Consider the following 144,179-nt stretch of genomic DNA (forward strand, 5'->3'; position numbering starts at 1 on the left):
AAACTTTGGTGAGACTGGGGAAAGGAGGTGGGAGAAGGGAGACGAGGGGATGGAAGAGGGGAGGGGGAAACATGGGAGGAGGAAGCTGGAAGGGGGAAGCAAGGGGAAGAAGGGGGAGGGGGAGTCTTGCTGGACCAACTTGATTGTCATGCAAACCTGCTCCTGGGTTTGCATGTGGCCTTTGGTTGCCAGGCTGCCAGCTATCCTGCCATAGATGGCCACGTTCCCCCATCTAGTGCCAAGATCATGGACGTTGGGGGCATCCCCCCAAACCTGAATAAGGTCCATGATCTCCACCCTGGACCAGGAAGGCAACCACCTTCTCTGGGCCCTGGCAGGCTCCTGGGAGCTGGCAGACTGCTCCTGGGGAGCAGTGGAGGGCTGGCTGCCTCATGTTTGGGGCCACTGGGTCAAGGGCAGTGACTACTGGGTCTGGGCTGGCAGGCTTGGAGCTGGCACAGACACTGTGGCCAGAGTCTACCCCTTTAACGGCTCTGCAGGGTGTGGGAGGGAGAGGAGTGTTCTTGGTTGAGGCTGGAGTGGCCACCAGGGCACCCTGGGAAGTCTGTAGGCCCCCTATTTTGATATAAGTGTCTACACAGCACTTATTTCGAATAGCTATTTCGAATTTGGTATTATTCCTCACAGAATGAGGTTTACCAAATTCGAAATATGCTCTCTGCTATTTTGAATTTATTTTGAATTTATTTTGAAATAGCAGTTTGGCTGTGTAGATGCTAGGAAAGTTATTTCGAAATAAAAGCTCATAACTTTGCTGTGTAGACATACCCTATAGAACCCATCAGTGATTCTGCATATGTCACTGCAGCACACGGTATGCATACAGAGGAAAAGAAATAGTCCTCATACTGCAGTGTTCTGAGGCTTGAGTGCAGCCTATGGAAGAGGTGGAATAGATGGAAAGTCAATTACACGTGTCAGAGGATTAACACATCAGTTGCTTCTGTTAGGCTACATCTAGAATTCAATGCCTTTCCGGGTTACCAGAGGTATCCCGGAAAAGCAATGCCACATCCAAGGAACGCGTCCACTTTTCCAAACAAAATTTTGGAAAAGCAGACACTCTCTTTCACCATACCTGTAAACCTCATTCTAAAACGCATAAGGGATGTGTCAAAAGAGCAGGTTTCTCCAAAATTTAGCACCATGTAGACACTCTAAAATTCGGAAAAGCCTCTTTCGAAAGAACATCAGAAAAGACACACAATTTGCTTACTGCAAATTGTGTATCTTTTTCTGATTTAATTCTGTAGTCTAGACAAAGCCTTAGTGAGCACATTCTTGTGGCATGCTGTGCCTCAACACAGCACATTGGAACCCCCATATTCACCACTGTCATATAACTATATGTTTTGTACAAAATCCATTGAACAATAACATCCTGTTAGATTGTCTGTGCTATCATTGTATGAAAAGTTATGAAGTTTTGCTATGTGTGTTACTGTACGATGTTGTGAGGTTGGGAACGCACAAGACCAGCCTGTCAGGTAAAACAATATAGTAACACTGATGGTCCCTTAAAGAGAATCCATGTTCCCAATGATTATGCCAGGAACTGCATACAATGGAGACAGCTTGATCCATGTAAGTTCAATAATACTACTATTGCTAATAATAAATAATACATTTGGTAATGATTGATAAATAGGTATGGACAAAAGAAAAACTGACATTAACTAAACCAAATTTTTCTGATTTTCTATTTTGTAGATTTCCTATTAGTATGGAATCAAAAAAGTCTGTGTCCTGTTTTCAATTAAAATCACACAAATAAATCATATAATAAATATCCAGTCATGTATCATATTTGCCTGGTACATACATTTGGGCATTTTTCCGTAAAAGGGATGCTAATGAGACACTTCGGAATTGCAAATGCCGCGGGGGACTTAAATATCCCCCGTGGCATTTGCATGAACATGGCTGCCACTTTTTTCCGGCTCGGGGTTTTGCCGGAGAAAAGTGCCAGTCTAGACGGGATCTTGCGGAAAATAAACCCTTTTCCGCAAGATCCCTTATTCCTACTTTCATTAATTTTCAAGTAGGAATAAGGGATCTTGCAGAAAAGGCTTTATTTTCCGCAAGATCCCGTCTAGACTGGCGCTTTTCTCGGGCAAAACCCCGAGCCAGAAAAAAGCGGCAGCATTGTTCTTTGTATTCATTTTTCTGACCATTTCACTTCAATCAATTTCCCCTCAATCTGAGGCCCGATAGCACATATAAAATGTTCATATCTTCACATGCTTCTGCATTTGTACATGCAAAGCTTGTCTCTGCATCCTAACAGTATTTGCACAAGTAGTTGCATGAACTGGGTATGTAAGTAGGTGAATTCAAATGTCAGCAGGCTACACAGGCACTTTTTGTTTGTTAGAAAGCCTGGATTGTTATGTATTGCTCTTGTCTCTATTATATAATCTGTCTCTTTGGGAGTCTGTAAACCTACTGACAGATGAACCTTTAGCTCTATTATTGTCACAGTTGTGAATTCTGCTTTTTGCATTAACACACAAACAATATCCTGTAAGGCATTTGCACCCAACAAGATAAACCCATTTGTAACACTAGCTATTACATATGTTTTTACAGTAAGGAACAGATAAGACAGATTCAGATGGATGTGGGAAAAGGGTGGGAAAATGATCCCATTAAAATGTAACAGCACAGAAATAGAAAGCATAAAACTGAAACAAAAATCAGTAAATATCTAGCAAGTTATTTTTCTTCTTCAAGTGATGGACCTACATTAAGAAAATATTTTCTTTCTCTGGCTGCTGGAGTGTAGTGTGATCCAGCCAGGTTAGAGCAAAAAATAATAAACTTATTTACAGAGAGGGCAGTATAATCCATAAAACAAAAGCTGTCTAATGAGAACCATTAAAAAGCTTCTAATAGGACCTCTGTCCAGGAGATAATTTTGCCTTTAATTTGGGAGGACACCACTATGGACCAGTATGAACTTCCATTCCCTTCTGTGACAGTCTGTACCCTCATGTTCATCTTTTTTTACAATACTATGATACATTTTGAGCAAAGTATGCCTTATGAGATGATATTTGAAAACTCATAATCTGCTGAACATTTTTGTTGCCACACGTATTTTACCAGAACATTGTGGCTGTGTCTAGACTGGCATGATTTTCTGGAAATACTTTTAACGGAAAAGGTTTTCCGTTAAAAGTATTTCCACAAAAGAGCATCTAGATTGGTCCCGGAGTTATCGTTATAACGATGCGCTTTTGCGCAAAAACGCGTCTACATTGGCGGCTCGCTTTTGCGCAAAAGCAGAAGCCCAGAACCATTTTGAAGAGGGCAAAAGGGCACCAGCCCTTTCCGGGGGCGGGGCTGGAGCTCTGTTCAGACACTTGCTTAAAGGGGTCTCGCTGGACAGCCGTTTGTCTCCTGCTCCATGCGTTAGGACCTCTTGCAGGGCCTGACAGACATAGCAGGTTTGGTGGTTGCCCTCTTCCTTTTGGACACCACCCTTTTGCCCCCTAGTGCTTTTTCCTGGTTTTGGTTTCTTGTCCCTTGCTTTGTCTGCCATGGAGCCACGGGTGGCCATGTGCCTGCTCTGGCCCCTGTCGGCCATTTTCAAGTGCCTGCAGCTGGTGCTCCAGGCTGGTGCACTCGTGTTCCAGGACCAGGAGGCAGAGATCGCCTTCGACTCCCTCACCAGGGAGGCCATGGATTCCCTGTGGCATCCCCACCCCACTGTGGAGAGCCCAGTCTGGAGATTGGACACCAGTATGGACTGGTGGGACCGGCTGGTCCTTGGGCAATGGGACGACCAGCAATGGCTCCAGAACTTCCGCATGTGAAAGCAGACGTTCCTGGAGCTGTGCGCCTGGCTCACCCCTGTACTCCAGAGAGCCACCACCCGGCTGCGTGCACCCATCCCTGTCAACAAGAGAGTTGCCATCGCGCTATGGAAGCTGGCTACCCCGGACAGATACTGATCAGTGGCACAGCAATTCTGGGTGGGAAGATCTACCATCGGTGTGATCGTCATGGAGGTAAGTCCCAGGGGGAGTGGGGAGTGGGGTGGGAGGAGAGTGCTGCACTCCATGCCCAGGGGCAGCCAAGACTCCAGGCTGAGTCACCCAGGGGTTTGGGCCGTCCCTCCCTTGCACAGGCCTACTGGTGGGGGGGAGGGCCATGAGGCGAGGGGGCACTGGTGTGTGTGTGCGTGTGCGTGTGTGCGTGCATGAGGACAGAGGGAATCACGGGGCGGGGGGGGCCCAAGGGAGCTCACACTCACCCCTACCTTATGTGATGTGTTCCCTTGTGTTTCCCTGCACCCTTCTGCAGGTCGTCCATGCCATCAATGATGTCCTGTTCCCGAGAGTGATCCGCCTGCACGACGCGGACACTACGCTGGCCAGTTTCGCTGCCCTCGGGTTCCCCAACTGTGGGGGAGCCCTGGATGCAACTCATATCCCCATCTGGGCTCTGGAGCATCGAGCAGCCCATTTCATGAACAGGAAGGGTACTGCTCTATTGTTCACCAGGCCCTCGTGGACCACTGGGGCTGCTTCCTGGATGTCTACACGGGCTGGTCCGGCAGGGCACATGATGCCCGCATCCTCTGCAACTCCCGACTGTTTCTCAGGCTGGAGGCGGGCACCTACTTCCCCCGGTGGGTGTTGACTGTCATGGATGTGCCTATGCCCATCTGCGTCATTGGGGACGCGGCCTACCCCCTGCTGCCCTGGCTAATGCGGCCCTACACGGGGCAAGCGGACCAGAACCGGGCCCAGTTTAACGACCGCCTCAACCGGGCCCAAAATCAGGTGGATTGCACCTTCGGCCACTTAAAAGCCCACTTCCGTTGTTTGCTCACCCGTCTCGAGATGGGTGAGCGGAATGCAACGGAGGTACTGGCCGCGTGCTGCGTGCTCCACAACATTGTGGCGCAGAGTGGGGAGGCCTTCCTCCCTGCATGGATGGCAGCCGAGGCACAGACGCTTGAACAGCCCCACACAGCTGCCATCCACCAGGCACACCAGAATGGAGTGCGCATCCGAGAGGCCCTGATGGACATGTTCGCACAAGCCCCATAATAGGGTCGCCTCGGTCTCACCATACAACTCCCTCCCATCCCCTACCCTTCCCCCTACCCTCCCCTTACCTCCCCCCAATTGTAAAGCGTCGGTTCCAAGCATATCGACCATCATCGTGAATATTCGTCGGGTGCGTCGGACATAGCTAGGGTTTTCCTTTTAGTTTAGGCTAGGGTTTTGGCCACCATCGCCTGTCCGACCTGTCCTGAAGAACAGGAAGAGGATTCGTGGTTCGTGCGGAAGGCTTGAGTCAGTGTACCCAATTCCAGTTGTCTTCGAGGGATCTCCTGGCTGTTCCTCTCCCGAGGCCCGGAAGGACCAAAGGATTGAGGTTGCCAGCAACACTACAATTGTCCCTGCATCTAGACTATGTTACATATTCTTTTGCGTGCGTCTTTTAACCTTTCTTGCTTGTTTGTAATCTATGTTAATATAGTTGTGGTTTAAATTTTACTTAAAAGTGTCAGTATTTATTTATGCGCCACATAAATGACCACTTAAAGGAACGACCGGTGATAGATACAGAATTTGGTGTCCGCATTTTTTAATCCTCTTAAATTTAGTTGGCTAATTGGCATCTCAAATAATTTATTACAGTTACCTCGAGTAACACAATAACCAACACAGTTGGTCCCTTTAAGCATGAGCCTCAGACAGCATCAGACAGCAGCCACACAAAGCAACTACTGACCTGGTGCCCTGCTGGAACTGGCTTCAGCTGCCCTTAAATGCAACCCAGCATCCAATCAGTGTGGATGCGCTATTTCGAATTAGCAAAACGTGAATTCGAATTAGTTTTTTCGGTGTAGATGCATTAATTCGAATTAGCTTATTTCGAATTAAGTAATTCAAATTAAATTAGTTCGAATTAGTGCTGTAGTGTAGACATACCCTCAGTGTGAAGAAGAAAGACTATGTTGGGAATTAATAAGGAATGTCAAGTCAGGTGTCATTTCTGATGTTGCAATGCGGAGCACTACTGCAAGGTGGTCATGATACCATCTACATGTTTTGTTAGTCTGTAAAGTGCTACCAGACCATTTACTTGCTGTTTTTTCTGTAAGGGTACGTCTACACTACAGCGCTAATTCAAACTAACTTAGTTCGAATTAGTTAATTCGAACTAAGCTAATTCGAACTAGCGCATCTAGAACTAAAAACTAGTTCGAATTAGCGTTTTGCTAATTCGAACTAGCACGTCCACACTGATTGGATGCGGGGGAGCATTTAAGGGCAGCTGAAACCAGTTCTGGCAGGGCATCAGGTCAGTAGTTGCTTTGTGTGGCTGCTGTCTGAGGCTATCTGAGGCTCGAGCTTAAAGGGACCCCCCTGGACAGCCGGTTCTCAGCTTTTCCTGCTTCCTTGCCAACCTCGCCAAGCGTCGGTCTCTGTGCCCGTCTGTGTCGGTGCTTCCCTTCGGGGGGGGGCCGCCGCAGGTGGCAACATGGAGCCACAGCTCTCCCTGCACCTTCTGGTGCACTTTCTGGACTTGCTGCTGCAAGCCTGCCAGCAATGGCTCGAGGCTGCCTGGCACCACCTGGTGAACGTCAGCCCCCTGCCTCCCCACCTGGCTGCCCTGGGGGCCGTGGAGGAGCCGCGGCGGCGCCCCGGCACCGGCGTGCCCCGCCGCATCTGGCGTCTGGACACCAGCACCGACTGGTGGGACCGCATCATCCTGGAGCGCTGGGAGGACCGACAGTGGACCCAGAACTTCAGGATGAGGAGGGACACCTTCCTGGAGCTCTGCGAGTGGCTCGCCCCTGCCCTGCGTAGAAGGGAAACTCGCATGAGACCCGCCATCCCCCTCCAGAAGCGGGTGGCCATCGCCCTCTGGAAGCTCTCCACGCCGGACAGCTACCGATCCGTCGGGAACCAGTTCGGCGTGGGGAGATCCACCGTCGGAGCGGTGCTCATGCAGGTATGGCGCTCGTCAGCCACCGAGCCAAGGGGGCGGGGGGCTGCGAGGAGGGGATGGGCCACCCCAGGGACAAAGTGGGGGCAGGAGGAGGCGAAAGCGCTTTGCACCGGAGGGGTCGGGCTGTCCCGGCCGTACTACACGCTGCCAGGGAGGTTGCTTACGGGAGTGGTGCGCGGGGCACTGCCAGGGCACGAACGCTCCCAGCCACCCGGGTGGCCCACTGATTGGCTCTTTGCTGTGTCTCTCTCCGCAGGTGGTCAAGGCCATCAACCGGGTGCTGCTCCGCAGGGTGGTCCGCCTCGCCGACCCGGACGCTGTCATCCGGGGATTCGGCACCCTCGGCTTCCCCAACTGCGGGGGGGCCATCGACGGGATGCACATCCCCATCCGTGCCCCGGAACACCAGGTGTCCTGGTACGTCAACAGAGAGGGGTACTTCTCCGTGATCCTGCAGGCCGTGTGTGACCACTGGGGACAGTTCACGGACATTAATGTGGGCTGGTCCGGCAAAGCACACGACGCCCGGTGTACCGCAACTCCTCCGTGTGCCAGCGGCTGCAGGCTGGGACCTTCTTCCCCGACCGCCACATCAGGGTCGGGGACGTTGGGGACGTGGACATGCCCGTGTGCCTGGTGGGGGATGCCGCCTACCCACTGCAGCCATGGCTGATGAAGCCCTACACGGGGCACCTCAATCCCTCCCGCCAGGCCTTCAATGCCAGGCTGACCAGGGCCCGCATCGTGGTGGAGGGGGCCTTCGGGCGACTGAAAGCCTGCTTTCAATGCCTCCTCACCCATCTGGACCTGTCCGAGCACAACATCCCTCCCGTGGTAGGGCATGTTGTTTGCTCCACAATTTGTGTGAGCGAAAGGGGGAGGCTTTCCTGCCAGCCTGGATGGCTGAGACTGACCGCATGGCTGGACACTACGGTCAGCCCCGCACCGCCGCCATCCGGGAAGCCCAGCGGGGGGCCGTCCGGATCCGGGAAGCCCTGCGGGAGAGCTTCCAGGTGGAGGAGGAGGAGGACTGACCTCTCCCTGCATGCCCCACTGGGGCCTTCTTCCACCCTACCCCCCTTCCCCTTTCCCCTCCCTATCTACTGTAAAATAAAGACACCTGTTTTTCAAACAAAAACATCTGTTTATTTAACATAACTGGGTGCGGGAAGGGAGGAATGAGGGTTGGAGAGGGGAGGGGGAAACCTGGGACGAGGGAGCTGGAAGGAGAGGGAAGGGAGGAAGGGAAAGGAAAGCTCAGGGGTGGGAGTCCGGCTGCCTCTCCCGTCTCGCCAAACTGCGGGTCCGGGGGCGTCGGTGGGAAATGGTTGTGGAGGGGGGGGCAGGAGGGACAGGGGGTGTGGAGGAAGCAGGAGCGGAAGCAGGAGCGGGAGCAGGAGGGGGAGCAGGGGGAGAAGGAAATGGGAAGCGGTCGAGCAGGCTCTGGAGGTGGCCTTGCAGGGCACGGCCCTGCTCCTCCAGGGCCTCCAGACTCCTCCGGCGCAGCCTCAGGTCCTCCTGGACCCAGTGGTCCTGGAGACAGAGCTGTTGATCCAGGAACCGGAGGTGCCGCCTCTGGTACTCCTCCTGGTTCCTGGCTGTCCTGCTTGCCCGGGCACGGGCGGCTGCTGCAGGTGGGGTGGTGTGCCCTGCAGTCCCAGGTGCTGCGTCTATGGTGCAACAAGACCAGCGGTCAATTTCCCCAGGGGCCCAGGTGTGTGAAACCCAGCTCCCCTCTGCAAGGGCAGGGCCCCTGCAGGATCCCCAGCTGCTGCTCCTTGGTGGGCAAGGCCCAGGCGCACGGTCCCGGGGCTCCCTCTCGCCCTAGCCCCCCGTACACATAAGGGGAACATGAGGGTACTCACAGGTGGACGCCTCCCCGGCCTCAGACGACACAGGCAAGCGGCTCTGTGGCGTGCCTCGGGGGTCCCGGGTCCCGGGCAGGCTGGCGGCAGGCTCCTGGCTCTCAGACCCCTCTTCCTCCTCCTCCGTCTCCAGGAGCGGACCCTCTGCCCTGGGGTCAATCACGTCCCGGGGGGCAGGGATGGCATGAGCCCCCAGGAGGCAATTCTGGGCATGGAAGTGGGGGCAGGCCTCCAGGTCGGCCCCTGGCTGGCAGACCCGGGAGTAGGACTGCGGCAAGTCCTTAATTTTGCAGCGGACCTGCTCCCGGCTGCGCTGGTGGCCCCTGGCGGCCAGGCTGGCAGCCATGCGACCGTAGACGGCCGCGTTCCTGTGGCTAGTGCGGAGATCATGGACATTGGAGGCTTCCCCCCAAACCTCGATGAGGTCCACGATCTCCGCACTTGACCAGGCAGGCGCCCGCCTTTTGCGCCCCCGGGCAGGCTCCTGGGAGCCGCCAGGCTGGTCCTGGGGAGCAGTGGAGGGCTGGGAGCTCTCAGGTGGCTGGCTCATCCTGTGGCAGGTGCAGGGTCTGCTGGCACGGGTGTTTGCAGCCTTGCAACTGGCACACACTGTGTAGCCAGCCCGTGGCCCTTTAAGGGCTCCGGGGCCGGGAGGGAGGCAATAGAGTTTCCCTGGTGTTGGCCAGAGTGGCCACCAGGGAAACCTGGGAAGCCTTAGCCTCCCACTAGTTTGAATTAAGGGTCTACACAGCCCTTAATTCGAACTAGCTAGTTCGAACTAGGCTTAATCCTCGTAAAGTGAGGTTTACCTAGTTCAAACTAAGCGCTCCGTTAGTTCCAATTAAGTTCGAACTAACGGAGCGCTAGTGTAGCGCCTAGGAAAGTTAGTTCGAACTAACGTCCATTAGTTCGAACTAACTTTGTAGTGTAGACATACCCTAACAGACTATCTCGACTACCCCCTGAAGCTCCCCAGCATCAGTAATAGAAGATCTGTTCTTTGATTTATTGAATTTCATCACGGAAAATGTCTGCTCACCGATGTAAGCCGATTGGAACAATACAAGTATCTTTTGGGCATGAGACCTGACCTTTGGAAAGCTTTGTTCATTGAGAGATGCATAAAATTCCAGAAGTGGCGTTGATTTGAATTGCTCTGCAAGCAAGGCATCGCTCTGTAAGTCAATAAGCTCAATTTGGAGGTCACTTGGAGCATTGTCTACCACATATGTGAAAGGAGAAGCAGCCCCTTGTACAAGCTTGAGCATGCCCTGGGACGCAGAGGGGGGCTGTTTCTGGCTACAAAGGATTATATTCTTAACAGTTCTAAGTTACATGACCTAATACATTATATTCTAAAGGGGCAATAATAATAATAAATCTAAACAGTTAACAATCTTAACAAATAATAATAATAAGAAGAATTAATAATAAATCTAAACACTTTAAGTTGTGGGGAACAAATTATTGGGAGTCACTTCCATTTGGGGGTATCATTTTCAGTACATTAATATGTTATCCCTACAATCATGAGGGCATGCCTCCAGGTCAGCCCCTGGCTGGGAGACCCTGGAGTAGGACTGCCGCATGTCTTTAATTTTGCAGCGGACCTGCTCCTGGGTCCGCATGTGGCCTCTGGCGGCCAGGCTGTCAGCCATGCAACTGTAGACAGCCGTGTTCCTGTGGCCAGTGCAGAGATCGTGGATGTTGGAGGCCTCCCCTCAAACCTCGATGAGGTCCACGATCTCTGCACTAGACCAGGCGGGTGCCTGCCTCTTGCAGCTCTGGGCAGGCTTCTGTGAGCTGCCAGCCGGGTCCTGAGAAGAGGCAGTGGGCTGGGTGGCAGCGGGTGGTTGGCTCATGCTGTGCCAGGTGCAGGGTCTGCTGGCTGGGTGCTCGCAGACTTGCAACTGGCTCACGCACTGTAGCCAGACCATGGCCCTTTAACGGGCCAGAAGGGGGGCAGAAGAGTTTCCCTGGTTTGGCCCAGAGTGGCCACCAGGGCAACCTGGGAAGGGCTAGCCTCCAACTAGTTTGAATTAAGGAGCCCTTAATTCGAACTACTTAATTCAAACTAACTTTAACTAACTTTGAATTTAAATTGAACTAGCGGTTTGTATGTGTAGCCCCTATTAAAGTTAATTCAACTAACGGCTGTTAGTTCGAATTAACTTTGTAGTGTAGACATACCCTGAGTTGCATCTTTCTTTTATACTTATTTAATGCACATAAATTGCATTAAACTCAGGTGAGCAATAAGTCGGATATGGCTTCTGCCAGTGCTTATTAACCTGTGCCTCTGCAGATATAGCCATTTAAAGCTCCTGTTGGCTATGGATTACCATTCCTAGCCCATGTGAGCTGTAGGAGGTGGTGTCCCAATTCAAGCAGTGTCCATTGGTGCTACATGGTGAATTCCAAGCTGCTGTACCAGTGGAGATGCATGGAAATAAAGCATTGGTGGCCTGAAGGCCTAACCCTGGTGAACCGTGTCCATTCCGTGGATCAGATACTACCCACCACTGATGTAACTATTGGTATGCCTAGACTACATGCCTCTGTCGGCAGAGGCATGTAAATTAGACTACCCAACATTGTCAATGAAGCCGGGATTTAAATATCCCCGGCTTCATTAAAATAAAAATGGCAGCCACGCTGTGCCAGCTCAGCTGATCATCAGCACAGCGTGGCAGTCAAGACGCGGATCGGTCGACAGGGAACGCCTTTGTAATGGGTAAGATAACTAGATCCTTTGTTCAGACTCAGGTGTAAAGTGTTGAATTTTAGCATGAATAACAGTTCAGAGGATTCTCTTTCAAGTGCAGTCTTAAAAGGCTTTTGAAGCAGGATGCAGGTAATTAAGTCGTTGAGACAATGTCCTTTCTGGTTGAAATGGCAAGAAACTGTTTTTTCTTTGTGATCCTGGCTAATATCTGTTTTATGGGCATTGATCCTTTGGCAAAGTGTCTGAGATGTTTCTCCAATGTACATGGGGGGCATGGACGGCGTGAGCCCCCAGGATGCGGTCCAGGGCCTGAAAGTGGGGGCAGGCCTCCGGGTCAGCCCCTGGCTGGCAGGCCCGGGAGTAGGACTGCTGCAGGTCCTTGATTTTACAGCGGACCTGCTCCCGGCTCCGCTGGTGGCCTCTGGCAGCCATGCAGCTGTACATGGCTGCGTTCCTGTGGCTAGTGCAGAGATCATGGACACTGGAGGCTTCCCCCCAAACCTCGATGAGGTCCATGATCTCCGCACCTGACCAAGCGGGTGCCCGCCTCTTACAGCCCCGGGCAGGGTCCTGTGAGCCCTGTGAAACTGGTCCTGGGAAGAGGGGGAAGACTGGGTGGCTGGCTCATTTTATGGCAGGTGCAGGGTCTGCTGGCTGGGTGCTGGCAGGCTTGCAACTGGCACAAACAGTGTAGCCAGCCCATGGCCCTTTAAGGGCTTCGGGGCTGGGAGGAGGGCATAAGAGTTTCCCTGGTGTTGGCCAGAGTGGCCACCAGGGCAAGCTGGGAAGGGCTAGCCTCCCACTAGTTTGAATTAAGTGGCTACACAGCCCTTAATTCAAACTAGTTAATTCGAACTAGGCGTTAGTCCTCGTAGAATGAGGTTTACCTAGTTTCAATTAAGTGCTCCGCTAGTTCGAATTAAGTTCGAACTAGCGGTTTGCATGTGTAGCGCCTATCAAAGTTAATTCGAACTAACATCTGTTAATCCGAATTAACTTTGTAGTGTAGATATACCCTAAGATATTTAGCAAAATATAACAAAACACTCCACCTAAGCCTAAAACAAAATAATTTTATACAAATCATAATTCCTCACTCTGCTTCTTATGTTAGATAAAATCCTTCTCAAGTCAGAAAAGGTGTGTCTACGCAGCAAAGTTATTTCAGAATAACAGTCATTCTCCCAAAATAACTATGTGAGCGTCTACACAGCAATAGAGTTATTTCAAAATAATATCAAAATAATGGACGGCTTACTCTGAAATCTGTAAATTTCATTCTATGAGGAATAAAACATCTTCCAAAATAGTTATTTCAAAATAGGAGCTGTGTAGACAGGGCATCTGAAGTTATTTTAAAAGAAGGGGTCTCCAGCCCTTCCCAAGGGCGCTGGTCACTCTGTCCACACTCAGCCAAACTCTATATTCCAGCTCTTCCCCCTGGAGCCCTTAAAGCTGCAGCTGCAGGAGAAAGGCCTTAGCCACCCTACAGCTGTCACTGCCTCAGAATTTGCCCAAGATGAGCCTGTGCACTAATCACAACCAGCCCTCCACTGCTCACAGGGAGCAGTCAGACAGCTCCCAGGAGCCTGCCCGGGGCCAAAAGAGGCATGCACCTTCCTGGTCTGGTATGGAGATCCTGGACCTCATTGGCTCTGGGGATAGGAGGCAAACCTCCAGGATCTCCTCACCATATGCAGGAACGTGGACATCTATGGCTGGATGGCCGAGACCCTGACCAACAAAGGACATGTCCGCACCCAGGGAGTAGGTGTGGATGAAAGTTAAAGAACTCCACCAGGTATATGACAGGGTCAGAGAGGGCAGCTCCCACTCCAGGCCAGGACCCCACACCTGCCCTTACTTTAAGGACCTGGACCACATCCTGGGGGGTGGGGCAGTCTCTTCACACACACACACACACACACCAGTTGTGGACTCAGAATTCAGGATCCCCATCGTCATCCCTGCAGGGGACAGAGACAAGGCAGAAGAGTTGGAGGAGGAGAAGAAGCCAGAACCATCACTCTCCTCACCCTGGAGCTGGTGCCCCAGTCTGTGGATATGTCCCAGGCATTGTCCAAGGCCAGGGAAAGAACATCATGTGAGAGTGCCATCACGTTCCCTTCACATAGGGAGGTGGTGGCAGCGAGGGGTAGCTGGGCGCTCCTGACAACTCTTTTGGCCGAGCCCCCTTGTGCTATTGGCCACAGGGTATCTGGAGAGGCCTGCCATACTCTCTGGGGGGAGGGACACCCTCCCTCCACAATCCACCTCTAGGAGGCTGGGGACATTGAGACACACACACTCAGCAGTCCCACACACAGGCATGCCCATATTCTCAGGGCAGCATCCACTCCTGGGGACAGCGTGGTGATGTGCAGGAGTGTCTGCTGCACACACACACACACACACACACACACACACACACACACACACACACACACACACACACACCCCAACCTGTCCCCCTCTCCTCAAGCAGGTAGGGGTACAAGTCCTCTCCTTGTGGGATGCCACCACTGTCAGGCGTGTTGTGTGCATGGCACAGAGGGAAGCCCCCTTCTGCCCACAGGATCTCGGTCTGGCAGGCACCTTCCCATGCCTGCTTGTGTCTGGGACATGGGGATGATGAGGCTCCCTCCCCCCCTCAGGGACATCTGGGCCCCTAGCCAGAGCGCACATGGCCTTACTCCAAGCACATCGCCTTCAACTGAGCCAAAATCTGTTACTCTCAGCTCACAGATGAGGGCAAGACTTCAGGCACAGTGTCACCTGGGATGACTGACCAGCTCACTTTATTCTCCACAGCTGCAAGGGAGTGGGGGGGGGGGGGGTGATCAACATCACCCAGGATAGCCTTCCAAACCAGAGGGACCTGCAGTCCCCACAGACCCATTGGATGACTTCCAGATGGGGCACCTCATGGCACTCCAATCTGTGGAGCAGACCATAGACTGCAGGCTCCAGGAAGACATCCAACTGTGGTGGGACACCTGGTGGGAGCTGCTGGAGCAGGACAGTACCATGTGTCCTGTGCAGTCCCTCATTTCCAGCATGATGCCTGCTCCTGTTCCCACTCCTGCTCTTGCTATAGCACCTCTTCCCACTCCTGCTCCCATTCCTACTCCCATTCCCATTCCCACTCTTGCTCCTCCCACTTCTCCCCCAATGCCTCCTTCCCCACGGCCACCATGGCCTCCACACCTTGGCGGTGGGATCAGAAGAGCCAGGCACCATTCCCAGCTTCAGCCCTGGGCCTCTCCTCATCACTCCTCCCCCCCTTCCATATCTGTCCTCCCTGCTCCAAGGTTCCCTTCCCCTTCTTTTCTCTCCCCCATCTCTCCCAGGTTCTTTCCCCAGTCCCTTCCCAGTTACTTTGATCCCAAATAAAAAGAAACAGAGATTTCATGTCTCCACAAACAAACTTTTTTTATTGTCTCAGCAGAGAAGGGGGGAGGAGGAGAAGGAGGGTTGTTTGAGGAAAGGAAGAAGGGGTGATTCAGACACCCCCTAATGGGGAATCCTAGGGGAGAGTGGCACTGGGGCCCCTGTGAGAAACTCTCCCTCAAGGCCTTCTGGGTACGCACGGCCCCCTGATGGGCTTGCTGGATGTCAGCTATGTGCAGCTGCTCAAAGGACCTGCTGATGCGGTCAACCTCTGCCTCCCACCCTGGCAGGAATGCCTCTCCCCTCTACTCATAAATATTGTAGAGCACACAACATGCGGCTACCATGTGAGGGATATTGTGCTCCTCAAAGTCCAGCCAGGTGAGGAGGCATCTGAACAGCTCCTTCAAACACCCAAATGCACCCTCCATGATCTCGTGGGCTCTGCTGAGCCTGGCACTGTAGCATCCTCGAGAGAGGTCGAGGTGGTTGTTGTATGGCTTAATGAGTCAAGGCAAGAGAGGTAGGCCATGTCCCACACCATGTAGATGAGCATGTCCATGGCCCCAACCCTCAGTGTGGTTGGGGAAAAAGTTACAGCGTGCAGCTTTTGGTACATGCTAGAGTTGTGGAAAATGCAGACATCATGCATCTTCCCTGACCACCCAACATAGATGTCAGTGAACTGGCCCCAGTGGTCCATAATGGCCTGCAGGACCATCAAAAAGTATCCCTTCCTGTTGATGAAGAGAGATTCCTGGTGGTTTGGGGCCCAGATGAGGATGTGGGTGCTGTCAATAGCTCCCCCGCAACTGGGGGAGCTGGTGATGATGGGGTCCACATTGCTGAGGTAGATGACCCTACACAGCAGGATGGTGTTGATGGCCCACACCACCTTCAGAAGAAGACAAAGAAACATTGATTCACAGGGGTGCCAGGGCTCCTGGGAGGTCCCCCAGCCCATCCCACTATTCCTCCTGCCCCCACACCAGGTGCAACCCCACACACACACTTCCCCCAATCCCTTCGTAGGACTTTGTGAGGGCAGGACTGAAAAAAATCTCCCAGATAGGGGGATTGCACCACCACCCACCCACCACTCTGCTTTCCCAAGGGAATCCCATTCCAGCAGTCCTCACACATCCCTTGAAACAATAGCCTGAGAATGCCATACCTGCATGAGAAAGGCTCTGACAGCCGATCTCCCCACACCAAACTTGTACCTGATGCTATCCATCATGGCTATCCAGCTATCCAGCATGACGAGCTATCCAGCATGGCAAACTTTCAGAGGGTAAGGGTGATGAAGGTCATCACTTCTGGAGGGGGGGTGGCAGGTCTCATGTGAGTGTCCCATTGCCTGTTGGCAGGAGTGAGCCACTCACAGAGCTCCAGAAACGTGTCCTTCCTCATTCTGAAATTCTGGAGCCACTGCTGGTCTCCCCACCGCTCCATGACGATCCGGTCTCACCAGTCTGCACTGGTGTCCAGACTCCAGAAGTGGTGGTGCATAGTGTCCAGGGGAGGGAGGGCGGGATCCAGTTGCATGGGCTGTACCTGTATTGATTCAAAGAGAGTCTTCCAGAGGAGCTGCAGGTTGGGTTTCTGCAGGGCCTGGGAGGCAGCCTGCAGAAACTGCTGCATGAGGTGCAGCACAAGCTGCAATAGCCATAGGCTGCTCAGAGGCAGCTCCAGCTCCATAGCTGGCAAGCTAAGGTGTCTGCAAGGGCAACTGCAGCAGGCAAGAGAAAAGGCTTTGCTGTCCCTCAATGAGGTAGGCAAAGGAAAAAAGTCTGAGACACTGCTGTACAGGGGGGCCCCTTTAAGCAAGCCTCAGACAGCTTCAAGAAGCAGCCACATGAAGTAACTGCTGACCTGATGCCCTGCCTAACGTTGTTTCAGGTGGCCTTAAATGCAGGTTAGCATCCAATCAGTGTGGATGTTCTATTTCAAAATAACTAAGTGCTATTTTGGTGCACTTTTGGGCTGTGTCTAGACTACATGCCTCTGTCAGCAGAGGCATGTAGATTAGACAGATCAGCAAAGGCAAATGAAGCTGCGATTTAAATGATCGCGGCTTCATTTACATTTACATGGCTGCCGCGCTGAGCCGACAAACAGCTGATCAGCTGTTTGTCGGCTCGCGCGCTAGTCTGGACGTTCCCCATGTCGACATCAAAGCCCTTTGTCGGCAGCCCCGTTATTCCTCGTGGGATGAGGGTTACCGGGGCTGCCAACAAAGGGCTTTGATGTCGACAGGGGGAACATCCAGACTAGCGCGCGAGCCAACAAACAGCTAATCAGCTGTTTGTCGGCTCAGCGCGGCAGCCATGTAAATGTAAATGAAGCCGCGATCATTTAAATAGCGGCTTCATTTGCCTTTGCTGAACAAACAAATCTACATGCCTCTGCCGACAGAGGCATGTAGTTTAGACGTACCCTTGGTGTGCAGAAGATATCTTCCAAAATTGCTTATTTCAAAATGAATGTGTAGGGTAGATGTAGCCATATATCCTTTCTCACCCCTCTGTTTACAGATCTTTTGTTTCTTCTTCAAGTGATTGCTCATGTCTGTTCCATGCAGGTGTGTGCACGCAGCGTCCATGCGTCGTCGGCAGTTTTTCCCCCAGCAATACCCGTCAGGCCAGCAGGGGAGCCCCCTGGAGTGGTGCCCATTATACTGAATTGTTCCCCTCTCCTACTTTGGCACCGGCCTCAGTCAAGGATCGCAACCCCGGTCACCATTGATCGGAGGCTAGGGCTCCCAGTGCCCTGGTACCAGAACCAAGGAAACATCAGTCCGGTGTTGCCCCACCAATGGCACCACCTGCAGGCCCAGCACCGATGGCAACCTCATCCCTGGCCCGTGGCTTGGCACGAGACCCAGCACTGGGCCAAAGTCCTCAAGCAGCACCAAGTGCTCGGGTCCAGCCATGCCTCCTCCTCCTCCCCCTTGTTGGCAATGAGGAAAGCTGGAATCCATAGCCTGACACACACCGACAGCAGGTTCACCAGCTATGTCTGCTTCTGCTGCACCTTGGTCAGCCTCGGAGTACTCCACTGTCCACATGGTCATCCAGGGAATCCAGATCCCAGTCTTGGCATCCCATCACCAATCATGGCACCTCTACCCATCAGCAACAGGACCAATGGACACAGCTGGTCCTGGTACCGGGGATGCAGCAATCATGGCCCCCACTGGCACCAACTCCTTCCCAGTGGCCATTTTGGACCCCATGGTCCTACCAGTAGTCCCAGGGTGTTGGCCCTACCAGGCCAGAGTCGTTCTTCTCTGGGTCCAGGGCATCTCCTTCAGTGACCCCATGACTGGGTCCCCTATGTCAGGGCAGTCGCTCCCGCCAGGCCAGATCTCCCCACATCCTTTGGAGACTGAGGGGACCATGGTCCAGCCACCCTTGGTGACCTCTCAAGCCCCTTTGCAGGCTATGGCCCCTGTGGAGACAGGCCCAAAGGGGTCCTCATCTTCCTCTCTGGATGAAGCCCTGGGTGACACTCTTCCCTCCATGCCCTCCATGGACTTGAGGGCACACCAGGACCTCGTCCACTGACTGGCCCAAAGCCTGGGGCTCCAGGCTAAGAGGGTGTCAATGGACTCCAACACCACCATCCTGACACACTTACCAGACTGGCCTTCCTCATCAACAAACCGGAGGCTAAAATCTGTAAGTCCCTTTGGCAAACACTTGCCTTGATTCCACCAATGGACAAGAAGGTCCAGTGGTGGTATTTCCCAGTTGGGGAGCGACTACCTTTTCTCTCATCCACCTCTGGTTCACACTGGTTGTCCAAGCAGTGAACCAGAGGGAGCTAGGGTCAGCCGGGTGCCTCTCCTAAGAACAGGGATGCCAAAAAGATGGACCTGTTAGGAAGGAAGGCCTATGTGTCTGGAGGCCTCCAATTTCGCATAACTATGCCTGCAACACCTGGGCCTCCATGGACAAGTTTGCTGAACTGATCCCCAGAGATTTTTGACCCAAAGTTTAGGGCTCTCTTGGAGGAAGGCAGGGCAATTTCTGGGGCCGTGCTCCAGGCTGCCCTTGATGCAGCTGACGCAGCTGCACATGCTATGGCCACGGGGTTGGTGTTATGATTCAGGACCTCCCGTTCGAGTGCCCGTCTCTGTTCTCCGAATAGACAGACCAACATCTGCATGGTCACAAGGACACCCGGGCCACATTAAAGGCATCGGGCATTCACACGATGGCTACCCAATGGTGATCCTTCTTGGGCCTTCCCATCAGTGCGCACACCCCGACTGCTCCCGTTGCCACAGTGGGCACAGTAATGGGAGGAACAGCAGGCACCATCCCCAACTGGCCCAGTACTAGGACCAAGGCCTGCCTAGCAAGTCCTCAGTGCCCAGTCAGGGGTTTTTGAGCATAGCTTACCAGACTCCTCCCTCTATTTTCAGGATCGCCTATTCCCTTTCCTCTGGACCTGGAAATTTATCACCTCAGACTGCTGGGTCCTAGAAACAGTGGAAGGGTGCTATGTCACCCCTTCCATTCTGCTCCTCCTCCCCATTCCCCTACCCTGTCCCTATTCAGGGACCCCTCTCACGAGTTTCTTCTTCAGGAAGAGTCCCTTCTGCTCCTCACCCTGGGGGGGCTGCAGAGCTGGTTCCCCCTGTGGTCTTGGGCAAGAGCTTCTATTTCCAGTATTTCCTGGTCCTCAAAGCCAAGGATGGGTTCCTCTTCATCCTGGACCTCTGGGATGTCATCAAAACCAAATTCAAGCTGCTGATGCTGGCATCCATCATTCCCTCCCTAGCGCCAGAGACTGCCCATGCTCTGAAATATGCCTATTTTCACATTTCCATCGCACCCCACCACTGTCGGTTCCTCCACTTACGGTGGGCAGGGATCACTATCAGTTTATGGCCCTCGCCTTTGGGATTTCTACAGCCCCTTGGATCATGACAAAGTGTATGGCCATCAGAGCTGCTGCACTGAGGAAAAAAGAAGTCCAGGTGTTTCCCTATCTGGATGACTGGTTCTTGTGAGGGTGCTCCACAAACCAAGTGCGGAACCACATCACCTTGGTCTGATACCTCTTTCAGGAGTTGGGCCTGCTCCTAAATGTGTCCAAGTCAACCTTGGTGTCCACGCCAGTGATAGAGTTTGGACTCCACATGGGCAAGGGCCTCCCTCCCCAGATCCCACTTCCTGGTGATCAGGGCAGCCGTTCATATATACAAGTGTTCCCAATAACCATGGCCGGAACTTGCATGTGGCTTCTAGGTCTAATGGCCGCATACATACATGTCACCCAACATGCCAGGCTCCTCATGTGCCCACTGCAGCTATGGCTGGTGTGGCCTCACAATCCATCCTTTCACCAGTGGGACAGAGTGGTGATGACGTCCTTCACTCCCTGGACTGGTGGACCCAACTGGTGGCAGAGAAGGAGATCCAGAGTACCGTTCATCAGGCATCTACCGACCCTACGGCTAGCAAAGGACGCACTGGACACAGGTTGGGGGGGCGCACCTCGGAGTCATACAGACACAAGCCATGTGGATCAGAGACAATCTTTCCCTACACATCAGTGTCAGGGAACTATGGGTGGTCTGCCTTGCTTGTGCGGCTTCTTTCCTCAACTCAGGGGCAAGTCAGTACTCGTCCTGTGCGACAATATGCCGGTGGTCACATAGATCAACAGGCAAGGCAAGGTTCTCATCACCTGTGTCAAAAAGCTCCTCAACTGCGGTATTGCTGAATCGGGGCAGACTGTCATCCAGGGGCCTCCCGTCCAGGCTCCCAGAATAATCTGGCGGAGTGACTGAGCAGATCCTTCTCCTGCCACGAGTGGTCCCTCAGGGGGAACGTGGTCCTCTTGATCTTCCACAAGGGGGGGGGGCTTTCACCACATGACAGAACAAGAAATGCCCAATGTTCTGCTCCCTCATAGGACTGGGGCGGAGCTCTCAGGGAACTGTGCTGACTAGAGGGTCTTCTCTACACATTCACAGCATTCTCCTTAGTCCACAGGGTGCTCCTGTGGTTGAGGGAATTCTGGGCATCCCTGATTCTCATCGCCCCCCTGCATGGCCAAAGCAGCATTGATTTTTTTTATCCTCCTGAGCCTAGCATGCAAGAGGCCAATAGCTCGCCCACTGGCCCCAGACTGCAGGACAGTGGCAGACTTCAACACTCAGACCTGCTCTCCCTGCCCCTCACAGCATGGAAGCTCCATGGCTGATGGCAGCAGAGTGCTTGGCTTTTGTGCCAGAGGAGCTGTTGGATAGTAGGAAACCCTCCATCAGGGCTACTTATTTAGCCAAGTGGAAGCGGTTCTATATCTGGGCTACTCAGAGGAGGGTTTTGCCTATAGATGCCCTGGTCCTGGACTACCTTTTGGGTCTTAGGTTACAGGGGTTATCTTTCTCCTCAATTGAGATCCACCTAGCAGCTATCTCCGCTTTCCACCCAGGTGCCAGGGATAAGACCCTTTTTGTGGATCCAGTTGTGAACAGATTTCTAAAGGGCCTGGACAGGCTTTACTTGCACATCCAGCAACCTGTCCCCCAGTGGGATCTCAACCTGGGCTTAGCTAAATGTATGGGACCTCCCTTTGAGCCCTTGGCAACGTGCTCGCTATGGTACTTGTCCTATAAGGTATCCCTGCTGATGGCCAATCATGTCAGCCAGACGTGTGTCTGAGTTGACAGCTCTTACTTCAGACCCCTCATATATGGTTTTCTTCCAGGACAAAGTCAGGTTTTTGCCCCCACCCTGCCTTCCTGCCAAAGGTGGTGTCCAAGTTTCATGTGTCACAGGACATTTTCCTACCTGTTTTCTACCCTAAAACACATGCATTGGGTTAGGCACAGGCCTTACACACTTTGGATGTCAGGAGGGCTTTAACCTTTTAGTGCGAACTAAGCCTTTCTGCAGGCCGTCTCTGCTCTTTGTAGCTATCACGGAAAGTCTGAAAGGCCAGACGGTTTCTGCTCGAAGGATCTCTTCTTGGAACACAGCCTGTAGTAGGGAGTGCTAGGGGCTGCCTTCAGTTCCAGCCCACTCTACTAGCACTCAGTTGAGGCCACCTCTGCACCTTTTGTGCCTCGGGTCCCAATCCTGGATATCTGCAGGTCCTCTGTAAACACTTTTGCATTGACACATCAGGCAAGGGAAGATGCTTCCTTGGGTAGGACTGTCCACTCAGTGGAAGGTTAGAACTCCAACCCCGCCTCCTAGGGTTTCTGCTTTGGAGTTACCTACATGGAATGGACATGCGCAATCCCTTGAAAAAGAAAGAAGGAAGTTACCTTTTGTAACTGTTGTTCTTTGAGATGTGTTGTTCGTGTCCATTCCAAATCCCGCCCACCACCCCTTCTGCAGGGTGATTTGGTAAGAAGGAACTGAGGGGAGGTAGAGGGCCATGAGGGGCATAGTGGCACCACTCCAGGGAGCTCCCCTGCCAGCCCGTCGGGTACTGCTGGAGGTGGGGGGAATTTCTGAGCATGCATGCAGGCTGCACACACATGCCACATGGAATGGATGGAAGCAATTCATCTCAGAGAACAACCGTTACAACAGTTCCTTTCATGAATCCTCTTGGGATGGGGCAGTCTCTAAAATCAGCCAATCTTTGTTCACTTTTTTTTTCTTTTCTAGAATTTCACTATGGCAGTGAGCCACAAACCTAAATGAAAAATGACAAACTCAAGATGGAATCCAGCATCAGGAGACATGGGCACATATATTTGTAGTATGTCTTGCAAGAAGACAGCTCTTTCCCTCTTAGTTGTTTCTTTGAAAATGCGCTGTTAGTGTCTGGCTTTTTCATTTTTCTTCCTGGTGAGCTGGAAACAGAGTTTGTTTGTTTGTTTTCTAACATGAACACTTTGGTAAGAAATCTGCTGTCACTATTCTTCAGTTCTTATACAGAGGGTTATATGCATACAAATAGAATCACACAGATATTCAATAGATTACAAACTTTCCAATGATACCTTACAAGGGTCATTTCGCATGAAGCAATTTCGACTCATCCCAACCATATGCTCATGGAAGGACAAAGCACTGTCTAGACCATCCCTGATAGATGTCTAACTAACCTGCTCTTAAATATCGATAACAATGGAGATTTCACTATCCTGACAGTTAGGAAGTTTTCCCTACTGTCCAGCCTAAACAGCCCTTCTCAGCTACAAGGGTACATTTGACCTCACATGCTTTGCTTCTAGCCCCAGATGTCTACAATGAAGAATCCAAAAATTCGACCATCCAGAATTTTAGCCCACTGTGGAAAATGAGGGTCTGGCTTATGCTAAGCACCATTCATTTCATCATCCCAGGTCAGCAATCTCCTTATCATCGTCATGAACAGTTTGACATAGTGAATAAAATTTCTTCATTTACAGACCACTGGAGCCCAGGCGCGACAGTTCTGGCCGAGGACTCTATCATTCTAGGGATTGTTAAAAGAGGCCTACAAACAGCAAGTTGCAAGTAAATGTGCTGATTTGTTTTTTAGTCAGAAGACGTCTTCATGTGAATAAATCAGATAATGAAAAATATCCAGGACACAGATGAGCTATTTTGGAACACATGCTTAGGCAAGCTCTGCTTAGTCGCAACGAACTCATATTCAGCTTAGCATCAAGCACAAATAAACTACAGCCATATACACAAATGTGAATGCGTTATGGTGACCATCATCATATTTATAAATACTGCCCGCAACAAAAAGTCCGTAAGACAGGCATGCAAGACAACACAGCTCACGGAAAAGGAATATTACACGATTTGTCCCAGTATAAATACACATCACTATTCCCAGTCACAAATATTCAGTTAATCCTCTGTCAGTTGTCAGTTGCACAGAGACGTTTAGGACGCAAGCAGGTTCTAAAGATGTGAGTTGCAGCAGAAGGCATAAGATCAAGAAATAGAGGATTTGTGGTAGGACACTAAGCGGTGCCCGCCCCACTAGCAACCACTTTAAGAAAAAGACACATCATTGTGTTTAGCTTTTCAAACTTCATTATTTCTGAACTTGACGGAATGAAAGTTGCGACTATTGCCCACCAAGCAGTCAGAACAAAAGGGAAGAACTGAGCTGGCAAGCAGCAGTCAGTAGACCAGATTGGTTGTGATTAAGGCATAACAAATATATCACGTGCAAGTGTTCTCATAAAAGGATTGTTTTAAGTCGTGGTCAACTGGAAGATATAGGGATTTTTGTTGTTGTTGTTGTTGTTAAAGTAATCAGCTGGGATTTAGCTGCCGCCGCACTGTTGTGTTTTACTCAGCCCAGCAGATTTTGCAAAGATTTTTAATAAAGGTTGGAGTCAACGAGAGCCTGTGGATTCACTCTGGATCGCCCTAGGACTTTCAGCTATTTGGCCATGATTACCAGCATTGCCTTAGCAGCAAATGTGTGGCGTGGGATCAAATTTTTATGCCCGCTACCTTGCTGCAACTAATGTGGTTCTTGGTATTCCAGGATGAGGAGCAGCGATGAAGGCGGATGTGGAATCCCTATGCTGCTCCGGACAGACCCCGTGTGTTGAGGAAATGGATTTTTAAGCCAACGGTCAGTCTTACTGACAGAGTAGTACACTAGTTCTGGTGATGTGAGACAACCATGCACAGCTGGGACTATGAGCAATGGCTGCAAAACTTTCATAGACCTTTGTGACGGGAAGGTCTCTTCTGAGGTGTATGAAAACCAAAAATTAGACCTGAACTGATTGTTGCGAAGTATATGATACTTCCCTGGGGAAGCTTGCAATACCAGCGCACCCAACTCTACTAGTGAGTTGGGACTCATTTGGGAAGTAGAAAAAAACTACAGTGTTATTAATGGTCCTGTGCCTGCCTAGGGCAACGCTGACGATTGCAGTATTGCCTGTTGCAGTATTTCTAAAGTCGGTGGGTGCATACACATGATAGACTGCATGCACTCGATTTTCCAAACACAATGCCAGGGAGCACAGCAACTGCACGGGCCAGCCCATGGGTTGGAGGAAAACAAAATAATTCTAGATACCAACAATGTGTGTTGCTAAAAAAACTGTAGGTACTGGACTCCTTTTTTTTAAAGCGGTACTGTATAAAAAAAAAGATTTAAAGACTTCTACGAACCTTGCATGCACTTCAGGAAAAGACAGTTGGGTGGCTCTTCGATTTACTATTAGTGTCTATTTGAAAGTCAAAGTGTGACTATGTGGCCTAATGTCGCCCAGGAAGACACTTAGCTACACCACCCATCGGCCCCAGTAATACTCTGGGGCACTAATTCCACTGGGACAATACAATCTTAATGATCGAAACAAATTTTTAAAAAAACCTCTATGTCCATATATTGAGTCAGGCCCAAGCAAAACCATTCTCCACATGTTTGTTGCCAACCTGGGCTTTAGATCCGCCAGTATCAGAAATTTCACAATGGAAGCCTATTTTAAAGCTTAACTATCCTTAATAGACGGTTTATTTGCTAGCAATCTTTGCTAACTTTCCCTTTGCTACAAGTGAAACCCTTATTTCTTGTCCCTAATGAGGATATAAAGATGAAATACTAGCAAGAAAGATCACAGTGTATTGTGACGTACAAGTGTTGTCATATATCTTTTGGCGCAATGAACAGTTCCTGACAGAGCACTTGGTAACTTGAGAGTGTATCTCTGAAGCCAAAGAGACGAGTGAAAAGCTGGATCTCGTTGGAAACATGTTCATTCAGTTAGGAGATCAAGTCTTGCTTGGCATTTTGTACGCATTTGCAGGACTGCGTTACTCCAATCCTAAAGCCTGTGGACAACCTGTGAAGTTACCTCTGAAGCAAAGAAATTGCGTAACTAGCACTTGTCCAAGAATAAAGTGGTGAATTTTTCATTAACCATATGTTCAGCTGATTGGGGCTAAAATTGATGATAAATTTGGTTTTCGCCAAAATAACAAGTGATTAAAATGTACTATGTTGAGCATTACTATTGCTTTGTTGTTTATGCACAGGGGCTGGTCCCAAAGTGGGTTTTGTAGGCAGTGCCTAACCTGTCCTAATGTTAAATATTTTGCTTTGTCTCTGTCTTAGGCTGAGGTAATGCCATCGCCACCCCAGAAAGAAACTGTACTGAACTATGGTAATTATCCAGCTCAATAGTTTAAAGGCTGAAACTCAGAAATGTATTGCATTGAGGACCTGGCAAAGTGGGGAGTGCCTAAATTTTTGTACCCGAAACCCATCCGGCTCAAAACTCACCTTTCATCGCCCTCGCCAACGTTCATTTGTAGAATCAAACTAACAGTCTTACTTGGATGAATACGTCTGTAGCATTGATTTTTTTTTTTGTTTAAGCATGCATGGAAGCGTGATCCACTTTAAAGTCTTAGGAAGTCAAATACCTTAGGTAATCGTATAACAGTTTGTACTATTGGGTTGATTAGATCACAATCTAGACAAATTTTTGTATGTGCTCATCTAATTTTAACAGCAATAACAACAAATGACTCAAGCATGTAATGTATCAGTTTTATTAAAAAAGTCCTCTACTGTGTAGTTCCTTTATTAAAAGGATTTAAATGCTTGATGAATTATAGCTTTGTTTACATTTCTAAGCGTCAAAATTTTACAAACACTGTGCAGTTGTGTCTTAAGTAATTGATTAATAACACACATGGAGCTTGCAACCTACAAACTGCCCTAGAGCTGAAATTTTATATCTGCGCTATTTAAAAAAAAAAAAGGTCAGTTTATTTACATGTTAATTCGCTTGCATAATTGAGCATCTTACAGCGTCTGAAGGCCAGTGGCGTTTACCGTCAACAGGGTGCGGGTTACACATAAATTATTTATTGGATCAATGTTAATAGTAAATGGTGAGACCATCACTAGTTTTTTTATGTTCAGTACAGGCCAGCGAGGTATAAAAGAAGTCTGCACATTAATGCTGAAAAATGACAGTGTGGCAATTAGCTATGTATTGCGGAGTGTTTTATTTTGTATTCGTGCTATTTGGTTAGTATATGTATGTGTGTGGGAAGGGGGCTCTACTAATGGGCCCAGAGCCTAAAGTGCTAGATGCTATACAAACACACATGCTGCAAAACATATGTCGCCAAAACACCGGGTTTGAGACGAATACTTATGGTTCGCAATATAATAGAAGTTCAAAAAAAAGAGATTTTTTTAAATGTATAAAAATCGGAAAATGAGACAGAAAACTGCTAACATTGGCCAATAGAAGCTAAACCAGAGCACAGTCAATCATAGCCCATGCATTCTGTTCTTTCTCTGTGATGTTTTTTCCTTAGTGCTTTAAGCAGCTCCAATGTCTAACATTGTCTGATTCAATATTCCATGCATGAGGGAAGGGAACAATGCTGCTAAAAACAAAAACATATGCACATGGCCATTCTAATACCACATCCACAGACACAAAATAAAGAACAAGAAAGACTCTCTTTGGTCAAAAGAAAAAGCATGCGCTAGACAATTTAAATAGTAGCAGCAATTCAAATATTTATGACAGTGCACATTTTTTTTAAGTGAAGGTATAGCAAAATATCTATTTCTATTAGCGAGGGAAAGTTACATAGTCCAATGATAAGTTACTTGACGGTTATTGTTTTTCAAAAAAAAAAAAAAAAAAGCTTACCGAGAACACCAATCTCGGCTCAGCACACTAAGAGGCTAACAAAGTGTACAGTATTTTACTCCTGAAAAGGTCCACTAATTAAATCCATAACCTTCCGCGTTTTTCTATTACAGCTATCACAGGTGTGTGCTTCCACTTTTTTTTAATTTCAAATCACGTACGAAGGGCGGCTTTAAATCACAATACTTATAGGGCAGCTTTAGCTAATAATATGCTATGATTACTGGCACTAGAGAGTGTGTTATAAATGCTTGTCTAAATGCAACTGTCTCTTAAAGAAGTCATATCTATTTTCGTTCTGCTTTTAAAGATAAAGATAGGAAACCCAATACACCAGGTTAAACAAGCAAAAGGCCGTTGGAAAGAAGATGCGGGCATAGGAGTCCATTTTTGCAATGCGAATGTGTATCCGTCCATGCCGCCATGCTCCTGTTCGGCAATCCTCAAAGCAGCAGAAAAAACTGGCACAGTCCTTTCCATCGAGACATTCATAGCCATATTCTTCATCTCTTTCTTGAAGGTGTGTAGCATTGTTCATTTGAATAGTGGCTGATCGCGGCCGGATATCAATTGTGGGTGCCTACCATGAGGAAGGACAAATTAAGGGTCAGCAAAAAAAACCCTCTAGTCTTTATAATTAAATGATATTTAGACCAAAGGTACTTTCAACTACATAGGGATGGTAAAATTTATGGGTAAATAGGAACGTTCTACATTATTTTTTCAATTATTGAACGAATGACTACATTTAAAAAAATCTATAAGTAGTCTTATTGCAAAATAGCACTGTTTAGCTAGTAAAGGAAGCATAAGAAATGTAACAGTGATACGGTGAATTGGTATTTATAAAGTAGTTGTATAAATAAAATGTTGCTGATTACGAAACATACTATTAGTGGAAATTTTCATTCAGCACCAGGCTTAGAGCTTGGAATGTATTTGCAATGTACTTAAAGGGAATAGTATCTGATTCTTCTGAAACAAGAGATTTGGATAGTCTATCTAACCGTCTCAAGCAATTTGCTCTCTTAGTGAAAGCTACACTTGCTCATAATTTAGACGCATTTTTCCAGCTCTGTGCCCAGCGGACGATATTTAGGAAAAGCTGCTGACTATAAAGTGTCCTGATTACAGTTCTGCTCACAATTGCCCCAAGTTGTTATGCCACTCAAAAATTGAAGTTTCACGGACTATTTCAAGTCTAATGTCTTTATTTCAGACCGTTTTCAATTGTCAACTTTCTAATTACTATTAAACGCCGCATTTATCTTGCTATTGCATTACAACACTACATAATGGTCTTTGACTGTACTTTCAAAACTCTGAATATTAGACAATAGATATTAGTATTTCTCAGGCCCACTTTTGGGACTACTTTGCTTTTTACAGCATAGCTATTTAGCGTACATCAAAATATTTAAATAGTTAAACGTTGAGTTCTAAAAGGGTAGTGACAGGCGAAGCTATCGTCTAACGCCTGTAGCAATGGCTCCCATGAGTCATGAATAAAGAGATGTTTTAAATCATATTAGGTTTCCTTAATTCATGCTATTCGAAAACCTCGGTATATCTTCAATTTCAAATTCAGAAGTAAAGGGTCAGAAGGCTGAATCAACTCTACAAATTTTTTTAAAAAAATCTGTAGCCATTCTACTTATTTAAGAAAGTGCTCTGCGTAGAATGATGAATATCTAATATATAATTATTTAATGTGTCATTAAGAACTAACAGTTGAATTCAGCATTAGCATGCAGTATATTTTCATTCGTAAAACGTTATACCTTGAAGGAAAACATCCGAAGAAGCTTTTGTATTGTAGACAGAAAAGAGAATCAGAATATTTAAATTAAAGACAGGGGAAAGAAACAAAAAGAGACAAAAAAATATAAATTAAAAATACTTCTTAAAGAAACTAATTTTGAAAAATGGTAAATTATAAACAGGAACATGGTTTGCCTTAAAAGCTGTCCCACAGATCGTTTTAAAATTAGACGCTAACTGCCAACGTAGCTCCTATGCAAAAAGATCGCCAATGTTCGTCAAAGTAATAGGGAAGCCTACTTCCATCTATTCACTATTCGTTAAGCCATCAGTTTCAAATGATTTGACCGAAGAGTCTAGGGCGCTGTATGAGTTACATTTCTTAATGTGCTTAATCAGAAATTGGCGAATTCTCCAGAATGCTTTTTTTTTTTTGGTAACACAGCAGATCATTAAGCCAACGAGTCCTTTTAATCGTTGCTACTGAAAAGTGGCTCTCCTCTAGAGGCTAGGTGCGTGAAGGCGGTAGGAGCGCAAATTGTTCCATTGAAACGAGCCTGCTGGCGCTCTGTATGTATGCACCTTAAAGGTCTCATATGCCTTACGTCACATGCCTACAAAAAATTTTGTTGCCCTAGCAGAATAGAGTTCTTTAGCAGCTAAATGATCATTGTGGACCGCATTAAAAAGCATATAGTCTAACAGTAATGCACGGACAACACACATATTGCTAATGACATTCACTGGGGCTAGTATAAGGAACGTTTACTATTTACAAGTGACACTTACATGTACGCAGCTTACCTTCTGAGGTTAAAGAATTTTAAAAAAACACAGTACAGTAAGTAAACTAAAACAAGACAAGACGGAATGGAAAAATACACAGGGCTTTGCAAGAAATACATTTTGTACTTTGTAACATAAACTACTCTGTATTCTTGGTACTAGCTTTGTCGTGCCTCAAACACTGGGTCATCCATGATTGACGCGACCAGAGAAAAAAATTGTATTAATCTCATAGAGGATAATAATCACTAAATAGTGGAATAGCTGAATGTGTAACTCTGGTTTGTACAGCTAACCAGCTCTGTCTCTAACCAGACAAGCACTGTATCAGGAGTAGGTAATGGTTAGCTATAGCTTGTGAACGCATGCTTTTTGGTGATAGTTTTAACTTCGGGTGGAGCCTTCCACTAATAAAAATTACTCTCTAGAGTCCCAGACAACTTTAAGATCCTTGAGTGCGTTTGCATTCCTGTCTTCATCACCCATGCTTCTAGATAGAGCATCTAGTAGCATAAAGAAAATAGGCTATTAATGCTGTGTAAAAAAAAATAAAAGCATAATTAAAATTTATGCAATGACATCTTCAATATCAATTATAAAATCATACATACTGGGTTTTTCTTCTTTTTGTCTTTATCCTTGCTTGGCTTTCTGTTGCTGACAAAATAATGCAGGGTGCCATACTCCACCAGAGCAGAAAAAACAAAAATGAAACAAACTGACACAAAAAGGTCCATTGCTGTCACATAAGAGACTTTGGGGAGCGATTTACGAGCAATTGTACTGAGTGTGGTCATTGTCAGGACAGTTGTAATACCTGATGAGGAAATAACATTGAACAAAGGCATATTACTATTCAATGCACTTCTAATACATGCCATGGTTTGACTAGACTAGGGGAGCTAGCCAGACTTGACTACAGGGGTCGGGGGCAAAAATCCGGAACGTCGTTATCCTTTAAAATTGGATATGCTGAAATTGGGGACAGGACAGAGAGCGACTTAAGAAACATCTCAGTGGAATGCAGCTATTTACAAATCTTTACCATCTGTCATCCCTCTGACCTATAATTACCATTATATTTCAAAGACTATCGGTATGTCAATGCGTTGGATGTTTTGTGTGAAAACCCAGCCAGAAAAAATGTTCTTTGACCAGTCTACGACAAAAAAAAAAAAAAAAAAAAAAAAGGCCTATCAGAAAACTATGGTTAAGTTTTCAACTAGCTGTTAGAAAGTTTAAAAAAGTCTAGACAGTCACGCGTATGCAGGCAGCCACAGTATTGACGTGTGCAAGCGGTGTGTACACACAGCACACTAAATGGGGGCCTAAGTTACACAGCTATTGCTTGACGATATATTCTAATTGGAATCTAAATATCAAATAAAATTCTTTCATATATGCCGCAGAGAACAGAATTCTAAATTTGCATGCAGCGAAACCCATATACGGGAATGCAATGAAAGATATCGCGCACTATAGCCCAGGAACTCACCAAGAGATGTTCTGGCAGGAACAGCATCCTTGTTAATCCAGAAGGAGACCCAGGACAGCACAACAATAAGTGTGCAGGGGATATAGGTCTGGATAGTGAAATAACCCATTCTTCGGCTTAGGTCAAAGTAAACTGACATAACTACATAGTCCCCTGCAAAATAATAATTAAACTATTATGAAAACTATTTTCATTTAAAAAACCCCTAATGCTTCAACATTTTTAATAGGCTGAGAAAATGAGTTTTGATTTTTTTTGTTGGTGTTATAACACAGGACAATTTTACTTAGGTGACATGATTTGCTATTGGATACTGAATCACATTCGTGTCTATGGTAGAGAACGAAATAATTCGTCATCCAGCAGAATTGACTTACCGAGACTTGCGCTCATAAATTTATTTACTGTGCGAAAATGCAGAACTATAAACCCTGCTATCAAGGCGCCAAAACATAGGAATTGCTATGAATAAAAAAGGCTATGGAGTCAAAAGTTGTATGTGGGTTTTCCTGAGAGGCCATTGGCGCAAAAATGTTGATGCTTACAGAGTATATGACAAAAAAGCAGTAGATTAAGGCAATTTTTGTAGCACTATAGGAAGGACAATGACCAAAACGTTCTTGTGCTAAGGAGAGTGCATTATCAGGCACTTTGCTTTTGCACACTTAAGTGTGGCCATGCTGTACCGCTCAGCGCACATTTGCTGTATCCGTCATTATAGTACAAGGAAAGAATAAACTACCTGTGTATCATTAGCCTATGACAAACTAATAAAAAAAATTGGCTAAATCATACGGCTTTATCGCAGCTTAATTCTATTATCAGAAAGTTAACGCTATAAATGAGCTAGAAAAGTCACAATCCATTATTTGGCAATTTTCTGAAATTGGGTTCTGCTTTATTAGTAACACCGCTAATATACGTTAGGTATGTATTTATTGACTGTAGCAGTTCAAACGGGCATTCAAGTTCTGAAGAATCTTGAGATAGTTTTATTCAGCTGGAAGCATTTTCGGGAAGCATGTGCTCGTAAACAAGACTCAAAAGGCATTCTGGTGTCTCACACCCCTGAATAATTCAAGCTCTGGGACATTTGGAGGAAAAAAAATGACCCTTGAGGAAGAAGTAGTTGCACGTTGAAGGCTAAAATGCGAAGCTATTGATCCATGAACGTGGTCAGTGGGAGTACGTGTCTCATGTTTAAAAGTATTTAACGCCTTGTGAGTACTTCAAAAATGTATTTAGCACTGTTCGTAACGAAGGCGTATCTATGACCGACAACACTACAGTGACATTAGGACAATCTGGGTCCACTTCCACCTCTACTACAGAATTGGTATAGAAAAAACTGGCGTCAAGCTATTGAATACAGCCACAGTTCTTTTAATAAAATGTAACTCTAACACACATTTCCTCTGAGACCAATTTGCTGATCTTATTTTGGGGAAGATGAGGAGAGCGAGAGAGAGAGCAGATTTGTCCTCACCACTACTGAAAAAAGGGAATTGAAATCACTGGACTGCAATATGCCGTTACTGGTCTTGGCTAACTTGTTACTCTTACATACAGTGACTCAGCCTCAAAATCGGTCCCCAGTTTTAGTGGATACGCTGCAAGTGGTCACTCTTGAAACAGATCAAATTTCATTTGGAGCACTCGTCCACTTTCTCTATGGACCCTATCTCTTAACTTGCAACCTATCTGGCCCATTCCCCCTGCCCCTCCTTTTTAGCATCATCAGCCAATTTACTACCTATGCATGAGATTGCTGAGCTTGCCAGTTTTTATGTTTTAGCTTTCTGGCAAGATTTACTGTTACCTATGAAAAACTTTCCTAGAGTAGAAGTTTTTCACTTTCCCTCACCGTCTCCCATTGCCACAGATCCAGTTACATTGTCACAGAAGAAAATCATCACTGAGCACTTTCATTTCTACCAAGTGATTCAAAATAGAACTCGCCAGACGAGCTTCCCATTACCCAATTGTATAAAAGTGTGAGCAATTAATCCCGATAGCAGCAAGAGCACACGCCTCCAGCCAGTAGAAAAGAATGGTTATTGCTACTCCAGGATATAGCACAGCAAAGACATGACTCGCCAATCCCCTTCCCCCTCCCCCCCCCCCGGGCTGTGCTTACAGACAGTGCCCAGGAGGGGGTCATCCGCAGCCCAAGCACAGCAACTAGTAAAGTAATGACATTACATCACAGGATCCTTTACAAAACAAAACAAATTTTGTAAATTAAATATTTGTTTTCTTAATGAGAAACTATGCAACTCGAATTTGCAATGGGACGTTTTCGTGACAAGAATGATTTGGTACCATAATATGCAAAATGTAACAGGCCACTTACATTTTTGTTGATTTAGTGGCTTGATTTTGTTGATTTATGTAAAGTCAAATGATACTCATTTGGGAGATTGCTAACACCAACATTTATCATCAATATATGCCCACTTAAAAAAAATCTTTTAAACTACCATATGCTAATAAGTAAATCTGAGAATTTTGGCATTAAACGTATACTTGGATTTGTTCAGCCAGTTAAAGAACCTGCTAATTTTTGAAAATATCGTTAAATGAGAGAATAACGTATTCTTTTATGTGGCTCTAGGGCACCATACTGCTACTAAGAAAACCCATTAATTAGTCTTCCTCATATGCTGTCCAACGTTTGTCTGCCTCTGGTAACAGTTTTTTAAAAATATGGCTGAACGATTGTGACAGAAATAAATAACTGCACAACTTACTCACAATGATCAATTACAACTAGAGTCCATGATAAAAAGGTTTTGTGTGTGTGTGTTTGTCTTTGTTTTGGTAATTGATGCAGTCTGGCGTTGCTAGAGCTCATCATGGTGGCGTAACAGAGGCATTGGTTAGGCTACTTTGTAATATGCTTTACTGCCACTTGCATCATAGTACCGTCTCCTCATTACATGCTAGCTAGAAAACTGCAACAATAATCACTAACGCTAGAAATATTTTAAGCTCGGACGTATCGTTATTTCAAGCGGTTTGCTATTAAAAGTAAAAAAAGAAATTCTTTTACTTATCCTATCTCCTAGGAATACGTGTTCTCTAGGAGTTTATTATACAGATGGAAAAGTCCTTTGGAATTCTTCAGTTATTTAGTGTTTACAAAATTTTAAAAAATGGACCTGTTATTCTATCGTGCATTGTCACTAACATTTGAACGCCGCAAAACCTAAAAATACTGCCACACATTGATAGCTATACAACTTGCTCTAGTTTGGCATATTTTTAGTAACAGTATCGATAGCTAAAAGCCACAGCTTGCGATTATTGCAGCTAGACTAAAAATACAGCTCGACAAAAATTGCCAGCTCGACAAAAATTGGGTGCTCAGATTCCCAGAAAGCCTTTTGGAAAAGACCTTCAAGCAAGTTTGTGATGCAAACTATTCATGGTTTTAAAGTATGGGCTGCCTGCGCTAAGGACAGCGGCATGTTGATCGTCTTTCACCACGATGTTTGTCCAGCACACTGACATCCTTACACTCCAGTGGAACCATTCAGTAAAAAAGTGCCACTAATTTACCCACACTGCATACATAAGCATAAAATAGGTCAAAGACAATTCAGCATTTCCCCCCGCCCAGGTTTTTACCTGCATAACCAGCAGAGATTCTAGTATTAAATTCCATCGCAAGAAATGTTAATGAATCTTTCACTTGGTAAGAAGAAAGTTATTAGCATTCTCATACGTCTTCATGAGCATATACTCAGATGACTAAGACTTTTTGCGTTAGTTAGCCTGTTTTTTGTGAGCAACTTTTCACAATTGTGAACCAAGATGTCCCAGAGCTAATCTTAGCTTTTAATTTCTACAATGATTATTTGTTTTTATGTCTATTATTATTATTTAGATGCATTATTAGAGCAGGTGGAACCCACATTCTGTTCCAGACTCTGTGCGGTCCATACACAGCACCTTGAAATGTTAGAGCGCAGCAGGTTCTAAAACACACACACACACACACACACACACACACACACACACACACACGTCTGAATGGTCAATGCTACCTGAGCAAATCTGAAATAATGTTCTCACCAGATACAAAATTGATTATGTATATTAGTTTCGCACAGAGTCATGCGAACTACAGGCTGCGTTCGCCTACCCTCTTCCTGAAACAGTCTGCAGCACACTAACAGCATCCTCAGTTCTAGCACCATCAGTTCCTCCAGCGACTGGCTATGGCAAGCTTTGCATCTGTGCTTCAGGAAACCATATAAAATGAACATGGCATTTAATAAAACTTGTTCAAAAGAAAACCAATATAACTCTTCATTTTGAGCCAAAGGGGACGGTACTTGAGCTTTCGCTCTCAGAAAATATTTTCTCTCTGAGGCGAAAGTATTTTTAAAAAAAGCAACACTGGACCAAGCGCACTACCGTAATGTTGGCCCTACGAGGTCGGTAGTGGCCTGATGAAAAGTAGGAGCACGCCTTTCAAATTCTGCAGACCTTTAGTTTGAAATAATAGTCTTGCTAATAACAACTCTCGCTTATAAATTTGGCTTTATTTTGAAATAAACTCCTAACTAGACTAGGATTCTATGTCATAATTCAATTCTGAGCATGAAACGAGCAGCGGACTAAATCTGGCCCACCTAGTTCTTTCATCTAGCCCACAAAGCAGCTCCTGTCCCGGCCCACTCTGAGCCTATAGCTTCCTCGCGGCCACAAAGCAACGCATGTGTGGCGGGTGGGGGTCAAGAGCTGCAAGCTAGTTCAATACCAATAGACCTTGCAGCGTTTGGTGTATGGCCTGGGAGCTGGGGAGAAATGAGCCCTTCCAACTGCTTTCATTTAAAGGGCAGCAAGCATTTGTGTGTCCTCTCTTTTTAATGGAAAAACCCGCCTTTACTGTTTATAGCTCAAAACACTTGCCATTGCTTAAACTAAAGGGAGCGGGTGATTTGTCTGTGTACAGATTAACTCAGTATTCACGTCAGTAATAGAGCATGCCATCGACTAATTTCAAGGTTTCCCTGTAGCGTGGACATATTAATTGGCATGTGTTAAAGCGCTAATAAGTTCAAAATAATATTTAGTGCAAACGTGGCCTAAGTAAGCTGGAAAAACTGACTTCTGTTTACAGAAATGTGCTAAATAGGGTGCCCCCAACTGTTTACAGCACTTCACGAAGCAAATAATTTGTTTTTTATGAGATATTATGAGGAAATACAAATATTCCTTCATTGGCTTATATTTACAGATTGCCCCAACGTGGGCGGGGTGTCATACAAGAAGCAAGTACTTCATTATCCTTATCCTGCAGCTCTTTAGCAATATGAGCTAGATATTTTCGTAATAGTTTTCCACTCTGTTCAGTGGCAATGGCAACTCATGTAAGGACTAATTGTCTTTTTTTAGCTAAGTGGCTTATTAGCAAAATAAAGACTTGGGTTATGTCTACACTACAGCACTAATTCGAACTAACTTAGTTCGAATTAGTTAATTCGAACTAAGCTAATTCGAACTAACGCATCTAGAACTAAAAACTAGTTCGAATTAGCATTTTGCTAATTCAAACTAGCATGACCACATTAAGTGGACCCTGAACAGGGCTTAAGGATGGCCGGAAGCAGTGCCGGCAGGGGATCAGAGGAGGACTTAGAGCGTGGAGATGCTGTCTCAGGCTAGCCGAGGGCTGCGCTTAAAAGGTCCCGACCCCCACCCCGGACAGACAGTTCTCAGCGGTGCCCTGCTTGCAAAGCAGTCCTGGCTTGGATTGCCCGGAGTACCCACACTGGGCACATCACAGCACTCGGCCATCAGCCCGGCTGCACTTGCCGCAGGCTGCCATCTGGGGAGAGGGGGCAATTGGGGGGCTGCAGGACAGCTTCCACCCCCAGAAACCCGCAGAGCCAGCCCAGTCCTCCCCATCGGGGGCTCATACCCCATTCCTCCCTCACCTCCTTTCACTTACCCTTCCCTAGCCCCTTTTCTTGATGTACAAAATAAAGGACAATTGTGTTCAAAAATGGAATCTGTCTTTATTGAAAAATAACTGGGAAAAGGAGGTGGGAGAGGGGAAGAGAGAGTCTGGGAGAGGGGAGGGCAACTAAAATGATCAGGGGTTGGGAACAGGTCCCATATGAAGAGAAGCTAAAGAAACTGGGACTTTTCAGCTTAGAAAAGAGGAGACAGAGGGGGGACAGGATAGAGGTCTCTAAAAGCAGGAGTTGGGTGAAGAGGGTGCATACAGAAAAGTTCTTCATTAGTTCCCATAAAAAAGGAATAGAGGACACCAAAGGAAAGGAATGGGTAGCAGGCTTCAAACTAGTAACAGAAAGTTGTTCTTCACAAAGCAAAGAGTCAACCTGTGGAACTCCTTGCTGCAGGAGGCTGTGAAGGCTACAACTAGAACAGAGTTTAAAGGGAAGTGAGATCAAGTCATGGAGGCTGGGTCCATGGAGTGGTATTAGCCAGGGGGTAGGAGTGGTGTCCCTGCCCAAGGTTTGTGGAAGGCTGGAGAGGGATGGCATGAGACAAATGGCTTGGTCACTGTCTTTGGTCCATCCCCTCCAGGGTCCCTAGGGTTGGCCGCTGTCGGCAGACAGGCTACTGGGCTAGATGGACCTTTGGTCTAACCCAGGACGGCCATTGTAAGCTCAGGGCTCAGGGTCGGGGGTCTCAGTGGACCCTCTTGATTTTCATGCACACCTGCTCCTGGGTGGCCCGGCTGGCAGCTCTCCTGCCCTAGCTGGCCACTTTCCTGTGCCTAGTGCGGAGATCATGGATGAGGTCCACGATGTCTGCACTAGCCCAGGTGGGTGCCCGCCTCTTGCGGTCCCGGGCAAGCTCCCGGGAGCCGCCAGCCTGGTCCCGGGAAGAGGGAGAGTGCTGGGGGCCATTGGGTGGGTGGCTCGATCTGTGCCAGGTGCAGGGTCTGCTGGCTGGGTGCTGACAGGCTTGCTCCTGGCACGGGCACCGTAGCCAGCCTGTGCCCCTTTAAGGGCTCCGGGGCTGGGAGGGGGGCATACGAGTTTCCCTGGTGTTGGCCAGAGTGGCCACTAGGGAAACCTGGGGAGGGCTAGCCTCCCACTAGTTCGAATTAAGGGTCTACACAACCCTTAATTCGAACTAGTAAATTCAAACTAGGCTTAATCCTCGTGGAATGAGGATTACCTAGTTCGAACTAAGCGTTCCGTTAGTTCGAATTAAATTCGAACTAATGGAGCGCTAGTGTAGCGCCTATGAAAGTTAGTTCGAACTAACGGACATTAGTTCGAGCTAACTTTGTAGTGTAGACATACCCTTTGTGGTCTTATTTAAAAGACCACAAGGAATTTAAATGGAATTTAAAATGAACAACTTTTTGGAATTTAAAATGAACAACTCATCGTACCTGCAGAAAACGGGCCAGTTCATGTTTAGTGAGTAAGCTGAATTTCATAAGCTATTGTTTCCCATTCAGACGAGACTGCTATATTTAATGGTTCATGCTCATATTTCCATATCTAAATAACTGAGAATGAGAAGTAGCCTAAAACTTTTACCAACTCAAAATAACATCATGTGTTGAACTAGATATTTACTAATGTACTTAACTGCATGTATAGTCTTTACCTAAAGGGTATTATATAGGGAATGTTCCAATTTCCTTTTAACTTTGTCGTTCTAGTTTAGCATTATTGTGAAACACAATTCAATGTAAACGCTAGACCCAATGCAGCTATGGAAACAGTGGTCAGCTTTCTCTTGGTCTCTTTAAAAAAACAGTTCGGGCTCAGGGTTTTTTTTTTTAATATCGTTGTTCAGTATTGGACGATGTTGATTTTATATTATTAACACATAGCGATGTTGTGCAAGGCTAACTCACATGGTTTGTTTGTTTTTTGTTGTTGCACTGCAATCTATTTAGTCAGTCTTTTCAATTCAAACACCATTATGAAAAATACTGAAGTCACATAAAGCTGAGATGCTTGCAAGTGCATTCATAGCGTGAAGCGATTTATTTGCGCAAGAACAACCTGGAAGTCATATATGGTTATTAAGCAGGACACATACACCAGCGGCCAAACCCATAGTTATTTCATATTAGCAGGCAGACCATCAACATCAAGCATTTCCTCTAATGCTACCATGTTGCATTTTTGGGTTTTTTCTTTTTAAAGATTGACAATTATATTACGCTAACAGCATTAGAAGCAGGAAGGAATTGAGAACAGAAGATGTGGAATACAAAAAAAGCACGACAGAGAAACAATCATGGATGAAACTAAATAGAGAAGGTCAGGAAGAGCAACCCGGCACCCCCCGTCAATCGTAAGGCAAAATTCTTCACGTGGCAGTATCTCATACACCTGGAGCTGTAGTTTGTAAGTAGCTTCCAAGCCCCTAGAAGGCAGTGCAGAAAGTTTTGGTGGTGGGCGGCATTCATGGCCTACTCAAGACACTGAAGGACCTGGCGCATAAGGATGGTCTTTGTCTCTGTTCCTCCCTAATGCTGTCCTAAACAGTGGAGTATGCTCTGCCACATCTCCTCCTGCTCCTTCCCCCCAGGTAGTGCAAATTCTATTGCCGCTGGAGAGGTATGGGGGAGAAGAGTCATTTCTGGTGCCCCTCCCCTCCATTAAGTGTCCCAGAAGAGGTAAACTATACTGTGGAGGAGACCCAGTGATTTTTGACCTTGGAAATGGGACACATCCAAAAGTACCAGGTGCTGGTGGCCCTGATGGTCTGTACTCTGGTCACCATTCCTCCATATGTGCCACCAGCAATGCCACTTGGGCCCACAGCCAGACGACTATGTCGGTTACTCTTGTTGCCATGACAAGACAGAGCCCATGGAAGAGAGGGTGACAGGCTCAGTGATGGCACTCGCGCAGCGCGTATCCTGGGTAGAGGTTTTGTTTTGTTTTCTCCAGACATTGCCATCCTCTGTCATCCTTCTCCTGACCTTTACAGCTGCTTCGTCCGCCTCTAAATGCCAGCGTCCTCGGTTTGGAGGGAGTGGGAGCTCACCATGGGACAGCACTGCAAGTGGGCCTCGGCCTCAACCCGTCCCATTAAACCTGCTGAAGGGGAGACTACCCTCTTCAAGCCTCTGGACTTGGATGTCAGAGCTCAGCGCTTCTTCTGAGTCCTCAGCTGCTTCACTGTACTGGGCGACTGCTGTCCTTGCACTTCCTCCTGACATTCCCTGCAGCAAATGATGCCTCCCTCTGTCCCCTCTTCTTTTATGGCCTCTGCTCAAGGAGCACCAATGAAGACTAGCACGCAGTGGAATCACCTTCCTCACTAAGGAGGGCCTAATCGTGACGCGCGCTGCCTCAGACGGGGATCATGTCACTCTAAAGGGATGACAGCTTACTTCTCCTGCTTCCTCTAACCCATCATGCTCCCATCTTCCTGCCTTCGAGATCCCCCCTTCCCCCCCCCCCCGCCCAGGGTTTGGCCATCTTTCTGGCCAAGAGTAAGTACTACTTTGTCTGTGGCTATTGAACCCCTGGGTGCTTCTAGTGGTGAGAGTTCCCAATCGTCTCCTGGCGCTGTGGCCTCTGTCACTGCACTGCGTCGTGGTGTTGGTGTTTATATGATCAAACCTCTCAAGTGATTAGCTGCATTAGTCTGTAACTTTAAAAATGGGTGGTCCTGTGGCACTTTAGTCCACACTTGTACTTTACATGAAATTTGGCCACATGTGTTTGCTTGTCTAAGTGATGCATCTACTAGAATGTCTGTTTCAACAATGTAAAGATGGCTAATGTCAATTTTAGTACTATTGCTTTTGCGCTCTTCCTGGTGAGCTCTTCCTGGTGAGCTCAAAAAGCAATGGGAAAAGTTGCAAAAGTTTCCTGTTTGGTCGCCACTGGAAGTGCATTCAGAGTAATCTGCACATATGGCGATGCCTTCTTGATTAAGCCGATCAAAAATTCAATGTCTTTGTATACATCTACACCCACAGTGTTACCATGGACACAATGGTATGTCTAGACGATCTTCGACCTCATTCAGGCATGGGGAGATGATTGCATACTCTCCCAGGTCCACAGCAGCAAGCAGGAATGTTGGCATTTATGGCTAGAGTGCAAGCGGTCTGGTGGATAAAGTCTCTTCCAAACACACACACACAACAGCGCTGGGTTTAAAAAAAAATCAAAGACCTGTAGCTACCATGCGGTGAAGGAGGCATGTGGATGGTTTGGTGCAGTATTAGTAAAACTGCATGCTAATTGCTTCTAGTATGAGCAGTTAGATGCCATTCGGGGAGTGGAGGGACACCAGCTTCCTCAGCGTGGTCAATGGAGTCCGGCCAACTGGAGTACTTACTGGAAGCAGTAGACATGAAAGCACGGTGGCAGAGGGGGAAGAGGAGGACACTAGCGAGTCAGCGAGCCCCAGATCATTATGGAACTATGCCCCTCCTCTCAGGAGCTCTCCCAGAACATCACCGATCCCAGGGAGGCCATGTCCATTAAGCTCACAAACTTTTTTAGTATAAGTGGGTTAAGGGTGTGTTGGTCAGTTTACTCAATGCCTGCACACAATGAGGCGGTGGATGCAAGATCATAGCGTTACTTTGTCTGCAGATGGACCAGGCGTCTTCTCTGCACAACTCCATGAAGCTCTCACATGAGACTGCCTTGATCCCTCTGACAAGTTTTTTTGGTGAGGCCAGCCTTCTGTCCTCCTCTGCTTTATAAGCAAAGCCACCAGTATCATTGAACCACAAAGCAGTGTAGCATTCAGTCAGCATCTGCGCCCACTCACTATGCCTGAGTCAGTAACGGCAGGTATCCCTCATAACAATGTGGTGGAAGGAAAAGGGACCTTCTCCCAGGAAGCTATGTTCCCCACTCCTCCCCCAGCAGTTTTCCTGGGAAGCTACATGTGTCAGAACTGTGCATGGGCACGACACAGCAGGAAGCAGCCTTGACCCATTCCCGCCTCCCCACATAGGTTCCTGGCCTTTGCTGGCAAAGAAATATGGACCCAGCATGTGCCAGAACTATGGGCCAGTGGGGGGGGGGGAGGGGAATCACTTCCTGCCCTACCACCTACAGGCTTATTCTCTGGCTGGCCCCTTAACGTGCCTGTCTCTGGACTGGCTCCTCTGGACTTGGACCCAATTAGCTTCAAAGAACCCTCTGAAGTGCCCTTTTTAAAGAAAACATTTGCTCAATGAGTAAATAGGTTTCCTAATATGGATGGTCTACTTCAGAGTCCAGTCAATTCTTCCCCTCAACGAATACACTGATTTACACTATGAGTCTAATTCAACTACATGAGCTTATCTAGTGAAAGTGTGCCCTTAAAGACTAACCAACATAAACATGTTTATTACCAAAGCAGGTCTTGCAGTCATCCATAATAGTTGTTCTTTGCTAATTAGGACTCTATAAGCAGCAACTGAACTGGTTTTAAAATCTGGCCGCGTCGTCAAACCCTGACTGCCACTAGACTAGAGTAAGCGCCTTCTTAAAGTCCACCTAAATTCATTGAAAGGCAAACTTGATCTCAAAAAGCCTGCGTTCACTAAGGCACTCTTTTAGTCTCAAGGTTCTTTTTGACCGGCAGGACAAGTCATTTTTTGAGTGACACAGCAAGCCTGATCAAAGACTAACATGGCTAAATTGCTGTCATTGAACTTTCACCAAGGATGTCATCACTGAAATCTTTACCATTTTTCTCCAGAGGCAGCCACTGAAATATATAAAGTTCTCAGTATCGTAATGACTGCAAACATAAATCGAATACCTATCAAAATACATAGAACCATACGCATACAGACATTTCCCAATCAATAAAATCCTTTAGTCAACAAACTCTGACTTTCCTCCGTAAAAAGATAATAAATTTAAAAAGTCTTACTGCTTTTATGCACTAACAATAATGGCCAGGCAAACGCACAACAGTAAAAGATGTACAATATGGCTGTGCATTGGCTATAATATACGTCTTGTTAGCCGGGGGAGTGGCGGGGGGGTCCTTCTCAGCACACAGCATTTCATTTCAGAAAACAAAATTATGGAATTGTAGTATGCATAGCTGCAACTATTGTGGGTGCTTTAGTCGAAAGGAGCCACTGAACGGTGTTTTTACTGAAAGAATAATATTTACTTATCGCAACCAGCATGATGACTGCAGCGCAAGCTTTGCTGCATCAGGTCAAAAAAGAATAGGGCTCAATTCCCTGGATGCCGTGTTCTATTTCATAAGTGTAATTATATTAGCATGAGGCACATGATTATTATACCATGGCGTTAGCTCCTTTACTACTGATAACAATGTGACTATTAGTGACTTCATTTGCCATAGGAGCAGAGCTATGGTGATTACAACAATTTCAGCCTAGAGTATAGACTGAGCGCCTTTTAGTCATGGACCGACTAGTATTAATGTAAGTCATGTCTTTTCTCACTGTGGTCATGAAATGTTGTGCACTTGCTTAAGGCACCTGCCAGGACTAAGCAGATTTGAATTAAATTGACTTTAATTATTCTTCCTGGATCCCTGAGGGTCACATCGCGAGGCGAGTTTGCTGCCTAGAGGCTTTTTAGCTGCCACATCCCATGAGGCTCTATTCACCTTCTTTTCAATTTATATGAGCGTCATATAAGGAAAGTTATGGACGCCAATACTAGCAAATGAAACACTGTGTTTTACAGAAACTTCCTGTCAAACAGCTTTCACAACAGCTGAAAGCAATTATTTTACACTACTGAGGAACAGGAGACAAGCATCTATAGCTATGCGAAGACATAAGTGATGTCAGTGGAAAAAGGGAATGTTCATACTGAACAAGTGCTGCCTGACAGGCTGGTGCGTATTCTTGGGCCCTGATGTAGATTGTTAGCCGTTACAATAATAGGATACAATAATAGCAAAAGCCAAAATATGGAATAAGCGAAAGCAGCATACCAAGTATGATGAGGCTAGCTTTTATCTTTTAGGCAGAGTTCTTGAATTAATGACCTTACAGATGGTTGGACAGACACACATTCTAGTTCTATAGATTAGGCGACAGAAAAAAAGAGCCATGTAAAAATGAGCCTCTGTAAATTTTAACACATATGGTTCATTATTCATAATTTTATGGAAAAATTTGACATTCGTTAGGAAATGTTTGCTATGGAGCGTCACTGCTCTTGTTTCCTATTGTAGGCATGCTCACATGAATAAGCAGTGCTGCACTTCCCTGACGGGAGTAGATGACCTTCTGAGGTCCCTTCCAGTCATACATCTACTTTTTAATGCCTTAGGAGTAGTCAGACAAAAACATTTAAGCTGCTAGATGACTTGAGAATTACTGTATTATTGCGGTTTCGGGCTGTCTTTTTCTGGCAGCACCCCAGGGACCGCCGGTGCCAGTTGACACAAGCAGGCTCCCACCCTGCCCCTCCCTAATCACCAGTCCCGGCGAGGCAGGGGATGAGAAAGAGCTGCCCAGTAGGTCAGCGGAGGAGGAGAAGGACCAGGGGCGCAGTGTCACCCTGCACATGGAATTCCTGTCAGGCAGTCCGGATGTCTCCTGTGCATCATTGGAGGCTGGGGAAGGATCCACTGGTGAGTGTTGCACTTTGCACTCATAAGAGTGGGGGGGGGGAGGGGTAAGGCGCTGGGAGAGGAGGGGGAGGGAGGGTCACTCAGGCAGCGTGAGCTGCATGCTGCGCACCATACCAGTATGCAGCACGTGCAACCACATTCAGCCTGGTGACTGAGCAGCATGTGGTCATAGCAGGCAGCTCCAGGACACGTGCTCCTCGCACACATCCAGACCGGCGGGTGGGGGGTGTAGGGTGGATGCTGACTGGAATCAGCCAGGGCCCTAGGGGCTCAGGCCAGATCTCACACCGCCTAAAAGGTGCAGCACACAGAACAGCACACTGTTCCAGGCCTGGGCTGTGTGGCCCAGCCAGCTGCTCCTGGGAAAAGCGCCCCTACACAGCCCTGTGAGCATGCCCCCCCCCCACACTGAGCCCCTCATCTGCTCCCTATGCCTTGGCTGCCCCTCCCCCTCTGCCCCCAAGGTAAAGCCTTCCTGCTGCCACACATGTCCCTGGGCTATGTGTTTGAGGGTTAGCGAGAGGGGGAGAGGGGAAGCCTTCAGGCCGGCCATAGGGCCACCTCAGTTTTGCTGCAAGGATGGTACGCTCCCCCAGTCTTCCCTGGGTCTGTCCATGACACATCCAGGTGATGCCCCGACCACGTCTGCCATATGTGCTCCCAGGCATTGTGTGGGGATTCATCTTGTTCCCTGTCAAACACCACTGATTAGCCCGAAGACTCCCTGGCAAAGAGTTCCACAGGTTAACACAATACAAGCACCTTCCCATCCCCCAAGGGGCCAGGACACAGACCGGTGGTTACAATACATGGCGGAGCACATACAACATAGGGGGAGGGGAAAGGAGTGGGCCCAAGCCACAGTACTGTGGTATCATCTGGGCTCAGGGGCGGAGGGCATGAGGTGCGGGGACTGTGGCCGGACTGGGTGACTGACCCATCATTTCCTCTGTTCCCTGCAGTAGGACCAAGCAGAGTGGGGCCAGCAGCGGGACCAACTCCTTTGGCAGCACGTCCAGGACGTCGAATGGATTGAGGTCACCATCACACGCTAGGTGGATGCGGACCTGGAGTGGCGCCAGCAGCCCTGGGGGCCGCTTCAAGGCCCAGTGCAAGTGCATCGGCAATGCCATCACTGCCCCTTCCCTCTCATGCCAATGCTTGTGCCTCCTCCTCCTACTGCCCTGCCTGCTTCCGCAATGCCCCCTCCTCCAGCCCTTCCTGCATCCATAATGCCCCTACCTCCTGCTCCTGCAATGCCCCTCCTGATGCGCCGCATCCTGCCCACCTCCCCGTGCTGCCTGCCCCAATGCGGCCTGAACCACATGTAGTGGTCGGCCCCCACAGAGGCAGTCGCAGGGGCCACCTCTCCCAGCAGTAGCTCTTTCCTCCTCCTCCTAGTTCAGCCCTCCCCGCCCAGTTCCAGCGCCCGCCATCCCTCCTCCTCCTTCTCCCAGTTCAGAGCCCCCCTCCTCCCACCCTACATCCAATTGTTAAATAACAAAAATTCAAGATGTTGGTTTTTTAAAAAAAGGTGTCATTTATTGGGAGGGCAAGGGGGGGGGGGGTGGGCGGGAGATGTAAAGGGAGACAGAGGCGACCCTACTGTGGGGCCTGGGAGAACATCTCCGTCAGGGCCTCCTGTATGCGCATCCCATCATGGCACCTGGCGGATGGCAGCTGTGTGGGGCTGTTCAAAGGCCTGGCCCTCACCTGCCATGCCACTGCACAATGTTGTGGTGCACTCAGCCACCCCTCCGGAATGATCCGCTCACCCAGCTCATGACAGGTGAGTAAACAGTGAAACTGGGCTTTCAGACCGCCGAAGGCACACGTCACTTGGTTGAGGCAGATGTTGAAGCGTGCCCGATCATGCACTGTTGGCTCTGTGTAACGCCACATCAATAGGGGGTAGGCCATGTCCCCCACAATACATGTGGGCATGGGCATATCCCCAACAGTAAATTCCCACTGGGGGAAGAAAGTGCCCGGCTCCAGCCTGCCAAACAGGCTGGCGTTTCAGCAAATGCTGGCATCGTGTTCCCTGCTGGACCAGCCTGCATAAATGTCTGACGCAGCCACAGTGGTTCAAGAGGGCCTGGAGTACAATGGAGATGTACCCCTTCCTGTTTGTGAAATGGGTTGCTCGATACTCTGGGGCACGGACGGGGATGTGGGTTGCATCCAGGACTCCCCCACAGTTGGGGAACCGCAGGGCAGTGAAGCCAGTCACCATAGCCTCCATGTCGCGCAGGCAGATGACTCACTGGAGCAGGTCGTCGTTGATGACATGGATCACCTGCAGAAGGGTGCACAGAAACACAGAGGAATGCATCACATAAGGCAGGGTGAGTGCATACTGCCTTGCGGGAGGTTCCCCCCCCATGATGCCCTCTGTCCTCACACATACCAGGACCCCCTCGTCCCATGGGCCCTTCCCTCCCATACACACACACCAGCAGGCCTGTTCAAGGGAGGGATGGCCCAAACCCCTAGGTGATGGGGCATTCCTCGTCACCCCCGCATGAAGTGCACCACCCTCCCTCCCCCCAGACTTACCTGCATGACGACAACACTGACAGTGGATCTGCCCATCCCGAATTGGTGTGCCACCAATTGGTAGCTCTCTGGGGTGGCCACCTTCCATATGGCAATGGCAGTGTGGCCAGCTTCCACAGGGATGGGTGCCCGCAGCCAGGTGATGCTTCTCTGGAACACAGAGGCACTCCAGGCACATAGCTCCAGGAACATCTGCTTTCACATCCGAAAGTTCCGGAGCCATTGCTGGTCATCCCATTTCCCCAGGACCAGCAGGTCCCGCCAGTTGGTACTGGTATCCAGTCTCCACAATGGTCTCTCCACAGTGGGGCGACCTGCACCTTGAGGTCCTGGATGATGAGTGTAGGCCGGAAGGGGCCAGAGAAGGGACAAGGACACCCTGGCACAATGGCACAGCAAAAGAGCTGAGGTCCAAAAAACAGCAAATGGCACTAAGGCACAAGTTGTGGTGTCCAAAAAGGCAGAGGGCAACCACAACTAGAACTGCTATAGCTGTCAGTCCCTGCAAGAGGTACTAAAGCACGCATCAGGAGGGAAACATCTGTCCAGGGACATCCCTTTAAGCACGTGTATCAAAGGAGCTCCAGTCCTCCCTCTCCCCGCCCCAAGAAGGGCTAGTGCCCTTTTGCCTTCTCCAAAATGGTTCAGGGCCTGTTTATGTGCAAGAGCGTCCCGCCAATATAAACGCTCTCTTGCGCAACTACTTTAATAGAAGATCACGCCAATGTAAACGTAGCCGAAATGTTTTGCCTTGAAGCCTGTGCCATAATTACAGCTCTGTAATGTCATGTGACAAAATAACATTTAACACGTATTCACTAGCCCAATTCTTCAGCACTGGACATGGTACAGTTGATACTGATCAGGTGCAATTATGCGCATAGGCGGCTTTAAACCATCCTCAACCTAACTATCCTTGAATCTGTGGCTGCTGTTCATTGGGCTGGACCAGCAATACACTTTAGAGCATCTTAACGATTGTGCAGTGGGGACGGTGCCCTTCCACTGATGAAGACACATTTTGGGTCCAGTATCTGGAGGAATCAGAGGCCTGCTCAGGGCTCCCTTCCTGGGATCCTGCACCACCAGCCTCACCTGACCTGGAGGCCGGACTGAGCACATACTCTGGATAGAACCAGAGGACTGGCCTGAGTGCATGCAGAGGGTTGACCCAAGGCCCAGCCTGAATGTCTGCACCAGCCTGCCCCAGAGGACCAGCCTAAACACCTCCACCAGCCATTACCAAAGCACTGGCTGGGATCACTGGACCTGCAAACGGCTGATGACTGGCCTAGACTGCTGGGACCCCAGCTGGACATGACCAGCTGTGACTCCTTGAGTGACATGCTAGATACCCAGGTAGGTGCTGAGCGGGTGAAGGCAAACGGCCCAGGGAATTGTGAGGACTGTTAGGCTGTGTCCAGACTCAGGGGTTTTTTCGGGAAAAGTAGCCTTTTTCCGAAAAAACTTCACCTGCGTCTAAACTGCAGCTGCGTTCTTTCGAAATTAAATCAAAAGAATGTGGCTTTTCTTTCAACGGTGGTAAACCTAATTCCACGAGGAAGAACGCCTTCTTTCAAAAGTGCTCTTTCGAAAGAAGGCGTTCTTGAAAGCAAACAGGCTTTTTAGAAAGAGAGCATCCAGACTCACTGGGTGCTTTCTTTCGAAAAAGCGGCTTGCTTTTTCGAAATTCCGCGTGCAGTCTAGACGCTCTCTTTCGAAAGAGGCTTGCAGTCTAGACATAGCCTTACAGGCCTCATGTCAGCGTGTTACTGATTGGAGTTCCCACTGACTCAACAGCTGCCCGAGCTGCTACTAGAAGAACCTTGGCCCCAGTGCAGTAGGCAAGCCTGCACCCCCCCTCTGCCACTCATGTGCTGGCTCAATGTGCTGTGCCTGTCGGGAGGAGAGGTAGGGGTGACGTGTCTTCACCCCTCCTAAACTAAGGACACAAACCATTGCCTGAACTGAACAGCATGTATTCTGCCCTGCCTGAACCAGGAGTCCCGAGAGAAAACTGCTTTTACGACCTCATCGAGACTCTTTCACTTTGTTAGCATGCCTTTTGGCCACCATGGAGCACCCAACTTTCCAGCAGAAAATGGACTGCCTGCTCTCCCCTCATATGGAATATGCCAAGGTAGAGCCCGAAACGGTGGTCATTTACAGTCAGGAAGAACAGCTATTACAGGTGGCTGCCCCTCTTGCAGACTCTTCAGGATGCTGGCCTTCCAGTCAACTCCAAAGGAAGGTTAAAAATCAGTTGGCAGAAGACATACTTGGGGTATCATCTGGGATGGGGGCCTTATTCGCCCACTAGTTAGAAAGGTCGATGCCATACAAAATGATCCAGTTCCCTCCTCCAAGAGGAAAATTAGGCAGTTCTTGGGATTGGCAGGTTACTATCCCCGCTCCGTGCCTCAGTTCACAGCACCCCCTCACCAAAGATATCCCCCCCCCAAGGTTGAAGTGGAACACCGACTGCGAGGCCGCATGTAAGAACCGTAAGGACTTCTTGTGCCACGACCAGTCTTATTCAGTTTGGATTTTGCTCAACCATGCATGGGCCAGCTGGACGCATCATAAAGCTGTACTTTCGCAGGCCATCAAGGGGGAAGACCACCACATAATATATATAGAGGAGAGGCACCTGCAGGCAAAGAAACCTGAAAAGGTTAGCTCTGAAGCACGAAGCACAAGTAGCAAGCTATCCTAATGCAGGTTAGGATCAAGCTGTGTAAGTCCCCTTTGTACTTTTCTGATTGTGGAGTGGCTATGTGTGCCAATGTCATCTTCCATTATAAGCTATAATAGACTTAAGGGCCTTGTGTTCACTACCTGCTAATTGCAATTTTTTGGCAGTTGCACATAGCAAACTATCAGGCATGCCTCTGTCCCATAAAAGTGCCACTACATACAAGGAAAGTCTTCTGCTTGGCAGAGAGCGAGTGAGGTCCATTGACTACCTAAGTGAAAAACATCAATTCAGGTTGACTTTTTTTTCCTTTGAGCATAAACTGAGATTTAGGCGCTGCATGAAACCTCACATCCAAATCGTCAAAATGACTATGTCATGCAGCTTTGTGGTAATGGCCTCTTGACATGTAAAGTATTTTATGCTAAATAATTGGAGTGAAATCACTTTTGCAAAAGACTCTATCACAGGGGGGAGGGATAGCTCAGTGGTTTGAGCATTGGCCTGCTAAACCCAGGGTTGTGAGTTTAATCCTTGTGGAGGCAATTTGGGGCAAAAATTCATCAGGGGTGGTACTTGGTCCTAGGTCCTACTGTGACAGCAGGGGACTGGACTCAATGACCTTCCAGTTCTAGGAGATAGGTGATCTCCATTATTATTTTTTTTTTAGAAAACAAAAGGTGGCATCTCACAAGCATTCTGCTCCTTTGAGCTAATCCACAGCACAGATAACTTACTTGATCCGCCTGCCCCCAAAACAGTTACCTCTGGAATAGAGCTACAGGTGGCAGGTATTCTGGTCATGTATCGCAACAGTCTTCAAAGAGGCTGCAAACAAGCCACAGGGGAATAGCTGCACGCAGAATATAATTATTTTCACTTAAGACGCTGATGCTAAAGAGCCTGCTGTAGAGGGACATCATTTGACAAATGAGTTATCTTCCAGAAAGGTTCCAAATGTTACAGGTATAGGTACAGCAACTGCATCAGCTCTGTTTCTTACTATAACCGGGCTACTAAGTGTCTAATGAGCCATTAATCTCATTGGAAGATTCATAGACCACAGCAACAGCAAAGTAGCCCCTTGCGCGTTAATAATACTTATTTCCACGAAACAACGCTTGGCTGTCATAAGAGGATAGAGCCCATTTGCTTGGTCATAGCTTGATTTTTGTTTTGTTTTGTTTCCCAGTGCACAACTCCACGATGACACTGCATTTAAGGGAGATGCTAGCTAGGCAATTCTTTTTTCTTTTGTAAAATGCAATATTATGGGCTCAGATTGCAAAATGTGATCTTTGCCAATTGTGTATTTCATAGTTAGTTGTGTGTGTGGCTAACATATGGGTTGTGTGCATTGCACTGTTGGTAGCTGTATGTGCATGCTGCCATTTAGGCAGGCCGATTAGGTCTTAAACATCTTATGTGACACATGGGTTGTTCATTACTCTGTGTCAGCAGCTCTTTGAGGAGTGAAATGCACACCATAGCTAACACAATTTTTGCTATAATCTCTATCGAAAAGCTGTCATATACTCCATGTCAAAACTCATAACATATAACTACAGAAAATTGTATGGTGTATATAGGGCATAGCTACAAAGCATTATGTTCTTAAATTGTCTTGAGCAACACTACACAAACCCAGGCTGTCATAGATAACAGAATGTGCCTTTGCATATTTGATCAACCTTGTCCTTGGGCACGTATAGAATGTACTCTTAATAGTGCAAATACACTTATATGTGAACTAAAGCTATCAAGCAGTGGCGACGGTCGTATGGTGCTCTGTATCCCAGTAGGTGAGAGAAACTTTCTTGGCCTCCTGAAACAATTTATTTCAATTATTAAAAAAAAGGGCAAAAACCAAGTCCTTCATCTCAAGAGCAAATAAAACCAAATATTTTGCACTGTATGCACCTTTGTCCTTGCTAAAGTCTAACCAGCAATGTTGAAAGCCCGTAATAAGAGACACTTCTTCAACAAAAAAGAGCCTTCTTTGTTGAGTTTTAGTCTGAGAAGCACATTTTTAGGTTGTTCTTTTTTTAAATCATGTCCATCCTTATTCCTTAGCACTTGGCAGCATTGAAGCCCATGTTAATTAAACTAACGTTGGGATTGTATTGAAGTGGAGACGTAGTCCCCAACACTTAATTAACTGCTGTGTCCTGTCTCAAAGGCTCAGCAAATTTAAAAACATTTTTTTAGGCGCTATGGTTAAAAGTGTCTGGGAAATACAGCGAAAGAAGTTTCTATGAGAGCAATCAAGACTGGAAGGCCACTTCAAGCGCTCCCTGCAAAGCATAACTGGGCAGTGAACGCCAATATATGTGCTCTCTGCGTCAGAGCTCTTAACCACAACATCCTACCAGTTAAGGAGCCCAGCGCTGAACTAAACCAGTTACTGTGCTGGGGTAAAACTAGCACATCATCTCCATATACATCTGGCTGTTTGTCCTTCCGCATAGAGCTCACACGTTCAGCTAAATTTGGCAGTAAGCTGATATTGCACCTAATTTTAGATAGCCTTTCTGCTTGTTTTGGCTGCTCCTACTGAGGGAGTCAGGCCAGCATGCAGTGCTGGTAATCAGGAGGCTGAGGTCGGTCTGGCGGACAGGCACAGAGTAGGTAACGTACTAAAATGAAATAAAAAAACCAGATTGGGGAGGTTTCAAATGTCCATTGTTTTTTTGGGGGGGGTCTTCCATTCTAGACCTTAGGGCATGTCGATTCCTACTGTCACTCAACCATTGGCTAGGCTCTCTCCCCTCCACAATATCCACTGTCCTCTGGCCCTCTCTATTGGCGCCTCCAATATAGCCAGTGCACATCGTTACAGCGCCACATAGCCTGAACTTAGGCTACGCAATTCGAGCTAAGCAAACTAGCTAACCACCCTTTGGTGCAAGCAGACTTTCAGATTTTGTAGAGGAATGAAATGAAATATATATGTAAAGCAATAAAAACGTAAAGAACTAAAGACATTGCATTTTGGACCACGGTTGGAGTCATGGATGATGCTTGCATTGCAGACCTGAAAGTATGACTTTAAGAGGAAAGACTTGATTTAATTATTCAGATTGGGTAGCATTTAATCTTTAGTAGTAACTGTAATTTCCTGATAAGGCACTTACTATCCAATACTGCCGTTGGCTTTTCATGGTCATGGAGTAGGAGCCATAGCAATGTAGGTTTCCCTGTGGTAATTTTGTTTATATGCTTGCTGATCTGCAACTTCACTGAGTAGGATCCCGGCTGAACTCAGTTTTCAGGAAAATAAAAAAAGCGGAGAAAACGTCGAGAACATATAATAAACACCACAGGAGACGAGTTCTCTGACATCTCGCTCCAATTTTTTTGGTATAGGCCCAGCAGATATTTAAAAGACACTCACCAGGACTAAGTTGCTTTAGAAAGCCTTCGCTGTCCTGAAACAAGTGTTGCCTAAACTAGGCTTTTACTGAGCTTTATTTAAGTAAAATGAAAACAGTTATGAAGGGAATGAAGTTTTTTATTTTATGTGGATGCATAATTTCTTTCTATAGTCACACATTTCTTTTTATAAGCACACAGTACAAGCAAAAATATCACATGCCCTTGAGACACAAATGCAGGAAACAGTGGACCAATGGATCTGAGCGCCATGTTACGTTTGCCCTGTTTTCCCTGTTCTGGCCAAATACCAACTATATCGCCATTAGCGCACAAGGTAAAAACAGCTAATTGCAGAAAGACCAGCTAACACTTTCTGGACCTTAATAACTGTCACCAGTTTCCACCAATGCTAGCACGTGTGCTTATTTCCTAATTTAAGTACTATGTGATCGTCTTACGTGATCATTTTATAATCTAGTTAATGTAGTAAGGGCGGGTAACACAGATGGAAATATGGCGTAGACCTAGCTGAGTTGTAGAGCGTCTAGTTCACGGTGGCTTTTGACAATTTAGAGCTAGCACCGAGTAAGCAGTAGCGTGCAGCTCTATTGCTGCAGAAGGGAATTGTAACTTTACGTGACTATTCTATGCCTGGCCATTGTGGTTATTTAGTCAGGATCATTATCCTCTGCACATCAGCTCTTCCATTCTGCTAAGTGTCTTTAGAGGGTCAAGTCATTATTTACATCCTATCATTTCCCGATCCACCCTACAGATGCTCTTGCTGCCTTCCTGTGCCAAGAACCTGCTGAAGTGTGCAAGATAAGCTTCAGCAAGAGAAAGAATTTTATTTTTCCATTCTGCAGGATACATGACGAATTAGTGCCATAAGAAATTAAAATCACTATGGTGTGCTAACTGCCAGAGGTGAGCTCCAGATAATCCTATACCACTTTTTAACATAAAAAACATTTAAAATTAAAAAAAAGTTTTACCTGAGGTTGTCTTCACTACTTCTGTAGTATTTCGCAGTCCAATAAAAGAAAATTGATAGAGCCGCCAAGATCTGGTGTCTCCTACCTCCACCGAACTGCGTTTCCACTGGTAAATGATTTCTTCCCTGGGATAGCCATCTTCAAAACAATTCCAAATACAACGTCACAATTTTTTTAAGCTTTAAAATGTACTTTTTAAGACATAGCCACATTTCTATTTAACCAAAAGCTATAGAACAGCACTCTGTGTGCGTTCGTAGAGCACGGCGACAATGCTACTTATCGTTCAACATATTTCATACTTTTATGTTCCAAAACTGAAATTTCAGGTGCCAATCAACCCTGAAACATCTGTCACTGTGAAATCGCCTACTTCACACCTGATTTCAAACGCATCAAGCAAACCATGCTTCAAAAGTAGTGGATGGAATGACACACTAGGACGTGTGACCAAGAGTGACACTGCACCACTTTATTAAAGAAAGCTAACATTCCTGGAAAGCCTAATTAATTTGTGCAAATAGCTTATGCAGTCGCAAGTAACATTATTTCTTCTGTTTTAGCTGTGAACATATGTAATGTGTGCACATTTATGAAATAAGTGTCAGGGCCTTCGTAGTGCAAATTAAACGGCAGATGACAGAGTCTGCTGGCTAGCTAGAACTAATAATCTTTCCGTTAGTATGTCAATATATATAAAGGTGGGGATAAGTAATTTAGCACCTTACTTACAGCTTGAAAATTCCAGTGGACAGGAATGTTCATCCATTGGAAAGTTGTGTAACTGCAACTGACATTCAGCATCTATTGTCAACCTTAAAATAAATAGTGACAGCAATTTAGCATCAGAATATAGAGCACACCTCCTGGCACGCAAAGCAAGTAGATTACCAAAAGTAACCCCGATAACATGCTATCTTAAGTTGCTTATTCCAAGTATTCCTAGTACTGTTACTCCATGTTTTGAACTGTCCAAGAAAGGAAAACTGATGAGCTCTGGTGCCAAGAGCGGGTGCTAAGCTCTGCCGCTAAGATCTGGTGCCTCCTACGTCCACCGAACTGGGTTTCCACTGGTAAATAATTTTTTTGTTTGGGATAGCCATCTTCAAGACAATTCCAAATACAACTTCACATTTTTTTTATTTTAAAATATACTTCATAAGAAATAGCCACATTTTTCTATTTAAGCAAAAACTATAGCGCAGCACTCTGTGGGTGTTTGTAGAGAGCGGCGACAATACTATTTAGCTTTCAACACAGTTCATATTTTATGTTCCAAAAGTAAAATTTCAGGTGTCAGCTCACCCTGAATCATCTGTCACCATGAAGTCAGTGTCTTTTTCTTCCCAATAACATCAACTATTCAGGGTCATTGACAACACAGAAAACGTGAAAGTGTGTTTTCAATAATATTTTAAGTGATTGTGAAATGGCAGCGTTACCTGAGTTGCAATCCCTGAACGATTTATGGACGCAATTTCAAATGGGTACTAGCCAAAAAAAGCCCTCATTTGTCTTTTACAATTTTACAAGAAAAATTCTCTATTAGAGTTGAGTTGGTCAGTTAAAAAGCTCTAGGTTTTTCACATTTAACCACTCTGTACATATGTTTCCAGTCTAGGGCAAGTGCGGCATGCATTGGCGGCAAGTATTCATCACTAGAGGAGAGACGGCTATTTGTCCAAGAGCTATATTTCAACCTGAGTCCAACATTCTTCTCTTGCATGCTTTGCTGGAGAGGAGAAAGGCGCCTGTGAGACCAACTGTAAGAGAAAAACACCTTTTCCTCACAGCAGGCAACGAGGCTCACATACTGGTGTCTGTGTAGTCTACGAGACAGTTGCCTGTGATTGAAATGGGAACAGGGTAGTAGTTTTTTGATCAGATTCCTGCCTTAACTTTCGGCTTTCATTCCTTTGTTGAGCTGCCTTCAAGACACCAAGGAGGCAACGTAATCTGCTTATGATCAGCTAATGCTGCACTGATGGCCATTTTTTTAAATGGCCATGTTTAAACCTGTTTGACTATAACAGTTCCTAGCCCGTAAATTCAGTGCCTGTTTGAAGTTGTTTCTTGTTCTGGACATGTTTTAATATGCTTCAGTTAGTAATTCTGCCTTGAGGGCCCGGGATGGCTTAGACCAGTCATACAAATGCAGATATCTCTCTAGTGTGATTAGAAAAAAAATCACTGATGAGTTGCTAGGGAATTTAGTAGGCATGAAAAGCAAGGGATCAGCAGCACGTGCCTGCCACCAGGCATAATTCCAGCATACAGCTGGCAAACATAGCCTTGCCATATTGTACCATATTCCAGCTCCATCCAATATGTTTGCATGCTACATGATGACTCAAATTGTGTGCTAGATTTCTGATGCACCTTTGGAATACGTTGACTGTTGAGCAATGAGCATATTTAATAGAACTACTGTCTACATATTATTGTCAGCTCACTAAAGCGAAAAAGGACGTGATTTGAGGAGAAAAGTGTTGAAGTTTTAGGAGCGTATGGTCTGCGATATTAAGGGCTACTTAACATTACCAAAGCAACTTAGGATGTGCGTTATCAGACTGATTTTGATTCAAACTAATTTAAAACCCAATCATTTTCTTTTCTTCAAACTGTGATACATGAATGTCAAAATAAAACGTTTGAAGTGCAAATGTTGCTTTCAACATATCTAAAGACATAACCAGTGAGGATTGAAGAAAAACTACGGTTGCCTCAAAGAGAGCTACATGTAATTAGAGCGATGGCCTAATAGAAAGCGTGACAATACATATTCAACAACCTTTGGTTAAAATTCTTAAATCACTGCTTTTACTCCTGCCATGTTTAAAAGCCTAAATTTTATTTTCACATTTTTTTTTCTGAAAGTAAACTTTTTTCAATCTTGGCTTTTTAATCTAGCTCCATTGACGTCAAAGACATCATATAGAAAGGACCTGTTGAGGTAAATTAGCGGTAAATACTGTTTAATTCTAACTTAATAATCAGAGGAGAACATTATAACAGTGACAAAACACATGATAAGCGAGTCATTGAAAATGCAACTAAGGGGAATACTATAATAATTTTTTTGAATACTTACTTAAGCCGCATGTACTTTTAGTTACTCAAATGCCAGTTCTTGATAAATAGCTGACTATAGCTGGATGCTAATGAGGCACATAACTTGTGACACTGCACTGCTGATGAAAAGGGCAAAGTGAAAAATGGTCTAAATGTGTCTAATTTTTTTTCAGACCATTTTAAAACAACCCTTCATAGAAAACAGGCTTTGGTCTTAATTATGCATTCCTATTATGTTTACACCGTTGATTTTTTTTTAAGTTAATTTCTGCGGTGATTCCTTTTAGCCTTACAATTGTATGAAAAAAAAATCTACTTTTCCTTTTTCCCTTGAGGAACCAAAGTTAAACACCAGTGTAAATACCTTAGTGTGTACAGCACTCTGCCATCATTCCAGATCCTGAGCATCCTATTTGGCGTTGTTATCCAATGAGCATCTGCTTTCTTGGAGTTTCGGAAAAATGTATCTGGTATCCAGATCTTACCAACCATGTTACTGTTCAACCGGAGCACTTTTATTGTGCTGTTGAATTTCAGACGTCTGTCATACCATGTTTGGGCGAAAAATATATCGATCGTATATTCCTGTTCATTAATCAGAAAAAGTAATGAAACCTTGTGTGTGGTAGAATTAGAGCGGCGTTTAGCAATTATTCATTTAAAAAAAAACCCTTGGAAAAATATTTGTAGTCAATACAAGAGGGATTGATGCTAGCACTGGTTAAATAACTTTTGATAAGTCTATTTTAAAAATAAGAATGCATGTGATTTTTTTCCCCCATATTTAACCAGGTTCTGACTGATAGCAGCTGGCTGTATTCTAAAGTCTGTGCGTCCCTCCTAGCTTCCAGCCAGTCTCAGTCAGGAGATTCAGGTCATTTCAGATCAAGACGTATTGTCAGTAGAAAGAAGAGGGTTTTTTCTGCCCCTTCCCTCAGCCATTGGAGAATTGCTCCATCTAGGTCTTTCAGGGTGCACAACAGCCATTCTTCAGTGAGTAGAGTATATTCGATTTGTGTTTGCAAGTTGCTGTGAGTCTGGTCCTCATGAGTTTGTGGAATAAGGAGACTATTTGCTTTATATAGCAAGAATGACCAGGTGTCTGAATAAGGGCGCCCCCCCCCCCCCCCCCCACCCCTTCAGCATCCTGGAAGTCAAATTATAAATTAGGACTGGGTCGCGGAATTGAAAAGCATTAGGTTACTAATTGAAAGTTGTACTTATGTTTAATTTTTTTTACTCCGTGCGAAAATCAAAGGGTCAGCACTAACAGAGTCGGCCCTGGAGACCCAATAGAAAACTAGAGCAGCCCATCAGCCTGCAGCTTGTAAGTCTCCACTAACTGTACATGTACTGCTTCCTTCCTCTCATGGGAAAAGAGGAACAGTTTTCAGGGAGTGTTACATTCTATTGCCACCCTTAACTACTGGATACTTGACATCAAATGATTCAATGCCACAGTGATAGGGGTCTTTTTGGTAGAAGACGTAGCCACCCTCCAAAGCTTAAAAAGTTAATAAAATTTCAGAGCTATCCCGCTACGTGTGTTTCAGTCTAATGTGTCGCATAACTAAATTTCTGTATTTCTATAGAGAACAATGACTCTTCATACTAACACAAGTGTCGCGTACACAGGCTGTTTCCGGCTGGAAGATTACAAATATATTACCAAAAAAAAAATACACCGCCTCACCCAAATTAGCAAAATATTCTGCACTGTCGTTGCATGATTAAATGAGGGCCAACACTTTTAGTGCATAACACATGGGTTACCTATGAGCTTTGTGTAATAAAATTTGTTTTAGACAGCATATCAAAACTAATGGACCATAATTGTCTAACGGAATTATTGCATCCATCAAACAACATACTGATCAGCAAAAGAGTAACAAACTGTTAAAAATGGTTACCTACCATATTGATAGCATTCACTGGCCCAATGCTATTTACGTACATATCAGTGTGAATCACTGTTGGTTTAACTGGAAAGAAAAAGTTTAATGTTTATCACTGTGCTATCATTGGGTGTTACCCGTGTAGCCACTAAGCCCTCTGCCCCCTTGCTTACCTTTCTTTCTTTTAGTCCATTACTTGTCCTTGTGCCTTTCCACAATGAATGTCATTACTATTCTACGAAAAATGAGCCCTTTCACTCTAATTGTGATAACTTGGGTGCGGCTACACTGCAATAACTATTCCTCTGCTTGTCTAAGCTCATTGACTATTTGGATAAAGGCCTCGGCTTGTGAAAATGGCTATTAAACCTTAAATGGTGAGATGCTCTTTACTTCATCTGAGGCTAACATCCATAGACGCACCCTTTTTTTATCCTCCATTTTATCCTCTTCACTTGCTGCTATGGATTATTTGTACCGCTGTGACTGTATTAAACTAACTGTAGACAGCAGTTCTAGCAAGATTTACAAACTGCACAGGAATGCTTTCCTTTTCCATAAAATTCAGTTCCTGCTGCTGCCCCACCCCCCAATTTATTTAAAACACATTGAGTGGCCCTTCCTCCCAACCCTGGCAGAAAAACACGGCTAGTGTCACCCACAGTCACATAGGTGTTACTCCCAGAAGCAGTCGGAATGAACTCACACGTCCTCTCGGTAGCCTCGCGAGTCTGATTAAATAACTTTTGAAAAATATTTGCGGAGTAGATTGTGGAACTACTTGGACCGTATATGGTTCACAGGCCATTGCAAACCATTTTAAACAGGAAATCACTTTTTGAATTTAGGTGTAATGCAACCCAAACATCCTTGCCCGCACCATCTTTGTGCTCCTTCCTCCAACTCTTTCTGAGGCCCCGCCCCGATCACTCCATTATCACTCCCCTAGACTTACTCAGTTTCACCAGCTGGGGTTGGGGTAGGCTTTAGAGCGTGAGGAGCTCTGGACGTGAGCTTGGGGGAGGCAGTTGGGTTGTAAGCGGCACCTGTAGCTGCAGGCTCTGGGAAGGTGCTTGGATATGCCTGGGTGGGGGCACGGACTACGGATATTAGAGGCAGGTCATAACATGCGGAGGGGGTTCAAAATGTGGACTCCAGCCGGTACTGTTGATAGTGCCTCGGTAATGGTACATGGGGTTAAGAGAGGCTCACCCCTGTCCTAGCCCTGCACCACCCCAAAAGCATCCAGTAAGCTTTCTCTAGCCCTAACCTTATTGTGTCCCTTCTCTGCTCTGTGGTGCTAGGCAATAGGGATGGAAAAGAAAGTTGGGGACAGGGAGAGGGGGCGGTCAGTGTGATATCAGCACTTTCCAATCCGTCTCCTGCCTTGAACAGCAAGCAGGAGGCTCCTGGGAAAACTGCTCTGAGGCAAAGAACAAAAGAGTCACAGCAATGGGAGGAGGAGCAGCTGAAGTGCTTCACTTGGTAGCCGTTGGAGCTTGGGGCCAAACTATTTAGAATCATCGTTCAGAGTCTCCACGATCTACCAGTCGATGCTACTGTATTGGTTGGTGACCGTTGTTATACCTGCTTATGCACAATTTACATGTATTTATGATTTCACCTCCTTATTAAGGACTCAAATCTAGCTCATGGGAGGCTGTTAGCTGAACTATGTTTGCTAAACTGCAGTTCCCCGAACCAGGTCCTATTAGTCTGAGAACCACAGCAGACACTGTCACCATATGAATAGCAGCAGAAGGGCTAAAGAAGAATGGAGATGAAGAGCTGACCATAACTTGAAGTCAGACATGGTCTATTCTGGCCTTGTTGTGTGGGCAAGCTTGCACATATTCTCCATATGCTGTTCTAACGCTGTTGGCACTAACACTTGACAGTCAGTCAGCTCCTCCCCCCCCCCTCCCCCCGCCATTTTCTGTGGATTATGCTTTCAGGATATATATTTCAATGTGAGAATTCTCTTTCTTCAGCCTCCCTCCAACCCCCAGGTCAATTACAAATAGGTTAGGAAACGCACCTCCTATGTCAGGTCTCAATTTGTTGTCATATCCCTCCAGCAAACCATTTAAAATAAGGGTAACATCACTCTCATGGACTTTGGGCGTCAAAACCCATGTTTTGTTGGATGTATAATCTTCATAGTCATCATCCCCCTTTTGGCTCGAACTGTGAGGGGGGGAAAAAACAAGAATGTTTTGAAAAGCCTGAGTGTTGCAATCCCATTCATACATCATCGCATTTGAAAACGGGCTAAATGGAAAAAATCCTGTTCTAATACTGCTGCAACATTTCACAATACATTTCAAAATGGTCTGCATTTTTACAACTGAAAGACTGAAGCTCGGATGTCCGGTATTACCTAACGCTAAAGTTCATTTCGTATAACAGAAATAATTTTCTGTGTATTTTATTGTTCCGCGATGCTTCTTCTGCCCTTGAGACATCTGTTTCTTCATCTCAGCTGCAACCTATTGTAAAAAAAAGCTCTAGCGGTCCATTAGTTTATGCATCACGTTGTATGTACACTTTTTGTTTGACATAATACGTTGAAGTAGTCGATTAATAATTAAGATTAGTAAGTAAATTAATTCAGACAAATTGCCATGTAACCTCATTGCACTGTGAAGAGTCTTAGTTTGTTGTGCACCTGGAAAGGTCAACATAAATAGTTTTAGACTTTGCTTTTCACGTTCTTTTTAGTCTCCAAAGGCAAACATAAAATAACCTAGCTGGTTTTTCATCTATCCCTAAACTAGTCCGCACAGTAAATCACGTAAGTTATCGCTGAGCCTGTAGAAAAAGCAATGCTGACACCTGGTAATTAAACTTTGTTTTCTTCTGAATGGCTGGTTGTAATACCAGGGCAAGTGATTCTTCGCACACAGCTCTTTAAACGCATCTGTGTGCTGATCTGCTGCTAAATTCGTCCTACTCTAGCAGTCAGCTCCCTCTTGATTTTGAGATGCTTTTGTTGGGGGGGTTCACAAAAAGGAGGACCCTTCCCCTCCAGTGGACTTCCCATTGCTGAATTGGTTGCCCACTGTCCTTGGTAGCATGCTTCCAGTGGGTAACTGCGATCTGCTTCTCCAGGGGCATGGCGGGCTACAGTTGTGTGTTGCGTCTTCGTGACCCGGACCGAGCTTATTCTTGGGGAGCAGCTCCGTTGGCTGCATCCCCCCCCCCGGAAATCACACCCCATAGTGAAATGGTGTTTTTGGAGGCTGGCCAACATTCATACTGCTGCATCTGGCTGGTCATGGAACGGCCAGCAGTGTCTTCGAAAACTTCTGTCTGCGAAAGGCCACCTCTTTGGAGCTAAATGTCTGGATCCCCCACCTTAGAGGGGATAACTTTCTTATTGGGTCTAAAAGAATTCTTCTGAAAATATAGGTCAGGAAAGACAATACAGTGTGGAGTCACAGGGTTACAAGTGTCTGATTCATGTGTCTCTGGTGATACAAATTTGCCATAAACACAATTTAACTGATCCATGTTATAGTGATTTTGCATAATTGGAGTAGTGCAACAGATCACAAGCAAGGTGGTGAATCTGGCAGCTGGGAAAGAGTGATAATGAGAGTAACTGTGTTCCTGTCTGACCAAACAGAACAAACTGACTGATAGTTGTGAGCAAAGCGCTGCAGACGATTAGCCCAATGAGGAAAACTCTGTTTAAGCCGTGCCAACAGTTTTCGAATGTAAATTTTTGATTAAATGACTATAAACAGAGTTGAAACGATCCACATTAAAAAAAGTTGCGGTGGTCGGTAAACGTTGCCTATTAGTTAATAATAATGTTTGTCTAAAAAAAATGCACTGATGAAATTTAATACTGGGCATACCCTTTAAAAAAAAACTCTATTAAATTGCAAATCATGTGCTAGCCATATGAGTGGTACACGAATTGATGCAAATCAGGGCCAAAAATGACCTCCAATGGCTTTGCTTGTGTTATAACAACAAAAAAAAATTGGCTGTGCTTGCCACCCCTCCCCCCAAAATCACAGAGCTGCCTTCTTGTGTCACTGAGAGCTAATCTTTTGGCTACGGTCAACTAAAAAACTCGCCAGACTCCAGAATTATGTATGCATGCAGTCTGCTCATGACACTACACAGAACCATTAATCAAACTGATACCAACTAATGCTTACAGTAACAGTTGCTACTCATGAAGCTGGACAAGCCAAAAATTTGTGTTTGAGGTCTCAAGCAACATTTTTACAGACAAAGCACTGGAAAAGTGTTTTTGTCTTTTTAGTTATAAACTAAGTGAATTTGGTAACGAACAATAAGCCTGGGATGCCCGTGATGCTTTTTTGCATGATTTCTGAAAATAGAACCTGGCCTTAACGTGAATATATTCGCATATAACAATATTTCCACTATCTTATCAATATTGATTTCTGAGCGCTAAACTGCTGCCTTGCAGAAATTCTATCCTAGCACGGTAAACTGCGCTTGATTTATTATGTTTCTATATTGTTTTAATAATGCATGATTCCAACTTCTATCTCTACAGATCATTTTAGGAAAAAAACTATTTTAGCAACTGGCTCTTGGTTATTCAACATTAAGTAGAATTTACAGAGGAATCAAGGCCAGCTGATAGTATTTTAACGAAACCTTACAGGATACAGGAACAAATCATCTTACTGTCCAGCCAGACTAGCAAATATGGCAGGAGAGCTGCTTGGTTTAACAGAGAAAAACTCCAATGATCTTTCACACAAAATGGAAGCTTAAGACAAGTGGCAACTTGGACAGATCACTAGGGAGCATTATGAAATCATTGCTTGAGCATGCAGGGATAAAATGCGGAAGTTCAGAGCACAGCTGGCCTTGCAGCTAGCAAAGGACAATAAAAACGATTTCTAAAGTATGTTGGTAATAAGATCAGGGAAAATTGTAGAAGACAACCAAAGCTAACGTGGAAAATGCTGAAGTACTCAATCCTTGTATGCCTCCATCGTCACTGACACGAGTGTCAGTTTACTACACGGGGTAGCACAGTTTACTGTGTGGGGCGAAGGTGATCAATACTCAGTAATGAAACAACAGATTATTTAGAATAGCTGCAAAAGAGACAAGCCTGCGTGGCACAGTATAACCTAACAGATTTATTGGCGCATAAGGGGAAAACGGATGGGCATGCTATAACTGGACTTTAGACAGTTTTTGCTATTGTCAGCCACGATATTCTTGCCAGCAAGTTTAAGAACTATAGCTTGGATGACTGCACTATAATGTGGAAAGAAATCTAGCTAGACTGTCAGGCTCAATGTGCACCGACGCTGTGTAGTGGCAACTGATATCTAATGGGTCAGTTCTAGGGCCAGTTTTGTTTAACATCTTCATGACTCTGCTGGATGGTGGGATGGCTTGAATGTTCACAGAGCTGGGAGGGGGGGGGGAAGAGGCGGGTAGATAGCTAGTCTGGCGGGTGGGAATTAGGTCCAAGAGTGACCTAGACACATTGGAGGATAGGTCCACAACAAATCTGATGAGGGTCATCAATGATAAGTTCAGAGTGTTACACTTATGGGCGAAGACTCTCATGAATTGCTGTAGGTGCAGAGTACCTGGGGCTAATGACATCAAAAGACATGTAAATGCTGTCCAGTTTTGGGCCCTCTACTACAGAAAAGATGAGGCCAATTTGAACAGAGTCTAGCAAGATGGCAAGAAAAGTGACTGGGGGCCTGGGGCACATCACTTATAAGGCGAGGCTACGCCAAGTGGGGATATTTAGTCTGCACAAGAGAAGAATGACGGGATATTGGATAGCAGCTTTGAACTTCCTGAACTGGGCAACCAAAGCGGCTGGAGCTAGAATAGGCTCACTGGTGGCAGATGACAGAACAAGGTGCCATGCTAGCAAGCTTCAGAGGTGGAGATCTAGGCTGGGTATTATTAAAAGCTTCCCTGCTTTTTCCCCCTCATTATGAAGGCTTACTGTTTTTCTTAATAATACTATTTAGCGTGTCTATGTGTACACATCAAATTCAGTCTCTATTAAAAAAGTGATCCTATTCGGTCATACATTAGCATAGTGATAGTGTGCTCATTCAGAGAGCACCCCTACCACCACTCCAATGCAGGTGGAAGCAGTTTGTCAATGCGAACAGTGCCAAAAGGCAGGTAACATTTCCACGTTCCTGCTGGCCAACAATAAAAACCCAGCCACCTCTTGTCCCAGGGCTACAACGTGAGCAGGAAAGGGTTAATCATGATGTATTACACACCAGAGGTGTGAGAGGCTCAGAGCAGGGTGTTGGGATACAAGCGTCCTGGGTAGGAGGAAGCCACATGCCAAATTTGGTCTAGCTCTTACCGTTTGACCACATGCTCTCACAGAGGATGAGACACACACAGTTGTAAAAGATAGTTTACTGGAAGAACAGTTAAAAGGAAAGCGATATCCTGCTGATTTCACTATAGCTTAGTTATGTAACCAAATAAGTAAGTACTGAGTTTTTTTCTTATTCCTGGGTGCTCCACTGCCCATACGCCACCTCTTCCCACTCTGCTCCTCCCAGAAACTCCTCCCTGCTCCTCCTCCCCCACAAACACCCTCCCAGCTACCTAATGACCCCTCCAATCAGCTGTTTTGCAAGGTTCGGCAAAGCATACGTTTGCGGGGATGCCTATGGCCAACTATACAAACCCAGTCTGCCTTTCACACCTTAATGAAAAGTCTTTGAAGATCGAATAATTGGCAGGTTAACAAAAGCAGTTTGCCATAGGGTGAAAAAGAGTGTCCAGCTACTCTGAAAAGCACTACTTTAGAAAATATGAACTGTGGATTTATATTTCTTGGATTCTCTCATGATAGTTGAGTTCACCAGGTAACATGATGAATATAAGCCAGACACAAAACTTTCTGCAGCCCTGCAAAAAGACCACATAAGAGTCAAGGGCGGCAGGTTCACATCATCTTCTTTCATTGCTTCATTTAGGTGTTCCTGGGGTGGGTTGGGTGCAGGGAAAGGAGGACAGGTGCTACAGGCCCAACACGCCTCCGTGGGAAAGTGAACTGGGGAAGGAGGAGCCTACACTACTATTTTTACACCAGACAGTGAAGCTGTCCAGGTACTAGGAGGGAACCACTTTTAAAGGTGACAACTATCTCTTCCACCTTGGACTACCAAAAGAAACTACACTGTCTCCTTAAAAGCCTCCCCACAGCTACTCGGGAACAAATCCTCACAGAATCACCTTCTGACCCCCGACCAGGATTGTTCTATCTACTTCCCAAGATCCATAAACCTGGGCACCCCGGACGTCCCATCATCTCTGGTATTGGCACGCTCACTACTGGTCTATCCAGCTATGTAGACACTCTTCTCAAACCCTTCGTAACCAATACCCCCAGCTATCTCCGAGACACTACTGACTTCCTAAGGAAACTACAAAACATCGATAACCTCCCCAATAATACCATCCTTGCCACCATGGATGTAGAAGCTCTATATACCAACATCCCACATGAAGATGGGTTACAAGCAATTAGAAACACTATCCCAGAGGACACTACTGCCAACCTGATAGCAGACCTATGTAACTTTGTTCTCACCCACAATTATTTCCAGTTCGAGAACAACTTATACCTCCAGATCAGTGGCACAGCCATGGGTACACGCATGGCCCCACAGTATGCTAACATCTTTATGGCTGACCTAGAACAACGTTTCCTCAACTCCCGTCCCCTTTCACCCTCCTCTACCTACGGTACATCGATGACATCTTTATGATCTGGACGCATGGCCAAGAAACACTGGAGATATTCCACAGAGATTTCAACAACCTACACCCCACCATTAACCTCAGCCTGGACCATTCTACACGAGAGATCCACTTCCTGGACACCACCGTACAAATCAACAATGGAAAATTAGACACCACTCTCTACAGAAAACCCACCGACTCATACAGTTACCTACATGCATCCAGCTCCCATCCAGAACACACCACACGATCCATTGTCTATAGCCAAGCCCTTCGATACAACCGCATCTTCTCTAATCCCACTGACAGAGACCAGAAGCTTCAGGATCTCTACCAAGCATTTATAAATCTCAACTACCCACCCAGAGAAATAAAAAAGCAAATTGAAAGAGCCAGACAAATACCTAGAAACCATCTACTTCAAGACAGACCCAAGAAAACCAACAATAGAACACCACTTGTCATCACCTACAACCCCCAACTTAAACCTGTACAACACATTATCAATAAACTACAGCCTATATTGGAACAGGATACCATACTCAAAGAGGCTCTGGGAGACAGACCCATAATCTCCTATAGACAACCACCTAACCTCAAGATGATTCTTACCAACCACCACAGGACATACCACACTAATACCAATCCTAGTACCTTCCCTTGCAACAAACCCCGTTGCCAACTTTGTCCACATATTCATTCTGCTGATACCATTATTGGACCTAACCAAGTGAGTTATAAGATCAAGAACACATATTCCTGCGCATCCAGAAATATAATTTATGCTATCATATGCCGAAAGTGTCCGTCTGCTATGTACATTGGACAAACATCTCAGACACTTCGCCAAAGGATTAATGCCCACAAAACAGACATCAGACAAGATCACAAAGAGAAAACAGTTTCTTGCCATTTTAACCAGAAAGGACACTCTCTCAATAACTTAACCACCTGCATTCTGCTACAAAGACCTTTTACATCTGCACTTGAAAGGGAATCCTCTGAACTGTCATTCATGTTAAAATTCGACACTTTCCAACAAGGACTTAACAAACATTTGAACTATCTCACCCATTACCAAGACAGTTTCCCCAATTATCACCTCTAATACCATTAACTCACAAACATCCCACTCTCCCTACCTCTAATATCATCAATTCACAGACACTTACCTTCCTTCCTTCCTCCCCCCTCCCCCCCGCATCCCCCTCCTGTTCTACAATGTGATTTGTCCTTTTCATATTTGTTCATTTTTTTTAATTGTATCCTTTGGTATATATGGTTGTGACTACTTTCTTCCACTATTTGATCTGAGGAAGTGGGTCTGGCCCACGAAAGCTCATCATCTAATAAACCATCTTGTTAGTCTTTAAAGTGCTACATTGTCCTGCATTTTGCTTCAACTATCTCTTCAGCGCACAAGAGTAATTGTAAATAAGAATAACAATTCTATTACAGAGCCCCTTGGGATAGAGATCATACTGAGGACTGAACTAAAAGTTCAAGAAAGCTCCAAATGAGGAATGATTCAGAGATCACTTTAAGAAAAGATGTTCAAAGGGGCGTTATTTGTTTATTTGTCTCATTTCTTTCTCGTTTCAGCTCATGGGACTATCTTTAGTGAAATACTTTTCAGGAAAGGAGCCCTTGAGGTGGGCTCAGACTGGAAAGTTTGGTGCACAACTAACTCATCATGATGCTAACGCATTCACAAAAGTTCAAATGAACAAAGACAGAAGATTTCACTACATTTTGAATACATAGTAGGTAGTAACTTTTGTGTTCCTATAAACATATAAAGGCCTGTAGACATACTGGGCACCATCAGAAAAGTTTACATAACTGCAGCTATGGTTACTCATATAAATGCAGTGTTTCGCTCAAAAATAGCCATTTTGAGCGGCCACACCTCAAGCGAGCTTTTGCGCAAGAAAATTTATAGGCAATCAACAGAACAAATGTGTTTTTTAGTGTATCTAGACCTAGTTCTACAAGGAATAAATCCATTTTGCACAAGCGCGTGATGGAGGAGACGCAAGGCTTTTTTTTTGTCACAAAAACAGCTTATTGAAAGACTCGAAACTGGATGCGCTCTTGTGCAAAAGTGCATCAATTTTCTGATGCACTTTTGCACTGTGGATGCGCCAGCTGTTCTTTAAAAAACTTATTCCACAAGAAGCCTGCAGTGTAGCCCTAACATCAAGGCCCAAGTCTCCCACTGGCATTGTTGCAACATAGCACCTTATTCTGAATGCAGTTTGAAAGGCTGTGGAAGGACAGAGCCAGGTTTCCCACCCAGTACCCTTGCTTCGCATGACTAAGTGTCAGCCTGTAACTGGGCAGCTGAACGGCTGTGATGTGTTGATAGCAACTTACCCAAATGAGAGTGAGAATGGCTGAAATGAGTGAAGGCAATTTCAGAGAGTCACCATTTTTTGACGGTGGAGCGTCATCCTGAGATTAATAAAATGTTAATTGTAAGCTTTTTGGGGCAGTAACCATAGCTTTGTTCAGCACAAAGTAAAATGTTGAGTATTGTCACATACCTGGTCAGCCTTAGACTAGTTTTTCCTTAAAGAACTGCAAAACATTTTGCTTCTGACACCCTTCTTGCAACCAAGGCCCCTCAAAAAAAAAAAAAAAATAGTGCTTGCTGTTCCTTCTCTCTCAGTAAAGTTTTTTTTAAAAAGGGTGCTCAAACCTGATTCTGGTTCACAATGTGAACACAATGTTAGTGGGAATAAAAAACAAACCTGCTACTTATAGAGAATGACTATGCTAGCCATGTATTCCTGGCCTGTTCGTGTCTGGAATATTTTTTAAACAAAGCAGTCTCTGTTTCCATCACTGTTAAACTTCACTAGTCTCTCCATCACCCAGAAACACAAGGGTCTATTTTATTTTTGAGTCCCCTCGCTCAGGTTAAGACCTGACGCTTCCAGGTTAGTTCCAACTCTTGCTACTGTAACCGTCACAGAGTAGATTTGAACCTGGGATATCTGGTGCTTAGCATAGGCACCTTTACCACTTGAGCTGAAAGCAAGCAGACTCAGAGACTGTCCAGATCGCTTCCACTTATCTCCCTTCCTGTAGGTGAGCTAAGTGCCACTACAAGGTGAGTGGGTTACACTGCTTCTTCCTCAATGTCACCCAGTCCTTTTGCCTAGACCCCCCCCCCCCCCAAAAAAAGCCAGCTCTCTCCTTCAGAGCGTCATTATAATCCTCATTGATTGCTGTAATGCTCTGCTCTCCAGGCTCACAAACATTACCTCACATCAGTACATACAAAATGCTGTTGCTAATCCCATATTCCTTGCCTATAGATCTGTTACCTTCCCATTTGACTATATTCATGCTCCTGTTTGCTATTATATCAAATGTAGGCTTATTGTCATCACCTACAAAGCTTTACAGAACTCTGTCCTAAAACTCACCTCCCTTTCTTCTTATTTAAGTCCCTCTTGAAAACTCACTATTCCTGCTTTCAAGTTGCTGTGTCTCTTGTTATTCTCGCTTCCTCTGATTTTTGTCTGTTAGTTGTTAGGCTGAAACAAAATACAGGACTATGTAGCACTTTAAAGACTAACAAGATGGTTTATTAGATGATGAGCTTTCATGGGCCAGACCCACTTCCTCAGATCAAATAGTGGAAGAAAATTGTCACAACCATATATACCAAAGGATACAATTAAAAAAATGAACACATATGAAAAGGACAAATCACATTGCAGAACAGAAGGGGGATGCGGGGGGGAGGTAAATGTCTGTGTTAGGTAATGATATTAGAGGTGATAATTGGGGAAGCTATCTTTGTAATGGCTAAGATAACTAGATCCTTTGTTCAGATTCAGGTGTAAAGTGTTGAATTTTAGCATGAATAACAGTTCAGAGGATTCTCTTTCAAGTGCAGTCTTAAAAGGCTTTTGAAGCAGGATGCAGGTAATTAAGTCGTTGAGACAATGTCCTTTCTGGTTGAAATGGCAAGAAACTGTTTTTTTCTTTGTGATCCTGTCTAATATCTGTTTTGTGGGCATTGATCCTTTGGCAAAGTGTCTGAGACGTTTGTCCAATGTACATAGCAGACGGATACTTTCGGCACATGATAGCATAAATTATATTTCTGGATGCGCAGGAATATGTGTTCTTGATCTTATAACTCACTTGGTTAGGTCCAATAATGGTATCAGCAGACTGAATATGTGGACAAAGCTGGCAACAGGATTTGTTGCAAGGGAAGGTACCAGGGTTGGTATTAGAGTGGTATGTCCTGTGGTTGTTGGTAAGAATCATCTTGAGGTTATAGTCTCCTATAGACAACCACCTAACCTCAATATGATTCTTACCAACAACCACAGGACATACCACACTAAGGTTAGGCTGTGAGCGCCCTAGAGAAGGCTATACTGATTTGGAAAGCACCAAGCACATCATGGAGACTATGCTAAATAACAACAACGACAATGAAAATATAAATGGACACACAGACGTCGTAACCTGTAGGGGGACCATTTAACCTGCCTGGAAATGCAATCATGGATTTAAAAGTAGTCATTCTTCTTCAAAGGAGTTTTACGAGCCAATTACAGAGGATTGCATTAATCTGCAACTTTGACACTGTTTCCCTTGGTTTGCAAAAAGACAGTAACTAGCTGTTGCATTATAACCAGTCTCCCCTGCTTTTAAAACTGATGTTTTAGTTAGCAAAAGCTAAGTATGGGACACTTCCAGCCCACGTAATTAGCTTTAGTAGCACAATTGACTGGTCCTTTTTTTAATGTTATAAATAACTTGGTTTCTGTTATTTCTACACCAGCTTATCATCTGATGAAGTGGGTTTTCCGCAGCGAAACTCATGACATTATATATGTTTGTTAGTCGCCAAGGCACTACTGGATTCCTCACTGGTTTTTGAGTTACAGATTAACACAACTACCCCTCTGCGACAAAAGAGGTATACTTATTTTTAATTAATACACTTTTATGCATCTTTGTCAGATCTGTGTGCAGCATAGTGCTTTGGGCCGCTACAAATACAACAGTGTTTATTATAAAATACTTACTTCTTGATAAGGTTTCCTTTAGATTATGTGCTGTATGATTGTTTGCAAGAGTTTAGAAGGCAAATTATACTAGAGGAACGGGAATTTGGAATGCAATTTAGTAGTCTGCTGAGCGGCACAGACATCCATTTATTTCTGACACTAGCCTGATGCAGTGACAAACCCATATATGACCAGAATATGCGATTTACAATTAAAATAGGAAAAATTGACTCATTATTTAGGAATAATATTAATGTTCTGATTGCCTACTAAAAAAAATTGCACATTTTTCAGAGAGGTTATATGATGCCATTTAAAATGTGTTTCTGTACATACGTTTACAGGACTATAGAGTTCATAGAAGGTTATGACAATAAATGGCTCAGTGATTTGCTAGGATTTCAATTAAAGGATTTGCTCTAAAGGCCAAGATAATGGCCAATTAAAAAAAATCACTTCACCTATGATTAGCAATTTCACTAAGGCAAGCATAAAAATTACATCGCCCCCTCCAGCATTTGTTTGACAAGGTCTTAATTTTTCTTGTCGGTTTTCCTTGTCTCTTCCATGGGCAGGAATAGACTTCATTTTATATTGTACCTCTATAAAATAGATTATAATGCCTTATTTAAAAGTAATATTTACTTTTTTGGATAAAGGCAAAATTTTCACAGTTAGGCATGTACTTTCATTTGGCCATACCTAACTAGGTCCATATCTATCTATCTATCTATCTATCTATCTATCTATCTATCTATCTATCTATCTATCTATCTATCTATCTATCTATCTATCTATCTATCTACGGGGGAGGGCAACAAAACACCTAAATGGCTATGTTTGCATAGATATATCAACATTATAAAAGCATATACTAGTTACTGCTTACTATTTATTATTTACGCAACTACATAACTTACTTTTAATTTTGATATACAAAGATGAAAGTGCTGCTCGTCTTTGCCATGTCTTTGAAAATATACATTAAAGATGCACTCAACAGAGACCCTCCCCCTTCCCCTGTAAAACATAAGCTAAGTTTGGGTTTTGCGAGGCACATTAATGTCTCACATTAATATGCTTGCCCCATTGATATCAACTTGAGTTACTCTTAGGAAATATAAAAGTTTGTTTATTTGGTACATTTTTTAAGAAAAGATAGTCTTGGGTGCCCAGATGCTCTTTTCTTATGCTTTCTTAAAAAACAAGCACAAATGATCTATCCATGATCTGGTTTTACCATACTTGTACGTGATGGTAAAACTCAAGGGACCAATGACTTCCAATGTACCAACTCCACCGCAACTATGATCATGCTCTAATTTGTGAGACAGTGGCTTGTAATGCAGGAAGGCAGAGAAACTCAGAATGCAGCAGACTATAGACAGTGTGTTAAATACAGTTTACGCATGGATTAATTGAACTGTTAAAGACAAACTCTTCTTGCTTTAATACAGAGCACAATACACTAAGAACTCAGGACTATCATCACCTTCGTACTTGTCACATAAAATGGTAGGAATATGAACCAAAACACAACTACTACTGAAGGAGTGCATCTCTAACACACTAGATGGTGTATTTTACATAGCTTCCTCTGTGCCCAAACTGCAGAGGAGCTGAAAACAATGAGCAGTGCTGTGGTACCTTACAGCAAAATAAATAAATAAATAAATAAAATTATACATTCATGAACTTACATAGGTAAAACCCACTTCATCAGATGAGTTGAAGTGGAAATTAAGGCATCCAGGGTAAATATACAACAGCAAAAGATGTTACCTGTCAATTGCAAGACCAGTGATAATTCAGCTAATTATATTAGGCTACATGTGTCTTATTCATAGCATTTAATGTGGAAAAAATAATGTCAGAGATGGGAGCCTTTGTAGTTCATTAAACAGCTAATATTGCTTTATTTAACCCTAAATTGAGTGTTGCACTTGTAAATGAATTCCAGTTAATCGGTCTCCCTCTGTAATTTGGTGAAAACATTCTTTTGTAGAAGACTGGCTACTTTAAAAATCTATTATTGAATGGTCTTGGAGGTTAAAATGTTCCCCTACAGGTTTATGTGTGAGATCATGTCCCTTTAGCCTTGGGTGTAGCTATTGTCTAGTTTGGCGAATGTACTTGACAGAGGGCAGCATGTATCACATTAGTGGCTCTGAGTTTGTTGTAGCTCAATCTTGGGAAGCTCGGACGTTTAGTTTAATCTGTAGGGCACGTCTATACTGCAGGTTTATTTAGACATAAACTAGTCCAGAAGAAATGCTCTGAAATAGCTTACTTTAGCATGTCTACATTACAGGGCAATATCAACAGTAGTCCGAGGTAAGCTTCCCGTATTTCCCTTGCTTCATCTTGCATAATAATTGTAGCTTGAATCCTTGATCTCTGAGTACCTTATCCACTCTGCCACTGGAAGAGTCCTGCCTGCATTCTGTGCCCCCTCTTCTTCCTTTGTCACCAAAAGTACCAGGTCTGTCCATCACCATGCTGGGGGTAGCTGGTCTTGAACCCTCAACCTCTGGTTCTGTGTGCAGGTACTTTAGCCACTGTAGGAGCTCCCCCACCTTCCTACATTCTATGCTTCCTTTATCCTTCCTTTGACTGAAGGCTGCCAGGGATTGCAGTCCCCAGAGGGTGGGTCTCAAACCCTCCACCTCTGACTCCAGAAGCAGGTACCTTATCCACTGAGCGACTGCCCCCCCAACCTCCCTACACTCTGGGCCTCCCTTATCCTGCCTTTGTCCCCAGGGTCCCAGGGCCATCCATCACCAAGCAGGGGGTGGCTGTCCCCTTATAAAGTGAGGTTTAAGGATTATTTCAAAAGAAGGATTTTTTTGTCTCGAAATAACTGCATCTAAACAGCATTTTTTATCTCAAAATAGGATATTCCGAAAAAGTGGCTGGCTGCAATTATGCAAATGAAGCACAGGACATTCAAATCTGAGTGCCATTTGCAAGTTCACTGGGCTGCAGTTGCATTCCTCTTTCAAAAGAGGAATGCAGTGTAGACATAGATTAGAAGGTACCCAGATGTATGGGTATCAGGAGCAAAGGTTAAGACTATGGAAGAGCTTGATGCAAATGGAACAGCTCCTAGAAGACCTTCCCATAAGTGTTCCAGAGATACATCCAAGATGGGAACCCTAAGGATATAAGAGAGGCAGCAGATATACCTGATTTTAAGAGGAATAAGGGACCTTTCAGAAAAGGCTTTATTTTCCGAAAGATCCCTGTCTAGACTGGCACTTTTTTCCAGCAAAGCCCCAAGCCGGAAAAAAGCAGCAGCCATGTTCATGCAAATGCAGCAGGGAAAATTTAAATCCCCGCTGCATTTGCAATTCTGACTTGTCTAATCTACAGTGTAGACACAGCGTCCAGTTTAGAAAGGGTACTTTTATAAGGAGAGTCTCTTTCTGGTGGGTACAAGGAGCACTGGCATCCTCCGAGACAGTTGGTACTTTCAACTAAATAGTAGAAAAAGGTCTTGATCTTTGCCCATAATCACCCTAGTTAATATGCTGGGGTGAACGATACCAAAGACCTGTTGAGAAGGGCATTCTAATGGGAGGGAATGGGCAAGGAGGTGGCTGGCTACGTTCAGACTTGTAAGGTGTGCCAGCAGGTGAGGAAGCCCGAAGATCAGGTCAAGGCACCTCTCCAGCCCCTCCCCATTATAGAGGTCCCATTCCAGTGTGTAGCTGTGAATATTATGGGTCCTTTCCTTAAAAAGACCTTCAGAGGGAAACAGTTCATACTGATCGTTGTGGATTTTGCCACCCGATAGCCTGAAGCAGTGGCTCTAGGAAGCACTACAGCCAGGCATTAACAGATATCTTTGCCAGGGTAGGTTGGCCCTCAGAGATCCTCACAGATTCAGGGACTAATTTCCTAGCAGAGGCCATGAAATGCCTTTGGGAAGCACATGAGGTAAAAACATCTAATTACAGTAGACTTCCGATAATCCGGAATTTATGGGACCTAGGTGATGCAGGATTATCAGATATGCCGGAGTATCAGGAGGTACTATAAGGTGGTTATGTATATACTGTATACAAAGTGTTCTTAACCCTTTTTATTGTACATACTGTATACAGTATACTGTAATGTTTTAGTTTTTTAAGCCTTTTTTACCCTTTTTGCTCAGTTCAGCTGCTGCCGCTGTTACCTTGTGACTCATTTTTTGCCGAAGCTCACTCACTAGGCTCTTGCCATTTTGATGACGGACTATCAGGAGTGCCGGACTATTGGATGCTGGATTATTGGAGTTTTACTGTACTACCCCCTACCACCATCAAAGAAATGGCCTGTGGGAACTATTTAATGGGACTTTGTGAGGCATGATATGCAAGTTCATGAACAAATGCTCCGATGACTAGGACCTGGTTTTGCAACCATTAGTGTATGCCTATAGAAAGTCTCACATTCTAGTATGGGATTCTCACCCTTTGAACTAATGTATGACTGTGAAGTCAAGGGTCCCCTGCAGTTAATAAAGCAGCAGTGGGAGAGCCCACCCCCTCCAGGAACCAGCATTTTGGATTTTGTACACAACCTACAAATACCATTAGAGACTCTCTAACTCTTGCATAAAAGAACTGTTGAGATACTCAGTGAGATACTCAGTGAGAGCAGAAGGCCTGGTATGATAAGCATTCCAGAGACAAGTCATGGTATTGAAGGTGCTCTGGGCCCATAAGATGGAAGCATCCTAGGATGGATCTTTCACAGTTCAAGAATGCCTCGGAGTGGTTAATTGCCTCATAGCATTTCCTGACCCTGACCTTAAGCCCAAGGTATATCTCATTAATTCTCTGAAGCTCTTTTATTCCTGAGAATTCAAGGTTCTGCATTTTACTACCCAGGAGAAGGAAACTGTGGAGTGGCCTGTGGGAACCTACGATGACGAGAAAGGCAAGGGTGGAGTAGAAGAAGTAAGCCTGTCCATTAGCCTCAGCCATGAACAGTGATGGCAGACTTAGTTTGGATTAACTTCTGACTGCTGCGTGTAGCAGTGGGCAGTCAGTTCAAACTAAGGGGATTTAAAAATGGCGCCCACCCGGGAACATGCAAATGAAGGTTGGGATATTTAAATCCCAGGCTTCATTTGCAAGTTTGAATGCCTACATTAGCCACCCTAGTTCGAAGAAGGGGGCTAGTGTAGACATATCCTATGGCTGTGTCTAGACTGGCAAGTTTTTCCGCAAAATCAGACGATTTTGCGGAAAAACTTGCCAGCTGTCTACACTGTCTGCTGAATTTCCGGAAAAGCACTGACGATCTCATGTAAAATCGTCAGTGCTTTTCCGGAAAAACTATACTGCTCCCATTTGGGCAAAAATCTTTTTCCGAAAGACTTTTGCCCAAAAAGGCCAGTGTAAACAGCACAGTAGTGTTTTCTGCAAAAAAGCCCCAATCGCGAAAATGGCGACAGGGGCTTTTTTGCGGAAAACCGTGTCTAGATTGGCCACGGACACTTTTCCGCAAAAAATGCTTTTGCGGAAAAGCATCCTGCCAATCTAGACATGCTTTTCCGAAAATGCTTTTAACGGAAAACTTTTCCGTTAAAAGCATTTTCGGAAATTCATGCCAGTGTAGACGTAGCCTATGAGTTTAATAGTCTTCCTTTTGAGGTGTGCAACGTACATGCAACCTTCCAAAGCCTTGTGGACAATTTACTGGCCGGATTTGGGGAATTTTACAGTGGCCTATATGGACGATGTGTATTCCCTGATTCATGGGCAGAACACCTGGACCACCTCCAAGCTGTCTTCCAAAGCATAAGGGAGGCAAGGCTCAAGTTAAAGCCGAAAAAATGTGAAACTGGGCTAAAGAGGGAGACTTACCTTGGACACTGTGTGGGTCAAGCTAAAGTAGAGGCTATTGAAAGCTGGCTTATCCTTAAGTCAAAGTAACAGGTCCAATCTATCTTAGGCTTGGTCATGAATTACGGTCAATTTTTACCACACTACAGTCAAGTCGCTGCTCCACTAACTAACTGATCTGACCAGAAAAAAACAACCCAACTCAGTCAAGTGGACTGACAAGTGCCAAGAAGCTTTTAACCATCTTAAGGCTGTCCTGATGTCTGACTGTACTAAGGGCCCCAGATTATGACAAACCTTTCATTATCACCACAGATGCTGTGGATGCAGTTTTGATGCAGACAAGCCAGATCAACAACTTCACCCTGTTGTCTCTCTCAGCAAAAACTTTTAAAGAGAGAAAGCCACTGGTCCATTACAGAGAAGGTGTTCTGTACTATTGTGTACACTCTAGAGAAGCTACAACCATATGTGTGGGGATGAGGCTTTCTTCTGCAGACTGACCACTAAGATGGCTTCCCACCGACAAGGAGACTAACAAGAAACTTTTAACAAAGTGGCTGATGCACTTTCCAGAGAGGCATTTCCAGACTCAGCTACTTAGGCCTCTCCCTGTATATCAGTCATTGTACTCCACGGATTCTCTTGTATTTGGTAGTAAATGTAGAGTGCTCATGTACTTTATTAACTATGTTTTATCCTAGATCTCCAGGAAGAAATCACAGTCAGTGTGGGCCAGCAACGTCTATGATTTTGGGGGGGGGGGGGAAGCGTGTAATGGACGGGAGGAGTGCTGGCCAGCACCTGGTGACTAAGAGGTTAAGTTCAGGTAGCTAGCAAGGTGTTGACCAAGAGGCCGGGAGAACCAATCAGATAGAGGGCTGAAATTTGAACTGAATATATGTTCCTTGCCTGCTTTTTTCTTGTGGGAGAGAAAGACCAGGAGTTGAGAGACACAGAAAGATTTAAATCCAGGCAAGTTTAGCATTTTTCCAAGGCATATGGGAGCATGGGAGTGGACTGAACAAAGAGAAAATTAGAAGTAAGCAAAGGGAAAAGTGAATCTAGTTGTGTTCAGGGTATTTTTCTTTATTTTGTAGTTTGGTTTGAACTGCTCTGTGGGTTCTGTGCCTCCCTTCCTCCTTTACCATATAAATATTGGTCTCAGAGATTTTTCTGTGTTTTAATTTGTTCTTCTTAGTTACTCTGTAATATCTAGCAAGTATGCTTTATCAAGTTTATCTTTTGTTTTTTAATGAAAAATCACTTTTTAAGGTGATTCTTGTGTCCTGGAAGATCTGTCTGTGTGTATCTGCCTGCCTCTGACTAAGGGGTCAGCTGCCAGAGACAGCAGCTTGTTTTTCTCTTTTCTTTTTTCACGCTCTCGTGGAGCCAAAGAGCTTGGGATACCCCTGGGGTTGATTTCAAGTGTTCACACCTGTTTTTTTGGGATAAAAAGCACTTGATGGTGGCAGTGATTCACCAAAAATCTGTGGCTAATGATTGTGGGGGAAAGTTTTTATAACTAGTGCCTGTAGAGGCAAGGTTTTGAAGCTCTCTAATGAGCCCTCACCTTCTGCACTTGAAGTGCCAGAGTGGGGAACAACCCTGACACATGCTAAGATGGGTGAGTTACAGTAATATGTGGAGAATCAGTGCTAATGTGGTCAATTCAATCAGGGTAAATGTGGCCCACTCCCAATTGTTGATGAGAAGGTGCAAAAGGGGGGACATTACTTTTTGTAGTGTGCTAGCCACTCCCAGTCTCTATTCAGATCCACTATGATAGTGTTCACGTGGCATATGAATTCCAGCTCTGCAGTTTCATGTTGACGTCTGTTTTTGCCAAAATATGGAAATTTTCAAGTCTCATTGAATGTCTAAGGAGATGGATGTACTCTCCTACTGGTTTCTGTACGTTGTCCTTCTTGATGTCTGATTTGTGTCTATTTATTCTTTGGTGTAGAGACAGTCTGATTTGGCCATTGTATATGGCAGCATGGCACTGTAACCACTCTTAGGGTATGTCTACACTATCCCGCTAGTTCGAACTAGGAGGGTAATGTAGGCATACCGCACTTACAAATGAAGCCCGGGATTTGAATTTCCCGGGCTTCATTTGCATAAGCGGGGAGCCGCCATTTTTAAATCCCCACTCGTTCGAACCCTGTGCTGCGCGGCTACACGCGGCACGAACTAGGTAGTTTGAACTAGGCTTCCTAGTTCGAACTACCGTTACTCCTCATGGTATTTTAGAGTGCACAGACATAAAAATTTGCTTTGGGGCAGTGCAGAAACCTCCAAAACTAATACATGTTGTGAAACTGTGGTGGTAGAGTAGCCCCTGTTATAACAAGTTTGTTTTGAGACAATGAATGTATTCCTGGTGCCATTAAAGTTAATGGAGTTGGAATGTCACTGCATAACTTTAACTTACTTTATTATTCTAGAAGTCTGTCTTAAAGTTTTTAAACAAAGTGCAACAAGTGAAATTTAACACAAGCTGTTTTATGCAGCTATTTGCATTCACAGCCAGTGAGATAATGTTTTTAGCTATATTTTGTGTATACTTAAGTATTTTGGGCCAGATACTGCTAATATTTCCACTTATTTAACTTTTAAGTCCCATTTAAGTAAATAAGCCTGTCATGTGCTTTACATTCAGAATTTCAATTAAATGTTTTTGTTGAACTGAGCATAAAACAATGACAGAGAAAAATTACATCCAATAAGTATTAGTGTCACTAGACTCTCAAAAATACTTAGACTCTTACACACATCTTAAGAATAACTGGTACTCTGGACTATGTTTTCACATGCTATGAAGGCTAATGCATTAATATCAATTTTGTCTTAAAAACTGAAGTGAACAGCGACAAATTATATTTAGAATAAAAGTTACTCTTTATGCTGATAGATTATAATGAAGTGATTATTAGCTTTATTTTTCAAATACTAATATTTGAAAAATATCAAAGTTAAGAAGTCTGTTATTACCTCTCTAAAATGTGAAGTCAATGAGGTGAAAGAGGGACTATCTTGAAAATCAATTTGTTATTAGCAAAGCACATCACTTTTTGGTGGGTCTTCAGATGTAATTTTAAATCCCAGATTCATGTCTCAGGGAGTTTTATTTAGATTTTTGAAAGTTCATTAGGAAAGTCTCCTTCCATAACATGTGTGCAGAAAATCCCTTAACAAGAGCAATGAAATGGGAAAAGGGAGTTAAAGCTAACTATCTGGTTTTATTTTACTTTAAAAAAGATAACTAGATAATCTAGAGCTCTGTATGTATGTAAACTGTGCACATTTTCCAGTAAGGAAGAAGAAAGACACATAAGGGAGACAGAGACATGGTCACCTAGAAGGAAGGCCTCAATATTTATTCAGGTTATTTCTTTTAAATTTTAAATTCTGTAAAGGTTCATTTTCCATTACTTTGTTTATGGTAATAGTAAAAAATCCTAAAGAAATCACAGAGACATTACACATCCTTCTTAAAAAGAAATAAAAGTGCTTTCTCTCATTGGCTCATCATACTTTTTACATCACCTCTACTCTATTTCTAATTATTTTACTTTACACCTATAATAATAAAAAATACCTCTCTTATAGAACTGGAAGGGATGTTAAGAGGTCATCTAGTCCAGCTGCCTACCCTCATGGAAGGACCAAGTACCATCCCTGATAGATTTGCCCCAGATTCCTAAATGACCCCCTTAAGGATTGAACTCACAACTCCAGGTTTAGCAGGCCAATGCTCAAACCACTAAGCTATCCCTTGCCCACAGCTGGGGTTGTATGAAGCTTACTTAGTCTTACAGCAAACATATTTTTTTTCCTACACAGAGCAAACCAATGGCTTTTGTGCCTAGGAAAGAAAAAAAACCCCACAACTGCTTAATCTTTTTCTATTTAAATCACAATAGTCTTCTTTCAATATGGCAGTACACAGGGGAGTGAAAAGAGAAAGTACACGTGAAACAGGAGCCCATCTGTTTTTTTCAATATTATATGATACATTAATACATGAAAGAAAAGAGTCCTTGTGCAACTGTGGGGAATATTCTATCAGGCCATGAATGGCCATGTAGTCTGCAAATGTTATGATATTTTTGTCACCTAACCACAATTTTTACAGGAATGCCAGGTTCAGCATAATGCTTTGCAGTGCAGCGATATTTATATCACCCCCACACATACACTCCCTATTTTTCCTCTATTACTATCAGATTTGTTTCCTTTTCTTTCTATCTATTACTAACACACACCCACAGCAAGCATAGATCTTCTGTACCATCCATGTCAGTATCTATGTGTGAAGAATACACCAGTTATTATGCTAGTGTAAACATTTCCCTGAGATGTGTGACTATATGGATAACATATACCCTGATATTACATCCCAAAGCTGACTGCCTCGGCTCCAAATATCATCAATAACTGAAAATCAGATCTGCCCTGGCTTCCTCAAGCCAGAGAGGTTTACATAATAATGTGGATCTCTGTCCTTGGTCCTGATTCTTTGCACTGGTTTTGTTACCTTGGTACAGAAAAAATGTAAATACAGGGTTTTGTAAATACAAGCCCATGCACAGCCATGATGTGGCTGCTTGGGAGGAAGAAAGGGTGAATACAATGACATTCCTCACAGAATACACGGCTATTTTAACTTCATTCACTGTAACAAACCTTAAACCAAAGAGGAAAGGCTTTGTCAACATGGCATCAAATTTGACACAAAAAAAAATCAGTCTTGACCTTTCACTTAGCCTGCCCAATCTTCTTGTTGGAAGCCAATAAAACATAACAAGATCCCGGCCGCAAAGGAGATAGATGGAGTCAGTGCTACCATCTAAACCATCAGCATTCTCACAACAGCTCTGTGCATTTGCAAACAGTATCTTCATCCCCTCCAATTCCTCCCTTTCCCCCACCACAGCAAACAAGCAGAAAAACATCTTACCACTGGATGAGGGAGAAAAGCACAAGTGCCCACACCATCATTTTCAGAGAAAATGCAGGATTCGAGAGTGCAGTGCTTCCCAGGCTTGTTGGATATGGAAGACTCATCTCTCTTTTTCTTCCCTCCCCCTGTCCCTTTTTCTCCTGGTTGCAGATGGATATATCCCTTTCTTTTTTTATGTTTACTTTGCTGGTGGTTTCCCTCCACCAGGTCCCATCAATGGGATGGCACATTACACCCTGCTGCAGAAATTAATATTCAGAGGGAACATAAATTAGGTCTGCACAAGCCCTTTGCAGCTACAATAAAAAAGTCAGCTTAGGCAGCAGCTTCCAAATCTAGAGAAATAATATAATTGGAAGAAAAAAAGGGGCGGAGGGAGGGAAAACACACACAACAAAAGCAGACAAAGTAGGGAGAAACACACTCATACACAAGCACATACTCACACAGACACCGGTACACAGGCAACACAATCCATCAGCATAGGAGAAAGGGAAAGGAAGAGATGAAAGGGGGTGGGGGTGGGGAGAAAGCAAGCAATGGAGCTTCTGCCTGAATGCAGATTAACTCTGAGGTCAAAGTGGAAATGATGCACACTGCTGCAGCACAGATTAACACATGCGTGGTGTTAGCCGAAGTGCTTTTTAACCTTTGATTACAAACATGCAGGCAACCCGGGTTTTCATTCTGGAAGCAAGAAGGATCTGGCAAGAAAAAGCTTCCCCTCCAATGCTGAGCATCCTCATTGTTTTTAACAGCCTGAAAATCGTGATTCCAGAGGGTAAAAAATAGATAGGATGGAGGGAGGGAACTGAAAGGGAGAGGGTTGGTTGTTGCTAAGTAACTCAGAAAATGGGGAAGGATGCATTCGTAGAGTTGCTATGAATGAGGTGGTTTAGTGTGTGATAGGATTAGGGAGAATTCATAGCAATTTGATCTTCCTTCCTCCAATAAAATCAGATTAGATCGATTCAGGAAATGTCCTAAAAACAAAGCTCAATAGATACGGTGGAGAACAATGTTTATGCATAAAAGCTGGATTTGCTAGATCCTGATAATTTGAGTCCCTCACAACCCAAATTTTACTGCCCTAAGAGATAATAAATCTAGATGCTTTTTGCCATGAAAAACAAATTGAGACCACAACACATATAAGTGCAAGGATTCCACAAAAATCTATATGTACCACTTGGATCCTGCCAGATCCTACCAAGTTTTGGCCCCAAATTCCACTGTCTAAATAGAGCACAAGTGTAGATGTTCTTATTGGATATACAATGTAGCCCACTGAGGGCTCTGGGAGGGGCTCCTTCCCATCTGGGTCACTCCAGTTCACTACACCTCTGTTCAATCTGTCCTGGGGAACCAGCTGTACCATGAGTTTGGGGCTCAAGCCTCTGGTCACTCCATGCCAGAGTCACTAAGTCCAGGGACTCAGGACTATGGTAGAGGCAAGTCAACAGTTAACTATGCCAAGCCCTCACTGTGGACAGGCCACAATAGTCCAGGGGCTCAGGCCTATGATCAGGCTTACTCAACAGTTATGCTGAGCCCACACTGTGGATGAGCCACAATAGTGTAGGGGCACAGGCCTAAGCCTTGGTTCAGGCAAGGCAGTAAACAAACAGATGGATCTCATGGCACTGGTGGAGAGGTAACAGGTCCAGGCCCAGGTTCAGGGTGAGGTAGCAGACAAACAGATGGCTCTCCTTTCACGGGTGGAGAGTCGTCAAAGTTTGGTGGTTTGCCCATAATCATGAAGGGAAAGAGACTGCCACCCACCGGTTGGATGGCAGGGGGAGTGCAGGCCCGCCCACCCCACTAAATGCCCTAACAGTGACAGCACAGTCTGCCACTTGGTTAATGGGGATTCTGACTGCAACACTCTGACTTTACAGGCTCTGGTTTATCCAGACTAAGGTTGGCTGTCCCTGGGCTACTTCTACACTACCTCTCAGGGCATACCTGGCTCTAGTTCAGGTCTTTTAGTTCTTGGAGGACTGAAACTTCTGGCAGGGTGCGCAGTTCTTCCAGATCATCTAGTCTATCTGCGGGCCTGGTGGTCTGGACCAGTCCTCAGCCTCTTTTAAGCCCACCTCCACCTCCTGTAATGAGCCTGGGACAGCAACATGGCCACCTGCTGACCCAGAAGAGGAAGCGCCCTCTATGACCTTTAGGTAGGTGGGTCCAGCCACACCTAGCCCTGCCCACAGGAAGTCAGAGGGCAGGTCTGGGACTATAAGAGCTCCAGGCTCAGTCAGAGCCTTGTTCCTGGTCCTGATCTCTACTCCCATTTTCATTTCTGTCCCTAGTTCCACTCTCATCCCTATTCCCTCTCTGATGCCTATCCCCGCTCCTTGTTCTGTCCCTACTTTAGCTACTGCCCCACTACAATACCCACCCCCTCCTATTGGTCTCTCATACCACCCCTATGGGGCCATCTCATTTTCGATAGCTACAAGCAGCCTTCAGGGGGTGGTTTTCATGTTTTCCATTCCCAGTCCCCTAGGGGCTGCTTTGTTCCCGCTGTCGCCCCCTCCCACACTGGAGATGGGGATGGGCTGTGCAGTGCTACTGCTTTTGGCACTGTGCCAGAGATCTTATCCCTACTTGCCTGTCAGTGTAGCCCATGAAGTTTATCCAGGGGTCCAGAAATACTGTTGCCCCAGCCCCCACAGTGCTGAGAGTTGACCTGTGCCACTTCCTTGTGGACACCCACAGGGCCAGGTACAAAGTGCAGATCACCCTTCAGTGCTGGGAGGACTTTAATGGCATCCTCTGGCCCACAAGAGGAGGGGAGAGGAACCAATAAGCAAGACATTGTGGCCTATTGTCAGGCCCACAAGTTCCGCATAAGTTCTTCTGTCCTTCAGGTCTGGGAACAATCTGCTGCAGGAGGCCAATGGGTCACCCTGATCATGAGTATTCATGCCCCCAACCCTCATCATAAGGTACACTACGTTCACCACACTAAAAGCCCAAGGCAGGGTGTGTGTGTGTGTCTGTAGGAGCTGAATGCTCTCCTTCCTTTAAGAGGGTGGATACTTGGTGGTCTTCCTGCAGGAGAACCCACACCTCTAGCCATTGAGGCTAGCTGGTAGCTGGAGTGGAGGGACCGGGTGTATTTCAGCCATGTCAGTACTCATTCAGCTGGGCTGTGTCTAGATTGCACCCCTTTTCCATAAAAAGGATGCAAATTAGACACAGCACAATTGCAAATGAAGCGGGGATTTAAATCTTCCCTGCTTCATTTGCATAAATATGGCTGCTGCTTTTTTCCAGCTCGGGGCTTTGCCGGCAAAAAGCGCCAGTCTAGATGGGGATCTTTCGGAAAATAAAGCCTTTTCCAAAATATCCCCTATTCCTCTTAAAATCAGGAATAAGGGATCTTTCGGAAAAGGCTTTATTTTCCACAAGATCCGCATCTAGACTTGCGCTTTTTGCCGGCAAAGCTCCAAGCTGGAAAAAAGCGGCAGCCATGTTTATGCAAATGAAGCGGGGAAGATTTAAATCCCCGCTTCATTTGCAATTGCGATGTGTCTAATTTGCATCCCTTTTACGGAAAAGGGGTGCAATCTAGACACAGCCCTGGGGTGGTCACCCTATTCTCCCCAACCCTATGGCCCCAGGTGCACAGGGGTTGCCAAGGTCATCCCAGGTTGTTTGCTGTACGTCCGGGCATGGGTAGAGGGTGTCCTCAGGGACATTGTGGAACATCATTCCCTGCTGGACATCTGGTGTGATCATCACCTGGAAGACACCACCACCTTCACCTTTGTCCTGGTGGAGGATGATTGGTTGAGCCACTCCTGGTTGGACTGCATTTACCTGTCTCGATTGCATCTGGCAAGAGCCCACTCCTCCAGCATCTGGCCAACCCTGTTCTTGGACCACCCTCAAGTGGCTGTGAAGGCCTCTCTCAGCACAGAGAGGCTGGGACTGGCATATTGGCATTTCAGTAACAGCCTGCTGGAAGACGTGGGCTTTGTGGCATCCTTACTGGAGTTCTGGCTGGCCTGGCAGGGGCAGTGGCCCACCTTTCCCTCAGCACAGTGATGGTGGGCTATGGGGAAGGTGTGTGCCTGTCTCTTCTGCAGTGACTACTCCCAGGGTGCCAGCTGGCTGAGAGAAGCAGTGATAGGGCAGCTGGAGCATGAGGTCTTGGAGCTGGAGAGGAGTCTGGCTACTGGCCCCAAGGATCCACCCCTCTGCAAAGTGTACCAGGAGAAGTGGAAGGAACTCTGGGCCCTGGAGGACCAGTGGGCCCAGGGGGCCTTTGTTTGATCCTGAACCATTATCTTTGGAAGATGGATTGCAGTTTCCACTTGTCTACACTCTGGAGAAAAAGAGGAGAGCCCAAAAACCACGTCATCTGTCGGCAGAGCATGGCACCCCTCTCACCAATCCAGAGATCTGTGGAAAGGCTGGGCCTTCAAAGCCAGTTTCTTCTCCCCAGATTCAACTGACACTGATGCCTACAGGGTGCTCTAGACCAAACTCCTGGGCTACATCTACATTGGCAAGATTTTGCGCAAATACTTTTAACGCAAGAGTTTTTGCGTTAAAGTATTTGCGCAAGAGAGCGTCTACACTGGCATCTGCTTTTGCGCGAGAGATGTGCTTTTGCACAAAAGCATCCGTGCCCATGTAGATGCTCTCTTGTGCAAGAAAGCTCCGATGGCCATTTTAGCCATCGGGCTTTCTTGTGCAAGAAATTCATGTTGCAAGAACAGTTGCGCAAGAGGGCTTCTTCCTGAGCGGGAGCATCATAATTCTTGAGCAAGAAGCACTGATTTCACACGTTAGAATGTCAGTGTTCTTGCACAAGAACTCCCTGCCGGTGTAGACAGGCAGCATATTTTTGCATAAAAGCGAGCGCTTTTGCGCCAAATCATGCCAATATAGACACAGCCCCTGATGGTCAGCGAGGGCAACCAGGACTGGCTGGAGCCACCTCCCATTCAGGACAAGCTCTCATAAGCCCTCCATCCCATACCCACCACCAAGACATGGATGGGCTGACCATGGAGTTCTATCATGGGTTCTGGGATGTCCTCGGTTCAGATCTTGTCACTGTCTGGGCCGAGTCCTTGGAGAGCAGTGTTTTCCCTCTGTTGTGCAGATGAGCCATGCTCGCCTTGCTACCAAAGAAGGGTGACCTCTGCAACCTTTGGAACTGTGTCCCATTTAGCTCGTCAGCACCAACTACAAGGCCGTAGCCAAGGCTATCTTGCTGTGGCTGCAGTATGTGCCGGTGGACATGAACCATCCTGGCCAGTCCTACACAGTGCCAGGTTGTGCCATCTTTGATAACCTGTACTTAGCCCAAGACTTCTTGGAGCTTGAATGTAGGGATGATCTATCGTTCACTTCTCCTGGACCAGGAGAAGGCATTTGACAATTGGCACTTTGCAGGGTTTTGGCTTCAGGCCCAACTTAGTGGGCTTTCTCTGGGTGCTATATGCCTCCATAGATAGGCTCAACTGGACCCTGACTGAGCCAGTCAGTTGTGGGCAAGGGAGTATGTTGGGGTGTCTACTGTCGGGCTAACTTGATGCTCTGTCATAAAGCCCTTCTTCCATCTTCCACACCAGACATTGAGCCAGTTGGTTCTTCAGGAGCAAGAGCTGCAGCTGGTCTTGTCAGTGTACTCCAGTGATGTCTTCCTTGTGGTCCAGGAACTGGCAACCTGGTGAAGGTGAAGGCCTGCCAAGCCATCTACTGAGTGGCCTCCTCTGCCTAGGTCAACTGGATCAAGATGTCTGGCCTAGTGGTCAGGGAAGGATGGCAGGCAAGCTCCTTCCCACCCACACTTCAGGCCATCAAGTGGAGTGCGGGTCCTGTGCTCTATCTTGGCATTTACCTTTCCACCACACATCCCTCTCTGCATGAGAATTGGCAGGGTTTGGAGGCCACGGTGGGTGAGTGGCTGAAGAGATGGATAGGACTACTCCAATGTCTCTCCCTGTGAGAAAGGGTACTGGTGCTGAACCAGCTAGTCCTGTCCATACTCTGGTACTGAACCTGGCCTCAGGAGTCCTGGCCTGGCTCCAGAGGATAGCTCTGGAGTTCTTCTGACAGGGACTGCACTGGGTCTCTGCAGGGGTCCTGTGTCTCCCCCGGAAGGCAGGGGACAGGATTTAGTCTGCATGCACAGCCAGGTCTGTCCCTTCCATCTCCAGGCCCTATAGTCTCTTGTAAGGTACAGGTAGTCCAATGTGAGGCATTCTGGCACACGCTTTCCTCCACCACCTCCAATGGCTCTGATACAACCGGCAGCTCATTTTTCTCCACCCAAGAAGTCTTTCGTGAAATGTTTCTAAGCTGATGGAGTTCTTCTAGGACCTCTTCCAGACCTGGAAGCTGTTTTTGCTGATCAGGTCTGTTGTGGCCAACAAAGGAGCAGATCTTCTCACAGAGCCCCTCCTACACAATCCAGTCTTGCACGTGCAGGTGGTGGAGTCTCCCTTGGTGCACTGGAGGCTGATCCTGCTATTTTCGCGATCGGGGCTTTTGTGCGGAAAACAGATCTGAGCTGTCTACACTGGCCCTTTTGCGCAAAAGTTTTGCACAAAAGGGACTTTTACCCGAACGGGAGCAGCATAATATTTCCGCAAAAAGCACTGATTTCTTACAGTAGGAAATCAGTGCTTTTGTGGAAATTCAAGTGGCCAGCGTAGTCAGCTGGCAAGTTTTTCGGGAAAAGCGGCTGATTTTCCAGAAACTGGCCAGTCTAGACACAGCCCTGCTGGCCCTGACCAAGGCTGCCATCTACAACACCAGGAGGAAGATACTGGATGAGGAGCTTCCTTTTCAATAATTGAGTAATTGTGCTTTTGGGAAAAGGGCTTCTGGATGACATAAAGGACCGGCTGTTCCTTTCCACCTATTTCTTGAGTGAGCACTGCCCCTAGCCCAATTTCTGAGGCATCAGTTTTCACTACAAAGGGTCACTCATTGTCAGTATGGGCTTTCAGCACAGGCTGCCCTTGAGGGTCTGGAATGCCTTCTCATACTCCATTGACCATTGTACATGCTGTGGGCTGTCTTTGGTTAGGAGAGCAGTGAGGGGCATTGCAATGGCAGCGAACTGGGGGATGAAATGGTGGTAATATCCTGCTACACCTAGAAACTGCCATATATTCCGCTCCATAGAGAGCATGGAGTAACTGGATAGCCTGGACCTTTCCTATGAGGGGGTGCATGAGACTGCCTCCCAAGCAGTACCCCAGGTATATAGTCTCTTGCCACCTGATTGAGCACTTCTTCGGGCTGGTAGTGAGACCTGCATTCTCAATGGTCTGAAGGACTGATGCCACTTGAAGTAGATGAACTTCCCAGAGATGGCATCACTAAGGTAGGTGGCAGTGTAGTCCACGTGGGGACTCAGGAGGTCCATGAGGGGACTCAGGAGGTGATGTGCTGGAATGTGGCAGGGACCCCATGGAGGCTGAAAGGCATCCGGACAAAGTGAAATAGCCTCGATGGAGTGGTGAATGCTGTCTCCTCCAGAGAATCTGGATCCAAGGGGATTTTCCAAAACTCTTTTGTCAGAGCAAGGGTTGTGATGTAGTTTGCACCTCCAAGCTGATCCTGGAGTTCCTCAGTCTGGGGCATCGGATAGGTGTCAGACTTGGAGATAACGAGAAGTCCTGTGTCACCTTATAGACAAAGTTGGTCTTTGCCCATGAATGCTTATATTCCAATAAATCTGTTAGTTTATAAGGTGCCACAGGACTTCTCGTTGTTTATGCAGATTCAGACTAACACCACCACACCTCTGAAACTTGGAGACAGCATTTACTTCTTGAAATCTATACAAAACTGAACACTCCCACTGGGCTTCAGCAAAAGCACTGGGAACCATGCTATCTAGTGAGGAGCTTTGATACCTCCAAAGGAAGGAGTAGGAGTATCTGGTCCTTGGCGCTAAAGTTCTCTCTAAGACTTCCTTGTTGTAGTATTGCTCCTGGGTCCCTTGAGCTGTCTGGAGGTTTTCTTGAGCGAGGGTCCCCACCCAGCTGAGATGCTTTTGTAATAGCAAGACATACTGGAGAAGCCCTTGGGATACTGAGGGGATGGTCTCCCTCATCAAGTCCAACACCCCACGAGGGTGTTGTCCATAGAGAAGCTCAAAGCAGAAGAATCAGGTTGATGATTTTGGGTACCTCTCAGACTACTAGTAACAAGGGTGGAAGTAGTTGGTCCCGCTGCTGCAGTTCAGATGGGGGAAAGTTCTTCAACATCCCCTTGAGTGTTCCGTTGAAGCGTTTGACCAGCCCGACAGTTTGGGGACGATACACAGAGGTTTGGAGCTTGCGACTGCTGAGCAGGGCACATACCCGATGGAGTAGCCAGGAGGTGAAATTAGTCCCCTGATCAGTAAACAGTTTTTTGGGGAGCCCACTCAAGCAAAGACCTTCACCAGTTCAGAGGCAAGCACCAGTGTCATCTAGGACAAGATCCTGCAGGCAGGAGAAGGCATTCGTTGGCTCAACTTCCTTCTGTGTCCTGAACGTGCTGTTTCTAGCACTTGCGGCATCCCACAAAAAGAGAACTTCTATCCCTGTAGCTGGAGGCGGGAGGCCAGGGGGAAGAAGGGGGTTGTGTGTGAGCAGCAGACACCACTTGCCGGAGATAGTGCTTCTGGAGTCCCTTCCTCTTCCTTTCCCCCAGCAGGTTTCCATGCAGGGTATTTATCTCATCACCATGCTTGACTGGGAGTGGATGCTGCCTGAATGCAAGCAGGACTGTGTGCCGTATGCAGCATTGCTGTGTGGTTCTATGACTTCAGACTCTTTAGTGGTGACTTGTCATGGGATGATGTCCTACCACAGACCAGAATAGGACAGGAACATTGTGAGAAGGACAGAGGAATTCCTTTCTGAGGGTATGTCTACACTACCACCCTAGTTCGAACTAGGGTGGTAATGTAGGCAACCGGAGTTGCAAATGAAGACTGGGATTTGAATTTCCCGGGCTTCATTTGCATCTTGCTGGGCGCCGGCATTTTTAAATGTCTGCTAGTGTGGACTCCGTGCCACGCGGCTACACGCGGCACGGACTAGGTAGTTCAGACTACGCTACCTATTCCGAACTCCTTGTTTCATGAGGAGTAAATGGCGGCTTCATTTCCCTTTGCCAAACAAACAAATCTACATGGCTCCGTCAACGGAACCATGTAGTTTAGACATATCCTAAGATTTGACTACAACCTGTCATGGAAGGGTATAAACCAGGGGTGGCCAACCCATTCCAGATGAAGAGCCACAATAGCAGTGAAGACAGCATGAAGAGCTGGAGCAAAGTTGAGGGGAAAAAAGGGGGGGGCGCGATGGGGGAAAATAGGTGCTGGTACATCTGTCCCAGGGAACGGCTTTTTTTGTTGTTAACAACTTTTTCCCGGGTCTTCGCGGCCCTGCCCTTTTTTCTTTTGGCTCAACAACTTTGCTCTGGGGCTTCACGGTGTCTCCACTGCTATGGAGCTCACAAAAAAAGCACTGAGAAAGGGAGAGGTGCAATCTCTGGGAGGGAATTTGGGTGCAGGAAGAAGTAGAGAAGAGGATGCTGGCTCAGGGAGGGGGCTCCAGGCTGGAGAGTGTTGGGGTCAGGTGGAGGGTTGGGGTTTCTCTTGTGGCTATGAGGGTGCAGGAGTTTGGGCTGCACAGATTTGTAGTGTGTGGATGGTGCAGGAGTATTGTGCCAGAAGACTGGGGATGTGGGGATGCAGGAGTTTGGGGATGTGAAAGGCTCAGGACAGGGGGTTCCAGTGTATGATAGGCTCAGGTTTGGGGATGGGGGAGGAGGTGCAGGAGTGTTATGATGCTGCAGCCAGATGGGGGCTTGGCCCCAATTGGGGGCTTGTTGGCCAAACTTCATTTTTAAATAAAATGTGTCAAACACAAAATGTTTCAGCATTGTCTTTATTTATGAGAGGGATGAGGAACCTGTTTTGAGTCAGGGGTCACTGACTCACAGAAAAGTCAGTCGGGGCCACACAAGTGAGATGCAAAAAAAACCCACTCCCAACACCCACCCAAGCCTCACTAATGTGGCCCCAACTGTGCTGGTGGGGGCAGGGGATAGGGTGCTGGGGCAGGGTCCTCGTGTGTGTGTGGGGGGGGGATCTGGCCAGGAGGAGGGGAAAGACAGCTGGGGCCAGTACCTGGGGATCCTGGGTCTCAGGTAGCATGCTGGCTGCTCTTCCCCTCTCCTCCCCCAGGCACCTCCCCGCTCTAACTCAATCCCTCTCCCCTTCCTCATAGCCAAGCACACACACCCCAACCCAATCCCTCTCCCCTTCCCCACAGCTAGGCACACCCCCACCAACCCAATCCCCCTCACCAGAGCCAAGCACCGGCCCCCTCTCTATACCAATCCCCCTTCCTGTGCTTGAACCTAATTTTTGGGTTCCGGAGCCACTGCTACAGCCGCATGTCTCCCTCCAGGAGATGGGGCGCGTGCGCTGAGCAGCCAGCGTGCTGAGCAGCTGGCGTGCCGTGCGCACCTCCCCCAACCTCCCTCCCCTTCCCAGAGCCAGACACCTCCCCTCCCCACTCTAACCCAATCCCCCTCCCACACTAACCTTTATGCCCAGGTCCCAGAGCCAATGCAGGCTCTGGTGCTGGTGCCGCTGCCTGAGCTCAGCAGCCATCTGCTAGCATGTGCAGGCTGCGACGCTGCGTGTGACCCAGCCAGCACATGCAGAATATGATGCAGTGCACTGGGGGCCCCGAGCAGAACAGCGTGGGCTGTGAGCACGTATGAGGCTCAGAGTGGCCAGGCCCTGAAAGCGGCTGACGTGAGCAGTTCCGGATTCCGCCCCGGTTCCGTCTGTAGCCACAATTTTTTTTCTTTGCAAGCCACATGCTGCTCATGAGCTGTGGGTTGGCCTGGTATAAATTGCTCAGGATTGGCAGATGGGGGAGACAGGGTGGAGGAGTTGCACTGTGTATAGGGGTATGTCTACACTAAAGCGCTAATTTGAACAAACTTACTTCAAATTAGTTAATTCAAAATAAGCTCATTCGAAATCATGCATCTAGACCCAAAAACTAATTCGAATTAGCATTTTGCTAATTCGAAATAGCATGTCCACACTGATTGGACGCTGGGTCGCATTTAAGGGCAGGTGAAACCGGTTCCGGCAGGGCATCAGGTCAGTAGCTGCTTTGTGTGGCTGCTGTCTGAGGCTATCTCAGGCTTGTGCTTAAAGGGACCCCCCTGGACAGCTGGTTCTCAGCTTTTCCGCTTGCTTGCCTACCTTGCTGAAGGACAGCAAAGAGTTTTCCTCTCTGCCTGCCTGCGTCGGTGGTTCCCATTGGGGACACTGCCGCAGTTAGCACCATGGAGCTAGAGTTCGCCCTGGGCATGCTGCTCCAGTTTTTGGACTTGCACCTGCAAGCCTTCCAACAATGGCTGGAGGTTGCCTGGCACCATCTGGTGCATGTCAGACCCCTACCTTTCCCCCTGGCCTCCCTGGGGGCCATGGAGGAGCTGCAGCAGTGCTCGGATGTCAGCGTGCCCCGCCACATCTGGCGTCTGGACACCAGCAGTGACTGGTGGGACCTCATCGTCCTGGAGTGCTGAGGAGACCAACAGGGGACCAAGAACTTCAGGATAAAGAAGAACACCTTCCTGGACCTCTGCGAGTGGCTCGCCCCTGCTCTGCGCAGAAGGGACACTCACATGAGGCCCACCATCCCCCTCCAGAAGTGTGTGTCCGTCGCCCTGTGGAAACTCTCCAGGATGGACAGCTACCGATCCATCGGGAACCAGTTCGGCGTGAGGAAATCCACCGTTGGAGAAGAGCCCACTGGGCTGGGGGGGTTGGAGGCTGCAAGGAGGGAATGGGCTGCCCCAGAGAAAATGGGGGGTCGGGAGGAGGCAAAAGTGCCACGCACGGGAGGGTTTGGTCTGTCCCAGCCGTACTACACACTGCCCGTGGTGGCCAGGATCGCAGCGGGGGTTGCTTCCGGGAGTGGGGCACGGGGCAATGCCAGGGAACAAACACTCCCAGCCACTCGGGCACCCCAGTGATTTGTGGTTTAGTGTGTCTCTCTGCAGGTGGTCGAGGCCATCAACAGGGTGCTGCTCTGCAGGGTGGTCCACCTTGCCAACCTGGATGCGGTCATCCAGGGGATCGGTACCCTCAGCTTCCTCAACTGCAGGGGGGCCATCGATGGGATGCACATCCCCATCCATGGCCCGGAACACCAGGCCTCCCAGTACATCAATCACAAGGGGTACTTCTCCGTGCTCCTGCAGGCCATGTGTGACCACCGGGTCCAGTTCACAGACATAAATGTGGGCTGGTCCAGCAAGGCACACGACGCCAGGGTGTTCCACAACTCCTCTTTGTGACAGAGGCTGCACGCAGTGACCTTCTTCCCCGACTGCCACATCAGGGTCGGGGGCCTGGAAATTCCCCTTTGCCTGGTGAGGGATGCGGCCTACCCCCTACAGACCTGGCTGATGAAGCTGTATACGGGGCACCTCAACCCCTCCCGTCAACCTTCAATGTCAGGCTCAGCAGAGACCGCATTGTGGTTGAGGGGGCCTTTGGACACCTGAAAGCCTGATTTAGATGCCTCCTCACTCGCCTCGACCTCACTGAGCACAGTATCCCTCCCGTGGTGGTAGCATGTTGTGTGCTGCACAGTGTATGTGAGTGGAAGGGGGAGGCTTTCCTGCCAGCCTGGAAGGCTGAGGCTGAGCGCATGGCTGGCCAGTACGCACAGCCCCACAGCACCACCATCCGGGAGGCCCAGCGAGGGGCCATCCAGATCTGGGAAGCCCTGTGGGAGAGCTTCCAGGTGGAAGAGGACTGAACTTTCCCTGCATGCCCCACTGGGGTCTTCTTGCACCCTCTCCTCGTTCCCCTTTCCCCTCCTTAACCCTCCTTCCTAATGTAAAATAAAAACACCTGTTTTGCCAAAAAAAAACCTCTCTTTATTGTACATAACAGGGGTGAGGGGAGGGAGGAATGAGGGTGGGAGAGGGGAGGGAGAAACTAATTCTAACTGAGGGTATGTCTACACTACAGCGCTAATTCGAACTAACTTAGTTAATTAATTAGTTAATTCGAACTAAGCTAATTCGAACTAACGCGTCTAGAACTAAAAACTAGTTTGAATTAGCGTTTTGCTAATTCGAATTAGCAAGTCCACATTGAGTGGACCCTGAACAGGGCTTAAGGATGGCCGGAAGCAGTGCCGGCAGGGCATCAGAGGAGGACTTAGAGCGTGGAGATGCTGTCTCAGGCTAGCTGAGGGCTGCGCTTAAAGGGTCCCGACCCCCACCCCGGACAGACAGTTCTAAGGGGTGCCCCGCTGGCAAAGCAGTCCTGACTTGGATTGCCCGGAGTACCCACACTGGGCACATCACAGCACTTGGCCATCAGCCCGGCTGCACTTGCCGCAGGCTGCCATCTGGGGAGAGGGGGCAATCGGGGGGCTACAGGACAGCTTCCACCCCCAGAAACCCGCAGAGCCAGCCCAGTCCTCCCCATCGGGGGCTCGTACCCCATTCCTCCCTCACCTCCTTCCACTTACCCTTCCTTAGCCCCCCTTCTTATTGATGTACAAAATAAAGATAACGTTTCTTCCAACATTGACTCTGTCTTTATTGAACAAAACTGGGGGAGACTGGGAAAAGGATGTGGGAGAGGGGAAGAGAAAGGCTGGGAGAGGGGAGGGCAACTAACATAATCAGGGGTTGGGAACAGGTCCCAGATGAAGAGAGGCTACAGAGACTGGTACTGTTCAGCTTAGAAAAGAGGAGATGGAGCGGGGACAGGATAGAGGTCTCTAAAAGCAGGGGTTGGGTGGAGAGGGTGCACACAGAAAAGTTCTTCATGAGTTCCCCTAAAGAAGGACTAGAGGACACCAAAGGAAAGGAATGGGTAGCAGACTTCAAACTAGTAAGAGAAACTTGTTCTTCACAAAGCAAATAGTCAACCCATGGAACTCCTTGCTGCAGGAGGCTGTGAAGGCTACAACTAGAACAGAGTTGAAAGGGAAGTGAGATCAAGTCATGGAGGTTGGGTCCATGGAGTAGTCTTATCCAGGGGGTAGGAGTGGTGTCCCTGCCCAAGGTTTGTGGAAACCTGGGGAGGGCTAGCCTCCCACTAGTTCGAATTAAGGGGCTACACACCCCTTAATTCGAACTAGTAAGTTCGAACTAGGCTTAATCCTTGTAAAATGAGGTTTTCCTAGTTCGAACTAAGCGCTCCGCTAGTTCGATTCAAATTCGAACTAGCGGAGCGCTAGTGTAGCGGCTATGAATGTTAGTTCGAACTAACGTCCGTTAGTTCGAATTAGCACTGTAGTGTAGACATACCCTAGGAGAGTGGAGAAGCACTGGAATGGGTTATGTACGAAGGCAGTAGAATTTCCATCCCTCGGGGTTTCTATGGCTTGGGTTGACAAAGCCCTGGCTGGAATGTTTTAGTTGAGGTTGGTCCTGCTTTAGGCAGGGGGCTCGAATCAACTATCTCCTGTAGTCTCTTCCTAATCCTATGATCCTATGATTCAATGGCCCCCTCGGTCTTCTCTTTTCTAAACTAAACAAAACCAAGTGCAGGACAATGTAGCACTTTAAAAACCAAGTGGGCACTTCTAGCCCACTCAATTAATCTTATTAGCACTGGGACTACAATTGACAAGTAATGTTTCCCTCCCTCTCCCTTCTTATTCTGAGGGTCCCCCTTTTATTCTACACTCAAAATAATCTTTTATATATATTTAAACAAACCCAGTTCTTTCCATTTTCTCTCACAGATCATGTTTTCAACACTTTTGTGTTGCTCTTCTCTGAATCTTCTACACTGATTTGCCCACATCTTTCTTGAAATGTGGTGCCCAGAACTGGACACAATACTCCAACTGATGCCTAATCAGCACAGAATAAAGTGGAAGAATGACTTCTTGTGTCTTATTTACAACACTCCTGCTAATGCATCCCAGAATGATGTTTGCTTTTTTTGTAACTGTGTCACATGGTTGACTCGTATTTAGCTAGTGGTACACTAGGACCTCTAGATCCTTTTCTGCAATGTTGTTCGTCCATCATAGTCGATGAAGACCTCAACACCACTAAGTGCTTTGAGACTGGATACAGTGTGTCCGAAGATAACTTATCAGGCCAATTCGGGCACCAAATGTCCTGGAACATGTCAGGCAGACATGTGTAGGCATTGCAATCATTGCGCTGGTAGCTTTGGACTTGCGCAGCACGCACTTGTGTTGTGCTTCAGAGATGCGCCTTGTTTCGAGAGCTTGGCATCCCTTGTGGATGAGACTGCGCCAGGCAGGGCGGTTGTGTGCCAGTGATTCCCAGGTGGTTGTATCAATTCCGAACGACTTCAGGGAGGCCTTGAGTGTGTCTGTAACATTTCCTCTGTCCACCACGTGAGCGTTTACCAGTAGAGAGTTCCCCAAAAAGGAGCTGCTTAGGTATACGTTCATCCGGCATACGAATGACATGACCTGCCCATCTAGTCTGTGCACTCATCAGCAGAATGTGGACTGATGGTAAACTTGCTCTAGAGAGAACCTTAGTGTCTGGTATTTTGTCTTGCCATCTGATGCATAATATTCTGCAAAGACAAGTCACATGGAAGTGATTAAGCTGTCTTGCGTGCCTCCGATACACAGTCCACATTTCACAGGCATACAGGAGGGTGGTGAGTACAACGGCTCTGTAGACTTTCAGTTTTGTTGCTTGGCTGATTCCTTGACGTTCCCATACAGTGGGGCGCAGTCTACCAAAAGCAGAACTTGCCTTCGCTATTCTGCATGTGACTTCTATGTCAATGTTAGCTGCATGGGAAAGAGTGCTGCCAAGGTACGTGAACTGGTCCACTGCCTGTAGCATCCGCCCTGTGACTGTGATTGTGGGTTCTGTGTATGGTGCATAAGGGACAGGCTGATACATGACTTCGGTCTTTCTGCTGTTAATGGTGAGTCCAAAGTGGTCACAAGCTGTGCAGAACTTGTCCACACTAACTTGCATCTCTGCTTCAGAGCCAGCATATAAGGCGCAATCATTGGCAAACAAGAAGTCTCTCAGAACAGTCTCTTTCACTTTGGTGATAGCCTGAAGTCTCTTCAGGTTGAAAAGATTCCCGTCCACTCTGTACTTAAGGCTGATTCTGGCAACACTGTCCTGGAAGGCATCATTCAGCGTAGCAGTAAACATGATGCTGAACAGTGTAGGTACGAGTACACATCCTTGTTTGACGCCATTGGTGACTGGGAATGCCTTAGAAGATTTTCCACCGTCTAGCACTCTGGCCATTGTGCCATCATGAAAATGGCGTACCATCTGAATGAATTTGGGGGGGCAGCCAAACTTTGACATGATTCTCCACAGACCTTGTCGGCTGACAGTGTCGAAGGCTTTCGTGAGGTCAACAAAGGTTATGTAAAGATCACGATTCTGCTCCTGACACTTCTCCTGGAGTTAGCGCGTGGCAAAGATCATGTCAATAGTTCTGCGGCCCTTACGAAAGCCACATTGTGACTCCGGCAGGAGGCCACACTCCAGATGAGTGACCAGACGATTTAACATCACTCTTGCAAGAATTTTACCTGCGATGGAAAGCAGCAAAATTCCCCGATGATTGTCACATACCTGTCAATTGCCCTTCCTTTTATAGAGATGTACAATGGATGCATCCTTGAGTTCCTGAGGAATTGATCCTTGCTCCCAAAAAGACTGGAACAACTCGGTGAGCTTCTCTGTGAGTACGTGACCGCCGGCTTTATAGATCTCTGCAGGTATAGTGTCTGCCCCTGGAGCTTTGCCGCTGGATAGCTGGCTAACAGCTTGTGAAACTTCGGCTACTACTGGTGGATCATCCATGGCACCGTTGATGTCAACCTGGGGAATCCTCTCAATCGCCTCGTCGTTGATAAATGATGGTCAGTTGAGGACATCTTCAAAATGTTCAGCCCATCTCTGCAAGATCTGAGCCTTCTCTGTAATCAGAGTGGTACCATCTGTACTAATAAGAGGGGAGCTCCAGAGAGACTGAGGTCCATAGAGAGTGTTGAGGGCTGCATAGAACTGTTTCAGGTCATTCCTGTCAGCATGCCCCTGAATTTCAGCTGCCTAGTCACTTAACAAAGCATCCTGCATTTTGCGCAGTTTGTTCTGGACTGTCCTGCGAGCATTTGCAAAGGCGTTCTTCTTGGCAGCTGATGATGGATCGTTCTGATGTGCACGATGAAGGTGGTGCTTTTCAGCAAATAAAGACAATATCTCCCCATCATTCTCATCGAATCAATCGGGCTGCTTGCACGAAGAGGGTCCCAAAATCTTCAGTGCAGATGAGTGGATAGCATTCCGGAAAAGTTCCCAGTCATCCTCAGCACTGCCTACAAGGTGCAGGTCAGAAAGCCTGCTTTCTAGATCCTCAGTCAATGCTGAGGCTATGCTTGGGTTCTTTAGCTTGGCCACATTACCTCTTTTTATGGGCTTGCTACCTTGAGGCCGCTTCATTCTAATTTGGAGATTCATTTTGGAGACAATGAGCCTATGATCTGTCCAACAATCAACACCACACATGGCCTTGATCACTCTGATATCTTGCCTGTCTTTTCTCCTAACAATGACATAGTCAATAAGATGCCAGTGCTTAGAGCGGGGGTCATAGAATCATAGAATCATAGAATAATAGGACTGAAAGGGACCTCAAGAGGTCATCGAGTCCAGCCCCCCGCCCTCAAGGCAGGACCAAGCTCCGTCTACACCATCCCTGACAGATGTCTATCCAACCTGTTCTTAAATATCTCCAGAGAGGGAGATTCCACCACCTCCCTTGGCAATTTATTCCAATATTTGACCACCCTGACAGTTAGGAATTTTTTCCTAATGTCCAATCTAAACCTCCCCTGCTGCACTTTAAGCCCATTACTCCTTGGGTGCATCCAAGAGGTCTTGTTCTGGGTAGTCAGACGAAACATTGTGTTGGTGATAAGAAGGTCGTGTGCTGCACAAGTCTTCAGTAGGAGTAGGCCGTTGCTGTTACATTTGCTCACTCCATGTCTGCCAATGACTCTATGCCAGGCTATTGAGTCGCATCCTACTCCTGCACTGAAGTCACCGAGCAGGACCAGTTTGTCGGTGCTACTCACAGCTAATAGTAAGGAATCCAGTTCCTCATAGAACCTGTCTTTCATCTCGTTCGGATTAGTCATTGTGGGAGCATAGGCACTGATGAGAGTGGCTTGGTTTCTATTCTGTAGTAGAAGCTGTAGTGTCATAAGCCGATCATTCACACCCTTGGGAAGACTGGCAAATTGCTGAACAAGGTGATTCCTGACGGTGAATCCGACTCCAGCATCGTGACGCTCATCGGTGCCACGACCGCTCAAAAAAAAAGTATATCCACCTCCAGTTTCAGTTAGCTGACCTTCATTAGCAAGACGAGTCTCACTGAGGGCTACAATATCAATGTTGTATCTTGCAAGCTCTCTAGCAACCAAGGCTGTTCTTCTCTCTGGTCTGTCTGTTGTAGGGTTGTCCAAAAGCGTGCGCACGTTCCAAGTTCCAATGGTGAGCAGTGTCACCATACGTTTAATCTGTTTATTTGTATTTGTTCGACCGCCATAATGGGACTCCTGCCAGCCACAGCAAACTGGCCAGAATGTAGTGAAGCAGGCAATGTTTAGGGCACCTTTTCTAGCCCCTTCCACAATTATACGGAGGTGAGCAGTGTGTTCCTGAAAAGGACTGCTCAGTCGCCCAGGTAGACACCGGGTTTCACTGCTGCTTCGATCAGCGAGAAACGACCAATAAACCTGAGCCGCCTGTGTGCAGGTCCATGACTGCAGGTCCATGACTACAGCTCCCAGTATGTCCACACCTGCTACTTCATCACTCGCCCTATACTTACCTATACTACTATACTTACCCTTTCCCATCTTCCATTACTTTTCCAAGATGATAGCTAATGGCTCAGATACCTGCTCAATGAGCAACTTGAGCATTTTAGAGTACATTTTATCAGGGCCTCATGCCATGAAGACATCTAACTTTTCTAAGAATTTTTTAACTTGTTCTTTTCCTATTTTAACTTCTGAACCTAACTCCTTTTCTCCAGCATTCATTATTGCAGGCATCCAATCACCACCAAACTTCTTGTGAAAACAGAAACAAAGATGTCATTAAGCACCTCTGTCATTGCCACATTTTCTGTTTTTGTTTTTCCCTGTTCATTGATCAATGGGCCTACTCTGTCCTTGGTCTTCTTCTTGCTCCTAATATATTTGCAGAATGGTTTTCTTGTTACACGTTTTTTGTTTCCAGAATACCTGGTCTTTCATGTTTTTATAATGCTCTAGTCTCTGGGTATATACATGTTGAACTTCCTGGTCTGGCACCCTTGGGACCTCATTTGTCCTGGACCAGGGAATTTGCAGGACCAGGAGGTCTATGTACTGCGGTCTCCACTTTTCCTCCCGGCTGCCCTGCTACCACCTGAGGCTCAGCTCTCCTCATGGGGGCTTCACTTCTCTTGTCCCTGCATGTGGCTCAGCTGCCACCCAGGGCTCCACTTTTGATCTGTGGTGTTGCTGCTGCCTGGTATGGGGGACTCCATGCTCCATCCAGTGGCTTTGCTGTCTGCGAGGGGCTCTCCACAGAGTCTCTGCACCTGGAGCTCCGCACTCTGCACAAGAGGCCCGCTGACACCAAGAGGTTTTCCTCAGCAACCATGCGCCTGGAGCTCCACAGTCTGCCCGGCAGCCCCACTGCTACCAGAGGTTCTTTTCAGCAGCTTTGCTGCAACCCAGAACTCCTGCCCTAGTCTGGCAATGCTCCTGACCCAATGGGGTCATCCTGACAATGCCAAACCAGGGGTAATGTTGGACTAGGGAAGTCGGGATTATGGAGTTTCAACCTGTAGTATCTTTTTCTAAAAACAGGTTGTTTATTTGTTCCAGGTAATGAGTAATGTAGCATCTGCTGCAAGCTAAATCCAGTAGCCTGTTTACCATTTATCTACATTTTTCCAAATGCTTTCAGGTTTGCTGGCTGATGTGCTGAATTTAGACTAAAGTTTTAATAATCAGATCTTATTACATTAGCATGTAGGACCAAATTCACAGCCGGGCTATGATTTTAATTGTGTGATTTTTTTTTCAAGCTCCAGTATGTGTGAGAAATTAACCTCCCCATGTCCCATATTAACATCCCATTGGAATTTTCAATTGAAAATATGATGACTGCACATTTTTATGACTGTATTAATGTATAACCATACCACTTAAACTAGCTGACCAGACCCTTGCTGAGGCAACATGCATACTCCCTAACATTTCACTCTCAGACATCCACACACAATCTTATTACAGTTTAGCTCATCATGAACTAAGTTGCACATTTCTAACAACAGGCAAATACAATATTGTGTAAAGTTAACACCAAGTAAGAAACTCAGGAAGTTAAAAATGAATGCTAAGATTTGAATTTTTAGTGCTTCCTATGGAAAGATTTTGTCTTTGAAATACTGTTTTAAATAATTATTTGATAGTATTTGATCACTAGCATGACCCCTAATATATTATTTAATCATTCTTGACATAACCTAGGAATCAGCACTTCCTTATACAGAAGCATATCTCCCAAATATTTTACAGTTCCCAGTGAGCACTTGTCAGCCGATGGTCAGGGTAGTGTGTGGTGTGTGCATGTGTTATACACTCAAGTCTTCAACTGCTAGAACCGGGGTCCCTTCGCAGCGGCCAGCCAGAGGCTGACGGGTGCCCCAAAAGTTTGCAGGGAGAGCTTTTACATCCGTGTCTTTAGCTGCTAGGACCGGGGTCCCTTCGCAGTTGGCTTTCTATACCCTGTATGCTCCAGGCACTTCAAAGGAGCAAGCAAGATGGATGTTGCAAGGGAGGGGTTCCTGTCTGGCTATAGCACTAGCAATTTGTACTTCAAATGAGTAAAGTTTAAATTAGTACTGCTTTAAAGCACTATGTATATAACAGTGAAATCTTTCCAGTTAGTTATTTAGCTCAGCTAATGGTCAATTTATAAACATATTAAGTCCACACACTTTTGCTGTAGTGTACATTAGAGGTCAGGCTGGCTAGAAAGTGGAGGATAGACTCATGCATTAATTCTTCAGTTTTTCAGTTCATTCTTTTCAGATACTTTGTAGAATTGTGTTGTTTAATCTTTTCATTCTTTTGAAAAATTACATATTTGTATGGCTTACTATAAAAATAGGGCCTTTGGGAATGCTAAAATCTGCCCGTTCTACACATCTATAATATTAGTTTTGTTCCCAGTTCAAGAACCAAAACTGAAGTTCACATTAACCAAGAACATTTTTTAGTCATTAGATGGTTTAAACATCTTTTTAAAAATAGCTACACTCCCCTGCAACACATGTTCAAAAGATTTCAAGCTCTGCTTAACACTTTGGTCTTCTCTGGTAGATATGTGAGACAAAATCAACTGTTAGGCTACATCTAGACTGAAGGCTTCTTGCGCAAGAAGCCTTTTTTGGAAGAGATTTTCCTAAAAGAACTTCTTGCGAAAGAGTGCATCCACATATAAAAGAGCATTGAAAAAGAGCTTTTGTGAAAGCTCTTTTTCAGAAAAGCACAATATTTTACATTTTGTGCTTTTGTGAAAAAGAGCGTCCACACTGATTGGATGGCCTCTCCCATAAAAGGCCATCCGGAACCACTTCAGGCAGGGCTTTAGGTCACCAGTTGCTTCCGAGTGCTGGTGCCGGAGCCTTGCAGAGACATGTGCTTAAAGTCTCTGGATAGCTGTTTCTCTGCATCTGCTGCAAGCTTGCTACCTCTTCAAGGGACAGCAAAACTCTCACAGTGACTGCTGTGCTTACTGTGGAAGCCCTGTTCTTTTATGGATGCCACAGCTTTCTTCTTTGTGCCATGGAGCTGCCCCTGGGTATGCAATGGCCCCACACGGCCATGCTGCAGTTTTTGCAGCACTTTCTGCTAGCTGCCTTCCTGGTTCTGCACAACCTGGAGCCGGAGCTCATTCTGGGAACCCTCTCCATGGCAGCAGTTGCACCACTCTGGCAACCGCACCCCACTGTGGAGAGGCGATTCTGGAGGTTCGACAGCAGTTTGGACTGGTATGACCGGCTGGTCCTGGATCAGTGGAACAACCAGTAGTGGCTCCAAAACTTCTGCATGTGGAAGGCCACCTTTTTGGAGCTATGTGCCTTGCTCACTCCCGGCCCTCCGGAGATGCGACACCCACCTGCGGCCCACCATCCCCCCTGAGAAGTGGGTCACCATTGCCCTCTGGAAGTTCACCACACCCAACAGCTACCAGTTCGGTGGGCAACCAGTTCGGTGTGGGGAAGTCCACTGTCGGGGCCCTCATGGAGGTAAGGAGCTCTCGGGCTGCAGTTCCTGCAGAGGGGTGGGGAGAGTGTTGCATAAGGGAGACTCTCGGGAAAGGGGGATAGGATTTGTGGGGATGGAGGGGGGAAGCCCTGTCCCCAGGGGCTTGTGCTGTCACACCCTCACACAGCCCTGCTGTTGGTGGGGGAGAGGAGGAGAGCGACATCATAGGAGGTGGCTCCTGGGATGTTGGGGGGCGGGAAGGGAGGGAGCAGAGCGGCCACCTCCCAAGAGCTCAGGCACCCCCTCTATCATTCTATGTTTTGCGCATTTCTTTGTCTCCTTCTGCAGCAGTTGAGGGCCATCACATCCATTCTGCTGCAGAGGGTCATCCATCTGGGAGACCTGGACACAACCATGGTCAGATTTGCTGCCCTGGGGTTCCCAAACTGCAGCAGAGCTATAGATGGGACCCACCTCCCAATCTGAGCATTGGACCATTGAGCGGCCCAGTAAATTAATCGAAAAGGCTACTTTTCAATGGTTCTGCAGGCCCTGGTTGACCACCGGGGACACTTTATCAACATTTTTGTTGGGTGGTCAGGCAGGGCACACGATGCCTGCGTGTTCAGAAATTCTAGCCTGTATTGCAAGCTGGGAGTGGACACATTTTTCCCCCATGATGATCTTGCTGTTGGGGACGTGCAGATGCTACTGTGCAACATGGGGGACGTGGCCTACCCCCTGATAAAACCCTACACCGGCCATGTTGATCCTAGCAGGGACCAATTCAATGCTCACCTGAACCGGACCCAGATCCAGGTGGAGTGCGCCTTCGGCCACCTCAAGGCACCTTTCCAGTGCCTGCTGACCCGGCTTGACGTTGGGGAGCACAACATCCCCAAGGTGGTGGCTGCATGTTTTGTCTTTCTCAACATTGTGGAGAGAAAGGGGGATGCCTTCTTCTTGGGGTGGAGGGCAGACACCGGCCATGAGGGGCGAGCCTTCCAGCAGCTACAGACACCTGCCATCCGACAGGCCCATCAGGCCAGGGTGCACATCCGGGAGGCCCTCCTCCTCTTCCTCTGCTGCGGCCAGCTGGCCTTGGCCCTCCTGCTCCTCCAGTGTGGAGACCTCTGGCTGTGAGATAACAGGGGTCTCGAGGCTAGAGTTTTCTCAAGAACCCCAGTAACCCCCCCAGGGATTCCTCCCTAGGGGCCTCTGCCTTGTGGCTCTATCACAACCTCTCCCTTCACCCTTTCCCTGACCTCCTAATAAACACACCTGTTTGGTTTTCAAAAAATGCAGTCTATATTAATGAAAGATTCTGAAAAGGTGGATGGGGGGGGGGACTCATAACTGGAAGGGGGAGTGGAGTGGTTCGATATGCCACCTCAGATGTGGGGACCTCATCTCAGTTGCGGTCAGGTGGGTCTGGGAAGCACAGGGAGGTGGACAGGAAGGGGGGCCTGGAGAGGGGTTAGGATTGTCAGGGAGGACGGGGAAGGGGAGCATAGGCATCAGTTGGGGAGGGGGCATGGACATTGCTAGGGAAGGATGCATGGGCATCACCTGGGGAGGGAGCAGAGGCATGGCATGGGGAGCAGCTGGATGGGGAATCCCAATCCCTGATCATTTTAGTTGCCCTCCCCTCTCCCAGCCTCTCTCTTCCCCTCTCCCACCTCCTTTTCCCAGTGTTCCCCAGTTTTGTTCAATAAAGACAGATTCCATTTCCAGTTTTTTAGTCTGGATGCGCTAGTTCGAATTAGCTTAGTTTGAATTAACTAATTTGAACTAAGTTAGTTTTAATTAGCGCTGTAGTGTAGACATACCCTTAGCCCCTTAATCTTCTCTTTTTAAAACTAAATAGATTAAGCTCTCTGAGTCTATCAGACAGGTTTTCTCATCCTTTAATCATTTTCATAGCTCTTCTCTTTTCCCTCTCCAATTTATCATCATCTTTCTAGCAATTGAAATATTAAATTGCTATTCATCTCCTTTTCATTAACTCAGATAATTTTAGAGTCTAAAATGAAATGAAGTTCACGATTTAAAGCTTTGTCTACTTTTATACAAGTGTGACCACCTTTTTTTTTTTTTGGTCCTAGACAGCCAACACTCTGGTTATCTGAAGAAGTGGGCTGGGCCCATGAAAACTCATAATACCATCGACATGTTTTGTTAGTCTATAAGGGTATGTCTACACTACCACCCTAGTTCGAACTAGGGTGGTTAATGTAGGCAACCGGAGTTTCAAATGAAGCCCGGGATTTGAATTTCCCGGGCTTCATTTGCATATTGCTGGGCGCTGCCATTTTTAAATGTCTGCTAGTTCGGACTCCGTGCCCGCGGCTACACGCGGCACAAACTAGGTAGTTCGGATTAGGATTCCTATTCCGAACTACTGGTACACCTCATTCCACAAGGAGTAACTGTAGTTCGAAATAGGAAGCCTAATCTGAACTACCTAGTTCGAGCCACGTGTAGCCGCGGGCACAGAGTCCGAACTAGCTTACATTTAAAAATGGCGGCGCCCGGCAATATGCAAATGAAGCCCAGGAAATTCAAATCCCGGGCTTCATTTGCAAATCCAGTTGCCTACATTAACCACCTTAGTTCGAAGTAGTGCTAAAGTGCTACCAGACTATTTGTTGTTTTTTTCAGTTTAACTGTACAGACTAACTCGGCTACCCCCTGAAGGTTCTGCCCTTTCTTGGTTACTATAGCAGCCAATCCACATTCAAGTCAAGTAAAAATAATTTACAATAGGATTTTAATCCTAATTAATATATATCCATGAATTAAGAAAATTATCATTAATGATAACTTTTCCTCTTGCTGTTCACATTGACTGAGCTCCCTTAGTACTAGTAACAGCTGAGCCCTAATATAGATAAATATTGATAGAAGCATGATTCTGAGATACTATACATATATAGGATTTAGGAGCTGGATAAGTGGTAATTAGATCCTTGTTTGACTGATTTACTAGATTTGAAATAGATCCCCTAACTCAGCTGCAGTTACATTGTTCACAGGCCTAAAGAGGCAGTAATATTGGGAATCTGGGGAATTTATGGCTATTCTATTACATTGTTCACAGACTCCATAGCCTTTCATTGTGCTAGTTGGTTGAATGCTGGGGATATGTCTACACAACAGCGTTATTTTGGAATGACTGATGTTATTCCAAAATAATATGGTGCATGTCTACGCTACAAGCCTTTATTTCAAAATAATGTTGAGCTGGAGGACTTCTTACTGCGATGCATGGTAATCCCCATTTCATGAGGAGAAAGGGAAATCGAAGGAAGCATGTTTTTCCTTCGACTTCTGGCTGTGTAGACGGTACCAAAAGCTGAATTAAGCCATTTCGACTTAAGTGACACAATTGATGTAGCTGAAGTTGCGTAGCTTATTCCAACTTTAGCCGTGCTATATAGACATACACTTACAGATCTTCTGGCACTTTGAATTTCAGACCCGTACATTTAAATTCATAAGTACTTGAAGACTTATCTTTCCTTACGAGATTCTATTTCTGAACTAAATTCTAAGATTCATCCTGAATCTTGTCATGAAGATTTTATTGTTTTGAAGTCAAACAAGGATTTAGAAAGTATTTGTAAAAATGGTAGTTTTATGTAGTCAAACAGGTCATTTGTTTTGACTGTATTTATGCAGCATCAAGGAAGTAATAGTAAGGAAGATAGCACCATGCAGAGATAAAGTACAGCACTTGCTTTCTAAATATAATTAAAGGCTTATTCCACCCTCTGTCTTTTGGGGAAAAGCTTCTATATTTGGCCTTTGTAAAGCAGACTCCTGGATTATGCTGTGTGCCTTAGTGCTACAACATCTGTCCTTCAGCAGTGATGTCATGTGACAGATTAATTCTTCAGGAGGTGGTACAGTAATACTTCCATATGGTTTACTTGTTTATATCATTTTAGTTCTCAAAGACTAATTCTAAGGCCAGGCAATATACTACAAATTTGCAATTATTTTCAAATTCTACTTCATTCTATCTGGGGACTACCCTGTTTTGTCTAGGCTGTGACTTACTTATTTTTGTTAAAAGGCTGGCCTTGACATTAATATTTATATCATCATTATTTAATTTTTATATCATTGCAAGGGCAAATCTAAGGGTATGTCTAAACTACAGCACTATTTCGAATTAACTTAATTCGAAATAGTTAATTACAATTAAGCTAATTCGAAATAACGCATCTATACACAAAAACTATTTCGAAATAGCAAAATGCTATTTCAAAATAGCGCGTCCACACAGAGTGGACCCTGAACCGAAGTTAAGCCTGGCTGGAACCAGTGCCGGCAGGGCATCAGGTGAGGACTTAGCGTGTGGGGCTGCTGCCTGAGGCTAACTGAGCTCTGTGCTTAAAGGGACCCTACCCCCACCCTGGACAGACAGTTCTCAGGGTTCCCCGCTTGCTTGTCTACCTCGATGAGGGACAGCAAAGCAGTCCTGTCTTGGAGTGCCCTGAGTGCCCGTACTCGGGGCACCACAGCACTAGGCCACATGGAGCCAAAGCTGTCCCTGGGCACGCCGGTGCTCTTGTGGGGTCGTTGCCATCAACCCGGCTGCACTTCCTGCAGGCTGCCATCCAGGGGGTCCATCGGAGGGCTGTCAGGATCCAGGAAGCCCTGAGGGATAGTCCACCCCAAGAAGCCCTCAGAGCATCCCCAGTCCTCCCCACCAGGGGCTCGTGCACCATTCCTCCCTCACGTCCTTCCACTTACCCCTCCCTAGCCCCCCTTCCTGATGTCAAATAAAAGACATGTATGTTCAAAAATAGAAACTGGGTTTATTGAACAGAACTGGGGAGTCTCCTAGTTCTTGTGTTATGTGAAGGGGTAAGTAACACTTTCTTACTCACTTTCTTCATGCCACTTATGATTTTATTGTCCTCTGTCATATTATCCTTTAGTCATCTCTTTTCAAAATTGAATAGTTCCTTTAATCTCTCCTCTTATGGAAGCTTTTAACTGTGAAAGCATCTTCCCTCTTATTCTACTACTGCCTACTATGTTTAATAGCCTTGGTAAGGGATTTTGTAAAAGGCTTTCTGAAAGTCTAAGTACATTATATATCCACTGACTCACTCTTGTACACATTTGTTTACATCTTAAAGAACTCTGATAGATTGAAAGTTTCAGGGGGTAGCCGAATTAGTCTGTACAGGATAAACTTAAAAACCAACAAAGAATCTTGCACTTTATAAACTAATAAAACATGTAGATAGTATCATGAGCTCTTGTGGGCAGAGCCCATGTCTTCAGATGACCAGAATATTGAATTTAGGATGTCTAGACCCAAAATAAATAGGGGAGAAGAAAGAGGGGAGAAGGAAAAAAATGGGGCGGGAAACAAGAAGCAAAGGGTTATTAAAGGGATATTTGATATTTACATACCCTCTGCTTCTTGTTTCTTGCCCCCTTCCATTTTTTTCTTCCCCCCTTTCCCACACTATTTGCTGTTTTTTAAGTTTATCTAATAGATTGGTGAGGCATGATTTCCCTTTACAAAGCCATGTTGACACTTCCTCAATTTAGCACATTCACCTATGTGTTTAATAATTCTGTTCTTGACCATAATTTCAACAATTTGTCTGGTTGGGTTAGGCTAATTGGTCTGTAATTGTCAGGATCACCTCTGGAGCCTTTTTAGAAAAATTGGTGTTACATTAGCTATCGGATAGTTATCATATACAGAGGCTGATTTAAGTGAGACATTTATCCATTTTATCCAATTTATCCCTTTGTTCCAAAACCACCTCTACTGCCATCTTAGTCTGGGACAGTTCCTCAGAGTTGTAGTCTCAGGTATGGGAATCTCTGTGCCATCTTCATTCATTCTGTGCCTGAATTAAAATAAACATAAGCTATTGACTACTGCCTTTTGAGAGGTTTTATATTTCTTTGTTATTAAGTCATTTTCTTCCGTATGTAGCCCCCTTCTGTAGGTCTCAAAGCACTTTAAAGCTATATATAGTAGAAAAGGGCTTCCCTGCCCATCAGCAGAATGCAGTCATCTCTGGAGTAAAACATCACAGAAATTATAACAATTCTGGATAACTGGCATGCATACCTGATGAGCTGATATTGAGAAAGCACCACTTTTCAAACCAGCATATCTGGATTTAACAAAAATGTTACGTTAGGTAGGAACAATATATTTAAGCATGTTGTGTAATTCAGTCTGTATGTACATACTGAATCAAAAATATGTGGCCATTAAAAAAATCCCATAAACCTCTATATGAAGTCAAAGTTAATAAAGTACCAGATTTTTTCCTGGTTCAGAAGAAGGGTATTGACCACCAGGGAGCCTGTTATGAATCCCTGATCTTTTTGACAAACGTGTACTGTCTGACCCTTACCTTAACACAGGGTATGTCTACACTACAAAGTTAATTCGAAATAACAGCCGTTATTTCGAATTAACTTTAATAGCATCTACACATACAAACCGTTATTTAGAAATAAAATTGAAATAGTGGAGCCCTTATTTTGAATTAGGCAAACCTCATTCTATGAGGAATAACACCTAATTCGAAATAGCTAATTCAAAAAAAGTGTGGTGTAGACACTTATTTTGAAATAGGGGGCCTCCAGCCCTTCCCAGGGAGCCTTGGTGGCCACTCTGGGCACAACCAGGAAAAAGTCTGCTCCCTCCCCAGTCCCGGAGCCCTTAAAGGGGTGAACTCTGACCACAGTGCCTGTGCCGGTTGCCAGCCTGCTAGCACACAGCCAGCAGACCGTGCATCTGGCACAGGATGAGCCAGCAACCTGCTGCCACCCAGCCCTCCACCACTCCCCAGGACCAGGCTGGTGGCTCTCAGGAGCCTGCCAGGGGCTGCAAAAGGCGGGTGCCTGCCTGGTCTAGTGCAGAGATCGTGGGTCTCATTGAGGTTTGGGGGGAGGCCTCCAATGCCCACGATCTCTGCACTAGGCACAGGAATGCAGCCGTCTACAGCTGCATGGCTGCCAGCCTGGTCACCAGAGGCCACATGCATAGCCAGGAGCAAGTGCAGACAACAATTAAAAAACTGTGGCAGGCCTATGCCAGGGCCTCCCAACCTGGGGCTGACCTGGAGGATTGCCCGCACTATGAGGCCCTGGATTGCATCCTGGGGGGTCAGACGGTCTGTGCCTTCCTGGTCGTCATTGACCCCAGGGCAGAGGGCCCTGCCTTTGACACAGGGGAAGAGGAGAAAGAGGAGGACGATGGCAGCCAAGACCCTGCAGGGAGCGTGGCCTGCACCCAGGACCCCCGAGCCGAATCAGAGAGCCCGTCAGCAGCCTCATCCGAGGACGGGGAGGCCTCCACATGTAAATGACACCAAGGTCCCCTTTATGCAGGGAGGTGGGGGGGGGGGGGTAGAGGGAGCCCAGGAACTGTGCAAGGCAGCCTTGACAACCTGTGCATCTGTCAAGACATCCAGGACATGTGGCCCCAGCTGGGTGCCATGCAGGGGCCCAAGCCTGTTCCTCATGAGTCTACGCGTGAAGGCACCTGACAGGATCCTGACCCCAGAGAGAGACACTACACACTGCCCACCCTCCAGATGCCTCCTCTACCCAGAGGCAGGGCACATCTCCTCTCCCCCCCCCCCCCCACACACTATAGGCAGCACAGGGGCTAGGGTGCAGTCCTGGGCCAGCTCTCACTCCCAGGGATAACAGATACGGAGACCTGCCATCCTCGCCTTGCAGAGGGGGGGCTGGGTTTCACCCACTGCATCCCCAGGGAGAACTGACCACGTCTTTTGTTTCACCGCAGCCGCAGCACATGCGAGAGCAGGACGCACCACCCTGCCCAGACCAGCAGGCGCACCCACAACCTGGAGGAGTTCTAGAGGCAGCAGCTGCAGTTGCAGGGATGGCAGGTCCACAGCCAGGAGCAGTGGTAGGACCTGCAGCAGTGGCAGGAGAGCTTGGAGAGCTGCGGGAGCAAGGCTGTGCCCTCTGCAAGCACCTGCAGGCCCCGGCGGATGGATTGCTGCCTCCTGCTGCTCCACCCCTGCAGCCGGCCCAGCTATTGCTCCTCCTCCCACTCCTGCTCCCCCTCCCACTTCTCCCACCCTCCCATCCCTCCTGCCCCACTCTCCATACCCACAACCCCCCGGGAATGCCGAGGACCCTGCACCCGCAGTGCTACGAGATGAGAGGGCTGGCAAGACCCCCCAACCCTGAGCTCCCCCTCCCCCTTCCTCCCCTTGCCTCACCCTTCCAGCTCCCTCCTCCCAGGTTTCCCCTCCCCTCTCACCCTCATTCTTCTCCTCCCCCCACCCCAGTTATGTTAAATAAGGAGATTTTTTTGTGGCAACACAGGTGTTTTTCTTGTATATCAGGAAGGGAGGTTAGGAAGGGGAAAGAGGAAGGAGGTGGAGGTGGAATGTAAGGCACAAGGCCCCAGTGGGGCACGCCAGGGGGTCTTCAGTCCTCGTCCACCTGGAAACTCTCTGCAGGGCTTCCTGGATGTGTACAGCCTGCCGAAGGGCTTCCCAGCTGGCAGCCATGAGGGGCTGTGCATACTGGCCAGCCAGATGGTCAGCCTCAGGCTTCCAGGATGGCAGGAAAGCCTCCCCCTTCCTCTCACATAAATTGTGGAGCACACAGCGCGCTGCCACCACGTGCAGAATATTGTGCTTGGAGAGGTCGAGGCAAGTGAGGAGTCACCTTAACCATGCTTTCAGTCAGCCGAAGGCTCCCTCGGCCATGATATGGGCCCTGCTGAGCCTGGCATTAAAGGCCTGCCGGGAGGGGCTGAGGTGTCCCATGTAGGGCTTCATCCGCCAGGGCTGTAGGGGGTAGGCCGCATCTCCCAGCAGGCACACTGGAATGTCCACGTTCCTGACCCTGATGTGGTGGTCGGGGAAGAAAGTCCCGTCATGAAGCCTCTGGGACACGGAGGAGTTGCGGTACGCCCACGCGTTGTGTTCCTTGCCGGCAGTGGCACCGGTGATCAGACACGGCCAACAAGATCACAGAGAAGTACCCATTCCTGTTGATGAAGAGGGAGGCCTGTTGGTCTGGGGCACGGATGGATTGCCCCTCCACAGTTGGAGAAGCTCAGGGTTCCGAACCCCTGGATGACCGTGTGCAGGTCGGTGAGGTGGATGACTCTGCAGAGAGACACACAAAACCGAGGGTCATTAGGGTGCCCAGACAGCAGGAAGTGTTTGTTCCCCACCTCTGCCATACGCCCCACTCCTAGGAGCAACTCCCACTGCAATCCCAGCCACCGCGGGTGGTCTGTAGCATGACCAGGACAGACCGAACCCTCCTGGGGAGGGCATTTATACCACCTTCCCCCTGTTTTCCCTGGGACAGCCCATGTCTTTTTTGTAGCCCAAACTCCTGCCCCAGTGGCTGGTGAGTGCTGTACCTGCATGAGCACTGCTCTGACAGTGGATCTCCCCAGGCCGAACTGGTTCCCTATGGATCGGTAGCTATCCGGCATGGAGAGCTTCCAGAGGGCAATGGCCACCCACTTGTGAAGGGGAATGGCAGGGCTCATGTGTGAGTCCCAGCGCTGCAGAGCAGGGGCAAGTCATTTGCAGAGCTCCAGGAAGGTGTCCTTCTTCATCCTGAAGTTCTGGGTCCACTGTTGGTCTCCCCAGCACTCCAGGACGATGCGTTCCCACCAGTCACTGCTGGTGTCCAGACGCCAGATGCGGCGGGTCATGCTGGCGTCTGGTTGCCGCTCCTCCAGTGCCCCCAGGGGAAGGCAGGGGGAGGGGCAGAGGGCTGGCCTGCAGCAGAAGGTGTCAGGCAGTCTCCAGCAATTGCTGCCAGGCTTGCAGCAAGACGTTCAACATGCGCACCAGGGTGCCCAGGGGCGACTCTGGCTCCATGGTGCCGAGTGCTGTGGTGTCCCAAATGAGAGTTATTAAATCAGGTAGAGAAGAAAATGTTTTGCTGTCCCTTGGTGAGGTAGGGAAGCAAGCGGGGAAGCTGAGAACTGTCTGTCCAGGGGGGTCCCTTTAAGCACAAGCCTCAGACAGCAGCCACACAAAGCAACTACTGACCTGATGGCCTGCTGGAACCGGTTACAACTACCTTAAATGAGATCCAGCAATCCAGCGTCCAATCTGTGTGGACGCGCTATTTCAAAATAGCAAAACGCTATTTCGAATTAATTTTTGTGTCTAGATGCGTTATTTCGCATTAGCTTATTTCAAATTAACTAATTCGAAATAAGATAATTCGAAATAGCGCTGTAGTGTAGACATACCCTCAGTGTAGAATAGCCTAACAACTGATTTAACGTACACCATTTGTCAGTGGTCCCCAAGGGACTGCCCAGTAGCCGGTTATTCTTCCCCACCACTAAGATGGTTACACATGATGGGATTCTCAGATTACAGAATTCCATTAATATTCACCCTGGGTATGTCTACACTACCCTCCTAGTTCCAACTAGGAGGGTAAGGTAGGCATACCGCACTTGCAAATGAAGCCCGGGATTTGAATTTCCCGGGCTTCATTTGCATAAGCGGGGAGCCGCCATTTTTAAAACCCCGCTGGTTCGAACCCCGTGCAGCGTGGCTACACGGGGTACGAACTAGGTAGTTCGAACTAGGCTTCCTAGTTCGAACTACCGTTACTCCTCGTGAAATGAGGAGTAATGGTAGTTCGAACTAGGAAGCCTAGTTCGAACTACCTAGTTCGTGCCCCGTGTAGCCGCGCTGCACGGGGTTCGAACCAGCGGGGTTTTAAAAATGGCGGCTCCCCGCTTATGCAAATGAAGCCCAGGAAATTCAAATCCCGGGCTTCATTTGCAAGTGCGGTATGCCTACATTACCCTCCTAGTTCGAACTAGAAGGGTAGTGTAGACATACCCACATTGAGTACATTTGAATTCAACCAGTGAACACAGTAATGTTTTGGCTGCATTTCTTACTTACATGAATCATCATATTTCACATCTCTTATAGGTAACTAACCGAAACAGAATTTTCAGATAGTGAATATTCTAAATTACCTGTTCATCTATCTAAAATAAGACCTCATCCCTACAGAAATTCATAAATCATTTCAAATGTCAAATAGATATGGTAATTTTATGATCTATTCAAGAACAGAGGGAGGGAGGCCAATCTCCCCAATTTGTTTTATTGATTACTTCTGATATTTACAAGTGAAGGCATGAATCTATTGCTTATAATTTAACATAGCCTGTAGTATACAGTGGAGAAAAAATGCGCAAATCATGAAACTGGAACACAGAATTCTTTCTAAATTTAGGATGTGAAAAATTGCATGCATATGCAAACAAACCTGACTGGAGGGTTTCAAGGCAAGAAAGGATTTTTAGATTTCATAATCCTTGTGGATTAAGTTAGAAGTTACCAGAATGTAGAGAGAACAGTCCCTAGTAAAAAATTACTTCTTGATGAGATTATATTACTATCTAACATTGTCAGGTCACAAAATGGTCTAAAGTTTCAAGTTAAATCTTATCCTTGATTAGACTCTGTGAAACTGAGGCTATGTCTACATTGCAGGCTTCTTAAACAAGAAGCTTTTGTGGAAGAGATCTTCTGCAAAACTTCTTGCTCAAGAGCATGTCCACGCTCCAAGAGCGCATCGCAAAAGTGATGTGCTTTTGCGCAAGACAGCATCCACACACACGCATATAAAACCACCTGGAACCAGTTCTAGCCGGGCTTTAGGTCACAGTTGTTCTCGAGTGCTATTGCCAGAACCCTGCAGAGACACATGCTTAAAGGGACTCCCCAGACTGTTGTTTCTCCATTTCTGCTGCCTGCTTGGAGGACAGCAAAGCATCAGCAGTGACTGCTGTGGTTGCCCTGTTCTTTTTGGGGTTGCCACAGCTTTTTCCTGTTGTGTGCTATGGAGCTGGAGCTGCTCGTGGGCAGGTGACGGCCCCACAGGGCTATGCTGCAGTTCCTGCAGCATTTTCTTCCAGCTGCCTACATGTTCATGCTGGACATGGACTCGGAACTCCTTCTCGTCACCCTCTGCATGGCTGCAGTTGGTCCACTCTGGCTGCCACACCCCACCATATGCAGAAGGTTCTGGAGACTGGAGACCAGTTTGGATTGGTGGGACCAGCTGGTCATGGAGAGGTGGGATGACCAGCAGTGGCTGCAGAACTTTTGCACGTGCAAGGCCACCTTCCTCGAGCTCGGTGCCTGGCTCGCACCCACTATCCAGAGATGCAAACACCCACCTGCAGCCTGCCATACCCCTGCAGAAGAGAGTTGCAATCACCCTCTGGAAGCTGGCCACCCCAGACAGCTACCAGACACTGGCCAACCAGTTTGAGGTGGGGAAGTTCACCATCAGGGCCCTGCTTATGCAGGCTGCAGGCTGCAGTCCCTGCACGGGGGGTGGAGGGTGTTGGATAAAGGGACCCTCCGGAGACAGGAGGGGGGGCTAGGGACTGTAGGGAGTGGACTGGGGGTGGGGAGAAATCCCTGTCCCCAGGTGCTTATGCTGTCCTGCCCTCACACAGCCCTGCTACTGGGGGAAGGGGAGGCATGGGCTCATAGGGAGTGGCTCCTGGGAGATGGGGGACCAGAGCAGGGGAGGGGGATGGGCACCTTCCAAGGGCTCGTGCAACCCCTCCCTCATTCTCTGTTTTGTGTGTTTCTTTGTCTCCTTTGACAGGTTGTCAGGGCCATCAACTCCCTGCTGCTGCGTAGAGTCATCCTTCTTGAGGACCTGGACACAACCATGGCCGGATTTGCTGCCCTGGGGTTCCCAAACTGTGGGGGAGCCATTGATGGCGTGCACATCCCCATCCGGGCCCCGGACCATCAAGCGGCCCAGTTCTTCAAGTGAAAGGGATACTTTTCTGTAGTCCTGCAGGCCCTGGTGGACCATCAGGGCCACTTTACGAACATTTTTGTGGAGTGGTTGGACAGGGCACATGATGCCTGAGTTTTTAGGAAGTCCAGCCTGTGCGCCAGGCTAGAGGCAGGCACCTTTTTCCCCAGCTGGGACTTTGCAGTGGGTAGCTAGAACATGCCAGTGTGAATAGTGGGGGATGTGGCATACCCACTCATGCCCTGGCTGATGAAGCCATACACCAGCCACCTCGATCTCAGCAAGGACCTTTTCGATGCCCACCTCAACTGAGTGAGGGTGAGGGTGGAGTGAGCCTTTGGGCGCCTCAAGAGATGCTTCTGCTGCCTCCTCACCTGCCTGGACGTCAGGGAGAACGATATCTTGTGAAGCGCAAGGTGGAGGCCTTGCTCCCAGGGTGGGGGGCAGACGCTAGATGCGAGGGCCGTGTGTTTGAGCAGCCCCAGAATGCTACCACCCTCCATAGGCCCATTAGTTGGGCATGTGCATCCGGGAGGCCCTGAGGGAGAGGTTCTCTTAGGCCCCTCCAGTAACTCTCCCCAGGGCCTGCCTTTCCGCTCTCTCCCTTCCCCCTCTTACCCCCTCCCCTTGCCTCTTCCCTGGCTTCCCAATAATCACACCTGTTTGGTTTTTTAAAAAAGGAGTGTCTCTTTATTGGGGCAGGAAGAGTGGCCATAGGCATCACTTGGGGAGGAGGCATGGGCATTGGTAAGGAAGGAAGCAGAGGCATGGCATGCGGAGGGATCAGAGACAGGAGCAGCGGCATCAGGCGGGTGTTCCCCCATGCGGGACATGATGCCGCACATGGTGTCACACTGCGCCATGCCTCTGGTCCATGCACACTCCGGCCAATCCAGGTCCGTATTGAGCCCGTGCAACAGGGTGTTGTGGATATTGCGCATGACACTGACATGTTGCTGTGGGTTCCCCAGACTCTGGAAGGTGGCTGAGGCAGTGGTGTGGCTCGGCCTTCTGTGCTGGCTGCTGCGGCTGTGGAGAACACGCACGAGGAAGAGGCCGTCAGTCATCCCTGAACACACATTCTGTGAAGCTGTGTCATCTTCTGTGAGCGGTGACTGCACCAGTCTGCGGCCCACAGAAGGGGGATGTCCTGGCTGCAAGGCCATGTGTGGCCAGAGGATCATGGTGCCCCTTTCCTGCCTCCCCCACACCAGGGCCAGGCAGGCAAGGGAAGTGTGTGACCACAGTGGGATCCCCTCATGGGTGACAGAGGAGCCGAGAGCAGCCTCGCCCTCTCTGGGGTCTGCACACACAGCTGCAGCTTGCTGTGTTGTCTGTGGGAGCGGCTGCTGCCTCTCGCATGCAGGCATGCCTGTGTGCTGTGTGCAGCTCTCTGAGGTGTGTGTGGGGTCATGCTTGCATCCTTGCAGCTAGCCTGCTTGCAGCTGGGTGCACCCCCCTCCGCCTGGGGGCAGGACATGTGTGCCTACACATAAGCCATACTGGCTGGCAGGGACTGGCTTGAGGGACAGGGTGATAGTCCCTGGCTCCTGCTCCTCCACCTCCAGCTGGGCTTGACCTAGCCCTCCGGTTCCTCCTCAGGGACGACCTCCGGGTGGACGACTACCGGGGTGTCCAGGCTGGAGTGTGTCACAATGGGAGGGGGAGAGGTTTCCCCACTCCCCCAAGATATGGTGGAGCTCTGTGTAATAGCGGTGGGTGTGAGATCCTCCCACTGAGTGTGTCCTGTGCTCTGTGGCCCTGTACCCCTGACGGAGCTCCTTCACCTTTGCCCAGACTCGCTCCATGGTCCAGGCAGGGTAACCTCGCTCCACCAGGGATACAGCCATGCGGGAGAAGATCCCTGCATTGCGCTGCTTGGCCTGGGGATCGTGGAGTGACTCTTCCTCACCCCATAATTTGAGGAGGTTTGCAATCTCCGGGCCACATCAGGTCAGGGCATGCCTTTTTGAACTACCTACTCCGTACCATGTGTAGCCGTGGGCACGGAGTCCGAACTACCGGGATTTAAAAATGGTGGCATCCGGCAAGATGCAAATGAAGCCCGGGATATTTAAATCCCAGGCTTCATTTGCAACTTTGATTGACTACATTAACCACCCTAGTTCGAACTAGGGTGGTAGTGTAGACATACCCTCAGAGTACTTTGAAGTGGTCAACAAACATGTGGACAAGGGGGATCCAGTAGATATAGTATACTTAGATTTCCAGAAAGCCTTTGACAAGGTCCCTCACCAAAGGCTCTTACATAAATTAAGTTGTCATGGGATAAGAGGGAAGATCCTTTCATGGACTGAGAACTGGTTAAAAGATAGGAAACAAAGGGTAGGAATGAATGGTTAATTTTCAGAATGGAGAGGGGTAACTAGTTGTGTTCCCCAAGGGTCAGTTCTAGGACCAATCCTATTCAACTTATTCATAAATGATCTGGAGAAAGGGGTAAATAGTGAGGCGGCGAAGTTTGCAGACGATACTAAGCTTCTCAAGGTAGTTAAGACCAAAGCAGACTGTGAAGAACTTCAGAAAGATCTCACCAAACTAAGTGACTGGGTAACAAAATGGCAAATGAAATTTAATGTGAATAAATGTAAAGTAATGCACATCGGGAAAAATAACTCCAACTATACATATAGTATGATGGGGGCTAATTTAGCTACAACTAACCAGGAAAGAGATCTTGGAGTCATCATGGATAGTTCTCTGAAGACATCCACGCAGTGTGCAGTGGCAGTCAAAAAAGCAAACAGCATGTTAGGAATCATTAAAAAAGGGATAGAGAATAAAACAGAGAATATCTTATTGCCCTTATGTAAATCCATGGTACACCCACATCTGGAATACTGCATATAGATGTGGTTTCCTTATCTCAAAAAAGATATACTGGCATTAGAAAAGGTTCAGAGAAGGACAACTAAAATGATTAGGGGTTTGGAACTGGTCCCATATGAGGAGAGATTAAAGAGACTGGGATTTTCTGCTTGGAAAGGAGGAGACTAAGGGGGGATATGGTAGAGGTCTATAAAATCACGCGTGGTGTGGAGAAAGTGAATAATGAAAAGTTATTTACTTGTTCCCATAATATAAGAACTAGGGGCCACCAAATGAAATTAATGGACAGCAAGTTTAAAAGAAATAAAAGGAAATTCTTCTTCACACAGAGCATAGTCAATCTGTGGAACTCCTTGCCTGAGGAGGCTGTGAAGGCTAGGACTATAACAGAGTTTAAAAGAGAACTAGATAAATTCATGGAGGTTAAGTCCATAAGTGGCTGTTAGCCAGTACATGTAAGGAATGGTGTCACCAGCCTCTGTTTGTCAGAGGGTGGAGAAGGATGGCAGGAGAGAGATTGCTTGATCATTACCTGTTCAATTCGCTCCCTCTGGGGCACTTGGCATTGGCCATTGTCAGCAGACAGGGTACTGGGCTGGATAGACCTTTGGTGTGACCCAGTATGGCCATTCTTATGTTCTTAAGCTGCTTCAAAAGGGGCAGTGGGTGAGCATAGGCAACCCTAAGTAACAGAAGGCCTTGGGAAATTGATAAGGGACAAACCTGTTGGGAAAACCTTTTTCCTGGATTAGGCTAAGCAGCACCCATCCACTCTCCTTTCCAATGAGGTGGCAAAATACCAGGTTTGATCAGGGCCTGATGTGAACATAACACAAGCTCCTCTCTAAAGGATATTTTTCTCACCATCAGGTTGGCCTAAGGGATGGTAGAGGGTTGCCTTCTCCACAACAAGAGGGCTTCATTATGATGAGTAGATATGGCTGTGGTATCACAACTCATTATATAAATGAGGGACAGATGGCCATGGCAGGTAATCCATAGGGAGGGAATACTGTAACCACAGCAATGGTTTGATAAATGATTTAAAAGGGAGTAAAGTAGCAGAACAGGGTAGGAGTTCAGGACTCCTATGAATGATACATCTGAAATCCAATCCCCCTTCTTTTTTAGCTCATCCTAACCCTCATTTAAGGGGAGGTTGTTAAGGTCCCAGCAATGGGTTGGATGGGGGACCTGGGTGGAAAAAATAGGGAGGCTGGTGAAAGCCTCCCAGGGAGATACTGAATAAACACAGAGTTTCATGTACTGTACACTTGTATATGCTAAGTAGTATCAGACATCTAATAATAAAGTCATGGCCTAAGTAAAAACATATCGGTTGTCTCTTGTCCTTTCAGTATGGGCAGTAAATCACCTTGATAGATCCAAGGTTGCATAAAACATTCCCTGAACAATGAATACATTTGCAAATCAAACTCTACACATAGATAACGTGAACAGAGGTAGCTAAATTGGTCAAATTTGTGGTTAACTGCAAATAGTTTTTCAGTTCCTCTAATCAGCAACCTTTTCCCTCCAGTTATACCTTCTTAAATAATTTGAACTTTCTTCATATCTTGCTTAATAACATAGTACTGCCCTTTAAACTGTTTGGGGTTTCATTCCAAAAGTAACTTGATTTCAGTGATGTATGAAGTGATCGTTTGCATATAATTAGTGTATTGATTTAAGAGTGTAAAGCACTTTGGGTTCTGTCTGGATGGAAGATATTGTTGAGGGCACACTATTCTTTTTCAAATAATTATTCTTTGTATGTAGCCACACTTTTCTGCAAGAAGGAAATCAGTTGGAAAGAATGGTTTTAACTTGTAGGCTTGGTCCAGAAGATAACACATCAGTCAGAGGTTACAAATAGCAAGCAAATAGGCCAACTATAGTCTGAATGCAATTAGAGAAGGTTGATCTTGCATTTAAGACACCTAATTGGAATTCAAAAAGTTTGTCATATATTTTTTGTGTGACCTTGGGCATGTCACTTAATTGTATGTGTCTCAGTTGCCCATTTGTAAAATAGGGATAATTATAATTGATTTATCTTTCTTATCTCTTTATATTGTAAGTTTTCAGTGGAGGGGGGTCATCTCTTATTGCTTGTTTTGCCTACAGGGCTCTGATCTCAGCTGGGACTTTTAGTCACCATATAATGCCAATAAATAATCATTAAAATAATAATCCAGACTAGAAGATGATTCTGGATCCTGAAGAAATCTTAATCTATTGGGTACGTCTACACTACAACGTTAATTCGAACTAACTTAGTTCGAATTAGTTAATTTGAACTAAGCTAATTCGAACTAACGGATCCAGACTAAAAAACTAGTTTGAATTAGCGTTTTGCTAATTTGAACTAGCATGTCCACATTAAGTGGACCCTGAACCGGGCTTAAGGATGGCCGGAAGCAGTGCCGGCAGGGCATCAGAGGAGGACTTAGATCGTGGAGATGCTGCCTCAGGCTAGCCCAGGGCTGCGCTTAAAGGGACCCGACCCCCACCCCGGACACACAGTTCTCAGGGGTGCCCAACTTGCAAAGCAGTCCTGGCTTGGAGTGCCCGGACTACCCACAATGGGCATATCACAGCACTCGGCCATCAGCCCGGCTGCACTTGCCGCAGGCTGCCATCTGGGGAGAGGGGGCAATTGGGGGGCTGCAGGAGAGCTTCTGCCCCGAGAAGCCCACAGAGCCAGCCCAGTCCTCCCCATCGGGGGCTCGTGCCCCATTCCTCCCTCACCTCCTTCCACTTACCCTTCCCTAGCCCCTCTTCTTGATATACAAAATAAAGATAACGTGTGGACAAAACTAGAAACTCTCTTTATTTAAAAAACTCGGGGAAACTGGGAAAAGGAAGTGGGGGTATGTCTACACTACAAAGTTAGTTCGAACTAACGGACGTTAGTTCGAACTAACTTTCCTAGGTGCTACACTAGCGCTCCGTTAGTTCGAACTTAATTCGAACTAACGGAGTGCTTAGTTCGAACTAGGTAAACCTCATTTTACGAGGATTAAGCCTAGTTCGAACTAGCTAGTTCGAATTAAGGGCTGTGTAGACCCTTAATTCGAACTAGTGGGAGGCTAAGGCTTCCCAGGTTTCCCTGGTGGCCACTCTGGCCAACACCAGGGAAACTCTATTGCCCCCCTCCCAGCCCCGGAGCCCTTAAAGGGCCACGGGCTGGATACACAGTTTGTGACAGTTGCAAGGCTGCCAGCACCCGTGCCAGCAGACCCTGCAGCTGCCACACTATGAGCCAGCCACCCGAGGACACCCAGCCCTCCTCTGCTCCCCAGGACCAACCTGGCAGCTCCCAGGAGCCTGCCCTGGGGCGCAAAAGGCGGGCGACCGCTTGGTCAAGTGCGGAGATCGTGGACCTCATCGAGGTTTGGGGGGAAGCCTCCAATGTCCACGATCTCCGCACTAGCCACAGGAACGCGGCCATCTACGGCTGCATGGCTGCCAGCCTGGTCGCCAGGGGCCACCAGCGCAGCCAGGAGCAGGTGTGCTACAAGGTGAAGGACCTGCGGCAGTCCTACTCCTGGGCCTGCCAGCCAGGGGCCGACCCGGAGGCCTGCCCCCTTTTCCATACCCTGGACCGCCTCCTGGGGGCTCATGCCGTCCCTGCCCCCCGGGACGTGATAGACCCCGGGGCAGAAGGACCGCTCCAGGAGACGGAGGAGGAGGAGGAGGGCTCTGAGAGCCAGGAGCCTGCTGCCAGCCGGCCCAGGACCCGGGACCCCCGAGGCACCCCACAGAGCCGCTCGCCTGTGTTGCCCAAGGCCGGGGAAGCGTCCACATGTGAGTACCATCGTGTTCCCCTTATGTGTACAGGGGCTGGGGCGAGAGGGAGCCCCGGGACCGTGCGCCTGGGCCTTGCCCACCAAGGAGCAGCAGCTGGGGATCCTGCAGGGGCCCTGGCCTTGCAGAGGGGAGCTGGGTTTCACACACCTGGGCCCCTGGGGTAATTGACCGCTGGTCTTGTTGCACCACAGCTGCAGCACCTGGGCCTGCAGGGCGCACCACACCGCCTTCAGCAGCTGCCCATGCCCGGGCAAGCAGGAGAGCCAGGAACGAGGAGGAGTACCAAAGGCGGCACCTCCGGTTCCTGGATCACCAGCTCCGCACCCAGGACCACTGGGTCCAGGAGGATCTGAGGCTGCGTCAGAGGAGTCTGGAGGCCCTGGAGGAGCAGGGCCATGCCCTGCGAGGCCACCTCCAGAGCCTGCTCGACCTCTTCCCATTTCCTCCTCCTGCTGCTCCCCCTGATCCCCCTCCTGCTTCCGCTCCCCCTGCTCCCCCTCCTGCTCCCTCTCCTGCTTCCGCTCCTTCTTCCTCCACACCCCCTGTCCCTCCTGCCCCCCCCCCCCACAACCATTTCCCACCGACGCCCCCAGACCCGCAGTGTGGCGAGACGGGAGAGGCAGCCGGACTCCCACCCCTGAGCTTTCCTTTCCCTTCCTCCCTTCCCTCCCCTTCCAGCTCCTCCCAGGTTTCCCCCTCCCCTCTCCCACCATCCCCCTCCCTCCCGTCACCCCACTTATGTTAAATAAACATACGTTTTTGTTTGAAAAAGAGGTGTCTTTATTTTACAGTAGATAGGGAGGGGAAAGGGGAAGGGGGGTAGGGTGGAAGAAGGCCCCAGTGGGGCATGCAGGGAGAGGTCAGTCCTCCTCCTCCTCCACCTGGAAGCTCTCCCGCAGGGCTTCCCGGATCCGGACGGCCCCCCGCAGGGCTTCCCGGACGGCGGCGGTCCGGGGCTGACCGTAGTGTCCAGCCATGCGGTCAGCCTCAGCCATCCAGGTTGGCAGGCAAGCCTCCCCTTCCACTCACACAAATTGTGGAGCACACAACATGCTGCCACCACGGGAGGGATGTTGTGCTCGGCCAGGTCCAGACGGGTGAGGAGGCATCGGAAGTGGGCTTTCAGTCGCCCGAAGGCCCCCTCCACCACTATGCGGGCCCTGGTCAGCCTGACATTGAAGGCCTGGCGGGAGGGATTGAGGTGCCCCATGTAGGGCTTCATCAGCCATGGCTGCAGTGGGTAGGCGGCATCCCCCACCAGGCACACGGGCATGTCCACGTCCCCGACCCTGATGTGGCAGTCGGGGAAGAAAGTCCCGGCCTGCAGCCGCTGGCACACGGAAGAGTTGCGGTACACCCGTGCGTCGTGTGCTTTGCCGGACCAGCCCACATTAATGTCCGTGAACTGTCCCTGGTGGTCAAACACGGCCTGCAGGATCACGGAGAAGTACCCCTTGCGGTTGACGTACCGGGACGCCTGGTGTTCCGGGGCACGGGTGGGGATGTGAGTCCCGTAGATGGCCCTCCCCCAGTTGGGGAAGCCGAGGGCGCCGAAGCCCCGGATGGCGGACCGCCCTGCGGAGCAGCACCCGGTTGATGGCCTTGACCACCTGAGGAGAGAGACACAGCAAAGCGCCAATCAGTGGGGCGCCCAGGTGGCTGGGAGCGTTCGTGCCCTGGCAGTGCCCCGCACCCCACTCCCGGTAGCAACCCCCCTGGCGGCGTGTAGTACGGCCGGGACAGACCGACTCCTCCGGTGCGGAGCGCTTTCACCTCCTCCCGCCCCCCCTTTGTCCCTGGGGTGGCCCATCCCCTCCTCACAGCCCCCCTTCCTCCCGTCTCAGTGGCCAATGAGTGCCATACCTGCATGAGCACCGCTCCGACGGTGGATCTCCCCACGCCGAACTGGTTCCCGACGGATCGGTAGCTGTCCGGCATGGAGAGCTTCCAGAGGGCGATGGCCAACCGCTTCTGGAGGGGGATGGCGGGCCTCATGCGAGTGTCCCTTCTGCGCAGGGCAGGGGCGAGCCACTCACAGAGCTCCAGGAAGGTGTCCCTCCTCATCCTGAATTTCTGGGTCCACTGTCGGTCGTCCCAGCGCTCCAGGACGATGCGGTCCCACCAGTCGGGCTGGTGTCCAGACGCCAGATGCGGCGGGGCACCGCCGCGGCTCCTCCACAGACCCCAGGGCGGCCAGGCAGAGAGGCAGGGGGCTGACGTGCACTATGAGGTGCCAGGCAGCCTTGAGCCATTGGTGGCAGGCTTGCAGCAGCAAGTCCAGAAAGTGCACCAGAAGGTGCAGGGTGAGCTGTGCCTCCATGTTGCCACCTGCGGCAGCCCCCCTGAAGGGAAGCACCGACACAGACGGGCACAGAGACCAACGCTTTGCTGTCCCTCGGCGAGGTTGGCAAGGAAGCAGGAAAAGCTGAGAACCAGCTGTCCAGGGGGGGTCCCTTTAAGCTCGAGCCTCAGATAGCCTCAGACAGCAGCCACACAAAGCAACTACTGACCTGATGCCCTGCCAGAACCGGGTTCAGCTGCCCTTAAATGCCCCCCTGCATCCAATCAGTGTGGACGCGCTAGTTCGAATTAGCAAAATGTTAATTCGAACTAGTTTTTAGTTCTAGATGCGCTAGTTCGAATTAGCTTAGTTCGAATTAACTAATTCGAATTAAGTTAGTTCGAATTAGCGCTGTAGTGTAGACATACCCTTGGAGAGGGGAAGAGAGAGAGTGGGAGAGGGGAGGGGGGAAAACTGGGAGGAGGGAGCTGAAAGGGGGAAGCAAGGGAAAGGAGGGGGTGGGGAAACTGAAGGATCGGGGTGCGGATCTCGCCGGGCCAACCACCTCCTAGCACGGCGAGGGAGGGGGCCTCGGCGTCCCCGGGGGGATGGGGTGGAGGGTGCGGAGGTTGAGGTGGGGGGTGTGGACATTGAAGAAGAGGTTGTGGGGGTTGAGGAGGAAGAGGTGGGAGGGGGGGCAGAAGTGGGAGGAAGGACAGCAGTTGGGGGGGGCAGCAGGCGCAGGACCAGCACGGGGCACCATGCTCTGCAGCAGGAGATGCAGGTTGGTGCTCAGCCTTGGACCTCAGCCAGCAGCTCTTGGCGGACCTGCAGGTCTTCCCGCATCCAGGCCTCCAGTGTGCGGTGCACGGCTCGCAGGGCCCCCAGGTGCTGCTCCCGGTACTCCTGCTCCGTGCTGGCGGTCCGGAGCAGGCCGCGGGTGCGGGAGCATGTCCCGGGCGGGGTGATGCGCCCTGCACGAGCAGCTGGTGCAGCTGTAGAGAAAGAAGAGAAGTGGTCAGTTCTCCCTGGGGACGCAGAGGATGATGCCCAGCCCCCTCCCCCACTCCGCAACGTGAGGGTGACCATGTCCTGCACCGTCACAGCCGCTGTGCTTGTACAGAGGCCATGGTCAGGATGTCTGGCTCTCCCCGGGACTGGGAGCTGCCCCAAGACCGCACCCATGTCCCTGTGCCATGTATAGTGTGTCCGGGGCGGTGGGGGGGAAGGGGAGATGTCCCCTGCCTCTGTGTAGAGGGGACATGTGAAGGGAAAGCATCCTGCTGGGTCCTGCCCCGGGGTCGGGAGCATGTCACGTCTCTTTGCACAAGCATGTGCCTATTGGGCCATGGCCCCTGGGTGTCCCGCAGCTGGAGCCACCTGCCCAAGGGTAGCATGGCACGTGCTCACACGTGCACAGGTGTCTGCGTGATCCGTGGAAGGCATGGCCCATACGCGCGGTCTCTGGTCTCCCCCCCTCTTCCCCCCCTCCGAACTACTTAATTCAAACTACTTACTCGGTACGGTCTCCCTGGATGACCCTGCTGGAACAGCTGGCGGTGGCCCCTCTGGTGCGCCCAGGTCAGGGCCCTCGGGTCCCAGCTCGCTGTCCCCCGGGCTGGCACGGACCGCCCTGCCCCCCAAGAGTTGGTGGAGGGCAGCGAAGTAGGGGCAGGTGGCAGCCCCTGCAGCGGCGCCGCCCCTTGTGGCCCTGGCGTACCCCTGCCGCAGCTGCTTCAACTTAATTCGCACCTGCTCTTGGGTGCGCCTGTGTCCCTTGCGGGCCATGGCGGCTGCTTTGCGGCTGTAGACGGCCGTGTTCCTCCTCCTAGTGCGGAGATCATGGACGTTGGGGGCCTGCCCCCAAACCTCAATGAGGTCCATGACCTCCGCACTAGACCAGGAGGCCGCTCGCCGACTACGGCCCCTGGCTGGCCCCTGGGTGCTCGGGGACTGGGCAGGGGACGGCTCGCTGGCACTGGCTACCTGGCTCATTGTGGGGCCACTGGCTCAGGGGCAGAGACTGCTGGCAGGGCTGTCTGACTCCAGTGCCGTCTGGCCAGAGTCTACCCATTTAAGGGCCCGGGGCTGGGGGAGAGGAGAAGAGTTTTCCTGGTTGTGCCCAGAGAGGCCACCAGGGGGAACCTGGGAAGGGCTACCCTCCCACTAGTTCAAATTAAGGGGCTACACAGCCCTTAATTAGAACTAGTAAGTTCGAACTAGGCTTAATCCTCGTAAAATGAGGTTTACCTAGTTCAAACTAAGCGCTCCGTTAGTTCCAATTAAGTTCGAACTAACGAAGCGCTAGTGTAGCGCCTAGGAAAGTTAGTTTGAACTAACGTCTGTTAGTTCGAACTAACTTTGTAGTGTAGACATACCCTCAGTCAATCCTTTCCTTAGTGCACAGTGTATAGGATCACAGCAGGAATAGCGACATTTAGATAAAACTTGAGTTGGAGTCACATAATAAATTTATGACATCATGGTAAGAGTTGCAGATATGCTACTTCTAATCAAATCATCATTTCCTCTACCAAACTGGTAACATTATTAACTGACACTTACAAGCAATCTTGATTAAATTAGCTGTGCTTCTCAAGTAAATTATTTCCTATCTTCCCCAGAGTAGAAGTTTGGTATTTGGCACTTCTGGTCCAGGTGTCAGAAAATCAGTGATTGAGAAAGAGATTTCTTTCCTTTTCACTCTCTTCTTAAATGGTTTTGATGAACAGTTGGTGTGAAAAACTATTTGTGTGTGTTCTGTGAAGAGAGAACTTTAGCTGTTTCACTGGCAGATATTATTTATTGCCTCAGGACACTGAAAGAACAGAAGACAGTTGATATAGGTTTTAATCAGGCCATGACTTTATTATACAAATGTTGTGGACTATCCAGAAGATAAAATGTACAGTGCAGGTCAATCATTATCCAGGTCTCCATGAGCCCCCTTTGGTTTCCATCCAGGTCTCCAGCCATCCCGTGGCTTAGACTGTACCATCCACCACCCTCAATAGGGGTATGTCTACACTACCATCCTAGTTCGAACTAGGGTGGTAATGTAGGCAACCGGAGTTGCAAATGAAGCCCGGGATTTGAATTTCCCAGGCTTCATTTGCATCTCGCCAGGCGCCGTCATTTTTAAATGTCCGCTAGTGCGGACTCCGTGCCGTGTGGCTACACGTGGCACGGAGTAGGTAGTTCGGACTAGGCTTCCTATTCCGAACTACTGTTACTCCTCGTTTCACGGGCAGTGAGAAGGGGGGTATGTCTACACTACCCCGCTAGTTCGAACTAGCGGGGTAATGTAGACATACCCTGGGAGGGAGAGGGGGGGTTGGATCCCTGCCATACCAACCCATTCCTCCATTCAGTTCCTATTTCTAGCACCTCCTTTTAAATCCTTTATCAGGCCTTTTATCTGGTCATTGGATGCCTTCTGTATGGAGTACCTGCACTGAACACCTGCTCAACCATATGAAATAAAATATGACATATGGCCTATCACCCTTTTTACTTATCTGGAAAGGTTCTCACCCTTACCCTTGGTGTGGGGAAGGTGAAAAAAAACTCACTCCACTATAGTCAATGTGGGGATGTGAAAAAAATTCCTTCCAGCCCCCCTTAAAGAGAAGCAACTAGCATGATGCCCACAGAAGGTCATAACCCAATCTGATGCTTGACTCCACTAGAGGAAGGAGGGTAGGTGATGGCTTTGCTTGCGGCATGTAACAAAGAGGCATCTTCCACCCAGTGTTTTGTATTTTTTTACCTTTTGGACCACACATTGCTGAGGGGGTGAGTCAATACTTCCAATTGTGTGCTGTCCATACCTTTGCACCCCCTTCAGCCATAAAGCAGAACTGTCTTTTTCCAGTAAGCCCATAACAACTAAGACTAATCAGATGTGGTAAGGAAACAGAGAAAGAAATTCTGAGGACAGAGAACCAAACTCACAACTTCATCTGTAAATACTCAATTGTCTCTGAGATTTTTTTTCTAATACAGGGTATTTCACTTTATGGGTATGTCTAAACTACAGCACTAATTCAAACTAACTTAATTTGAATTAGTTAATTTGAACTAAGCTAATTCGAATTAGTGCATCTAGGCCCAAACACTAATTCGAATTAGCATTTTGCTAATTCGAAATAGTGCTGATTGGATGCTGGGGCTATGTCTAGACTGCAAGCCTCTTTTGAAAGAGAGAGTCTAGACTGCACGTTGAACTTTCGAAAAAGCGGCTTGCTTTTTTGAAAGAAAGCATCCAGTGAGTCTGGATGCTCTCTTTCGAAGAAGCCCTATTTACATTGAAGAACGCCTTCTTTCGAAAGAGGAACTTTCGAAAGAAGGCGTTCTTCCTCATGAGATGAGGTTTACCGCCATCGAAAGAAAAGCCGCGTTCTTTCGATTTAATTTCGAAAGAACGCGGCTTGAGTCTGGACGCAGGGGAAGTTTTTTCGGAAAAAGGCTACTTTTCCCGAAAAAACCCCTGAGTCTGGACACAGCCTGGGTCACATTTAAGGGCGGCTGAAACCAATTCCGGCAGGGCATCAGGTCAGTAGTTGCTCTGTGTGGCTGCTGTCTGAGGCTATCTGAAGCTCGTGCTTAAAGGGACCCCCCTGGACAGCCGATTCTTCCTTGCCTACCTCGCCGAGGGACAGTAAAGTGTTTTTCTCTCTACCTGCCTGAGTCGGTGGTTCCCATTGGGGCCGCCGCCGCAGTTGACACCATGGAGCCAGAGCTCGCCCTGGGCATGCTGCTCCAGTTTTTGGACTTGCTGCTGCAAGCCTGCCAGGAATGGCTGGAGGCTGCCTGACACTACCTGGTGCATGTCAGCCCCTTGCCTCTCCCTCTGGCCTCCTTGGGGGTCATGGAGGAGCGGCAGCAGTACCCAGATGCCAGCGTGCCCCGCCGATCTGGTGTCTGGACACCAGCAGTGACTGGTGGGACCGCATCATCCTGGAGCTCTGGGGAGACCAACAGTGGACCCAGAACTTCAGGATGAAGGACACCTTCCTGGAGCTCTGCGAGTGGCTCACCCCTGCTCTGCAGTGACGGGACACTCGCATGAGGCCCGCCATCCCCCTCCAGAAGCGTGTGGCCATCACCCTGTGGAAGCTCTCCACGCTAGACAGCTACCGATCCATCAGGAACCAGTTCGGCGTGGGGTAATCCACCGTCGGAGCAGTGCTCATGCAGGTATGGCACCCACCGGCCACTGGGCTGGGGGGAAGGAGGGTTACAAGGAGGGGATGGGCTGCCTCAGGGAAAACGGGGGGGGGGAGGCGAAAGTGCCCGGCATGGGAGGGTTCGGTCTGTCCCGGCCATACCACACGCCGCCCGCGGGGGTTGCTTCTGGGAGTGGGGCATGGGGCAGTGCCAGGGAAAGAACATTCCCAGCCACCCGGGTGCCCCAATGATTCGTGGTTTGCTGTCTCTCTGCAGGTGGTCAAGGCCATCAACCGGGTGTTACTCTGCAGTTGGTCCGCCTCTCTGATCCGGACACGGTCATCCAGGGGTTCGGCACTCTCAGCTTCCCCAGCTGGAGGGGGGGCCATCGACAGGATGCACATCCCATCCGTGCACTCGAACACCAGGCCTCCCAGTACATCAACCGCAAGGGGTACTTCTCTGTGTGACCACCGGGGCCAGTTCACAGACATTAATGTGGGCTGGTCCGGCAAAGCACACGATGCCAGAGTATTCCGGAACTCCTCCGTGTGCCAGAGGCTGCAGGCCGGGACCTTCTTCCCCAACCACCACATCAGGGTCAGGGATGTGGACATGCCCGTCTGCCTGGTAGGGGGATGTGGCCTACCCCCTACAGTCCTGGCTGATGAAGCCATACATGGGGCACCGCAACTCCTCCCGGCAGGCCTTCAATGCCAGACTCAGCAGGGCCCGCATTGTGGTTGAGGGGGCCTTCAGACACCTGAAAGCCCGATTTAGATGCCTCCTCTCCTGCCTCGACCTCGCCGAGCACAATATACCTCCCGTGGTGGCAGCATGTTGTGTGCTGCTCAATGTATGTGAGTGGAAGGGGGCAGCTTTCCTGCCAGCCTGGATGGCAGAGGCTTAGTGCATGGCTGGCCAATACGTGCAGCCCCGCACTGCCACCATCTGGGAGGCCCAGCAGGGGGCCGTCGAGATCCGGGAAGCTCTGAGGGAGTAGGTGGAGTAGGACTGAACTCTCCCTGCATGCCCCACTGGGGCCTTCTTCCACCCTCGCCTCCTTACCCTTTCCCATCCCTAACCCCCCTTCCTAATGTAAAATAAAAATCCCTGTTTTGCAAAAAAAAACCCTCTCTTTATGGTACATAACTGGGGTGGGGGAAGGGAGGAATAAAGGTGGGAGTGGGGAGAGCGAAACCTGGGAGGAGGGAGCTGGAAGGGGAGGAAGGGGAGGGAAAGCTCAGGGTTGAGGGTCCTGCTGGCTCTCCTGTCTCGCAGCACTGCAGATGCGGAGGAGTCAGGGGGGAATGGGAGTGGAGGGTGGGGCAGGAAGGACGGAGGAAGCGGGAGGGGGAACAGGAGTGGGAGGAGGAGTGAAAGCTGGGGCAGCTGTAGGGGCTGGAGTAGGAGGGGGCAGGAACCTGTCCACCAGGGACTGGAGTTGACCTCTGAGGTTCCTGGTGCACCTGCTGGCCCGGGTGTGGGTGGCTGTTGCAGGTGGGGTGGTGAACCCTGCAGTCCCAAGTGCTGCAGCAGTGGTGAAACAAGATCAATGGTCTGTTCTCCCTGGGGACACCCAGGCCCTCTGCAAGGCGAGGTCAGCATGTGGGGAACGGGCCAGGGCCCCTGCATGACACCCAGCTGCTGCTCCATGGTGAGCAACGCCCAGGCGCACGGTCCCTGGGCTCCCTCTCCCCCCAAACCTCCCATACACATAAGGGGAGCATGATGGCACTCACATGTGGAGTCCTCCCCGGCCTTGGACGACACAGGTGATGTGCTCTGTGGGATGCCTCAGGGGTCCTGGGTCCTGGGAAGACTCCCTGCAGGCTCCTGACTCTCAGCGTCCTCCTCCTCCTCCGTGTCAGGGACGGGTCCCTCTGCCCCGGGGTTGATCACCACTCGTGGGGCATGGACTGCGTGAGCCCCCAGGATGTGGTCCAGGGCCTCATAATGGGGGCATGGCTGTGGGTCAGCCACTGGCTGGGAGGCCCTGCAGTAGGCCTGCCACAGGTCCTTCATTTTGCAGCGGATCTGCTCCCCATTCTGCGTGTGGCCTCTGGTGGCCAGGCTGTCAGCCATGTGGTTGTAGACGGCCACATTCCTGTGACTAGTGTGGAGATCGTGGACAATGAGGTCCACGCTCTCCGCACTAGACCAGGTGGGTGCCCGCCTCTTGCGGCCCCAGGCAGGCTCCTGTGAGCTGCCAGCCTGGTCCTGGGAAGAAGCAGAGGACTGGGTGGCAGCGGGTGGCTGGCTCATGCCGTGCCAGGTGCAAGGTCTGCTTGCTGGGTGCTGGCAGGCTAGCAACTGACAAAAGCACCTTAGCCAGACCGTACTCCTTTAAGGGCTCCGGGGCCGGGAGGGGGGCAGAAGAGTTTCCCTGGTTTGGCCCAGAGTGGCCACCAGGGCGAGCTGGGGAGGGCTAGCCTCCAACTAGTTTAAATGAAGTGGCTACACAGCCCTTAATTCGAACTATTTAATTCGAACTAGGCGTTAGTCCTCGTAGAATGAGGTTTACCTAGTTCAAATTAAGTGCTCCCCTAGTTCGATTTAAATTCAAACTAGCGGCTGTTAGTTCGAATTAACTTTGTAGTGTACACATACCCTATTTTATTACTAGAAGATGTACCCGCTTTGCCTGGGTCTTTAACTGTAGTAGTGGTTTTGGGTTATTTTTGAAAACTAAAAGGAAAATGTACATATTTTATTTAAATGATGGGGCTCAAGGCAGGGGATGGAGGGAGCAGAGGTCAGGGCAGGAGGTTGGGTGTGTGGGGGGCTCAGAGCAAGTGTGGAGGTTGCAGAAGTCAGGGCAGGGAGTGGGTGGCCAGGGTAGGGTCAAGGGTGCAGGAGTCAGGGAAGGGGGCTGAGAGATATGGGGGGCTCAGGACAGGGAGATGGGGTGCAGGAGTCAATGCAGAGGGTGGAGGGCTCTGGGTAGGGGTAGAGGTGGAGGACGCAAGGCACAGGTTAGAGGGCTCATACCAAGGGGTACAGCTGTGCTACTGGCTCTATTTGGCGGCCCCTCCCAATGGGCTGGGACTGTATTGCCTAGCTCTGGCCACTGGCTCCTCCCTGGAGGGACTGGGTCTGCACTGCCTATTCCCAGCCAGTGGGGATCCAGGCTGTGCTGCCCAGACAGTGGCTCATCCTGGGGATCCAGGCTGTGCTGCCCTGCTGGTGATAATGCAGGGGGAGGGGGGGAAGACATAGCAGCAGGGGTGGCGATGCCCAGTCCTGGGCCACAGCTGCTTTCCAGGGTGGGCAGCATTCCTGGGTCCCATGCTGCAGCCAAGGGCTGGTGGTAGGGGGAGAAGTTTGGCCTGAGGTTTGAAGAAAGAGGGTCCCTTACTCCTGGCCAGTGGCTGACAGCATGGAGATACCTGAACCCAGCTGGGCATTCTTCTGGTGGTGTGGCTGCCCAAACCCTCTCCCCCAAGGGTCACTCTGCAGTGTTATTGTCCCCTGTGCTCCCTGCCTCTTACAATTTCTGAAGAGTTCCTGAACAAACAGACTCACAGATGGATGGACAGATGTTTTTTAAGGCATAATATTTTTACTATTCAGGAAATTATCTGAAATTCTTGCAATCTAATCTAACAGTTATCTTCCGTGTATATCTGAGAAAATTCTGAATAGTTCCCAATATTTGATATTCAGAACCCTTCTCTAAACTTCAATATCTTTCCATAGCCGTGAAATTTTTTGAGGAATTCCTAACATACTCCAGCCATTATACATAGACTGGAAAATATCTACCAAAGAAAAATTACTCACTAAGCAATGCGGTTTTTTTAGATAAAAACCTTGTGACTACCTTGCTCAGTTAACTAACACTTCCAATAATGTGAAGTTTTGTCGCCTTTCTCTCTGGACTATTATTTTCCTATTGGATTATTTAACATAGCCAGAAAAATGTTGCAGAGCAAAAATTATTAAAATACGCATAGTGAGTTTTTTCTTTCATCATAGCCAGATTCTGTGGTGCAATTCAAAGAATACCGCTATTGACTTCAAAGGATGTTCTGCCTAATTTATGACTGAAGAACATACCACATAATTTCTTATTTCACCAGTCCTAAAAAATAGTTATAACAATTTAAATAGCTCTGCTACATTAACTGGAAACATATTTTTTGTTCAAATTTTCAGAGACATAGTCCTCAATTGTTCTTCTTGTAGCTTAAATTCAATTTTCAGTTCATATTTGTAACAAACTGGTGTATTCAAGCTGTCAAATATTTGTCATGCTGAAAAGCTGAAACTGCTAAACCTCTTTCCCAAATGTTATGCCTAATTTTAGCATTGTTATTGTTGGCATCTTGCAGTTAAACACGAGGATACCATGGCCTGTAAATAAAGATAATTCCTTCCTACAGACTTCTACTTCAAAAGCTGCATGAATACCAAAGGTATGTAAAAGTTATTCTAAGGTGTTATCCCACCTACAACATGTCAGTGTGGATGGGTAAAAAAGCCCATCTTTTTAATTATTCTGATTTAAAGCAGGGAGGGGAGGGAGAAAAATCATTATATGTGTTGTGGAATCCATAAGCTATGCAGGCTTCTGGATAGGTACAGGAGAAAAAAAAAGATAAAAAATTGATACTTTTCAATCCACAGCTTCTCCATAACATTTGCATGTATTGCCAAGAGCCAGATGGTCAGTGACTTATCTGAAGGCTTATATTGTTTATTGTAAATTAAGTTATTTCTATAATATTCCAACTCAGGAATCCTTCTGTCTTTTTTCCTTAATCAATGATTGAATAATTGAGCAGTTGTGGGTATCATGTCCTTGTGAGGTTAGTGGGAACTTCTTTGTTCTTGGCAAGAAGCAATCTGAATTTCACAATAATGGTTTGAATAACTCACTAGAAGTGCATATAAGTGACAGAAATTTAGCTGTCTTAGCCCTGGCGTAGAAAATAACAAGCAGAAAGTCCACAGTACCAAGCTCGTTATTTCGAAATAATGGTCTGGTTATTTTGAAATAATAACTCCTTTTTTCCACAAGGAATAATGCTCATTTTGAAATAATTATTTCAAAATAGCGGTAGTATGGACACAGGGCTGGTTTTAGGAAGTGTGGGGCCCAATTCGAACAATTTCGATGGGGCCCCGCAACTATTTTGATTGAGGAAAAAAAAATCATGGCACAAAAAAATTCCCTGCCCAACACACACACCCTCCCATGGCACAGGAAAACCCTGTGCTAAACTCACACCTCCTGCGGCGCGGGCAGCTGATGCCCTCCTCCTCCGTGGCCAGCAGAGGCGGCAGATTTGTATAATTTTTGGTGGTGCCCCATCAGCCACACCTCCTGACCCCTGTTAGTCACGGCCCCTGGCCCCCGTTAACCAGGCCTCTGGAGGTAACTCACTCGGGGCAAGATGGACACATGACCAGAAGTAAAAGGTGTCATGTCACCCCTCACGAAGGACTTTTCCCACCATCCTCCTACCAACAGGGATTAGTTTGGCCCCCACCAAACCCCCTTCATGTAACTATCCTACAATAGCATTAACCCAACGTGTGTGACATTAACTCAGGGGCAGAGAGGCTGGAGGAAGTGTTCCTTCTAAGGCTATGTCTACACTCGCGGCTTCTTGCGCAAGTACAGCCGTTCTTGCGCAAGAACCCACAGAGCAGCCACACTGCCCGCCTACTCTTGTGCAAGGAAATTTACAGTATGGCGTGTTAAGAGAGGGTGTCTTGCACAAGAGCTATGCTCTTTTCTAAAAGGTGTAAGCTCTCTTGCGTAAGAGGGCAGTGTGGATGCTCGGCAGAGATTTCTTGCACAAGAAACCCCTATGGCTAAAATGGCCATTGGAGCTTTCTTGAGCAAGAGAGCGTCCACACTGCCATGGATGCTCTTGTGCAAAAGCACAGTTCACACATGGCAGTGTGGACATGTTCTTGTGCAAGACTTCTTGCACAAGAACTCTTGTGCAAGATATTCTTGCGCAAGAAGCTGCCAGTGTAAACATAGCCTAAAAGTTTCCTCCCATGAGCAGAATGGATTTTGTGTTGTGCACCTGTACTGAGTTCATGGGGCTTGTTCGGATGTGCCACTGCGGCACCCAAGTTATTAATAAATATTTTATAAACCTTTCCCTTTTCTCTCTGCTGCCATGTCTCCACCCCTTGCTCCATCAGCTCCCCTGGTGCCTGCTGCCCCCCAACTCCTCACCCTCCTCTACTGTCCTGACTCCTGCCCTTCTCTCCCCCCTGTGCCCACTCCTCCAGTAGCCCCACTCCGATCATGTGGGCTACTCCTCTTCATCCCCTCTCCTAACACCTCCCTCTACCCACCTGCCCTGCCTCTCTTCTCCGGTGCTGGTCCCTCCCCTGCAGGTGTCTGCCCTTCTGCTTCACCCCAGAATCCCCTGGCACCTGCACCTTCCCTTAGCCCTGCACCCTCCTGGTGCCTCCCCCTTCCCTTATTGCCCCTGCCCCCTTTTTCCCTGATGCTCACTCCCTCACCACTCTCTGCCCCTGTTCCTCTCCTGCCCCTCTGTGCCCTCACCCATGACTAGCTCCATCCCCACCTTTCTCATGCCCACCCCTTCTTTCAATCCTTTTCCCAGCATCACCCTGTCCCCCCTCCGACTGACACCTCCCCTCCTGCCCTTTTCCTCATTGTCTGCACTTGGCCCCCTGGCATTTGTCTCTCCTCCACACTGTCCCTTGGTGCTGTCCCTATTTTCCCCCTCCCCCTCCGCACAAGCCCCTTCCTCTCCCACCCCTTTCCCCTAGTTTTTCCCCTCCCCTATCTTCTGCCTTCCACTTTGCGGGGCCAGAGTCTGTGCTTGGGCCCCGGACTCCGAATCTGGAGTGGCGCTGAGCAGTACGCAATGTGGTGCCAAGGAGTTTTAAAGTCCTGGGCCGTGATGTCACATCATGCCTGGGTGTCTCCCCGCTCACTTGAGAACGCCGTGAATGGTGTAACTGGGTAGTCTGCTAGGGGATTCTTGGGGGCACCCCAGTTCCTGGGTCGCTGCCCCAACTCTTCCCTACTCCCAGCTTCTACTCCGCCGTCCCCACGGTCGCTTCCAGCTGCCCCCGGTCCGCTGCACGGCTGCTCCGGATCTCTGGTATCTCAAGTGCCGCCACCACCGTGGTGCTCTCCGTCGTCTCCCTCCTTGCCGTGACAGCCACCCGCGTCGGTCGACTCCCCTCCGAGTCCTCTCCTGGCGGCGTCCCCAGCTGGTGCCTCGGCCGATCCTGCAGAGGAGGCTGAGAGCAGAATCCCCCTGGCTCTCTACTCGCCTCCCCGCATCCTGCTTCTCCCTCTCTCCTTTTAAACTCTCCGCCCAGCGTTCCTCCGGCCCCCGCACTTCCTGGGGCCACCCCCGACCTCCCGGGTCCTAAAACCTGCCCGTTAGTCCCCGGGCTGGAGTGCGCCTGCACGCCAGCCGTGCCGGCTTCCCCTGACTCAGCTGCCTGCCCTGCAGTGTGGTGCCGGCCTCCCGCCGCCAGCTGACACTCCACGTGGGGCACGGAGCTGTGGATCCCGCGTCCACAAGTGCGGGGGTGAGTTCCCCCGTCACACCTCTCCCCGGGGTCTCTTTCACCTCCTCCCTCTCGGCCGACCTAGACAAAAAGTCCATGTTGGCATGTTCTCGTCCTGCTCGGTGTACTATTTTAAACGAATACTGCTGTAAAAACAAATACCATCTCATTATACAAGGATTGGCCTCTTTCATATTATGCATCCATGCTAGCGGTGCATGGTCTGTCACTAGCAGGAACGGGCTACCTAAGAGGTAGTATCTCAGCGATTCTACCACCCACCTAATGGCCAAGGCTTCCTTCTCTATTGTGGAGTAGCATTGCTCTCTGGGCAGTAGTTTGCGGCTGAGGTATAGGATAGGCCTATCGCCCCCTTCATGTTCCTGGGCTAAGATCGCCCCAATCCCGATGTTTGACGCATCCGTCTGTACAATAAAGGGCTTAGTGAAGTCTGGTTGAGTCAACACCGGCGCTGTAGTAAGTCTCTGTTTGAGCTGCTGAAAGGCTTCTTCACATTGTGGTGTCCACTTCACTCTCTCCGGGCAGCCCTTCCTTGTTAGGTCCGACAGCAGGCCCGCCACCATGGCAAACTGCGGTATGAACCAACAGTAGTATCCGGCTAAGCCCAGGAACTGCTGCACCTGCTTTTTCATAGAGCCTGGAACTTTTGCACTGCCTCTACCTTGGTTACTTGCGGACTCAGGCACCCCCATCCTACTACGTACCCCAGGTACATTACCTCTGTCTGGCCAAATGCACACTTACTGGGGTTGGCCGTTAATCGGGCCTCCTCTAGTGCCTGAAGAACGGTCCGGACGTGCGTGAGGTGTTCCTCCCAGGACGCGCTGTATATGATGATATCATCAATGTAGGCGTCGGCATATACCTGGGGGTCTCTCAGCGCCCTGTCCATTACCCTCTGGAAGGTGGCCGCCGCCCCATTCAATCCGAAGGGCATCGTGAGGAAGTGATATAGTCCGGATGGGGTGGCAAAGGCCGTTTTCGTCTGCGATGCTGGTGTAAGCGGGATCTGCTAATATCCCTTCGTCAGGTCTAGTGTTAACAGAAACTGAGCTCGCCCTAGCCTCTCCAGTAGTTCTTCTACCCGGGGCATTGGATAGGCGTCCATGCAGGAGATGGCATTAACTTTTCAGAAATCGATGCAGAACCGTAGGGTCCCATCCCGCTTGGGGACAAGTACTATAGGGCTCCGCCAGCCGCTTCTGGATTCCTGTATGACCCCCCCATCCACAGCATTTTGTTTACCTCATCTTGAACCGGTCCCCACATCTTTCGGGGCAAAGGATGGAGGGGCTCTCACACCTTTTGTCCGGGAAGGGTCTGGATATGGTGGTACCCCACCGTTGTTCTCCCCAGCTGGGCTGACAACACCCCTGCGAATTCCTGTAGCAGGTTCCTCATTTCTTCCTTTTGGGCTTCTGTCAGCTCCGTTCCCAGCGTCGCCTCCTTCCCGGCGTTTTCAATGTCGCCGCCCCAGGGTCCCAACTCTGGCTCTGTCCTTTGTAGGGTGACCAGGAGGCCTTCTCGTTTTCTCCATCCTTTTAACAAGTTCACATGATAGATCTGCGTCCCTTTCTGCCGGTCCAGGAGTTTGATCTCATAGTTAACTGGGCCCACTTGCCGCACTACTTCATAAGGGCCTTGCCACTTCGCGAGCAGTTTAGACTCTGCTGACGGCAGCAGCAGCAGGACTCGGTCCCCTGGGGCAAAGGTCCGGGCCCGTGTCCCTTGGTTGTAATAGCGCGCTTGTCTGGTCTGGGCCTTGCGGAGGTTCTCCTGAGCCAGTTCGTCTACCGCCTTCATTCTTTCTCGTAGCTCCATAATATACGGTACCGTCCCTCGCACCCTTGTGGACTGTTCTTCCCACTCCTGCTTGATTAGGTCTAATATCCCCCGGGGCTGCCTCCTGTAGAGCAGCTCAAATGGGGAAAATCCGGTGGAGGCTTGGGGTACTTCCCGTACTGCATACAGGAGGGCTGGGAGGAACTGGTCTCAGTCCTGGGCGTCCAACTCTACGAACTTTCTAAGCATGGTCTTAAGTGTCCTGTTAAAATGCTCTACCAACCCATCCGCCTGAGGGTGGTATACGGAGGTACGGAGCTGCTTTACTTTCAGTAGGCGGCAAAGTTCGGCCATGATCCGCCCCGTCAGGTTCTCCCCCTGGTCCGTTAATATTTCTTGGGGCAAGCCCCGGAGAATACTTTAACCAGCTCCCCAGCCAAGGTCGGGGCCTTGGTGTTGCGAAGCGGAACCGCCTCTGGATAGCGGGTGGCGTAGTCTATCAACACTAAGATATGGCAGTTGCCCCTCCGTGACCGTTCCAGGGGCCCCACCAGATCCAGCGCGACCCTTCTAAAGGGCACGTCCACCACCGGTAAGGGTACAAGCGGAGCATGTGCCACGCTCTTCCCTGCCACCCGCTGACACTCTGGACAAGAGCTGCAGAAGTCTCTAACTTTTTTATGGACCCCTGGCCAATAAAATCTTTGCAGTATGCGCTGCAATGTCTTTTCGGCCCCCAAATGTCCTGCCCAGGGATTGGCATGGGCCGCCTCCAGCACCTGCCATCGCTGCCGGGTTGGTACCAGGAGCTGATGTACCCCCTCTTTTTGCCCAGGGTGGGAGACTACCTGGTATAAGTGATCGCCTCTTACCTCAAACCGAGGCCCCTGCACCCTCTGTCTGTCGGGGTCCTCCTCGGTTCCCGCTTGGTCCCAGGCGTGCTTCAAGGATTCATCCTCGCTCTGCTCCCTTACGAAGTTGGGGTCGGCCTCCGGGTTCCTTCCCCCGAGCCTGGCACTCGGCGTGTCCCCGGCCTGGGCTTCCCGTGCGGGCTCCACTTCGTTGTAGCGTGGCCGTCTGCCTCCCTTTGGGTTGGGGTGCGCCCTCCCCCAGTCTCGGATCAGTCGTGGCAGCCCTGGCCAGTCCCACCCCAACACTACGGGGTAGGCCAAATTAGGGGCCACCGCGACTCGGCACGTTTGCTGTCGGCCTCCCTCCGTAATCAGAACCAACCATATAGGATAGTGCCTTACATCCCCATGGATACACTGCATTGCTACGGTGGGGCCCGTGGCCCCTTCCAGGGGTACCAGCTCCTCCCGGATCATGTCTGGTTGCATCCCGTGTCCACTAGGGCCCACACCGCTCGTCCCACGATGCCTACCTGAACTGTGATCTTACCATCGTCGCGGCTCCTCGCCCGCTGAGCTGCCACCGACGCTCTCCCATAAAAGCAGTCCATAAAGGGGCAGTCTCTCCTGAAATGCCCCTCCTGGCCACATTCGAAGCAGGCTCCTCGGGGCGCTGTCTCTGAGGGCTTCACAGGGGCCGCCTCACTTTCTCGGGCCATGCTTGTCTTGGGAGGTTAGTTAAACAGAAATTAAAAGGCATAGAGACTAGAGCCAAATCCCTGAAAGCTGTATGGAAACTTTTTAAAGACACCATAATAGAGGCCCAACTTAAATATATACCCCAAATTAAAAAACATAGCAAGAGACCTAAAAAAGAGTCACCGTGGCTTAAACACCATGTAAAAGAAGCAGCGAGGGACAAAAAGGTACCTTTTAAGAAGTGGAAGTCCAATCCTAGTGAGATAAATAGAAGAGAACAAAAACACTGTCAAATCAAGTGTAAAAATGTAATAAGAAAAGCGAAAAAAGATTTTAAGGAACAGCTAGCCAAAAACTCAAAAAGAAATAACAAAATGTTTTTTAAGTACATTAGAAGCAGGAAGCCTGCTAAAAAACCTGTGGGTCCCCTAGATGATCGAGCTATAAAAGGAGCAATCAAGGACGATAAAGCCATTGCGGAGAAACTAAGTGATTTCTTTGCTTCAGTCTTCACGGCTGAGGACGTTGGGGAGATTCCTGAAGCTACACCATCCTTTGTGGGTGATGAATCTGAGGAACTGTCCCGGATTGAAGTGTCATTAGAAGAGGTTTTGGAAAAATAGAAAAACTTAATGTTAACAAATCTCCAGGACCGGA

General features: G+C 47.8%; 1 protein-coding gene across 2 annotated transcripts; it reads right to left on the reverse strand.

Annotated features, from left to right (window-relative positions):
- Nucleotides 1-26,461: 26,461 nt before the first annotated feature.
- Nucleotides 26,462-83,941, reverse strand: GABRG2 (gamma-aminobutyric acid type A receptor subunit gamma2). Of its 2 annotated transcripts, XM_075900191.1 has the most exons (10): nucleotides 83,371-83,941; nucleotides 61,821-61,969; nucleotides 59,802-59,869; nucleotides 58,252-58,472; nucleotides 55,548-55,630; nucleotides 54,816-54,953; nucleotides 31,644-31,796; nucleotides 30,760-30,965; nucleotides 29,383-29,406; nucleotides 26,462-28,181 (listed from the first exon to the last, which is right to left on the reverse strand). In XM_075900191.1, the coding sequence occupies exons 1-10, from the start codon at nucleotides 83,601-83,603 to the stop codon at nucleotides 27,906-27,908; spliced, it is 1,551 nt and encodes a 516-aa protein (XP_075756306.1). In that variant the 5' UTR covers nucleotides 83,604-83,941; the 3' UTR covers nucleotides 26,462-27,905. The 2 variants fall into 2 exon arrangements, with proteins under 2 accessions (XP_075756306.1, XP_006111255.3); XM_006111193.4 differs by lacking the exon at nucleotides 29,383-29,406.
- Nucleotides 83,942-144,179: the final 60,238 nt, after the last annotated feature.

Source organism: Pelodiscus sinensis, chromosome 17 (assembly GCF_049634645.1).
Source record: "Pelodiscus sinensis isolate JC-2024 chromosome 17, ASM4963464v1, whole genome shotgun sequence".
Classification (NCBI taxonomy): domain Eukaryota; kingdom Metazoa; phylum Chordata; order Testudines; family Trionychidae; genus Pelodiscus; species Pelodiscus sinensis.

Coding starts and splice junctions, on each gene's coding strand:
- GABRG2 (XM_075900191.1), bottom strand. CDS start 83,603: ATGTGCCATCCCATTGATGGGACCTGGTGGAGGGAAACCACCAGCAAA. Junction 54,954..55,547: donor TCCACTGGAATTTTCAAGCT/GTAAGTAAGGTG, acceptor ATTGTTTTGAAG/ATGGCTATCCCAGGGAAGAA. Junction 28,182..29,382: donor TTCGGATGTTTTCCTTCAAG/GTATAACGTTTT, acceptor TCCTCATGGTAG/GCACCCACAATTGATATCCG.